Consider the following 118,513-nt stretch of genomic DNA (forward strand, 5'->3'; position numbering starts at 1 on the left):
TATAAATGTGAATAGGAATTAAAAATATTAAGATTTTTTTTAATATTCTTAAAAGAATCTGTTTTAGAGGGTTAGAAGTAAAAAAATGATCATTGTAATTAAAAAACTTATATTAAGAATATTTTAAATGAAAAAAAAAGTATAGTGAATATATATAGTTAAGAAACATTTGTGTTGTGTTGATATATTATTTTCTTGAAATGGATGTTTCTGGTCCAATGTTGGAACAAACGTTAATCCCCATAACATAGAAGTGCCGCCAAACCGCACCGCACCGCTTCACAATTTGTTTGGATCCTTATAAAATCAATATTTATTTTAAATAAAATTCAAAAATAGTTTAATTAATAGAAAATAATTAAGAAAATAACTTTTCATACTCATGTTAAGGTGTGTAATGATACTTTTAAAAATTATATTTATTCTATAAAAAAAAGTATTAATTAAAAAGTGATTCATGTCATGAACCGTGCAATTATGCCATGGCCATTCTGTTTTATATGGACACCCAAATGTGCAAACTAATTCCCTCTATGTTTCTTCCATTTTCATGCTAGTGAGAAGGAAAATAATAAGGTCATTGAAGTAAAATTTGTGTTATATTATAAATAAATATATTATTTTATCTTAAAAAATATATTTTTACCAACTAAATGTAAGATTTATATATTAAAGTAAAATTTATAAAAAATTCTGAAAAGATTATAAGAAAATATTAAATCCTGAAAAAAATAAATTAGAACCTACACTATATGTAATAGATGAGAATGAAAATTACACATTCATCAAAAATTCTTTTTGGGAATTGTATCTTCTTCACTTTATGTTATTCTCTGCTGCACTCTGATTTTCTGAACTTTGCCAGTATTCTCCAAGCAACACATTATTTAATCATTAAATATAAATAATAACTTTTTCTAACATTATAATTAAAAAACTAAAATGTGATATAACTTTATAATGGCGATAAACATCATCAATGCATGATAAAATCTCTAGTGTGAGTAATGATTGCCTTAAAAAAATATAATCACGAGTAGATTTAAACAAATAAGTATAAAAAATATAATATAAATGAAAAATAATTAAACTGATTAACTAATTATTAAAATATTTTTTTTAAAAAATGTCTAACCAAAAAATAATGTATTTTTTTACGTTAAAAAAGTGTATTAATGAATTAATGTTTATATAAATAATAATTAAATAACTTGTTTGAGTTGTCTTGTGTGCTGGTCATAGAATTTCTCTTTATTCATAAAATCTTGATTCGATCTTCTGAGACAATAACACATAAATGTTTCGAGTTATTGTATTTCTAAACATTTAAAATAAATAATATTAGTATCAAAATATTCAATGTCTAACATGTTTTGAGTTGTTAAACATTTAAAAGTAAATAATATTAGTATCAAAATATTCAATGGCTAACATGTAAGTTCGTGAAAATATTATCATGATTAATTATATATTTAAATTAATTAATTTAATTTCGTATTTTAAATGACTTCTTAATGACAAAATTCATAATTACGAAGACATTTTTTAATAACACATAAATAATCAGCACAACTATATCAATGTGATATATTATGAGTTAAGAGTTTTTACGCGAAGTTGCACACGTTAAATATGATTTTTTTATGAATATTCAAAAGTAATAACACATTCATAATTCAAGTTATTGAGATATTCAAAATGTTTTTTTTTTTACATAAAATATAATTGGTAATGTATATATAAATAAAATAAAATTAATAATCGCAGTATTTCATTACTCATAAATTATAATTACTTTTAAAATCATTGTTTTTGATTTTTTACTCTTGAATAATTTGAATATGCTGCAAGAAGGTCGTTGAAGTAGGAAGCAGCAACGGATATCTTGAAACCATGGACTAACCGTTAAAAAATAAAAAATAAAAAATAAAAAATAATTAAATTCCCTTATTTATTTATTATTATTATTATTATTTTATTAAAATGATTCTCACCGAGCCCACGTGGCAACTACCAAGCAACCGAACAGAACAGGCTGTGACTGAGTGGTGGTGACGGTGACTCATCCTTTGTGGGGCCCACTTTGCATTCTTCTTGGTCCTCACCCTATAACCGTTACGATTTTGCCTCTTTTTTTGAATCAAACATTAACAACAAATCTACCAATTTTTTTTAAAATTTAAATAATAATTAAAATAGCTTCACCAAACAAACGCATCTTATAAATTTAAATAAATTATCACTGCGTCCAGTAAAATCTCTACAGTGACTGATTTTAAAATTCGTAAAGTTCTCTCTGTTAACATGCACGCGTGGCATAAAAAATCGAAACGAACCGTTTCACGGCTCAAGAACATGGTGCCGTTTGTACTTTTGCATTATTGAAAAAGTTGCTAAGCCCATGCTATAGTATTGACTTCTCCACCCTTTCTTCGCACACTTTTCACTAACTTCAATTTTTTTCTCTTTTTTATTTCACTTTGCTGCATGATTCTAAGCATTGATATTGGTGATGTTGGTTTATGTTAATTTATTTATTAATTTGGGTCAAAGCTTATAAAAATATGAAATTAATCATCATGATAAATAATAAACTACAATATTTTAAAATATAGTATTTAAAAATAAATACTTGCATTAAGAGTGGTCAAAGAAATAATAATAATAATATAAAATCTTAAGCAATATGATTCTAATTAACGAAGGGATTATGATTGGTTAATTAAAGATTAGAGAAAGATTAATAGCGAAATCGATTAATTTAATAAACGAGAAGGAGGAAAACACCAAGAGAAAGAAAGACGAGAGAAGAAAGAGGTTGGAGAAGGCGAAAGGCAAAGGGGATTTTCAAGGCTCGTGAAAAATCTGAGAGGGCTTTTCATCGTTCCACTCTTTCTCCCTCTCTCTTTCTCTGTGTTCGTTCGTTCGTTTGTTTCCACTGGAACCCTAACGAGCGTCGTTTATGTCATGACTTTCTTCTTGTCTAACACGCAATCGTTCCAGCGACACTGAACTTCCGCCGCAGAGGATGGCCGCAGAGTCGCCGCCGGATAACGTTGTGTTCAATTTAGCTAAGTTAGGGTTTCAGTTCGGAGATCTCTCGGCTTCTAAACACTCAACTAATTAATTAATTAACCGATTGTTCTTTCTGCCTTGAAACCACGTGACCGTTACCGGCTGGCGGATCCCTGATTGTTGCGGAACTGCGATGATGCCGAGGGGAGGACAGTGCTTCGAGAAGCTTCGGCGGTTCGCTCGGACGGTTTTCTTCGTGGCGGCATTGCTGGCGTCGCTACTTGTGACGTCGCTGCCTGTGCTCGTCGCGGTTGTCGACGTGCTCGTCCCTTGCGTTCTCGTTTCCAGCTTCACCTGTGTCAAGTGCTACGGCTTCACGGAGCATTTGCGTCGTTACGCTTTCAAGAGCTCCTTGACGGATATTCCTCTCGTTTCCGTCATACGATCCTTCGTCATTATCTGTATGATTCGTTATTCCTCGCCTTTTTACTTGCATCGTGTATCACGTGGATCACTCGTTGTGCTTCTGATGTATGCGGAACCATGTGTTCGTTACTTTGCTTTATTTTACCTTGATATTTCTGCTCGGTTGTTTTTTTGGAAACCATTTCTCGTACTCGATGAAACAGATATCGGATTCTGTTGAGCGCGTTGATGAGAAATATATTTTTTGACTTAAATTATGAAGCAGAACTATATCCTTTCTTGAACCGTTTGGTTGGAATTTATCACTGAATGGTTTATTGTATTTTTCTCAATATGTATTCTGTCTGTAGAATCTGTATGAGGAGCACTAGTTGTGACGTCTCTTTCTGCTTGTTAACTAGCGTGGCTTTATATATTCAAAGGTTTGGTTCTCATATTGTGTCTTTTTTTTGTTTGTTTAAATGAATGCAGGTGTTTATTCCATTTGTGATGGTCCGGCTCTTTCACATGGTCCTTATCTTGGAACTGTGACTCTGTCTTCCTTTATCTCAATTGTCCTCCTATCCGTCAAAGCTTGTGTTTTCTCTGTAAATTCTCAGATTGAAGCCGAAGCTACTATTTCCCCTACAAGGCAGAGACTCCATTTAAAGAAGTCATGGGGAATGCCTGTCTTATTTCTCTCGTCAGTTGTGTTTGCTCTCGGCCACACTGTGGTTGCTTACAGAACCAGCTGCAGGGCTAGGAGGAAGCTCATGTTTCATAGAGTTGACCCCGAAGCGGTAAGTTTGCAATGGTTTTCCGGCCATTGGAATAACATAGTGGTATTGATTCTTTCATTTAACCCTTTGGAATTAGGTGGTGGCAACATATTCTTCCTTCAGCTCTAAAGAAAAAATTTCTGAAATCATGAAGCTTAAATTGATAACTTTGATGATACACTTGGTAATTTTTTTAGATTATGTCTGTCTAATTAAGCAGGTTCTTTCGTGCAAGAATGTTTTCTCTGGTTATCAGAAGGTCCCTCGATCTCCTGTTCCCTCCGAAGGGAGAACCCCAAAAAGTGACGGTGAAATGAAAAGGAAGCCTTTTGGAACGGCTCGTGATGAAGAACTGCCACTCAGATTACTTGCAGATTCAGAGAGCTTATTTATCCCCTGCCAAGGTCTTACTCTCCATTACAAGCTCAGCATGCCTGGTTCACCGCCACTTAGCATGTCCTCAACATTTTGCTCCACTTCATCAGTGGCTGTGGGGTTGTCAAAGCTTAATAGGCATTTAACGTGTATCTCTCCAAAAGCCCATCGGCAACTCTACCGGAGCTATAGCAATCAATTCTATGGATCATCTCTACATGCTCCTCTTTTAGATGTTCCAGTAAACTCTCCACTTCTTAATGAAGAAATCCCTGTTTTGCATCTAGATGAAATTCGTGAAGATGAGAACACAATTAAATTAGAGTCTTTGTCTTTGGAACAAAATGTAGAGGGCATTGGTCAAGTAGGTATTATTTTGATACACGGGTTTGGTGGAGGTGTCTTCTCTTGGCGACATGTAATGGGGCCTCTAGCCCGGCAGAGTAATTGCACAGTTGCTGCATTTGATAGGCCTGGTTGGGGATTGACTTCAAGACTGAGCCGGGAGGACTGGGAGAAAAAAGAATTGCCTAATCCTTACAAACTTGAAAGTCAGGTGAATACTATGAATCCTTAACATGAGTTGTTAGAGAAGTTATTCAGTATTTTATTTTTCTAGTTTTATGTACCAGTTCCTTTTGAAGTAGATACTGGAGCTTTCAGTTTATACATGTTACGATTTAAGCACTCAAGTAGGGCCTCACCCTAAGAAACTAGTCTATTAAGCACTCGTGACTTAAGTATCACTTGGTTTTTTTACCATGCCCAGTCTGGTACTTGTCATTGTCCCCTCCTTTAAAGAACCGAGGTAGCTTTAGTTTACCTGTTTGTATTCGATATATTATACCTTAATCTAATCCACAGGTGGCCTTTCCGAGAGCTCAACTTTCAATAAAAGCACCAATTGTTATTACCTTAATACATGAGAGGCCAACCCCAAAAAACTAGTTTATTAGGCGAGAGAATAACATGATTTAAGTACCTAAAGACTAATTTAGTCTATAATCTTGATTTATCTTATAACATATCTGATTGATTTGTGTGTTTCCAGGTTGATCTCCTTTTGTCTTTCTGTTCTGAGATTGGATTTTCTTCAGTTGTTATGATTGGTCATGATGACGGAGGGTTGCTTGCTCTGTTGGCTGCACAGAGAGTTCAAACATCAATGAATTCTTTCAACGTGAGTATTTTTTCATGCCTTCTTACGTTAGTTAGTATCTTAATCAGGCTATCAGTGTAATTAGCTGCATTGTACCACTGAGCTTTTATTTAGACCGGTGAAACAGGACTAAACGAAGTTTGTTGATGTGTATTGTAGTTGCAAAAGTTCCTTTGAATTTTCCAGCAAACAGCCAGGCGGATTAAGAAAAAGTTAATAAACATGATTTTTTTTGTAGTTAATAATTTATTTTTGACATGATGTGTCTGATCACAATATACTATCAAAATTTGCATATATCACATTATGTCTATTGTGTCTCATGTTGCTAATTATGCAATAGAACGACCAAGAAGGATAAATAACTAGATTCCATTGGTAAAAGGGTTTTGTTAGGTAGGTTGGTATATATTTGTTTATGTATTGGAAGGTCTGACTTTTATTTGATCATGCTACATTCCATAAAGTTGTCTGATCAAGCTAATCCGTATTGTTTAAGGCTATATTTTTTGTGGTTAATGTGCATTTGATTAAGTTGGTTAGTCTTGTTTTTGTGTGATTCAGGTTACAGTGAAAGGGGTTGTATTGTTAAATGTTAATTTATCAAGGGAAGTAGTTCCTTCCTTTGCTAAAATCCTTCTGCATACATCACTTGGAAAGAAACATTTGGTTCGTCCCCTACTAAGAACAGAAATCACCCACGTTGTGAATCGGCGTTCATGGTATGATGCTACCAAACTGACAACAGAAGTTTTGACTCTTTACAAGGTGCGTCTGTACCTTAAACTACATGTATAGGAGCTCTTCTTTCCTTTTGTAAGTTTCGAACTGCAGAATAATTGTGTACAATGTAAAATTATCACTTGATGTCTTTTCTTAACATGTTTTTTTAACATTCTTTCGTCTGTACCTTAAACTACATGTATAGGAGCTCTTCTTTCCTTTTGTAAGTTTCGAACTGCAGAATAATTGTGTACAATGTAAAATTATCACTTGATGTCTTTTCTTAACATGTTTTTTTAACATTCTTTCGTCTGTACCTTAAACTACATGCGTTGGAGATGCTCTTCCTTTTTCAAATTTCAAACTGCTGAAATAATTAGTTTTGTAGAATGTAAAGTTATTACTTGATGTAGATAAAGGATGCATCATTGAACTCTCACGAACTTCACTTTCAAAATGGAACTTATAGTCCATGCTTTGTCTACATTTTTTAGCATATTGGATACAGTTATTGTTTTTATTATATTGTTACTTTTACATAAGTTATTACATTTTCTTCTTATGACGTGTTTGCTCATTGACTATAATTCTAGCTCACAAACCTTTTTATGTGATGATCTATTTGGCCCTCGTTGTTCCTTGTGCTTTAATTATCAACTCTGGAGAAATACTTTATTGACTTGTGTTATTCGTGACTGTTCTTAAATACGTTTAGGCTCCGCTATATGTTGAAGGATGGGATGAAGCGCTTCACGAGATTGGTAAATTGTCATCGGAAACCATCCTCTCTACAAAAAATGCAGACTTATTGCTACAAGCTGTAGAAGACATTCCAGTGTTGGTCATAGCCGGCGCTGAAGATTCACTCGTCTCAATGAAATATTGTCAAGCAATGGCCTCCAAATTTTTAAATTCTGTAAGTAGGTGTGCAATGGAAGGAGGAGAAAGATACTTTTTCTCATTTCCATAGCATTTATGATGACACATGATTAGTTGTTCCTTTTCTAAGTTGGCTAATATTTGTGTCTGATTGAACGTGCAGAGACTGGTTGCAATATCCGGATGTGGTCATCTACCCCACGAGGAGTGTCCAATGGCGTTGCTTGCGGCTATATCACCCTTCATTAATAAACTTTTCTCTGTATATAACTCGCAAAGCCAATAGGTTTGAAGTTTTTATATATAGGTTCATCTATTATTGTAGGGCGTTTTGTTGTCTTTCTCCTTGCTGTTATTTCCTTCTTTCTAAGCAAATATTACTTCCAAGGGAAAGAGTTTTTTTTCTCTTGGGTGTTTTTGATGTGTCAGCTTTAGGTGTTTTAGGTGTCGATATTTATGCTCATTTGAGTTTGCTTGTCATTTCCCCTTAAAGAAAGGGGGAACACGAGTAGTAGATATCATTTGTAAATTTAATTTATAATGTTGCTTCAATTTTTCCACCTCCTCAATACCTTCAAACCCCCCTCTATTTATCATTCTCATTCTTTTTGTGTTCTACTCTTTTCCCCAGACACCACAATGATCCAGATCCAACACCAAATTCAGCCATTGATTCAAAGATATTATTATTTAAGTTTAATAGAAAAATTGTTTTTAATTAATTTTTTTGAAATCATAAATCTTTGAATATTATTTATATTTTTATTTAACAACTTTTTATATATCGACAATATATAACCATTTGCATTCTTTTAATAGGTATATTTGACTATAAAATTGTTATCATTTTTATTTTCTGTTCATATTATATATTGTATTGTATTTTATTTAATATTAGTTACATGCACATTTTATGATCAATTATGCTTTAACTTATTAAAATTTACTATATTTTTATAATTTTCACATACATCTTTTTGTAATTACTAATATTCAAATTTTATTTTTAATATATATTATACAATTTTATTGTAATTTTTCATGTTTCAACAATTTCAATTCAAATTCAATTCATAGACCGTATTTAAAATATTATTTTAATTACATATTATTAAAATGTATAAATGTATAAATTAATAAATTATTCTTTTTTTTAATTATTTTTAAATATAAAGACAATTTTATAATCTTATTTTTTTTATTAATTAATAATTATTTATAATCATCACATCACTTAGTTACACACTTTTATTAACTTATATTTTTTCCACAAACCAATTCAAATTTACTCCATAACTAAAACACAAAACATTAAAGTCCATAATTAAAACACAACATTAAAGTGTAGAGAGATAAAATTTGAATGCTAAGAAAATAAGCATTTTGTAAAGGAAAGTTAGTTTAAAGAAAAAACTCTTTAGAAATAATAACTGCTTGAAGGATGTTCCCAATGACTTCATCCTATCTACAGTGAACTTCAATCACAATACATGAAAGAATATGAATGAAAAATTTAGATAGTTATTCTGCTTATAAAGTGAGTAGCCTCAATTTAAGTTGAGAATTTAATAGGTTTAAATATTTTTTAAAAATGATTTCAAAAGCTTAATAATCATCTATGTAAAATAAAATCATACTCTTGTCGAATATATATTTGTATTTTTTATAACACAAATATAAATATTCATAAATGATGATCACTGTTAACGAGAATGATGATAGTGGGTAACAGAAAAATTGCAGAGTGGGATTGAAACGAGAAAATGTGGAGAAGGAGCTTGCAAATGCAGTTATTGCCCACACCTCACTCACGCTCTCCGTGCTCACACGATTAGTCAAAGTCAACTCAACCCCTGTACTTTTAACGGTACGGAACGAAGTGCAGCGACGTCGTTTTCATTTTTCATTCTCTCCTTCCCCCCACTCTCACTCACCAACCAAACATGCAAAACCCATTTCCATTTCTTGCTTTTAACAAACTCTGAACTCTCAAACGCTTATTGTGTTGTGCATGTTTGCTTCAAGTGGAAGAAGCACTCACTCAAGTTAAGAGCTTTTTTTTGGTATACAAAACGTCACCACTTCTTAACCGCTCTCTCTTTTTTTTTTTTTTTTTAACTTCTTCCTCAAAAATCCTTTTTTCTTCAACCCCCAAGTTTCTCTTCTCACTATTTTCCGCGTACCCTTTTGTTAACTGTTCATCTGCCATCTTCACACTATGCTATTTTTTTTGTATGGCTTATTGCTTTAAATAGTTTGTGATTTTATTTACTATGTCTCAGGTTTTTGCATTTGTGAACAGAAGATGTCACGGCCACCGTCATCACCGGCAAATGTTGGAGAAGTGATAGATTTTAAGTGGGGCAAGAAGAGGGGAATCGGTGTGAAGAACAGGGACACTCACTACTATGAGTCCTTTGTTTACGAGGGTGTGGAGTATTTTCTACATGATTGTGTCTACTTGTTCACTACAGGGCATGTTGAAACTTCCATTGGCAAGCTTGTCAAGATATACGAGAAACCAACTCGTGAAAAGATGATCAAAGTCATTTGGTTTTTCCGGCCCATGGAAATTCGTAACTTCCTGGGGAAGTATCAGCCCTGTTGGAATGAGTTGTTTTTGGCTTCTGGTGAGGGGAAAGGTCTTTCCAATATTAACTACCTGGTAATTTCATTAATTGGTTTCTTGAATTCCTGATACTATGGGGGTGTTATTTGCTTAGTTGGTTATAGCTTAAGATTGAGTTGGTGTGAATGTTTATTCTGGAGATGTTATTTTAGTAAAATGTGGGGTTTAAGGGGTCCAAATGTTGAGGTGATAGCATGCGATGAGGGACTTATTTGTTTGAAGTTAATGTGTATTGTTAGTTTATTTTGGTTGGTTGAAAATGGTTCTTGATCAATCTTTGGTCAATGGCTGAAATGAGCATTCTGCACCATGACTTGGTTGGTTATAATTTATAAAAAGGCTACCAAAGTAAAAGTTTGTTATGATATGGGAAACTAGAGTACTAGAAATCAATTATTTCATTAGAGATGGCTATTATGAAAATATAATGCTAGTTTTCAAAGGAACTTGAGAGGGGAAGAGAGGTTGAAAGCATGTACATTGGCCTACAGCCATGCTAAAGCTAGATTCCCTTTAGAAGTTTTGAAATGCTAATTGGTTTGGTTTGCTTTATTTCACTGTTATAAAATTTTAGGAAGAGCTAATATATCTTTTTCTTTTACATGGTACTTTTGCAGTACAAAACATTTGATATAGTTGAAAATTGAGTATATGTCATTTCACAGAAGTTTGTTGATGCATTTTCCTTCATTTAATTTTTTTTTTCAGGAATCAATTATTGGAAAATGCACTGTTGTTTGCACTTCAAAGGACAAGAGAAATCCCAAGCCATCAGAAATGGAGTTAAAGAAGGCAGACTACTTTTTCAATTGCACGTTTGATGTTATAAGGCGTGTAATCATTGATAAATTTACCGATGAGATTGATGGAGTTAAAGGTCATTATCCTTGTCTTGTATTTTTTTACCTGCTATCTTCATTAAAATTAAACTGTACAGAGAACATGTTGAAACTATTCATTCTGGTGATCTGGAGCAACTACTCACCTTAGCTCACTGTATTACTTTTCTTCAGTGGAACAGTTCTTTAACAGGAGAAGGGTTGATAAAACCAGTAACCATCTGCATGTTGGGACAAATATTAGACCCGAAATTGTGGCTAAGACTTGTATTACCTCACACTGTCAAGTTAACAATAAAGCTGAAGGGAGAACTTCTGAGAATATTTTTCCAAAGCAATCATCAGTTTCCTATCCATATAAAAAGAGGAAGATTATGGAAGAGAAGGCAAACATTGGTCGAAGTAGCAAAACTCCTGATGAAGAGGAAATTGATGAGAAGAATGTAGAAATCAAACAAGAAGAAAAGTTAAAAACAGACCAAAATGTTATTAATGTAATTGAAAGGCCTGATGCAGTAAGTCTATAAATTTCCATGTCAGGTGTCATGTACTCATATTTGAAGTTGATTAATCCTAGATGGGGGTGAAGAAATCAGATCAGCTACAACTTAATCTACTGTTTTGGTCTCTTGAGAAAATTAACTTTACAAATTTCAAACATATGAAAGGTTTATTAACACAATGATATATTTATGATTTGAAGCTTTTTTCCCCATCTATTCTTTGACTACAATGATAGGAGTCTTTAAAATGTATAATGCTGTCTCTTTCACTAGATATAAAATTATTTAACTTGAGATCCTGACTTCTGAAGCAATATAATGAAATTGAGATTGAGAACCTTGGTGGTAACAAGAGCAAGTATTCATATATGTAACCTTTAGATGTGATTTCAAATATGATCTCAGTCATAGTTATAATCCTTTTGTGAACCCTTGATTTCATTGTTGCAGGGAAAAAGAAGGTGGTTTAAGAACATGGTGAGTGTTTTTATTTCTTTATATTGATTGTAAATTTGTGGTTTAAGTTTTGATCATTTTCAAGGTTTGAGTTTATGTACAAAATGGGTTCTTCCTTGTTTGGGCCTATGAAGTACAGTCATGTCATGAACCTTTTAACAATGCTAATATCTGAAATTAGGACACCGGGACAATACAGGTATATGCAACATATCTAGTGATAGGGACATTTTTATGAGAGTAAGAAAATTAAATCTAGATTATACAACCTCACATGAATGGTCAAGATTTAAGTCTTGTGACTCAAAAAACTCACATGAATTAGTTGTTTTAATCTTGATCATTTATGATGATTAATATTTATTCCTCTCTCTCACATAAAAAAAACACTTTGACTAAATATGCTCCCTACGAATATTCACCTATTTTAGGATAGTAAGTCTGACAAAAGAATATTAAGAGGCATTATTTATGCTTAACGAGTCACACAAAAAGAGGTGAGAGAGATTATTTTTTAATATAGTGTTGTTATTTAAGCTTACTTTTTCAAAAGTATGTCAATTTAAAAGTGTCACTGAAGTATGTCCTTAAATGTGGTAGGTGCTGTCACATTAGTTCCTGAAATTAAGAAATTTTAATATGATCACTTTAATGAATCAGACAATTCTATTTTTGAACTGTTACAAAAGAAGTTTCTTGTATAATGGAACAAATGAATGAAGTTCCTGTTTATTAATCATTGTAAAGATTCCTGTTCTTATCTGTATCGAATCATATATATATATATATATATATATATATATATAGTACAGATATAATATTGTTATGATTAATTTGCTGTTAATATCATTTTAGCCTTGGGATGAAAGACTGCGGAGAGCTCAAGAGTTGAATACCTTGGTTTTACTGAATAATCTGGATCCATCCTACACATCATATGAAGTGGAGGTATATGGGATCCAACTTTTCAAATTCTCTAGTTGCTTTTTAACTTTCTACTGAAGAGAGTTTGTTTCTATTTTTACTTGGCTACTCTATTTGTGCATTGAACATTTAAAGATTACAGGCTAATAAGATTATGATCCAGATGTACGGAAACTTTAACTTCAGTAGAGACATGAACAGTAGATTTGTATGCAATGTGACAAATTTTTCCTCAATTGTTCAGGATCTTATTTGGTGTGCTCTCAAAGCAAAGGTTGAGGCAAGGATGATAGAATGGCTCCCGAGTTCGAGTACATACTACGGTATTTTACCTTTTAAAGTCGCCCAACAGTCCCATTTTAATTTTTGTGTGGCTCTTTCATTGGTATAATGAGACCTAACAATTCAGTGGGACATGTAAATGTTGTGACTTTTTAGATCCTCCATTTATTGTGTTTTCTCATCTACTGACAGGTAGAGCATTTGTTATTTTTAAAACAAAATGTGAAGCTGAATCTGCAATATCCGAGTTAAACAGAAGATGCCTTAGTCTTGGAGAAGGGAGGTATTGTATCTGTTTTGTTTTTCATGTTGGATTACTCTTCTAAGTTTCATGATTAGTTTCTGTAGTAATTTCTTCTGTTTAAGAACTTTGATGGCATCAAGGTAATCTAACACCTCCAATCTCGTGAAAGATTATATTATGAGGTTGAATATTTAGCAAACAGGAAACTCTGCCCACTAGCTGCATTATTTTTAAGCAATCCCAGAAGGTGCTGCACATACTTGAATGTTTATTCAAATTATTGATAGTAAAGATGAAAAATCAATGTTGATATGTCATCCTAGAATCTTAAGCTTGCAGCTGAATGGCTTTAATATCCAGTTTGTACAATAATCATTATTTCCATGTCAAATAATCTCAGATGCCTCTCTCCATATTAACCATCTTCATTCATTTCTCTCTCATTTTGTGTAATTGATTCCAGATATTTAAACTGAGAAAAATGGAATATGACATCTTCCCAACCCAATTATACTTTTAAGTTCATATTCCCCAGATCTTGCTAAAATTGCAAGGCATATATTCTCTTGCTCTTAGCAAAAACCCCTTTGTTTCCAAAGTGGGTCTTCAAAGTCATTTTGTCGTGCATAATATGTACTGTTCATAGCTTTTCTACAGGATTGTCAGTGCCAAGAAGGGAACTCTCTGTGAGCCTGACCATAAGAGAAAATTCAGTGGCCATTTGGTCATTGACAGACCTGCGCTTCAAAGGCAAAACCAGGAGATGGTAGCCTTACTCGCCCAATTCATTGATTACCTTTACACCCCACATATTAGAAAATATGATTTAAATTGTGTCTTTCCTTCTTTTACAGAGAAATGCAGTATCAACATCACATTGCTCTCAGCCCAATACAATAGAGTACCATATGGCTATTGAATGGTTACTGCATTATGCCAAGTTTAATGCATGCTGGAAAGCTCTACATCAGGTGGAGCATTTTGAAGAATTGTTTTTTCCTTGTTGGCAATGCATCGCTTACTATCTTATGCCTATGGCCCTGGTTGGTTTAACATAATTTGTTTGCCTTGCAGAGACAAATGAAGGAGATACAAGATGTGAAGAACAAGCTTAAAATGGATAAGAATTTTTCTGTCTAGTCATTGTCAAATCATACTCCAAAGAATTTGTTTTCCAACCTATTAGTACCAATCTAACACAATTCTAAGGAACCTGTTTAGGTTATGTTTCCACTCCAATGCCTGTGTCAGGTTTTGCTCTTACTGAATACATTGTATTTTGAACAACTTGGTGTGAATACATGCAGAATTTCCTTACTACAATAGTACAAATTATCCTTTCAATCAACCCTTTATTGTTCTTGTCTGGGAAAGAGATTGGAAGGGATTGAAAATTTCCCCTTCAATACAGTATTTCACATTTCCTCAAATATATTCCCCATTATATCTAACCTAATTTCTCTTTAGCAAAACATTTACAATTCAATCTTTTTCATGCAATCGAATTAGTCAAATCGTGGTTTATTTCCTTCAAATTTCTTTATCACTAAAGTGAATTGGTTGAATGAAGACAATTGTAGGAAAATGATTATCTTTACAAATTAGTTAGTATGTATTAATAATGCATGAGAATATATATCTATATATAACAGCACAACCAAATTTGTCAAATTTTTGGAAAAATAAAATTTACCCAAAGAAAAAAATACCAAAGTTTTTCACATACCAATTCTTCAAACTCACTTTTTTTTTCTCTCTTTCCTTTTTGTTTTACCCATTCTCTCTCATTCAGATTTCTCGATTCTCTCTCAAACCCTAATCTTTTCTCCTTTTTCTTTATTAATAGATGATGTTGCTTACCCATTCAAACTGTCAGGTTTTAATATTTTTATTTTTAATTTTTATGTATTTTGGTTCTATTTAATTATCATATTTCCAATTTTAAAACAACAAAAAAATCTTTTACAATTAGACAAATAATTTTATTTATTTTAAATTAGTTAAAACTTATACATATAATAAATAAAAAAGTGGTATATTTTTTCAGATTATTCTTTGCATTTGTCAGACATACATTTCGTCTTTGTAATCAATAAATTGTAATTGAAAGAATTATAAATTGTAATTATAATAATTATTAATAGGTTATAAAATAAAATTTTAAGCTGAATATTTGATTATATATATAAATAGATATTAGACGTTTCATAGAATATTTGATTATATATATAGATATTTCACGTTTCATGACAGTATATACACTGTTGAACTATCATAAATTTTATGGATCTTCATTATGTACCTAAGTACCTTGAGTAACCAATGTCAATAGAAAAATCGTTCAAAATATGATTTCATGTGACAATTTATCTCATCATTAATGACGAATTATTCCACTTATAAAGAATAATCCTCTTTATATAACTACTCCAATCACTCTTTATATCATTAAACTCAAAATTAAATTATATTCTTTTATAAAATTTAAATAAAAACACATAAGATTTAATTATAAAAAGCAATAAAAACCCTAGCCGGTGTGTGCTTCCGACGGAGGATGGAGGTTGTTTTGGCGTCGTCGTCTGTTGACGGCGGAATAGGGTGCTGGGACCTCCACACCGGCGCGGAGCAGCTCCGCTACAAATCTTGCTTATCCCCTTCTCACGGCCTTATCTCCGTCGGTTCTCGCTTCATCGCCTCCTCTCAGCTTCGAGAAACTTCAGCAACATCTGGTTCTGTTCTCTTCTGGTCCTGGTCCAAGGTTGTTCCCTTTTCTTCTTCTTATTATTTAACATTTTCTTATATGATGACATTGTCACTTGCATGATGCGTGTGCAGCCTCAAGTTGAAGTGAAGAGCTTTCCCGCTGAACCTATTAAGCCCCTTGCTTCTAATCACCCGGGAACCTTCGTTGTTGGTGGAGCTTCGTCTGGTGATATTTACTTCTGGGAAGTAAGTTTTTTTTTTTTTTTTTTGATCTGTACCGGTCGGCACCGGACGACCGCGTGGTTCGAAGTAAATTATCTAATTAAGCAAAGAACGTGGTTACACGTGGGACAAACGGTTACAATTCCCACTGAGCAACAAACACACGTGAGCACTCCCTGGATTTTCGGGAACACCCCCTAGATCCCAGGAAACCATCTAACACGACCCACGACCCAAGGACCACAAAACAGGTCGCGAACCACTAACGACCCGGAGGGCCCAAGCCCAAGGGGACATACAAAAGAAGAGAAAGAAAGAGAGAAAGGTATGTTTTTCAGATTATCAAGGATTCTCACTGAGAGAGATTACTGACTTGAGCGTCGGAGCACAATCGCAGGTACCCCCACCGGCCGACCGAGACACGCGAGGAAGAAGGAAACTCGAAGGACAGGACAACTAAGACTGAAGCAGACACCTTGTATCGACGTGGACCAACATTACTCAGTCCCCAATATCCATACAGGTACAATTGGCGCCCACCGTGGGGCCGAGTAATCATTATTCCCAGACCTAAAGATCCCAACGCTGGAAGATGGGCTCAACGGCAAACAACAACAATGATATCTCAGAAGAGCATAGGACAATACTCCAAACTCTCCAGGTTCAGATGCAGGAGTTACTCCAAAAAGGAGTCATCGACCAACTTCGCCAAGATGAAGAAAGGAAAAGACGAGAAGAGGAGCGCCAGCGGCACACGGAAGAGATAGCCCAATTGAAAGAGCAGAACAAGAGATTGTTGGATAGACTCGAGCAATCTGAACGTGAAGGACATTCACGTGCGCCTTCCCCATCACCGTTCCAATCAGGAACGAAAACAATAGCCCAAACTATACCTCACACGTCACTCATTCAACACACCCATCAGAGTATAAAGCCAGTAACCCCAAACAAGGTAACAAACCCGAAAGGCCATCCGTTCACTGATGACATCATAGCCACTCCTCTCCCTGACAAGTGGAGGGGCCTAACGATAAACCTTTATGACGGTTCCACAGACCCAGACGAACATCTGAATATATTTAGAACTCAAATGACCCTTTACACAACCGACCGAACAGTATGGTGTAAAGTCTTCCCCACCTCTCTCAGGGAAGGCCCCCTTGGATGGTTTTCGGACCTTCCACCCAATTCCATTACAAGCTTCGACGCTTTGGAATTGAAGTTCACCACGCAATACGCCACAAGTAGACCTCATCGGACATCCTCCATGTCTCTTCTAAATGTCAAACAAGAAAGGGGAGAATCATTGAGAACATTCATGAACAGATTTAGCAAAGTGTGTATGAGCATTCGTAATCTTAATCCAGAAATAGCCATGCATCATTTGGTCTCGGCCATACTACCGGGAAGGTTCACTGAAAGCCTTATCAAACGACCTCCGTGCAATATGGATGAATTAAGAACAAGAGCGACAAAGTTCATGCAGATAGAAGAACATATTGACTATCATCGAAAAACTTATGCTGAGAACACGGACAAGAGCAAAGGGATTCGTCCCCCCACAGTACCGACCGACCGAGAACGACATCGCCCCAATAGGGGTCCCCGTTTCCACAACTACACTCCCTTGATTGTACCAAGGGGTAAGGTTCTCGACGAAGCACTGCAGATTGAATTGATTCCGGCATTGAGGCAACCACAAACTCCTCCCAATGCCGACACCAGTAAACGTTGCCAATACCATCGTAACTATGGCCACACGACCGAAGGATGCCAAGCACTGAAAGATAAAATTGAAGAGCTCGTCCAGGCCGGTCATCTCCGCAAGTTCGTGAAAACCACCATCACTACACCCAGGTCACCCCAGCGTGATCATGATCCCCGTGAACGTTCGGGACGAAGAGACGACCGGACCCGCGACAACCACTATCGTTCAAACAGAAGAAAAAGAAGCGAAAGTCCGATCAGAGGAACGAGGCCTAAAAGCGAAAGCCCTGAACGTAGAAGTCGAACTAAACAAAAAGTTCGCACAGTCATCAATACAATCGCTGGACCGGTGTCGCTCGGTCAGCCCCCTCAGGAAATTAATTACATTGCAGGTGGCTTTGCGGGTGGAGGATGCTCTAATTCAGCAAGGAAAAAACATTTGAGAGCAATTCAATCCGTTCATTCGACTTCCACACAACGCCGACCGCATATACCACCAATCACTTTCACTGACGAAGACTTCACAGCAATCGATCCATCTCAAGATGACCCCATGGTAATAACTGTGGAGATAGATAAATTTGCAATTGCAAAAGTTTTGGTAGATCAGGGTAGCTCGGTCGACATCCTGTATTGGGAAACGTTTAAGAAGATGAAGATTCCAGAAGCAGAGATACAACCCTACAACGAGCAGATAGTTGGTTTCTCAGGGGAAAGAGTGGATACGAAAGGATTTATCGATCTATACACCACGTTCGGAGATGATTACCTCAGCAAGACCATCAACATACGATATCTACTCGTTAATGCCAATACATCGTACAATATTTTGCTCGGTCGACCATCTATCAACAAATTGAAAGCCATTGTCTCAACTCCTCATCTAGCTATGAAGTTCCCCTCGGTCAATGGAGATATAGCAACCGTGCATGTAGACCAGAAGACAGCGCGAGAATGTTATGTAGCTAGCCTGAAGGTGGAGCCGACCCGAAGGCTTTATACCACGTCAGCCAAACGGACCACAGAGCGAAGAGGTCGGTCAACAGAAAGACACTCTAGAGGGAGAGAATCTAGAAGACACTTGGTCGCTTTAGTCGATCTAGATCCTCGACTGGATGATCCCCGGATGGAAGCAGGGAAAGATCTTCAACCCATATTCCTTCGGGACAAAGACCGAAAAACATACATGGGAACATCTCTCAAACTAGACGACCGAGAGACGATCGGTAAAACATTAACAAAGAACGCTGATCTTTTCGCCTGGACGGCTGCAGACATGCCAGGGGTAAAATCAGATGTGATTACCCATCGATTGTCTGTTTATACAGAGGCCAGGCCGATCGCTCAAAAGAAAAGGAAACTAGGTGAAGAACGGCGCAAAGCCGCACGAGAAGAAACAGACAAGCTAATTCAAGCTGGTTTTATTCAAAAGGCCCACTATACGACATGGCTAGCCAATGTAGTGATGGTAAAAAAGACGAATGGAAAATGGAGAATGTGCGTAGACTACACAGACCTTAACAAGGCGTGCCCAAAGGACTCGTATCCCTTACCTACTATCGACCGGCTGGTCGACGGTGCAGCCGGTCATCAAATCCTAAGTTTCCTTGATGCTTATTCAGGTTACAATCAAATACAAATGTACCACCGTGATCGAGAAAAAACCGCGTTTAGAACAGATTCTGATAATTTCTTCTATGAAGTCATGCCGTTCGGCCTCAAGAATGCAGGAACCACATACCAGCGACTCATGGATCACGTATTCCACGACATGATCGGTCGGAATGTAGAAGTATACGTTGACGACATCGTCGTCAAATCGGACTCTTGCGAACAACATGTTTCTGACTTAAAAGAGGTTTTTCAAGCCTTGCGTCAATATCGCATGCGTTTAAACCCGGAGAAGTGCGCGTTCGGCGTAGAAGGGGGGAAGTTCTTAGGCTTCATGCTCACACATCGGGGTATAGAGGCTAATCCAGAAAAATGCAAGGCAATCACCGAAATGCGAAGTCCCAACGGACTCAAAGAGATCCAGAGACTAGTCGGCCGTCTCACTTCGTTGTCTCGATTCGTACCTAAGCTTGCCGAACGAACGAGACCCATCATAAAACTTTTGAAGAAAACAACTAAATTTGAATGGACAGATGAATGTGAACAAAATTTCCAACAGTTAAAAGCATTTCTGGCGTCTCCACCGGTCATCCAGAAACCAAACCCACGGGAACCCATTGTGGTCTACCTCCCTGTCTCCAATGCAGCAGTAAGTTCCGTTCTAGTACAAGAAATTGAAGCAGAAGAACGTCCGGTATATTTTGTAAGTCGAGTCTTACACGACGCGGAAACCCGATATCAAATGGTCGAAAAAGTTGCCTTAGCTTTGATCATTACCGCACGACGGATGCGGATGTATTTCCAGAATCACAAGGTTATTGTTAAGACTAACTATCCCATTATGAAGATTCTCACTAAACCTGACCTCGCCGGACGAATGATAGGTTGGGCAGTCGAACTGTCAGAATTCCAAATTGAATACCAACCCAGGGGGGCTATCAAGTCCCAAGCTCTCGCCGACTTCACAGCAGAACTCACTCCCTATCCGGCCGAACGAACTTCCCAATGGACGCTATACGTAGATGGGTCATCAAACAGTCGTTCGTCCGGTGCGGGAGTTGTACTTGAAGGACCAGGGGAGATTGTTATCGAACAAGCCATGAAGTTTGAATTTAAAACTTCCAATAATCAAGCCGAATATGAAGCTATAATCGCAGGTCTGCATCTAGCGATTGAATTAGAGATAACAAATATAATTTGTAAGAGCGACTCCCGTCTAGTCGTCGGACAGCTTACAGGGGAATATGAGGTAAGAGAAACATTACTCCAACAGTATTTTCATTTCGTGAAAAATCTTCTAAACAGGTTCAAGGAAATCTCATTCCAACACGTACGGAGGGAAAATAACACTAGGGCGGACGCTCTATCGAGATTGGCTACCCTAAAAAAGAAAGGCGTCCACCGGTCGGCCATACATGTGACCCTTGCTAAACCGAGTGTTGGTACCGAAGAATGCATGGCGACCGACACGCAACCTAACTGGATGACCCCCATAATACAATATTTGACCGATGGTGTATGCGATCCACATTTGGAGAAAACGATGAAACTACAAGCCGCCCGATACGTACTCATTGGCCAAGATCTTTACAGGAGAGGGTACTCCCGTCCCCTCCTAAAATGCCTTGGTCCAAAACAAGTCACTTATGTAATGACCGAGTTACACGAAGGGATATGCGAAACCCATTCAGGAGCGCGGACTATGTCCGCCAAAATTCTGAGAGCTGGATACTACTGGCCGACCTTACAGGGAGACTGCACTGAATACGTTCAAAAGTGCGTGAAATGTCAAGAGTTCGGCACCTTATTGCACCAAAAACCAGAACACTTGCACTACATCCTATCCCCTTGGCCGTTCGTGAAATGGGGAATGGATATTATCGGACCTTTCACACCCGGAAAAGGGCAATGCAAGTTCCTACTGGTGGGTATAGATTACTTTACCAAATGGATTGAGGCTGAACCACTAACAGCCATCACCGCCCGGAACGTACAAAGCTTTGTGTGGAAAAACATTGTCTGCAGGTTCGGCCTACCTCAGATCATTATCACAGACAATGGTCGACAGTTCACCGACCGTGGGCTAGCTGAATTCTATGAGAAACTTCACATCAAACATATAACGAGTTCGGTCGAACACCCTCAAACCAACGGTCAGGCGGAAGCCGCCAACAAAGTTATTCTCAATGAGTTAAAGAAGAGACTTGGCCCGTCCAAGGGAAACTGGACTGAAGAATTGTTAGAGGTTCTGTGGGCTTATCGTTGTACTCCCCATTCAACGACTCAAGAAACACCTTATAGCCTGACGTACGGCACAGAAGCCATGATTCCGGTCGAAATCGGCGAGCCTTCACTACGCCGACAGACATTAGACCTAGACTTAAACAAGGAAAGTCTACTAGTCGGCCTCGACCTCATCAATGAATTAAGGGACAAATGCAAGATAAGGAAAGAAGCATGCAAGATACGAGCAGCACGAAGGTACAACTCGAAAGTGAAGCCACAAAGCTATCAGAAAGGAGATCTAGTTTGGCACATGCGCAGCGACGCCCGGAAGGACGGAGGAAAGTTTTCAAGCAATTGGGAAGGTCCGTTCCGCATTTCCGACACAGCAACAGGAGGAGCTTATTACTTAGAATATTTGTCAGGAAAATCTATACCGAGAACGTGGAATGCCACGCATCTCAAATTCTATTACAGTTGATGAATGAACTTAGTGCACTCTTTCCTCGCTCGGTAGTTTTATCACTAAGGAGGGTTTTCTACCGAGAAGGTTTTAACGAGGCACTTTAAATTACCAACCTCGGTCAGAAATTAATTAATTCATTAACCGTTCGTTCGGCCAGAATATATAACTAAAGTTATCCGAATTATAACTTAAACGTTATTCACCAACCTTGGTCAGGAATTCAATTATTAATAAACCGTTCGTTCGGTCAGAATATATAACTAGAGTTATCCGAATTATAACTTAAACGTTGTTCACCAACCTTGGTCAGAAATTTAATTAATTTATTAATAAACCGTTCGTTCGGTCAGAATATATAACTAGAGTTATTCGAATTATAACTTAAACGTTATTCACCAACCTTGGTCAGGAATTCAATTATTAATAAACCGTTCGTTCGGTCAGAATATATAACTAGAGTTATCCGAATTATAACTTAAACGTTATTCACCAACCTTGGTCAGAAATTTAATTAATTTATTAATAAACCGTTCGTTCGGTCAGAATATATAACTAAAGTTATCCGAATTATAACTTAAACGTTATTCACCAACCTTGGTCAGAAATTTAATTAATTAATTAACTGTTCATTCGGTCAGAATATGTAACTAAAGTTATCCGAATTATAACTTAAACGTTATTCATCAACCTTGATCAAAACATGCGACTCATAACCTAAGTGGTTAGCCGTTCGTCCGCCAACCTTGGTCAGAAATTAATAATTAAATTATTAATCAACCATTCGTCCGGTCAGAGCATGTGACTTGGGTTACATGAATTGTAACTTAAACGTTATCTACCAAACTTGGTCAGAACATACAATTAGTAACTTAAGTGTCGTCCGGGCGCATAACTTCGAATACTTAACTTAAACGTTATCTACCAAACTTGGTCAGAACATACAATTAGTAACTTAAGTGTTGTCCGGGCGCATAACTTCGAATACTGACATGATACGTTCAAAAACAATAGAAGTGCGCGGAAAAAAGCAAGAACTAAAAGCAGTTAAATTGTTCAAACGCCCATAACCCGGGTCCAGATATTTTCACAAATTATACTATCTCGATGGCTTCATCCTGCTGCGGAGCCTCCGACACAATTTCTTCACGATTCTGACGTTCGTCCTCCGCCCCTTCTGCCTCCTCACCCTCTTCGCCCCCAAGAGGTACTAGGCGGCCATCCACCACATCCATACCCGGGTCGTAGTGGTCATCATCAGTCGGCACACCATGAAAGAAAGCTACCTGACGAACGCCCTGATTAAAACTCTCTTCACTTACACGCAGCATAAAACTTTGGCATTGTTCGATTTCGGCGGTCAAAGACTCCTTTTCAACCATCAGACCATCTTTTTCTCTCTTTAAAAGATTTCGTTCGGTCGTCATTTCAGCCAAAGCGGTTTTCAATGCTTCTTGCTCTTCCTTCGCAAGCCGGATATCTTTCTCCCTCTCCCTTTGGCATTCTTCAACAGACTCCAAGGCTCTCTTCAAAGAAGTGGCCGAGTCGTCAAGCTTCCGCTTTAACTTTGGAATCACGACCGACTCAGCCCTCTTCAACTCCTCACCAATAGCATGGCTTACAACCGCTGCCCGACACTGAAGTTCTACCATTTCTGTAATAAGGTCCAAAGTCGGGACGGCAGCCAATATCCCCTCGTCCTCTGGTCGCAGATCAAATTGCATGGTGGGGGCAACTCGTATCCCAACTCCCAACATGCTGATGGGTTTGCCTCCAGAAGAAGAGCCCGCCTCGATTCTCGGCACCTTGGTCGGACGGCCCCTCTTCTTATTCGCAACTGGGGCAACAATAGCAGTCTCGGTCGGCTCCTCCCCGATGATAGCAATTGGAGATTTCGATTTCACACCAGCAATAGCAGCAACCTTGCTCTTCTTCGCTTGTCTTTTCAAGCTGTTCATGAACTTACTCAAACTTGGATCCATTGTTACGACAATATCTGCAAAACGCACACAGTTAAATAAGTGTCAAATATCAAATCGAACTAGCGAAGGGCAAAGATGCTCACCGTTCAGATCTGCCCATTGCTTGGACGATCCATAGAGAGCTATCAGTTCCCGAGTGGGAAGTCTACACGGCAATTGGTTTATAATCATCAAAATCTCCTGATCAATAGGGGATAAAGATTCCCAAAATCGATTTTCAAGCGTGGCAGGTTTCTCGGTCCAATGAAAGGGAAATTTGGTAGTCCCATCATCATTATAGAAAAGATCTCGGCCGTTCGGCTCCACAAAAACTTTAAAATAATAGTCTTTGAAATTTTTGTAAGAGGAGGTAAACGCAGCAAAACGCACATTACCCGGACGACTGGATAGGGATAACCAACCCACAGGATGGCTGGGATGAGTATTATAGTAGTACAAGAAGGACTCAGGAGTCGGCGTAAGGCCAAAAATTTGACAGATAACCCGGAAGGCTTGTAAAATAGCCCACGAGTTCGGATGTAGTTGGGTTGGTGCAACATTAAGTATCCGAAGGATATTCATGGTAAAATCATCAAAGGGGAAAGATACGTACAAATGAGAAAATAAAGTGCTGTACACGAAGAAAAAGTCATGCGGAGCATTTTCCCGGCCGTGACACACACGGTCGGTGATACCGCATATATCGACATATAACGCCTCTGCCGGACAATCTGGTGTTAAAAAGTTTTTATGGACAGCAAGAAATTCATCTAATTTATCAGAGGACTTTATTTTACTAGGAATCCTAAGGACGGCAGGATCGACCCAGTCATACGTTGGGCCATCCGATGCCTGACTCGCACCGCGAGTCAAAGACGAACCCACAACACTAGAAGACCCCTCAGAAGAAGGCATGACTAACCTTGAATTGAAGAAGACACCGGCAACAAACTCAGCACCTGGCAAACAAAGCAAGCGACGTGAAACTCAGCAAGAGAAACGGAAAACCCTCAACTCCACAAATGAAGCACTATTTATAGGAGAAGCAAAACCCCCACGTTCGTCTAGCACCATTAGATCAAATCTAATCTAACGATCAAACACGCTCGGCATATGAAACGGCACGTAATCCCTACCATTCAATCGATCTAGATGTGACAGCATCCCCAAACGGCAACTCTGCCATGCGTCACATCTCTGCCACACATTAATGATGCCAGCTATCAAGCATTGTCTCAAAAACCCTCGGCGTCTCATACGACTCTTCGTCCTTCCATGACTTCGAGCCTGGGGGGCAAGTGTACCGGTCGGCACCGGACGACCGCGTGGTTCGAAGTAAATTATCTAATTAAGCAAAGAACGTGGTTACACGTGGGACAAACGGTTACAATTCCCACTGAGCAACAAACACACGTGAGCACTCCCTGGATTTTCGGGAACACCCCTAGATTCCAGGAAACCATCTAACACGACCCACGACCCAAGGACCACAAAACAGGTCGCGAACCACTAACGACCCGGAGGGCCCAAGCCCAAGGGGACATACAAAAGAAGAGAAAGAAAGAGAGAAAGGTATGTTTTTCAGATTATCAAGGATTCTCACTGAGCGTCGGAGCACAATCGCAGGTACCCCACCGGCCGACCGAGGCACGCGAGGAAGAAGGAAACTCGGACAGGACAACTAAGACTGAAGCAGACACCTTGTATCGACGTGGACCAACATTACTCAGTCCCCAATATCCATACAGGTACATGATCCATTATTTTTTTTCAACGGTTATGGCGTCGCCATGGCGGAAAGCGGTGGCGGATTTTCTGGTCACCGCCACACCATGACGGTGGCGATGCGGGTTTTCCATGGCGGCCGCTTTTCGCATCACGGGATGCTAACAGAGCGGCAGTGCAAGGTTTCATGAGAGTGGACAGCGGCGGCGCGCAGTTCCGATGACGGTGTGTGTGGCGCCGCGCAGTTCTGATGACGGTGTGTGCCGCGGCGCGCAGTTCCGGTGACTGTGTGCGGCGGCGGTGATTCTGTGAGTGAGGAACCCTAATAATATTTTATACTAAACACATAATAACTGCAGAAAATCCTAAATTAAAGGCCAATTAAAATATTTTAAGTTAACCTAATGATATTTTATACACAACACAGTAACCTATTAAATTTTAAACATAATATTATTACTAGAATGCAGGAACCTAGTAATATTCTGAACATATTATTATAATTAGAATGCTTCCGCCGTTATAATTTCTGTTATAACTTTATAAAGAATTTTTAGGGTTTCCGATATGATCCGTTGTTCGATATTGAAAACACTGATTGGGATTACTTTACCCTTACTTAAGAGAAATGAAATATAGTCTAAACATGTTCTGAAGTGTTTGTGGTGTTAGGTTGTGGAGAATTATGAATTGAAAGTGGGGACTTGATTTATGTCTGTTTCTGTTTACTGTACCGTGCTAAGTTGCTTGCATTGATTGGAAGGTTGAAACCGGTAGATTGCTTAAGAAGTGGCGTGCACATTTTAGGGCGGTTACTTGTCTGGTTTTTTCTGAAGATGACTCGCTGTTGATATCTGGTTCTGAAGATGGAACCGTAAGAGTTTGGTCTCTCTTCATGTACTTTTCTCTCCCTTTTTCTATTTTTCTTTCTGTTGCAGTAGTGATTTTTCCATTTAGGATAGTGTACAGCTTGGGTGCTAGCAGTACTAACTATTGTAGTATCTGCTGCTCTTCATTTCGTGGTTCAGGATATTCGACGAGTTCAGAGGGCAGCAGGCAAATAATCTTTATGAGTATAGTTTTTCAGGACACACCCTGCGCGTGACTGATGTTGTTATTGGCAATGGAGGGTGCAATGCAATTATTGTGTCAGCTTCAGAGGATCGAACTTGCAAGGTTTGTTTTACTGTCTTTGTGTGGTGGTGGTGTAGTAGAAAAATAGATAATCAATGAAATACGTTTACTCAAGAATTATATTTACTATTGCCTGCTTCAATTGTCTATCTCTAGAATTTTGTAAATTCTAATAGTTTATGTTTAGCCAGACGACTCATAAATGAATAATATTTTTAATATGGGTGGAAGTCAGTTGTTAATAGTTTTTTTGTTGACAATGGCATTGTTGTTGAAATCACAAATTTGGTCATGGATCACATGGCTTGTGTTATTTTCGTGCTCCCTGTAATCTAGATCCACATGAAAGATGCAATTTGGTCTGAACAGTGGATTTGCAGAATCTTGGACATAGGATCTGTGTAGTTGTGCTATCCTGCCGTGCATATGAAAGACTCATTTTCTTGAAAAATAAAAACCAACCCTCACCTTAGTAATTTTGTTTATAGAGTTTGATACTTAGTCTCAATTAATCTTATATTTTGAGATAGTTTATGTATATGTTTGAATGTTTGTAATCAACTTAATTGGATTGTAATTGGTTCTTCTGTTAGGTATGGAGCTTATCTAGGGGAACACTACTAAGAAATATAGTATTCCCTTCAGTTATTGATTCAATTGCATTGGATCCAGCTGAGCACGTCTTTTATGCTGGCAGTAGAGATGGAAAGATATATATTGCTGCACTTAACACTGAAAGCGTTGCTACTAATAATTGTGGGATGCATATCATTGGTTCTTTTTCTAACCACAGGTTGTCATTTCTTCTGTGTTTATTTTAAAAAGTATAGACTTGTTGATGATGTCTTATCACTTAATGTTAGTTTTGCAAATATGCATCAGTGTTTTGATTGTAATTATCTCTTTGAATTGCATATATATTTTGTAAGCTTGAATAATTTAGTTGCTATTTGCCAATTGCAATAATATTGATCTTAGAGAGCAACAACTTGGGACTTGAGAGCAGTTAGTTTTTGTTTAAGAATTTATGGATAACTACAAGTGAATATCTAGTTCCCACAGAATTTAATTGTTAGCTAGCTATGATGAATTCAAAGAAACATTTATTCCCCTTACTGATTACAATAGATGATGAATTTGAGATCGTTTATGTTGAAATTCATAGTTTGTACACCCAGCTGATTCCAATTTATTAGTTCAACCCATTTCAAAAAAGGATTGATTGTTCTTCGGTGGTTATCCTTTTCTCTTACTACATGAAAATACAAACTGAGTTGTTATAGCTTTTGAACAAAACATCAATCCATGTTTGATCTGAGTTTGAATAAAAAATGGTAACTATTTATCTTTAAAGCAGTAGTTGTTTCTAGGCTTCTAGCTAGGATTGTCAATTGTGCACTATACTGCCGTTGTGGCATATCAATGCTATTGCCTGTTCCATTGAACCCATTGCATCATGGCTTGCTATTGCACATGAAGCTGCATAAGGCACGACCCTCTATCACAGCCATTCATGGTAATAGCAGGGGCAATGTTCATTCATGATTGAATTGAAAACTCCTGTTTGTCCCCTCAACACTGGGTTATTTTAATTTTTAATTTAGACGACAATTTTGAGACTCTGCTCTTTTATTTGGGATTAATAATTGAAATCTATGTGCGTTCTTGTGTCTCTGAAAGATGACTCACTATTCTCTGGCATTATTTCTGGCCAATTCTGATGTTTCTGGTACCCTTCCCGTGTTTCCATCCTTGCTTTGTTCTCTGTCTCTATGTCCAATGTTTTGTTGTCCTCTCTTTATTCATTTCAATCTTTCATAGTTCCCTGCCATAAGAGTTTGTTCTGCCTTTTTATTTTGTTGCAATAAATAGCAGTTCTGTTTCTCTCCCACATGTATTTCATGATTTCGTCCTTGTTTCCTGTCTTATTTTGAATATTCGTATGTATATGTGTGTGTATGAATTTAACTAGTATAAATTTCTCAATAGTGGAAATCCTGCTATAGCAATTTTGGGGTCAGTGCTCTGCACGCTATCCTAGATTGATAGCTAAGGTTCTAGCTATCCACTCAGTTTTTTCGTTCATTGTTAACAAAAGGTAATGAAGATAAATTACAAGATAGTTTTATAGCAATCAGAAGCTAGTTTTAAGGTCAATCTATTCACATATCTACGGAATATTTTTCCTTATTTACTAATAAACTGACTAATTAGTATTTCAAACCCATATCCTCCGCACATATGAATGCCAAGTTGAAGCCATTATGTGACGCTTCCAAATATATTGAAATATTTTGATTACTAGAATTTATGCAGTAAAGAAGTAAATGAACCTTGCTTTATACATTCTTTATAATTTAATTTTAGTTTATTCGGTAACATATCATATTCCTCTTTGCTAGTGGTCATGTTATCAGAATAAAAAGTTGGTTTAAGCTATGCAGTGCCATTTAACTAATTTTGTTTCTCGATGTAACAGCAAGACAGTTACTTGCTTAGCATATGGCATGAGTGAGAATTTGTTAATATCCGGGTCAGAGGATGGAATGGTTCGTGTTTGGAATGCAAGAACTCGTAACATTGTCCGCATGTTCAAACATGCTAAAGGTATTATATAAACAGTGAAATATGACCACCTGCTTTGTAGAAAGAGTTTTGATTGCATCTATGTTTAGTAATGCATATTTGTCATGAAATTTTTTCCAATGAATTTCTGCTTTTTCAATGGTCAAACTTGTTTTCATTTGCAAAATTAGAATATAGTGAACACTGGTAATTTATTTGTGATATGGTAAAGCAACTAACATACCTCATGTATGATACCAATGTTTTCTGTATGCACAGGAGCTTTTACTTAATTATAAGAAACACTGGTGCCCAGTTGTTTTACTTATCTAGTGGGACTTAGACAGTATTCTTATTATATATTCGACTCCTATTTATATCTGCTGCTATTGGGCCTTTATTTTTGCTTAATGCCTTTGATATGCGATGCATTGTTATTTAACTTGGATAATACGCTATTATTTTCTCTCTCAATATGGTCTGCATGATAAGCTTTTTACACACTTGGTTATTGTTCAAGGTTTTTTTTTCTCAAATGGCATATCTAATGACTAAACCACCTTCATGAGGTGGCAGTATCGATTACATGCATGTTTTCAAATTGAGTCTGCTAAAATTTAATGTTAATTATTGTGGATGCTGCAGGGCCTGTAAATAATATTCTGGTTGTTAGACGAGAAAACTCTACTAATCATATATCTTCTAATGTACAAACATCATCAAGAAAGCAAGGGGCTAATGTGCCCCCTCCATTGGAAAAATATGCAAATTCAATAGATGAAGACTCGGATATGAGCACTATGGTGAGTCTTGGGGGTGGAAGCAGTTCTGTGGTTCCTTTATACATCAGTTCTAGTCTGATATCTAATTACATTAAGGAACTTCAGGTTTGTTTATATGATTACTCCTCTTATTAAAGGATGGTCATTACCTGATTTTGATTGTGATTAACGTTTGTTTTTGTTTTTAACCTATGTCTCAGCATCAAGGGTCATCTGCTGCTTCTGAAATTGAGACAGAGAAACTAAAACATGATTACCAAAGGTCAATGCAAATGACTAACCAATGGAATAAAATGTATGAAAACTTAAATAAATTTTGTGTACAAGAACTGATGGATGGCACTCAAGCTACAACCTTAGATGAAAATCACAATTAAGACATTTTTTTCTTGTCATTCACTTTTCAATTTGTAGGTAGAATTTGCAGATCTCTAGCATCATTACATTTCCTTATGCCAGTTTTCAATCTATAACTACTTAGAAAAAAGTTTTGGCATAGATTAATGACTTTAGAACTTGGCCAATCTTTCATGACTATTGTTATTATGGTTTAATAGGTTTGTTGAGATTAAAGAAAGACATAACCTTCTAAATTAGTTTCATTATAACAAAAATAGTTTTCATTATTTGATTACATAATGGAAATTAATTTTAGTAAAGGACATTGATAAAATCATATTTTTGTGGTAAAAAGAACTAAAATGGGTTGTCAATAGTAATACCCAAATTTGTTAATATTAATATTCTTTATGAACAAAAGTATTCTCATCTACACTATAAGTTGAGATAAGAGTCTCGTAACTAAGAAAAATCTTTATAAACATTATTCACCTAAACTGAAAATCTCACGTCAATATCACGTCTCTCATCTCACTAATCATTAAAACAATGTTAACAAAAAGAACCACATTAATTCTCCTTATTAGTTTTTTTTTTTTTTAAATAAAAGCATGTTAGGTATCACTATGCCACTTAAGATCTCAGCTAGGCTGATACTTCAAGTAACAACAATCATTTACCATCACATGAAAAAAAAAATTATTAAACAAAAGAAAAAAGAAAAAAAATACAAAAATACAGGGATTAGACCAAAATCCATATGTTAAAAAAACGATACATAAGTAGACTATACCTATTCGTAAAGAATTATAAGAACAGTGAAAACCTATTCATAAAGAATTCTCCTTATTAGTTAAACAAATTATTAGTTTTTTTTAATAAAAAGACATAATGTAAGACTAAAATTTATATTCTTTTATGAAAAAACATAATGTAAGATTAAAATTTATAGTAGAGTGTATTAATAACATTTTTAATAATAAAAAAATTATTTATTTTTGTCTTTTTTAAAAAACATACTTAGCCATTAAATATGTATGGTCACGGCATGGTCTCCTAGGACTCTCCTTTATTATGGTCCTAAAATTTTTCAATAGAATCTCCATGAAGTGAAAATTAAGAACCCACAAATTGTTGTATACATAAAATAGCATCTTCTGTCACAATTTCTTGTCACCAAGTTGCATAACACAGCCAATAACACCCTTTCATGTTCTTTCATTTCATAAATTTCAGGGTTTATCATGCCACGTTAGTTCCTCCACAACACACATTTTCAAAACCATCTTCATCACACAATCAAGAGGTCCAATGCATTCTCAATTTTGTTCATAAAACTTTGATTACTTTTTTTTTTTTTAATATGATGACAAATAATTATTGTTACTTGAGGTACCATGACTGAGATGTCAAGTTAGTGATATATAATATGAAATTTTTTATTTAAAACACTCATATTAACAAGAACGATACGTGAATAAGTATAATCTACTTATGTACCGTTTTTGTTAACATATGAGTTTTGGTCTAGTCCTCCCATATTTTTTTATTTTTTATTTTTAATAATATTTTTTTCATGTGATGGCAGATGATTGTGGTTATTTGATGTGTTAACCTAGCTGAGATGTCAAGTTGCATAGTCATGACTAACATGAAAACTTTTTATAAAAAAAAACGATACGTAAGTAGATTAAACATTAAGAAAACTTTTCAATTTAAAAAAAACGATACGTAAGTTTCATGTCGTGTTAGTGTCCGTACTACATAAGTCAGAATAACCAAGATGTCAAATTAGTGATGTATAATATGAAAACTTTTATTTTAAAAAACTCAACGATATATAAGTAGATTATACATAAACAATATTTTTCAATTTAACACATTTTTTTGTTTCAAAACAATATTTTCCAATACTCAATTTTTTTTAATTCTCTTCCCACGTTCATCAACAAAAGAAATCTGAAGTTTGGGAATATTCTTTGTCAACCTCGTGTGGTTGATTATTTATTTGGACTATGGAAAAGTGACAAAGGTTTGGTGAGTGGTAAACCTTGAACTACGATTATTTTCTATTTGTTTATATTTTGAAATTAGTGAAGAAAATTGAAGTGTTCTGGAGAAATAATAGCCCTGTAATTTTGATTTTGATAGATACAGAGTTCTCAGCCAATTAAAACTGTTCTATGTCTGCGCCATTCATCCACCAACACTTTCTTTAAATTAAATTAGATTGAAAATTCACTTATTAATAGATTCAACATTAATATAATAAATATAAACATTTTAATAATATATAATTGTATACAAATTTTATTTTAAAAACACTACGAGAAAATCATGAAATAGAAACCGATTTTTAGAGACTAAAATAATTAGTTACAATAGAAACTAAAATAAAAACCATTTTAGAAACTAAAAAAAAAATTAGTTTCTATTATTTTCTATTATGGTTAAATACTTTCTAAATTGGTATCTAATTAACAACTAAGGTTTTAACTACCAATTATTTAGTTTCTAAATTTGGTAGCAAAAACATTGGTGGTTAATTAGATACCAATTTAAAAACTATTTAACAATAATAGAAAATAATAGAAACTAATTTAGAAATCATTTTTTTTTAATTTCTAAAATAGTCTTTAATTTAGTTACTACTCCAATTAATTATTTTAGTTTTTACAAATTGATTTATATTTCTAGTGAAACTAATCTTTTAACATTGAATTTAGTTTAAAAATCACTTATTAATAGACTGAACATTGATATAATAAATATAAACATTTTAATAGATGTATTTTGTATTCTTGTTTGCTTCTTCAGTTTTATTTATTAAGTGTTATTATATGTTGTCTTATTTAAAATTTGTTGATTACTACTTTCATGTGCTCATACTCAAAATAAATTTGACAGTTACATACAAATGTTTTTATATTTCATTCTATCTATGATTGTGATCTTTTTGTCATTTTTGTCGATTTCATGGCTATTATTATTTCCTGTTATCATTTTCACATCTAATTTTTACTTTATCTAACTATTTTCATTTCTTATTAAGACCTTTCGTAATGACAGATGTGATTTTAAATAAAAAAAAGTTTTAATTCGTTTTTTAATATTTTATTTATTATTTTCATATATATAAATGGCTTGCCCCTTGAAATGGAGTTGTTTGTGATTGTGGACAAAGAAAATTGGTTTGTTTTTGAAAGGAAAAAGTGAGATTTTGAATGATATGCTTAATAAAGTAGAGACACATTTTATAAAATTGCATACACCACTTTGTCTTACCCTTTAAATTGTACAACTAATTAAGGGATGATAACTTATTTACCAAACAATGATGTCATAAAGTTCTTCACACCATCCTAATGTTAGGTTCATTCTTACTTCCTTATACGCATTCTAAACTTTTTCTTTTTTATTTTTTTTTTCACTTTTTACAAAATTCCACCTGGTGAAACAAAAATTAAAATTGATTTAATATCATTTTTAATTTGTAATTCTTGAGAAGTGAAATTTATAAACTTTAAGCCTAATTCAACCTAATAAAATTGGTCCAAAATGTAAGGTTCACACTCATTGCCAACTCGTGTGTGAAACTATATATTTATAGATAGTGTCTAATAACAGGTGGTCAGACCAACAAACTCTCGCTATAGGTCCTAAATCCTAAACTTTAACTCAATCTTATAAATTTAACTAGTACGATAAGATTTGCACTCACTTATTTACTATAAAATGTTTCACATTAACACTGACTTCACACTTTTAAACATTTTGTTTTTGCCGACAATGTTTCATCGTGTGGAAAATGACATTTCATGTTTTAGAGGCATGTCTTGTTGAAGTTATTAGAAGTGATATTTGTTAATAAAATAGTAATGCACTTAAATTAATTATTTTAGTTTTTTCACTCAAGTATTTATTTGTTAATTTTTAACAATAAATAGAAAAACAAATAGATATATAAGCAGAAAACAAGATAATTTAGGCAAGGTAAATAATAGATAAAATAATATTATAAAAATATGATATAATCACTTCATCTCTATTATTAGTATGTTTATTAAACTTTATTAGCAGACAAAACAAGTTAATTATTTGTTAAACTTATGTTTGGATAAATTCAGTAAACATAAAAAAAATGATGTGAACCCATTAATTAAACTTTCTAATTAAGAAACGACAGAATAAGTTTCAATAAACAGTAATTTAAAAATAATAAACAGTGATTTCCTAATATGATAATTTGTATAAGATTGTGATTTTGATTTTGTTTGTGACTGTATGTTATTAAATAGCACTGTATTTGAGTGATTCAAAGTATCTGAGAAAAATATCTCAATAGCACTTTTTTTTTATCTTGCCTTATAATGGTAGTTTTAGTATATAGAATTAACAAATATACTTATCTTAATTTTTTTCAAAGTGATATTCCTAATCATAAATTGGTGGTAAGATATTCAGTGGTATTACTGTGATCGATTTAATTGGTATTTTTTTTTATGGTTCGTATTTTTGGATTGGACTCATATATGTAGTCATCGTATTCTAATTGAGTTTTTGAAATAAAAGCGTAAGAACTCAATGGGGATCCACGCTTTCTTTGACGAATGCAAGTGGATTCTTTGAGTTCTTAAAAAATCGATTTTTTTTTCATATAAACGACTACTTATTGTTATAATAATTAATAAAGATATATTGTTTTGATAAGTTCAATATATTAAAGAAAGATATTTTATATATATTTTTCTCTCGTAACCTATTGAGACGTTTTTAAGAATAAAATTGTGACGGAGTTCGAACTTCAAAGTATGAAATATCTCGAATATCGTGATTGAATCTAATAATATTATTTTTAAGGATAAAAAGGTACCATGTTATTTCAATAGATTTGAGATCAAAATAATATTTAAATTATCTTCTATTTATTTAATAAAAGTAAAATTAATTATTATTTTTTATCTGGTCTAGAATAGTTCATATAATTTTTTATACTTTATATTTTATTTTTTAATGTATGTATCTAAAAATATTAACATGGATAGTATTTTTTTCAAGGAAATTAACATGTGTATAGTGTTACCGGAGATTTTACAGTAGATTTTAAAAACATATAAATGTAATAAATTCAATTCAATCAAATTACTAAAATAAAATAAAAATTAAAAATATTTTCTATAAATTTTTCTCACTTTTTGTTATATAAATAAATCATATTAAACTTTGGTAAGTTTAAACTTATCATTTGTTAAAAATAAAGTTGAAGTTTGTTATATTTAATTGTTGTATGCCTTTTTATAAGTATATATATGATTTGACATGATTTTTTTTTTAGTGCAAATTTATTTAAATAATATATCTTATTATGAGACATTTACCAGTGAACTAATTGTAATATTGATCTAAATAGGTTTATAATTTTCTTATATGGGTATGTAAATTATGTATTGTGTATAAATATAAATATTATTTGCAATATATTCAAAAAACTTCTAAGCATATTAGTTGAAGAAATAAAATAATATTTTTTATTAATTTGACTAATGAAATTCAATTTTTCAAGAAATATATCTTTTCTACTTGTGGAAATAAGTAAAAAATATATTTACAAATCAATGGGGAATTAAAAAAAATATCTAAAGGAGCAATTATTCATGGACATTTGAATAAAAAGTATAAGCTACTAACTTGAACTTGAGTAAATATCTCCAAAAAGTTGTTTACAAATTTGGTAATAAATAATTTCTTTTAATATAAATATACAAAAAGTCTTGTAAGTAATTATGAAGATATTTTTAGTGTTTTCAAAGTTTAATGTCATTTTAGATGTTTGAAGACGTTTTAAAAAAATTAAATAATATTAAACTTCGAAAATACTAAAAATATGTTTAATGAAAATTACTGAATAGTTATTTATAAATAAAAATATTATTCTATTTAATAAAAATATTATTTTACGTATACTTTTTTAAGATGCTTATAATCAAATTTATTTGCATGAATTTTAATTGAATTAGATTTAAAAAGATTATCTTTTACTATTTATTTTTTCAGTGATAGTAATGGAAATTAAAATCAAACTTCACTTTACTTTTGATAAGTTAAAATATTTAATTTTGAATTTAATGAAGTATTAATGAGTCCTTGATATTTTGTTTAAAACGTAAATGAATTTAATAACTTTGTGGCTTTTAATAATAACTAGTATTTTAAATGTTAAAGAAAATGTGATTTAAATTGATGTGAGTGAAGTGGTGATTTTCAATACCACTAAGCTTGGTGGCCACTAAGGTCCCAGTTTTAAATGGATTATAAAAAATATATAGTTTATATAAATGATTAACTTAAAATTATAAAAATTTATTTTAAAATAAAAATAGATTATTATAAGGTTTTATGTGTAATTACTAGTATCTCATTATGATTATTATATGTTTAATTAAATAGCTAGCTCAATTTTAAATTTTTGTTTGTGATTATATATTTTAATAAGAAAATATATAATTTTATATTTATAAGGATAATGTTTTATTTGTAACATAATAAAAAAACTACAAAAGAATGTACATTTTACTACTCGCAACCAATATAAATTGTGAAAACATCAATTATTATTAATAATCAAATATTTAAACCCAATTTTACACTTCGATAAAATTTACATAAATTTAACAAATAATATAGATATCCAAACTAACTCATGTAAAAAAATTCAATACAATAATAAATAACAAAAAAATTATGTGAATTAATTTTTTTTTATTAAATGTAAAGAAAAACATGTTAATTTCAAAACGTAAACAAACTTAAATAAAATAAATGTAGATATATGAAGAATACAGCACAAAGTGTGTATGAAATCAAAACTAATATATTTTTCTTAAATTAAAATATTAAGATTAGAAAAAAAAATTAACTAACTTATCAATTAAAAATTAAAATATTTTTAATATATAAATGGATAAATTTTTTATTTTATAAATTACTTTTATAAAATTCAGTTAGGTCTAAAATCAAATTATTATTATAAATTTATTTTATATTATATAAATAAATGTAAATTTTAACTTATAATATTTTTTTTTACAAGATTGGTTTAAATGGTAAATCACTTAAATTTGTAAATATATATGGAACAAAATTTAATGAAAAATGAATCCCGTTGAATATTCCAATTACGTGGGAATAAACCGTTAGTTATGCCGGAACACATGTACATAAGACAAATGCTTAAAACGTGGGAAACGAAGTTAAACAGTGAGAACGTTAACAATATGGGACTAGTTTTAAGGAAAATTTTAAGATTCCATGCACTTTGGGTAGAGTCAAACAAGTATAAATTTCGGTATATTTTTTTTTTCTATTTATTATTGATACTGACAAAAATATCGTATAATTTTTAAAATATAATTATATAAATTGATAATAAAGATTTATGTGCATAAATATATTTTATTTTGTTTTTTATTTTTTAATCATAATAAAAATTACACAATAAATTTGAGTTTTTAAAAATTTAATGTATTTTTTATTTATAAAATTGTATTAGAATTGTGTTAAAATTATCATAAATCTAATAAATAATTTTTGAATTAGACACTTTAACGATATGTGTCTTACGAGTGTCATATCTGATACGTGTATCTAATGTACACACTATTTAAGAAAAATGTCCGAGCTGATGATGCTGATAGTTTATTTTTGCTTATTGGTTGAGAATTTTTTGAAATTGATTTTTTCGTGCTTAAAGATTGAGATTCATTTAAAGACTATGAAGAAGTTAAATGAATTTGATTCTTTAATCAATTGAAAAATATTATTAAATGATTTCTTCATGAATTTAAAAATAAAAAAATAAAAAAATATAGAAGGAAACTAGGATGGTCCAAGACACAAGGTCAACAAGGCCTTAATCCGAGGAATTTTTTTCTTATCTTTTTATTAAATTATTAATGATACATTTTATGTGATATATATTTATTAGTACGACAATATAGTTTTAAGAAATTAATATACGTCTCATTATAAATAATTTAAATGTAATAAGATTAATAAATTATTTTGCATCTACTTTTCATAAACCAGACTATTTATATTAGTATAAAATTTAAATTTAACAAATGAATTTAAGATTCATATGTAAAAAATAATATTTTTTATAAAAGTGTTGACAATAAAACCATAAAATTTTAAATAAAAATCACTTTTGTGATGATGATCATTTTGTATACCTGAATGATAAATTAATTTACATTTTTATCTGAAAGTAGTAGTATCACAGGTTGAGAACAAACTGAAATAATATTATATTAATCTCAATTATAGTAAATAAAATATTTTACGGAGTTTGTGAAAAAAATAATGGTTATAATTACATGTAACACTCCACATCATAAATAAATACGTATAATACGTATGTTTAGTATTAAATATATTTAAATATTATAAACTCCAAAATAAATATATATAAATATGTAAATACTTCTGATTTTCTCTACCTCTATTACTTTGTAAATTCATATTTATTGTTTTACTGAAATATGATAATAACATAGATTTGAAAAAACAATGAAGTAAAAAGTAAGTTAATATTTTAATTAAACATATAATATAATTTATATATAAAGATTTTTAAAGTAATAATTATCTGTATTACTATTCTTTCTCTAATCTGTTTTATTATTGTTCATTTTGTATTTACATCAAGAAATTAATTATGATTTTTTTAATATATTGTAATAGTTATGTATTTTTTTAAATTGTTGTGCTAATAAGATCTTATTTGACCATATTACTATTAGATCATAATTAATATATGTACAAAGATTAACATTAATATTATCTATTTTTGTATATAATTGATCTTACTTTAGTATATATTATCTTAATTTATTCTTTTCATAAGAAAATGATCAATATCTAATACCAAAAAAATATTCTGTTCTACCTTTATTGATATAGAATATAGGTTACTTTTAATATCTTTTAGCCATAGTGAATTAAGACACATAAATATAACCATTAATTACTTTAATTACTCTTCCAAAATTATGGCAGAAACTTTAATTACTTTTACTGTGCAAGAGGTAATATTCTCAAATGTTCAAAGAATCACAACACACAAACCTTAAAATTATTAATATTTAATATTAAAGAATTATTTATTATAATATTAAATTTATTATTACTTTTTTTTATTATTAGTACTATCATTTTTGTTAACATCTTCATTTATATTAAAGCTAATAAAACATGAACTTGTCAAGAAAAAAAAAAGAAAAAAAAGAAAGACATGGTTATATAAGAATGACAGGGAACAAATTACCATAATCATTGTGCTATATTTTAGAGTACAAAATCAATTCACTTTTTCTTTTAAATTGATAATGGAAATACATAGTGCAAAACCTGTCTCTTTTCCAAACAAATTACTTTTGGAGATATACATTTATTAAATATAAATAAATTTTATATTATATAATTAGATGGAAATATTATTTTTATAAAATGGAATTAGATTTGGAAATTAATTTTAAATAAAATTATTATTTTTTCACTATTTTTCTTGATAAATATAATTCCTTCACTATTATTTCTTTCACTTTTATATATATACTAAAAGTAACAGTAAGAAAAAGTTGAAAAGGAGACAGTGATTTGAGCCAACAACATGCTTCATCAAATAGCACTAACAACTCTTCTTTCTGTATAAATAATACAACAAAAGTTGATAATGGAGTGTAATTATGTACAGAGTGAAAGCTTTTTACCTTAGAAAAAGATTTGTAACAATGAAAAAATTGTAATAAAAGATTCTTTTTCAAAAAGTTCGTATATAAAACTATAATACCTTTCAATTAAAATATGATTATATTTGCAAAATTTAAAACTACAAAACTTAAATAAGATTCTAAATCTTTTTAAAAAAACTTTTATTTAAAAAAATATATTTTTATCAGTAATTAAATAGAATATTAATTATAATATACGTTCACAACTCACACAAAAATTAAATAAAATATCACATAATAAAATTGTATCTAAATGCTTAATAAATAAAAGTGTCTTATTTATGACAACAAATGTGGTGGCACCATGACAATCCTTTAAATATGTTTAATAATTATATATATAAATATATATATATATATATATATATATATATATATATATTATTACTCATCTTGTAATAAATAAGTTTTAGTATATTGTTATATTATTATGAAGAAATATTTGTCCTTTAACATATATCCATTTTTTTCTTGCTTAAATCTAGTGCACTTTTTTTTTCTTCTAAATTTCATATAAAATATTATTATACGTTATATTTAATCATAGTAATTATGGTGGGACTCAAAAGACTATATTGTAATTAAAATAACTAATTAAATCATTAAATACTAAATAGATATACAGTAATCAATTTATCATGTTTTATAAAATATTTTTTTAACTATTCTATATTTTGTTTGCTACTGTGATTTTATAATAGTTTGGACTAAATTATAATCATAATTAATTTTTCAATTTTGATGTCATCAATTTGATTCCTTAACTTTTAAAAAAAATATTAAGGTTATTCCTTTAACCTTTTAAAATAGTTTAAAATGTTCTCTTTTTTGTGGATAATTAACTAATTTTTTTTGGGGAAGTTTAAAACACCTAAACTTTATTTAATTCCTCACGTAACATTATTTACGTTTTTTATTTTTTCAATATCATCCTTTTACTTTTATTTCTTACACCTTTGTTTGTTTTTATTATTTTATTTATTATTATTTCAAAAGTAAAAAAATAAATAAATTAATAAATTAAAAAAATTGATAATTTTAATTTTAAATACACTAAAAATAAATATTTTTAATGAATGAGTAAAAAAATAAATTTTTTATAAATTAAAAATGTTTAATTTAAAATGTGTGTTAGATAAAAAAGTAAAAACAAAAGGGTAGAAAAAATAAAAGTGTAAATATTACTACATAAAGAATTAAGATAAGATGAATAAATCATTAAAAGTAAAAAATAAATATAAATGAGAAATATGAAACAATACATCAATACACCTTAATTTTTGCTCTTTCCAATCTTAATTTTTTTCTATAATTAACAGTACACATTTTTATACTTTTAAATATCTCCTCAGTAAAGCATAAAATTTTAAATATATTGATAAATTATTAATATATGTATTTATAAATTTTGTATTCAACATAAAAGAATAATAAAAGATCATAAAAATGTAACATTTCAATTCATTATTAAAAAGTTAATACAATTTTCATAATAATAGCTTAAATCAATGACATAACAAATTAAGAGTGATGATTCCTTAAACAAAAAAAAACCTACCCTACACAACTGTAAGAATTTTTCACATAAAGCATTAAAGAAAAAAGTTATTAATTTTGTCATTCCATATAGTAATAACTGTATCTTTTTCAGAAAGAAAAACACAGACATTTATAGTGAACACATCTTCCAACAAAATTTAGAAAATTGTATTTAGAAAAATGATACATTAACAACTTGCTCCATTATACAATCATCTTTTGTATGAAATAATAACAATACTCTTTTTTATATCATCAGATTGTATATTATTCTTTCTAATTGATGATATAAAAAAAGTATTGTTGTTCCAGTAAAATATAGATAAAAGAATAATGATATATTAACACACTGCTCCACTATACAACCTGATGATATGAAAAAGGGTATTGTTGTTATTTCATAAAAAAAAATGATTAGAACAAGCTTTCAATGTATCATTTTTCAATTAGAAATTGTATAGTGAATATTTGTGAATATATATCATTGATAATTTCAAGATTTTATATAATCACATTACAATTTTTAATATTATTATTTTTAATATTTTTTTAATATTATTTAATTATAATTTTTTTTATTATATATTTATTTTTTAATTCATGGTAGAGTTGTATAAAACTCTAAAAAATATTAAAGTATCATTTTCTCTTGGAGAAACTACCTTCTTCTCTCTTCTTCTTCAACCTAACACTTCCTCACTCTTCATGATACAAAGTTCAACTTCACCATCTCAAAAAACTTCGATGCACTTTTTGAGTGTGAAATGCTTTCAGATTTGTAAAACAGTAGTTTTTTTTGTGACAGTGGGGACCAGTTAGGATTCTCCTTCTCAACAACGTGGACTTTGCTTCTCTCTCGTCTCATTACTCTTCTGCCGTAATAAAAGCACCAAAACTCAAACGCAAAACCAATTCCAACACTTGCTTCGCTCTTCTCCTCGTGGCCACGTCAACAACTCCCGCTACGTACAGTTTCATCTCTCTTTTTCTTCTTCTTCTTCGTTCTTATCGTTTTTGCATTGAGTATTAACTATGTATCATTCGTATATATGCATTCGTTTTTCAATCTGCATGTGCCTTTTTGTTGTTCAAACGGCGTCAGTTGGTTTGTGTATGAATTCTGCATGTACTTGTAAATGTGATGAGTTTGGCTTCTTTTTTGTGTAGGAATTCTGATTTCTTGTTTAACTGTTTTTTTTTTCTTGTCTTGAACACGAGTATCGTGTTATTTATACCACTTTCGGTTATGTTTTGTTATTGATCGAACAGAACTTCCAGAAACTGAAAACGAATGTTAAATTGGAGTCATACATTTCCGTGTTTTTCAGTATTTTTTTTTTTAATTTCTTTTGACTGTTCCAGTGATGGTCATGTGCCCTGTTTCCAGTCAAATTGGTTGGTGAAAGAAGCCTAAACCAATAGAGAGAACCTTAAGTGATTGTATTTGTATTGTTTTTGACTTTCACGTTTTTTCTATGCCTTTGGATGCTTGAGAATTTTTAATGGTTTTGACTCATATCAGAGTGTGGATGCAGAGATGGAAAGCTTAAAAGCACCTTTCAAGGGTGTTAAAAACGACCTTCGAGGAAGAGCTCTGCACTATAAAGATGATTGGACAACTGGTCTCTACTCAGGAGCAGGGTAAGTTTGTTCTATATCAGTTCATCATTAAGCAGACTTTTAAGAAAAATGGTACTCTTTAATGAAAACTCTCTTTTTGTTGACAGAATATTAGCCCCAACTACCTATATTTTCTTTGCTTCTGCTCTTCCAGTTATTGCCTTTGGCGAGCAGCTAAGCAGAGACACAGGTTTTTTTTTTATCTTCTTCTCTTATCTGGTGTTTGTCTTAACATATATGTGTATACAAAAGATGTTTTCCAACGTAACACACTTCGTTTATAGAAGGATTAACTTGCCAGATACTTCTTTCTTTTCGGATTAGTTATCTCCACCAACTTGCTTTTTAAAAGAAGTGTTTTACTATAAGAAAATAAAAATTCTACATTAATAAATCTCATGATTTTATTTAGAAGTATTTTAGCGAAGTACATCTTTCGTATTTCATAAGAAAGTTGAATGAAATGCTTCTTCTATACTACGAATGAGTGTGTTTCATACATTCAGCACAAGCTTTTTGTACCCCTCACGCATTCACTATATATGAGTGAGCATGAGAAGGAATGGTTTCAAGTTAAATGTATGAATGAAAAATTAGAGATTAGTTCTTCTGTCTCATTCGAACTATCTTTATTAGTGAAAAACTTGACAGTGAGATTGAACAAGTTGTTATTTGTCTATAGATGGAAGCTTGAGTACGGTAGAAACGCTGGCTTCTACAGCTATTTGTGGAATTGTACACTCAATTTTGGGTGGCCAGCCTCTCTTAATAGTAGGAGTTGCTGAACCCACTATCATTATGTACACCTATTTGTACAACTTTGCCAAAGATAAGGATTCCTTGGGACGAGAACTCTTTCTAGCTTGGGCAGGATGGTAAGAAAAACACTTTCTATAAGACCCAAGTTTGTTGTGAAATCAATGTCTAATTGATATAATTAACATCCCAGGGTTTGTGTATGGACTGCTCTCTTGCTGTTTCTTCTAGCAATATTCAATGCTGGAAATATCATCAATAAATTTACAAGGATCGCTGGTGAGCTTTTTGGCATGTTGATCACAGTCTTGTTCCTTCAAGAGGCTATAAAGGTCAGTTTGTGGTATATTAGTCTAGGTATCAACTATCAAATTAAACATGATTTGGCATAATACATGGGAAAAGGACTTTGATACAAGTTTTTGCAAGTTCAGGGAATTGTAAGTGAGTTCAAAGTTCCTAAAGAGGGAGACCCAATATCGGAAAAGTACCATTTTCATTGGCTGTATGCAAATGGATTGCTGGGCATTATTTTCACCTTTGGCCTTCTCTATACGTCTTTAAAGAGCAGAAAAGCAAGGTCATGGTTATATGGCACAGGTTTGTTAAGTGAACTTCAAGTGATTTGAGCCATAGCATGGTTGAAGTGGGGAATCTGACATTGTTTGTTTATTGAACAGGGTGGTTTAGAAGTTTCGTTGCAGACTATGGGGTGCCTTTAATGGTGGTGGTGTGGACAGCACTATCATTCATAGTACCGAGTAAAGTGCCTTCTGGAGTTCCCAGAAGGCTCACCTCTCCTCTTGTTTGGGACTCTACATCTTTACATCACTGGACAGTAATCAATGTAATCAGTAATATTGCATATAGTCACAGCACTTCTTACTTTAGTAGTTTTGGAGATTACTTATACAGCATTTTCTGCAGGATATGGGGAAGGTTTCTCCTTCTTATATTTTTGCTGCTTTTATTCCCGCCTTAATGATAGCGGGGCTTTACTTCTTTGACCATAGTGTTGCTTCCCAGTTGGCACAACAGAAGGAATTCAATCTCAAGAAACCTTCTGCATACCACTATGACATATTGTTGCTAGGACTAACGGTATATCTCTCTCTTGTACTTGTCTGTTTAATGGTCATTTACACCAGTGATCCGAGTGGAATTGATGATTTTCCTTGGATAAATAATTTCAGACTTTGCTTTGTGGATTAATTGGCTTACCACCTTCAAATGGAGTTCTTCCTCAATCTCCTATGCACACCAAGAGCCTGGCTGTTCTCAAGAAACAGGTGGAAAGGATAAATGAGTATTAGTAGTGACTATCTTGATTGAATGGCTTACTTGATATGGTGTTTTTTTATTTATTTCAATGGCAGTTGATCCGAAGAAAGATGGTTAAAAGTGCCAAGGAAAGCATAAATCAGAAAGCTAGCAATTCTGAAATCTATGGGAAGATGCAAGCAGTGTTCATAGAAATGGATAACTGTCCAGATGTAAGCATATACTCCCTTAATCCTCTTGCCCCTGTCCAATTAAGTGAATTGATACATAGCTTACTTTTCTTTTGGTCGTGAATTTGACTGCTTGCAGAATCATTCAGTCGTCAAAGAACTAGAGGATTTGAAAGAGGTTGTCTTAAACGGTGAAGACAAAGGAGTTGACAACAAGAGTAACTTTGATCCTGAGAAACACATTGATGCATATTTGCCTGTCAGAGTAAAGGAGCAGAGAGTGAGCAATCTTTTACAATCAATCCTTATAGGAGCATCCATCTTTGGCATGCCTGTCATAAAACAGATACCAACTTCAGTTCTGTGGGGATATTTTGCTTACATGGCCATTGATAGTCTTCCAGGAAATCAATTCTGGGAAAGGTTGCTACTCCTTTTTGTAAGACCTAGTAGGTGGTACAAGTAAGTAAAAGTTACTATTCTTTCACCATTTTTACCAAAGCATGAAATTTCCACTGTCAATATTCTCATTCAATTAATTCTATTTCCAACACCAACCTATATATAATTTTTGGCAGGTTGTTGGAGGGGGATCATGCTTCCTTTGTTGAGTCAGTACCTCACAAATACATAGTAGCCTTCACAATCTTCCAATTTGTGTATTTCTTGGTTTGCTTTGGAGTGACATGGATTCCCATAGCTGGAATACTGTTCCCCTTGCCTTTCTTTTTCCTGATCACACTGAGGCAGCATATACTCCCCAAGCTGTTCAAGCCTCACCATCTTAGGGAACTAGACGCAGCTGAATATGAAGAAATAGTTGCTGCTCCAGGACTAACTTTCAATAGGTCCTTCAGGGTAATGATGCCATACTCAATATTATCACCATTTCTTCTTAATTCTCCTTTACATTGCACTGTGGGATACGAAAGAGCTTGTTTACTCTTAACAGGAGATGGAATCACCAGGAGTTGGATCAGTAGAAATAGTTAATGCTGAAATATTAGATGAGTTAACTACAAATAGAGGGGAGTTGAAGGTCAGAACTGTCAGCTTCACTGAGGAAAGAAATCACCAGGTGACAGCAATTCCACTGTTACTGATTCTAATTCAACTGTTAGTTTCCCTTTTTATGTTCTTTCTCTCATGTGAGTATTTTTTTTGATGGTTTGAATGCTGAGGATTTACAGATACACCCTGATGAAAATGGATCCCAGGCACAGATTGTTAGTGATGGAAGGTGATGAATCGATAGTATAATGGTAAATGCATAATCCCTGAAGAAGGGATCTGATCTGACATTGATGCACCTCTACTCTAGAAGAAAAACAGATGGTGATAGCAATATATAGATTAAGATAGAGTATTAGAATCTAGAAATTTTCAAGCTGCATCTATTAGGAGGCTAAGCTTTCATGGCTCTGGAACTTGTAAGAAAAAGGTGCTGATACATTGATACCATTTGGGATGTTTTTTTGCTATTAGCACTGTCAAAAGAAACTTTATGCTAGAAAAATTACCCAATTACTTTGGCACTTAAATTTTTGGAAAAGTTTACTTTTCCACCCAAAATTAATATTAAAATTAAAAAATAAATTAAATATAATTAAAATATTAATTTATTGGGTGTGCTGTTAAGTAAATGTTTTTCTTTGTTAAAACTATATTTTTAGTCTTTCTGGTATGGTTGCTGTCTATATAATTTGGACATCATAAAAACTCTAAGTACTGAAATAATTGTGACTGCAAAACAAAATGCGATAATATATTAAATATTAATTTAGAACATGATAGCTTTACACCTTCCTATTTTATACCATGCTTTGATAAATTATATATAATATTTTTATTTCAATTTTTTTTATGTTTATTATCATATAAATAAAACATTTTATTATTAAAGCAAATTATCAAAAAATTGATAGCTGTCAAAGGGTTATTTTTCTGTTAATTCATGTCAAAGTTATTATATATATATATATATATATATAATCAATAAAACACTAGATAATTAATTTTTAAGTAAAATAAAGTCTACCACCAGCAAGACGTAAAATAATTAAATAAGATGTGAAATAAAAATATTTAAATAATATAAAATAATTAAATAAGAATATGTTATAAAATAGTTATAAAATAAACAATTGAAGTAGGGAGAAAATAATTCAGTTCATCTTGGTTTCATTCTTTTTTTTGGAGTGATTTTGAAAACATGTGAGGTTTGGTGCGAAATTGAAAACGAAATCGAAATTGGAATTGGAGAAACGCTTCATATTCAATTGCCAACGATGCCGGAGTTTCAGTGGAACGGTGTTGACTGGCAAACGCTTTCGCGATTTTCGGCGAACAGAAAACAGCAAACGATGAACAGCGGTGAGGTTTGTTCATCTTTAAACGTGTAAACACGAAGCTGATCGGAACAGTTTCGGAGACGAGATTAATCGGTGTTGTTTCGTTGTTCTTCGTTGAAGCATTGAAGCAATTTTGAGGGAGGCAGAATTATTTCATTCAGTGCAATTTTCTCGGCGTAATTATTCATTGGAGAAACGGTGCGGTGTTGAATTGCGAACGGAAGTGGCGTTCTCCGGCAAATTTCTGGCGAAGCATTGGAGAAGATGACCGGAATAGATCTTGAATTCGAAATCGTTCAACAGTGATGTTGATCGGGTTTAATTTGATGAAGCAAAGCAGTGGCGAATGTGAATCGCGATTTGAAAGGCGCTGAAGAATTGTTTATGCGTGATTGATAGGTGCAATTCATACATGTGAAGAATCAGATGAATTCGACATTACACTGTGAGTCCGTAAGTTTAATTCATTTGGTGTTGTTGATGTTGTTTGGGAAAAAATTCTGATTAGAATCAATTATTGTATTTTCTGGAAATTAAAATTTCTTTTGAAGCTTTTTAACAAACAACTTATATGCTTTTGTTTGGTATATTCTGTGTGCATAGCAATTGAAGTTGTATTGCACTTAATCTATTTGACGGTGCAGCTTAATATCAGTAAAAGAGTGAAATCCAGTGAAGTATTTTTTCTTTTCATCGAACAGTTTCAGTGCATTAATTTGAATCAAGCAGCTCAGGGAAATTTAAACAGAACTCGGTCAAGGTGCAGAATTCATTGCAAATTCTGGAATTGCTATAATTAATTTGCGTGTGAAAATTGAGAAATTAGTTTTTCAAGAAGATAACGTGGTGATTGATTAGTGAAACTTGGTGAATACGTGATTTGACTATTTGATGCAGTGATTCAATTTCTCAACAATTTTAGTGGAAAAGGTTGAGCGTGAGAATTGGTGTACTCAAGCATGAAAAAGTGATATGAGAGAGATATACTTGATTGGTGAGAATTGGAGTGCAGAGAAGTTCATTGAAAAATCTACTAAATTTCATTCCTATAAATTCTACTAGTGGGACCCACACCATTTACATTTCTTTGGTTTTAGTTTGTTGGAGCTGCCACGGTGCTGTGCAAACGATGGGTGCAAATTAGCTTTAATTTCTAAAGGAATTTCTGGTAACTGTCGTGAATTGGTAAAAAGAAATTCAATTAGCAAATTGATAGTTCTAGTGGGGTCCAACAGATTATGGCTATTCATTGTATGTATGAATTGGTAATGATTTTTGGTTCTAAGTGCAGAAATTGCATCATTTGGTTAAAGAAAATCATTTTTTAGTTTCTGTTTTTTTAATTCAATTCAATTTAGTGTCATTTTCTAGGTAATTCTTTTCAAGTGATTATTTTCTTTATAATTTTTAGTTTCTTGTTTTAATTTTTGGATAATTTTTGAGTTTGTTTCATTTCTAATATATTGAATTTAGGTTTCTTAATTTTTGATTTTTTATTTATTTTAAGTATTATTGACCTTTTGAGATGAAAATTATTTTTTTAGTGTAATATTTGAAAAATGTTGACTAACATTATTAGGTAGCATCTTGGAAAAGAAAAATATAAAGTTAAGGATGACTACTCTCTAGATAACAAACAAGTAGAGGTTCAAAAGGAGGAGTGATAGACAATTGAGAGGGAGATTTGACAAGCTACAGAGATCAAACATCAAATTTTTTGTTTTTCATATTATCATGAAACCTTTGTTTGTGTTAAAAATTTAACTCTTGTTTATTTTATTTTTGTTTGGGAAAATGCTTTCAAAGCAATCTCATTAAGAACTTTGTGATAGCAAGTGATTAGTCCTGTGAAAATGTGTCAAGAGACTCAAAGTGTCAGTTGCATTTTCACTTAGAAATTTCATTTAGATTTTCTTGTTTTACTTTACTTTCTTCTTGCTAATTTATTGTTTTTCTTTTATTAGGTCTTCGTGATATCTAGGGTGTATCTCTCAATTTTTGTAGTTAATATATTTTTTATCCTAAGGAAGCCTTGCACACACACAACTTGGAAAAATTGTTGAGTTTCTTTTAAGGGTGATTGATTAAGTCTATTTGAGAAATCTTTGGTTAGGAAAGACATTGATACTGAAGTGATCCAAGTGACTCCCCCGCCTTTCCTCTAAGTGAACTAACTTAGAGAAACCTTGACTCTTTAACCTTGATAGGAACTTCCAAATTAAAAAAAACTATTTGTGAAATTTATTTATAACTCTTATTGAATAAATTTTTGTGTGAAAATAATTTCTTTTTAGTTTAAAATGAGTGATCATATGTATTCATCAAGGTGTTCAAGGTAGTAATAAGGAACCACTGGTAGAGTGTGGTTGGAGAGAGAAACTTAGGTTTTTGAAATAAAATTTAGACAAATGATACCAAAAGATACATAGAAAATTGGATGATTTTAGAAATGAAATTAAAAAAGATATGAAGGACATGTTGATCCAAATGGTTATCAACCTAAATAAGGGCAATGGATAAGAAGAAGAAGAAGAACCTAGGCGTCGTAAAAGAAATCCTAACTTTGATGAGCACTCTAAGAGTAAGTTTTTGTATCAGTTCCACAAACTTCAACTAAGAGATAGAACTCTAAAAAAACACAAGAATAAATGGAGTTACTTATGTTGAGTGCATGAATAAGGAAATGAGTTAGAAAAAACATGAATAAGGGAATGATCTAGAAATATGGGATAGGGTTAAATTTTTACCTTTTGATAACTTGAATGATTTGGTTTGTTTATGTGTTAGGATAAAACAACAACTAAAGAATAAAATAGTTTATAATTAACATTTTTTTACCATATATACTTTAAAATAAGAAATACTGTTAACATAGAAATATCACGTTAAAGAAAACTTAATCAATCAAACAAAATATTTTCTTCTTAATACATTGTTGAAAATTATAATTTTTATAAGAGTGTCAGACTCGATATTAAATGTTAGAAAGTTGTAGGGACTATTTTAAATTTAAAGAAACAGGAGTGTGAAAGGAAGAGTAAATGGTACAAATAGCAATTCCTAAATAAATCTATTGGACTCATTAGTAGTCATACAAAATTAATCAAAGACAAATTCTTTCTACACCTTCACAGTTTCTTCTTACACCCCCATATTTCAAAAAATATTCCATTCCAAATTTTACAATTTAAAATACAAATTTATATTTTAAATTCAACAATCTAAAATATATAAATTCTGGTTTGTATTTCAAATTAATAAATTTAATAGATTATGAATTCTACAAATTTGAATACAAGATTTATATTTTGAATTCTAAAGTTCAGAATATATTATATTCAAAATTTCAATATATTCTGGATTTTAGAATTCGAAATATAAATTTTGTATTCAATTCATATTACATTAAATTCATTAATATGTAAAATTCGAAATATAATTTTTTTCAGCTTAAACAATGAAAGTGAGAGGTTGTTGCAACTGTGGTACGGTGGTGGTAGTAGAAGTGGCGAGTTACTATGACAATGAAAGTTCAATGAGAATAAAATTATCATATATTCTTGTATTATTAGTCTTATATTATTTCCTAAAAAAAATCAATTAAGTTTTAAAACTAAGTGAAATAATTTATGTAGATTTTATATTTTGTTATAATAATTAGTGTATTGGTTAAAACAAATAGTTAAACATAAAAATATTAAAAGAGTAATAAAAAATTAACTAAATCTTGCATTGTCAATTTTTAAATTATAATATTGATCAAATTAACGAAATAATTATTATAATTAATACAATAATTAAAATAAACGGTATAATATAAAAAAAAGAGAACGACAAAGAACAAATTTATTTAAAACGAGTTACTTGAAAAGTTAATAAATATTTAAAATTTTAAAATATAAAAAATAAATAAAAAATTATGATAACAACATGTTTATGTTGTCATTTGTTGAAACTTTAAACTTCTTCGATAAGTTACAGAATTTCTATAAATAAGCCTCCACTTAGATTTCAAATTCCTTGCAATAATTCAAACCAAACTATTACATGCATTAAATATAAAAACAATCATCTTCAAGTTAAATATGTAATTAACTCAAATTAAAAAAGTACATATACCATTTCAATCCAATTAATTATAGGTAGATTAGATAATAAATTTTATAAAAACATTTTTATTTTGATTTCAAATTTATTTAACATCATCACATTTAATATATTCTCTTAAATATGAATCACTTCAGGACGGTCCAACTCTTATACAAACATAAAATACATAAGATACTTTATCTCAATACTTACATATCTATTATAGATTTTCTTCATAGTTTTATTTTTAAAAAATATTTTAGTGAATTGGAGAAAAAAGAAAGAATATATAATCAGATATTTACTTTAATTTTTAAACAATATGAAATTATATTAAACATAAAGGATATTTTCGATCGATGATGTTTGGTCGTAACCAATATACATTATATTCTAATTTCAAATTTCAAATTTATTGAAATAGTAGTATTATAATTAATCATGACTTTAAGATATTATTATAGATATTTTTGGATTTGAATATCTTTAACTAACTAAGTTGCATTTGTTGAGTCGAAACAAGATAGATGCGATCATAAGTTAAAACACATGCAAGCATGTTAATTGTTGCCTCGCATTTGAACAGAGAAGCAATAATTCTCTAACCTGTTCCTTAATCACTTTCATTATCTTCTTCATTATGATTCTACTCAAAGAACAAAAAAGAAATAACATTTTTGAAGGGTGCAGATTCAAATTAAAAATGTTACTCTCACATGGGTTGCCCAAGATAGGATCTGATGCAGATTTTAAACTAAGTGCCATTGCTCTGCAACTCTGAATAATTGAGACAGATCTTGGACCCAATCCACCTTCCTAGAACCAACAACATCGACACAAAACATTATCAAATTCAAACCCATGTGCTACAACCATGTTTAAATGGACATCCACTTTTCATTTTCTTTGTTTTTTTCTCCATTTTCTCTTCAAATTCTTCGTGCTTTTCAAAAAAGATAATCACCAATCAAATTAACAGACACTGCACTTCGCATTAAGGACAAAATTCTATGAATTCTGATAAGGCGGTGAAACAAACAAACAAATCCACACAGAGATCACCAAAACAAACCTAAGGAACAATAACTATTACTGTGTTATAACACGAAATTCGGAGTCAGAATGATTGGTGGATGACTTAACAGTCTTTCGGTAAAAATCAACATCCATGTCATATTGCGAGATAAAGACGTTAATTCTAATTAAAAGATAATACAACGGGATTAATAGTTATTGGGTCTGGTTTAACCACTATAACAGAATAAGACCTATCAAAATAGTATAAACAGAAGGAAATTCTCATAGTGAAAGGTAATGTTATTCTGAATCTTGAACTGAATCACTGAAATTGACTGTAGCTGACTTGAACGTTAAAGTGTCTTTGCAGATACCTCCTCACTCAAATATCCTAAAAGAATGTGATGGGAAAAAACACAAGTGGAAGCAACACACATAATTACGAATCAACTACGGAAAATAAACAACACAGGATTTAACGTAGTTCGGTCGCCAACTGCAACCTACATCACACGGACAACTATTAGATTTTCATTCTGTCTCGTTACAAGTACAATAATTAAACTAACTCACTAAATATGATGTCTAGTCAGTCTAACCCAATTGATTATAACTTCATATCTAACGGAATTATCGGAATTGAAAAGAATACAGAAGAAATTCTATAGAAAAGATTCAATTTTGGATAATTTTATTTATACGTATATTGATTTTTTTTTATTTATACAATTACGACAATTTTCACTTCAACTAATTTTATTTAAGCAGAAAAATCTTATTGTGAAAAGTTATTAAAGTAATATGAGTATAAGATTTTAAAAATAGGTAATGATTTAGAGTCACCGACAGTATATGTTCTGGATTGAAAGAGCATGTGGTTTTTAATTGCTTTGTCTCACCTTCTGCCTAGAACTGCATGCATAAATGTTCTACTTCTCTAAAACAATTCCTTGCAACTGTAAAACCATGTCTTTCCAAATGACACGTGTCCACATTATCAAACTTCCCTTCATAATATTCCTTTCTTTGGATTGTGGAAACGTTGCTGCCTCTGATAATTGTTGCTTCTGAATTATGTAAATGAACTGCATGTGCAGCTACAAGTGTTGTGTTAATCTTATTTCTGAAACCTGGTGAAAAAACCTTATCTTCTCTTCTTTGAATTAGCTTTTTCCTTTTATTTCATTATGCATGCAATTGTATATGAGTGATAATATATATAGAGAAATAATTTTTATTAAAATAGATTATATTGAACTATTTTAAAATCTATTTTAATAAAAGTTTGATGGATTTATGTTGAAAATTTCATCGACTAGATTTCATAGTATATAAGGGAATACAAACCTCACCTCATAAGTCGATTTTATGAAATTGAGTTAGATTTAAAGTTCATTTCTTAAAATGGTATCAGAGTCATCTTCGAGTCTATTTTAATGGTTGTTTGTTGGATGTATCAAGTTACCCGTTTTCAAGCCATTATCGAATCACCCATAATATATTGTCCCACGCTCAATGTGAGGGAATGTGTTGGAGATTCACATCGACTATATTTCATAATATATAAGTGAGTGCAAATCTCACGTCATAAATCGATTTTATGAAGTTGAATTAGATTTAAAATCCATTCTTAATAATTTATCAAATTATCTATTATCGAATAATTTATTATATAATTTTGTTTACGAATTGACATAATACTATTTAAAATCTCACATAATATATAATAGATGCAAACTTAATATTATAAATTAATTTTATAAAATTGAAATCTACTTCTATTCTAAATATAGTGAAGTTAATTCTAACTAAGAATGCTATCAGCTTTTCAATTGTAACTAGAATAAACCATGTGGTTTGTATTGAACAAAAGTGCATTAAATGAGGTTTAATATAAAAAGATTACTAATGACCATTTTTTTACTCTTGACACGTGTGAGATTTGTTTAGCAATATTGGCATGTCTTCTTGGAGACAAAGCTATCTGTCTTGGAAAAATGAAATCCGAAAAGGTTTTGGTTGAACAATAGGATAGTTCCAGTGGCATTAACGTAGTTCCATCTCAACTCAGTGGCTTTTTCCTGCAATCATTCGAATAAAACCGAGTGCTCCCTCTCGGATCTCAACCTCAAACCACTTTCTTCTCTCTTTCTCTCTCTCTGTCTCTCTCTCTCTCTGTTTTCTCATAACTCATGAAAATGCAGAACCTTAAACTGCAACTACTCTTACTCCTCTCAGTTTCAACCTTTCAGGCTGTTTTCTCCTTCACAAATGGTTAGTTCTTATTATCTTCACTTTAATTTCTTTCTTCATTCTTACATCAATGTTACAACTTTGAAGCAACCACCATTTACTAATGTACCATGATAAGATCCAACCATTCAATGCAACTTGTATAGTCATATTCTCCAAATCCTGTTATTCAGATTTGTAACTAGGAGTTATTGTTGGAGATTTTACATCAACTAAAGATTATGACATTTTATAAGAAATAAGTAAGTAATAAGTAAGTGCAAACCTTATCTTATAAATCGATTATAAACCGATTTTATGAATTGAATTAGGTAAATCTCATCTTATAAACCGATTTCATGAACAATGAGGTTGAGATTATAAATCGATTTTATGAAGTTGAGTTAGGTAAATCTCATCTTATAAATCAATTTCATGAACAATTTTATGAGGTTGAGATATGCTTAAATTTAAATGGTTATGAAATTAGTTACACTATTTCTTCACTGAAGATAGTGCATCAATAATTTGTATGCTGTTGTTTATATGTTTTGAACTAAGAAACCTTCAAGTTTTTTTAAATGATACAAGTTTTTTGGTCATATCTTAAGCCCTTCTGTTATCATACTATTAGCATGCAGCAGAATTAACCTTCAAATTTTCGTTCTTCTAAAACAATTTCCTGTTCCTAGCTAGTTAACAAAGTATCAGTTCAGTTCTATCACACTTTTCAATTTTTATATATAAATTAATTTATATATAGATCTAATTTTTCACGCTACACTCATAAATGGTTACTTTTTGTTTAAGAAACTCTACAGAACTCATCTACCAGATGAATTCTCTAATTTTAATGCAGTCGTTTGAATATTCAGAAAATTTATAAAAGAAAAAGTATAAATATATATAGTTTGTCACACTTATTTATCTCTAGCCAAACCAACAAGTCTTATGGGTTTCGTAATTAATTCAATATTTTAATTACTCATTTTTTTCTATATTGAGAGAATAATTTTTACCTCTGCACCGTTAACCGACGTCTAAAAAACATGTTTTTTTGCATTAAAAAATTGTATAAGGAAAATTTCTTACTAAATGGACCATCAACTTTATGCATATTTATTTACATAATCTTACTAAGATAATTAATATATATATATAATTGATGTGGCGATAAAGATCTGATAATAAAAATACCGACAAATTGTAAGGATTTACGAAAGCCTGAAAATCTTTTCACATGGCTTAGTCATGTTTTCACGTGGTCACCTGCACTTGTTTCTTGCACATGGAACACGACAAAAAGTGGTTTTGAAAACAAAAAAATTGTTTGATTTGTTTTTAGAGTGACACACCAAGTGTTTGTGAAAATTCAGGGTTGTTGCCAAATGGGAACTTCGAGAGGGGCCCAAAGGCATCAGAAATGAAGGGTTCGGTGGTGATTGGGCAGAATGCGATTCCTAACTGGACGATAACGGGGCTGGTCGAATACATAAAATCAGGACAGAAACAGGGTGACATGTTGCTGGTTGTGCCTGAGGGTGACTATGCAGTGAGACTTGGCGATGAAGCTTCCATCAAGCAGAAGGTGAAGCTGAATGAGGGGTTTTTCTACGCCATCACGTTCGGTGCTGCTAGAACCTGTGCACAAGAGGAGAAACTTAATGTCTCTGTGGTTCCAACCACTGAGAAGAGGGACTGGGGAATCATCCCCATTCAGACCATGTATGGTAGCAATGGTTGGGAGTCTTTCACTTGTGGGTTCAGAGCAGATTTCCCAGAAGCTGAAATTGTCATCCATAACCCTGGCAAAGAAGAGGACCCTGCTTGTGGTCCCCTCATCGATTCTGTTGCCCTCAAGGTTTTGGACCCACCCAAAAGAACCAGAGGTAAATAACAATACTCCATGACTTACCACTGTAACACAAACACCGAAATGGATACTGACACGACACGAACACTAATATAGAACACTAAGTATAATCTCAAACACTGATACTGATATAGCACAAACACAAATGGACGACATGAACACTAATATAAAAATACGTATAATTTCAAACAGTGACACTGACACTAATATAACACAGATATTGATACAAAAATACGTATAATCTTTATAATATAGGATACTTTATTGATATGTGTCATACTAGTGTCGTATAAGTGTGAGTGTCCGACACGTATATTAAACACGAACACACACAATGTAAGAGGTGTGTCTGAGCTTCTTACTTTTTCCTAATACTATCATAGTCTTTGTAGCACAGATACTTACTGATATAGCACAGACACTCAAATGGATACTGACACGACACGAACATTAATATAAAGATACGTATAATCTCAAACACTGACACTGACACTAATACGACACGGATACTGATACAAATATACGTATAATCTTTATAATATAGAATACTTCACCGATATGTATCATACTAGTGTCGTATAAGTGTCGTGTCCGATACGTATATCCGATGTGAACACTAGCTATTATGAGCTTAGTAATTTTTCCTAACTTTATTTGTGTGCATTTTGTATTATGCAACAAGTTTTAAAAAGTGGGTGTTGAACATGGTGCAGCTAATTTGCTGAAAAATGGAAACTTCGAAGAAGGGCCATATCTGTTCCCAAACTCGTCTTGGGGGGCATTGATCCCACCCCACATTGAGGATGCTCACAGTCCCTTACCAGGGTGGATAGTGGAGTCTCTCAAGGCTGTGAAGTACATTGATTCAGATCACTTTGCAGTGCCTGAGGGAAAAAGAGCCATTGAACTTGTTGCAGGGAAAGAGAGTGCCCTTGCACAGGTTGTGATCACCACAATCGGAAGGGTCTATGACCTCACTTTCGCTGTGGGTGATGCCAACAATGCATGTGAAGGTTCCATGATCGTGGAAGCATTTGCAGGCGCAGAAACTGTCCAAATTCCATATCAATCTAAGGGCAAAGGAGGTTCTGTGAGAGGGAAACTTCGGTTCAAGGCTGTTGCAACACGAACACGTCTCAGGTTCCTAAGCACATTTTACACCATGAAGAGTGATAACTCTGGTTCTCTCTGTGGACCAGTGATAGATGATGTAAAATTGCTGAGTGTTCGTTATCCCAGACGTGCTTGATCATGAGATTCCACAGCAAATACAGTGAAAACAGGTGCTTGATTGTTGCAGTTGAGCATATATAGTAGATGATTCTGGTAATAATATATAGAAGAGTGAGCATTGATGAGTGAGTGAGTGAGTTTACCATGTATCTATTTTTCCATCAAAATCAAATGCACTGCTGAGTCAGAGAGAGTTCTTCCATTAATGCAACTCAAATTCAACATCACTCTTCCCTATACTAATTTAAAGGAATCAATTTTTACAACAAAATATTGATTTTTTTTTTGTATGATTAGTTCCTTTTATTGTAACATTTTTTACAAGAGAGTTAACTGGTTTAAAATAAAATAAAAAATTAATATTTAAATATGACATGTTTTAATATTTACACTAAAAAATCATTAAAAATAAAAAATAAGAGGATCGAACATTTTTTGGGACTCTTTTTTAAATTTGAAAAATGTTGGTTGATCGTGTATTTCATTCTAGTTCGATAATTCAGAGTATCATTTTTCTAGTTGATACCTTTTAATTCCATATTCGAAGTTGCAATTGAATCGATTCAATACATTTTTAAATGTAAACATTGGTGTTATATTTTTAAAAAATAATTAAACATTGGTGTTATATTTTTAAAAAATAATTAGTCACTATATTGATTAAATTATATACTAATTTAAAAATTATAAAATTATTCATATATAAAATAATTTATATTATTAATAAAAATTTATAAAATAAATTTAAATTGTTATCTAAATTAGTTACTTAAATTTTTAGTTATTAATTTAGAATTAGTTTTTAAAACACTGATAGAGACTAATTTAAAATATAAGATAGTGACTAAAATCTTAATAACTAATAATTAAATAATAATTTAAAAATTGTTTTATATTTAAGTTATTTTAAAGATTAAAAATCTATTTAATTGATAAAATAGTTTTTAGTATAGTCAAATAATAATTAATTATTTTATTTCTAAAATTAATTTTTATTTAATAATTTTTTTAATATACACACAAATATCAATATATAAAGTTTGCTGAAAAGAAATTATACATATTTTTTTAATAACACATTCTTACAATTTATTTTCTCTATTTCCCTGTTCCATTCTAGTCATATTACGGTTTAGGCATTAAAATGGTTTTGTTTATCATAATAAATGAAAAATATATATATGTACAAATTTGGATAAGTTGTGGATTGTTAACATGGCTTCATTTGATACGATTTCATACTTAATACATCAATTGTTTATTTCATATATTGTTACACACAAATTTTAATAATACTTAGTTTAATTTATTAGAATTAAGACTACATCATTTTCTTATTTCATATACTGTTATACATAAATTTTAAATAAATTGTTGCTTAATTTAACTTATTAAATTTATACATTCATCTTTAATAAACTCAAATATTATCGTAAAATAAATTAACCACAATTTAATTAAATCCTAATTAAAATCATGTTTAGTCAACATGATTTTTTTGTGAAAATTTTAAATTAAAGTCAACTTATTATGATACGACTTTAATATTTTACTCTATTGAAGTTAAAGTTGATGTTATATTGTATTAGTACGACATCTTCTAAACAAAATCATACTAATAAGGCAACTTATCTAAACTCTCTGAATAAATTTTATTCTGTCCATTAAAATATATTATTAAAAATATTAAAAAAATCTAAAAAGTTATTGCATAATTGCATAAAATATATTAAAGTGTATGACTTAAGATAACATAACTTTTTTTAATTAATTTCCATGTCGTGAAACTAATTTGATAAACATATGACAATCTTTAAAATTTGATGCTTTAGTGATCAAATAAAAAACAAAACACTTCCAAAAATATATATATCTTATTCTTTTTATCACTTTTAACTTTACACTTAAAAAAATTATTAAATAAAAACTAATTTTAAAAATAAAAATAGTTATTTACTATTTGATTAAATTAAACATCATTTTATAAATTAAAAAATTTATTGGTATTTAAAATAATCTCTATTATTAAAAAAAAATTATAAAATGATTTCTAAATTAGTATTTAACAATTAACTATCAAAATTTTAACGACTAATATTTTAAATTTTAAATTAATTTCTATTAATTTTTTAGGTACAATTTAAAATCTAGAATATTATTCATTAAAACACTTAAGTTACAAATACTAATTTAGAAACCATTTTATAAATTTTTTTAATAATAAAAATCACTTTAAATCTGAATAATTTTTTAATCTTTAAATTAGTATATAATTTAATTAATATAGTGACTAATTATTTTTTATTTCTAAATTTAATGTTTTTTTTACTGTGATAATTGATTTTTTTTATATAGACTAGGATAAATCTTGTGTATATTTGTTACCACCTACAAATATTCTACTAGACTTGGACATGGTTATTAAATAAAGAAATGGGTTTTGTGATTTTCATATTTAACTTTTTCCATACTAAAATATATATAAAAAAAATTAATTTGGTAAGAATAGTTGTGAGAGAAAGCCAAAATTAAGAAGGTTTGATCAGAGATTTGTTTGACTGGCACGTGCGATGGGGGTGGCTCACGTGGCAATGTTGGCCTCTTCTTGAGGTTTGGAAGAGCATTGGTGCGATTCACATTGAAAGTGTGAAGGAGCATTTCTGCAGTAGCTGTTGTGAACGAGAACGACGTTTTCTATAGCCACCATTTCCTCAGATCGATAACCCTAATCATGTTCCGGAGAATCCTCTCTTCTTCCAACCTCAAATCCCTGCACACGGCGCTCTCTTCTCCCCGTCTCCGATTCGCCGCCCCTCCCCTCACCCGCCACCTCACCGCTCAATCAGGTATTCGCTCTCTCCCTTTATTTTCCCGATTCAATTGCACGCTTCTGTTTTTCTTCAATTCAATTTCATTTCGCTTGTTCTTATTCCAATCAGGCGCTTCTTCCGTCAGAAAGCGCGTCGAAGATGTCGTGCCAATTGCCACCGGCCACGAGCGAGAGGAGATTCAGGCCGATCTCGAGGTATTTTGGATTTTTCCCTTGCAATCGACGATATCAATCGAATCTGTTCATATAACATGTCAGAAGAAGATTTGGATTGATTGTGCCTGTTTGAAGAGATTTCTTTATTGAATATCCTGATTTTTTTTTCAATTTTAGTCTGCTTTTTTACATTTCAATGGATTTATTTTTTGTTTAGGGGAGGGATATTCTTAAAATCAACCATCCTGAAGGTCCTTTCGGCACAAAGGTTAGTGTTATTGCCTTATAAACATGCGTGCGTTTAATGTTTTGTATTGAGTTATTTAACTTTCTATCGGATGTGTAATGTGCAGTCTAATTACTTAAGAGCGCATTATAAGTACTCTATCGCTGTCTTGTTGTCCTTTTGTTTCATTTAGTTGTTTTAGACCAGAATTATATCTTAATCTAACATTATCGTTTAAAACAAAATATTTTGATTGGCTTAATCTGTACAGAATAAAGTCATTAGCACAGTTTTGGATTATATAATCAAATTGTAAAAATATGTAGAACGCTGAAGTGATAAAATGACTGTTGGGTTTGGGAGCGTTACTAATTACTATAATGTATACTGAATTTAATGTAGAAGCAATTCTCTAAAGCTGTTGCTCTGACAGGATTTGTGAAGGGCAAAATATGTATACACGCATACTGAGTTTAGTGTAGGAGCTATCATCTGTACTTGGTTTTAAGATAAAGATTAAAGAATAAGCATGATGCTAGAAAATCGAGGGGATCTATAGCTTGTTGAGCTTTTACCCAACCACAATTTGAGAGTTTCCTGACATTAAACAAAACAGACTTAAACTACAGGTATAGTTGTCGCTATGCAACTTGAATTTGAACTGAGGAAATCCTCTTCATTATCTCGTATCAAGGGATCTGATGTCCTAGCCATTTCTTTTTTCCCTTCTTCCTTCTTCCCTTTTGTAAGTGGAAATATTGATTTGTGTGTGTCCTTTTAATAAGTTCCGTTGATTCATGTTGCCCGATATATAACTGTTTTGAAGTGTGTTTGATATATGACTTCTCTGTTGTTTGTTTTGGTAGGAAGCACCTGCTATTGTTAAATCTTACTATGACAGAAGGATAGTTGGATGCCCAGGAGATGAAGGTGGTAAGTGTTCGTTGTCTTTCTCTATGAATCTGTGTGCATGCCTTTTCATAATCTGTTGAAAAAAAATACTAGATCTTGGTATCATTGTGAGGTGAAAATTCCCCCTTTTCTGCAGAAGATGAGCATGATGTGGTATGGTTTTGGCTGGAGAAAGGCAAGCCTTATGAATGTCCAGTGTGCACACAGTATTTTGAGGTAAGTTGGGAATCACATTTAGAATTTGTTGATACCATTGTGACTTACCATGGTATATTTTGAGTTAGATGTCAAGATATGTGATTATGTAGATTGAAAATATTCGAATTGTTTGGATGCTCCCATTAGATCTGTGTGTCATCACACACTATGGGTCCCTTTCATTTGTTACCCAATATTATGAATTTCCCTGACAGACTAAACTAAGATTATCTGACAATTATTTGCTTGGTTTTTGCAGTTATAGCATGCTATACTGTCTTGTGTGTATGTGTGATTCCTATTTTAGCAAAAAAGGACATTTTAAATTGATGGGGAATCTAACACGTTTAAATTTCACAATTTATTGCGTATGAGTGTCAATCCGGTTTAACCTAAAAAAAGTGAAAAGTCAGAAGAACAAGCCTTTTGGCTCCAGAAGCAATGAAGTAGGGCGTACTTAATTTAGGTTAAAATTAAAATTTTATTCATGTTGGATGGGAAATTTTACAGGAACTGATTTGTTATTTCCTGTTAGTGTCACCACTCATCAAGGCTTCATTTAGCTGGTATTATGTTTGATTTAGAGAAACTGTATGTTGTTTCCCTACATCATAACTACATGCATAGAAGATGCTCTACGAACTATAATTTCTCTTCTGGTTGGATTTATCGTCACTGCTTCTGGATATGGTTATGAAGTTGGTGCAGTCCAGCATGCTTACAGTTTTTTGGTTTATGAACTACAACTTGAGAGTTCCAGTAAACTGGACACTGAATAATCTTAAATTGTACTCGTGTCACAAACCTAAAATTCTAGTTGGATTACAACATGTTTGTTACTTTGATGGTTGCATTACTGCCCATTAAAACTAATTATTTGTTTTTTCTTCACAGCTCCAAGTGGTCGGACCTGGTGGTGATCCTTATGGACATGGCGATCATCATTGATTTCATCTTACAATTTTCTTACAGAAATAAAATTTGCAAAGAGAAGGGAGAAAATTTCATCTCTCAAAATTACGAGGCCTTGTTTTGATTGGTCTATCTATACCTTGCAGTTTTGCGACTTTAGAATAGAAGTTTTGTCAGTATTTACTAGACTCATGCTGGTCATTTCATTGAGCTATCAAATCCTGCAAGGATTTTTTTGACTCTGCCAAATAATTGATAGCAACACTGATTCTTTGGCGATTCTTGAATGTGTAGAGCCTTCAACTATTTTTTGCACCCCTAAACCACTAAAGGGAGTAAGGGACTACCAATTTGATCCAATTGAGTCATTTTTTGGTTCCATTTTTGTTAAATTATGCCTAACCCCCCTGTGCTGTGTGTTTTACTTAACATTTTAACTTAAATGTCGATTTTTTTTTGTTAATCACCAAGATCCTTTCTGAAGAAAATAAAGCATGGTGTATTATAGATGATACTTTTGTTTCTTAATCAAAGGGTTAAGAGTACAAAAGTAATATTTGTTGTTAGAAATTAGTTGTTGGTTTTCAGTCAGGGAAATCATCATTTTCAAAATGTATCGTTTTTTGACTTAATGTGTGTATATAAATAGTAAACCTGGTCATATAATGCAGTCAGTTTTTTAAGAAGAAAGTAATTAATTTTATGAAAACTGTTTTAATTAAATAGTTTTGAAGTATAATTAGATTGTCGATTCTTTTCACCTTGTTATTTTAAGAAGCTGCAACAAAAACATACGATTATTTTAAGAAATAAGGTATTATTTGGTGTAAAAAGCATAAAGGATCCAGCATGTGCATATAAAAATATTAGTATGACATAGCATGTTATTAGTATGACATTGGTAGATAAAAAGTTGTAGAGTCATGGGATGATAGAAAGTTTAAAGAGGTAAAATATTTTGTCCATTTGAAATATTGTGGTAAAATAAAAAGGTTTTTGGTTATTGAAATAATTCAGTTTTAAGTAACTATGTTATTAATGTAAAATATATACTATTTTTTTAAACTGAAAATGATGATTAGTTGAAACATGTAAATTATTAATTTAAAGTATTTGATAAAATTAAGTGCTGAGTTAATTGCTAAAAATGTAAAAAAATATATTATAAGTTGTATTCCTAGTTTTAGATAAAAAATTATTTTAAATAGTTATAAGTTTAATACTTTTAGTTAATGGTTATAAAAAAGTGTCTTAGTTATTTTTTAACTCTTATTTTGTTTGGTTAAAAGATAAAATATTTTATTGAAAATAAAAAGAGTTAAACATCTTAAAAATTAAAATAAACCATTAGATATAAAAAAAAAAAGACAGTGAAAAACTATAAATTCAAACACTGCTTCAAATATTATGTAAGAAAAATGTCACAAGATAATGGGATAAACCCATTACTAAATGTCTTACTCTAGTAAAATTAGTAAAAATAAACTATAAACTAACTAAAACGAGTTTATAAGTGTAATTACAATAATAGGTTTTATTATTTCATCATCACAACATAAGATAATCCAACATGGTTTAGTTAAATTTAAATTAGTAACCATTTATTTAAGATAATCCAAAAGCATAACATTTAATGATTATGAGAGGACAAAACATGAAGTGCAATATATCAAAATGGCTTATCATTTGTATTTGACTTTCAATGATGAACTCAAACTTCTTTTTTAACTTTTAAACAAGTTTTGTCTTTTAATTATATTGGTCCACACTAACATCAAACCATATCTTGAAATCTGCATAGCAATCTAAATCTACTTTTTTAGCCAAACTAATAATGACATATTTACACTTTCAAGGAAAAGGATTTATTCACAGAACAATTTAAGAAATACTCTAATCCCTATATAAAAAAAAGTTTTTAAATTCAGTAAGATGAGAAAAATTTCGCAATATCAAATATTAAAAATCATCCATGAGAAAAAAAAAACTTAACAAATATAACAAATTCATTTTTTACTTGATAAATATATCATAATACCAACAATTGATTTTATAGACCTTAATTGTTTTTTTTTCTTTTTTTTCTAATGTATACTCTACTTGTTCATGTCCATTAAATAAGCATGCATATATAAATAATATTAAATAATTATGTTTATAATTAATTATAATATATTTTGTTATAGTTTAGAAGAGAAATATGGTTGAGGTCTAATAGTGTAATTATTATTTTATATAAGAGTTGAAGCACTCTTAAATGTTTATGTTTTTTTTTAATTTTTTAATTTTTTAATGATTAAAAAATATCATCATTTAATATTCACACAATTTTCCTTAATTGTATGTAAAAAATTGTTACCTAATGCAATTTCTTTTCACACTTACAATATAATTTTGTTATCTAAGAATAATATAATTAAGATAATATCACCTTTATTATTCAATACACTCTAAGAAAATCATTAAATAGAAACTAATTTTAAAAGTAAAAAATAATTAATTGGTATAGTGATTAGAGTAACAAAATTATTGATTTCTAAATTAGTTTATTATTGATAAATAGTTTCTAAATTGATATCTAATTAGTTACCAAAGTTTTTAAATAGATACTAATTTAAAAACTATTTATAATAATAAAAACAAATCTAGAAACCAATAATTTTTTTAGTCTTTAAAATAGTCTTTAATTTAATCACTATAGCATCTAATTATTTTTGTCTCTAAAATTAATTTCTATTTAGTGATTTTCTTATGAATATATATTTGAGTAATCTCAGTTTTAAAGGCAGAAAATTAAAGGTGTTGTGTTTCTATAACTTTTTAAACAATCTTTTGCTACATGTTTGAGATTTCACACCAAGATATGCCAAAAGTAATATGAATAGGAAAGGCTGCAAGGCGTGGTGCAGGTTGTGCTTTTCCATATAATTTTTTTATAAATGTTTAGAATGTTGAAGTCATTAAGTCAATCATATATAAAGGTAAGTTCTTTCTCACATATCATTCTATATTACAATAAAGTTAACAAGGCAATAATAAATAAATAAATTTCCATTTTAAAATGAGTATAGAAAAAAGTAGCATCTTTTCCCACCAAGTTAAGCATGGTTTCAATATATAAAATCCTCCTTTTTTGTTTTAATACATGAAATTGTTTGGTTTATTCTCATCCAAAAACTTTTGAATGACAAAAAGTGAAGCTAGAATCTAGCATGCCTAGTCAATAGGCCATAGATAAGGCCTTCCCCTCTTGGTTTAGATCATGATCTTTGTTTTCATAAGTCAAAATAAATAAATAAATATAAGTATTTTAAAAATATTTCAACCTTATTATAAAAAAAAAAAAGTCATAAAGAATCCTCGTAACATTTTAAAAAATTGACTTTTTATATTGGTACTCCTAAAAATCCAAATGATAATGATAAAGCTAATTAGTAATACAAAAGGGATGTTTAAATTAAAAATCTAACATTAAAATCTTTATAAGGTGAAATTATATATTTGTGGTTGGTTTGATAGTGATCTGATAGCAAGTGGTTTGTCCAATAAATTTTAATTAAGATAGATTTTAAATAACTATGATACCATATTAAAAAATAGATTTTAAGTCTAATTTAACCTTATAAAATCGACATATAAAATGATATTTATAGTTTTATATTGTGAAATATGATTGTTTCTAGCCGAAATCCAATACTTATGAAAGTTTTGAAAATGGTTAAGTTTTTTTTTTTTTTTAAGGTGAATGCAGAATTTGGCATTGAATCTCACTTAAATTAACTTATACTCTCTTGAGAAGACATTGGTGTGTGTAGAATTTGTGGTTTGGGTTAAATTTTTTATAAAAAAAATCATGTTTTTGTTGATGAAGCAAAGAATTTTGGTATGTGCATGCCAGCTTGTAGCAAATGAGATCTGGAAAAAATAGAGTAAAGATTTAAGATTTAGAAGTTTTTCAATTGTGTACTCAATTATGTTCCCTTTACTGAAAAGCTTTACCTATTTTGAGCCTCCCAATCTTAAAGATGAGAGTACTTTAATCTCCAATAACAAGCTAGTGCCAACACCATCTCTTGTCTCCTCATAACACAAACGCTCCTCCTTCTACTATTCTTTTTTTAATGCATTTTCAACCCTTTCTCTTTTTCACAAAAAAAAAAAATTCACTCTTATATATTTTTATTTCGAGGTTAATTTCAATTTAACAAGAAGGAAAACTTCATCACAAAACAAGACTAATACCTTAAATTTTAATAATCATCCGTCATCACTTGAACAGTGGAATAAGACTTTAAGTATAACAAAATTCTCCCTTTGAGAATTTAACTGTGCTAAGTCAAACTCAAAGTTATTTCGGTTTAATTGGAATAATTTCATGTCAATTGATTCACACGAGTGGTGGTAAATTAATGAAATTTTCCTTATCCGTCTCTAATTTATTTATATAAAATGTATAATTTAAAAAAAAATAGTAATGCATATTTGTTTTTGACAAGGAAGTGAGCCTTTTTTTATTATATTATTTAGATTTTCAATCAAGAGGTGCAAAAGCAAAATAGTTTTCGTGGAATTCCTAAAGAAATATCTTTATTACTAAAGCAGACAAGTTTAAAGCCACAGCAGTTAAAAGAAACAAAAAAAGTGTTACACATTTTTATTGTTGGATCGTGTGTTAGGACAAAAGTAGTGAATGAATGAGAACTATAAACATTCATTCACTTTTTTAAGTCCAAACTTGCCTATGTTATAAAGGATAACTCACGTGTTATAGTTCTAACTATTAATTTATGATGAAAATCTCACATCGACTAGAGATTAGAATATTTATAGTATATACGTGGGTGCAAACCTCAGTTTAAAAGTCGATTTTATAAGATTAAGTTAGACTTAGTTTACTTCTTAATATGGTATCAGAGTCATTTTGAGTTTATCTTAACGAATGTTTGTTGATCTTATCAGGTCACCCGACTGTTATTTCATATATATATATATGCAAATCTCACTTAAAAGTCAATTTTATAAGATTGAATTAGACTTCTTAATAAGTTATGTAGTGTTTTGATTACTAGACTAACAATCTTCATCATATATCATGAAAGTTTTGACACTAGGTAAAAGAATTTGGTCCATGACTCACGAGTTTTCCATAGCTTGATGACATCTCCCATCTTGAACTTTTCATGTTAGTTCAAAGTCTCCATCAATGCAAGCAATGAATGGTGGTAAAAGTAGATAGTGGACAGAAGGAAGATTTCCAAGTAAGCTTGCATAAAAGTTGAATTTTATAGGGGGACACACATAGTGGTGCACAATGAATGTACTCATTATAACCTATGCATGGTCATCTACCTCAGTAAACCTCAAGTTTATCTTCTTCAGCCTCTGATGTATGTTAGGTGCACCTTTCACTTTGCAATTAATATCATATTACTGTTGTTTTGAGAATCAAAGCTGCAAATATTTGCACAACTTATAGAGATGGAGAAACGAGAAAGTCATATCATATACCAATAAAATAAGATGATGAGTGAGATGTAATTGGAGTCCACTAAGACCCTAGCTAACTGACAAAACAAAACATATGCAAAAGTAAAAATTATGCTTATAGTTCATCACATTGAGACTTAATAAACAATGGGCTTACCTCTGTTATGTTTCCTAAGATTCCTTTTGGGGAAGATCATGACTTTAACTTCTGTATTTTGATATTCTAAATGTCTGCTAAACAGATGAAGTTTTTTGTTAAGAGTGAACTTTAAGCCTAACTCAACTTCATAAAATCGGCTTATAAGATGAGGTTATAAGGTGATGTAGGATCTTACACCGGCTACTAACTCGTCATGTGTGGAAATATATGTTATGCATGATCTGATAACGATCCGATAGTGGTTGACAAGATAAATCCAATAAGCTCTCGCTACGATAGACTTTAAATGGTTCTGATACCATGTTAAGGAGTGGACAACCTAACTCAACTCCATAAAACAAGCTTATAAGGTGAGGTTTGCATTCACTTATAAGGTGATGTGGGATTCCAACAGTTTTAGAAGGTTATTTTTCACCTAAATGGGTAAAAGAGAAGCTTTGTTACCATTATTATTTATCATTATGCTTTAGACCAGGTTTATAGCCTTTAGACTTGTTTTTTTTCATGTGTATAGATAAATAAAACTCTTCTTTGGGTGGGGTTAGAACAACTTTGATTAGTGGCAAGCAAGAAAACAACAAAAAAAAGGAAGGTTAGAACGAAAAGCTTACTTACTTTTTGTTGTCAATTCTAATTTGAAATCCCTGCTAAGTTCCATAGATTAATTATCATATCCCGGGTACAAGAAAGAAGAGGCAAATACCAATAAACTTCAGTTCCTTTTACAAGTGCAGTTCTTGGTGATTTCCATTTTTTTTCTTGAGTTCCTTTTAGTGGGAAAAAATTGAAAGAACTTTAATTTGAGGTTAATGGTTATCCATCAATCATGCAGAAAATCATAAACAAATGAATGTGAAAAGATTTGTTTTTACAAACTAAGGTTATTCTTCATTGTTTCAGTGATATTTCTTTTGTGGTTATTTTTTGGCCATTTCTCACTCTATGTGAGAGTGAAGAGCTCTCTCTTGTAGTTGTGCAGCTTAGAAATGGATGATTGTGTTATTCTATGCTTTGATTCTCTGTGCTCATAAAGGTTTCCTTCTTTTGTCCTTGTCTTTGTCTCTCACCTTTTCATGGATACCCTTCTAGACTGTTGCAGCATCACTATATATACATTGCAATGCATATTCACACGTTTCATTCCAACTCTACCATACCCTTTTGGGTGTAAAGGGGCATCACCATCCTACATTTTCTTCATATTCATTGCAGTTGTAGTAGCTGGGGTGCTTCTGCTTCACCAATTACTTCAAACAGTAAAATGAGTCATGCAATGGGCTCTGGTTTGTTCTTTTTCTCCACTTCATAGTCCTTTATCCTTCCTTGCATCTACTATGAATTAGTCTTTAGATTTCTATCACTTGATTATAGGACCTTCTCTGTTCTGTTTTTATCTGTTATGTAAACCATTTGGTATACTATTTTCCTCTGGTTTCCTGCATTACTCACTATCTCCAAACTGAATATGCCATTGACTACTATGTTTTCTTTCTTAAAATTGCAGGCAGTAGAACCACTCTAAGAACTTTTGAGTTTGGAAAGACATATGTAGTGAGACCCAAAGGAAAACACCAAGCCACTATAATTTGGTTGCATGGTCTTGGTGACAATGGTTTGAGGTATGGATGCCATCATAGGCCATTCTAATGTTGTCACAACAATTACTTGTTCATTGTCCTATATTTGCTTTTCTTCTTGGTGGATCCTTTCACTTCTCTTTTCCTTTCTACCTCTCATTATAATCTTTAATGTTCTCTGATGAGTGTTAATATGTTGACAACCTTGTACCAGATTACAATTCACACAACTGTACCAGATTAAAGCTGTCAAAAGAAACTATTTTTGTTGAAATGCAGCAATTTTGTATTGACATTTGGACTCTGGTGTAGGATTATTGACATATGAGCACTCTTTTTAATATTATACCTTTTTCTTCACCCAACCTCTCTTTTTCCTTTTCTTTTTCACTATTCTCTCTAGTGGCACATGTGAATGAATTATTTCATGTTGAATTTTCACACAATTCAACACGTGAAATGTTTTTGCCTATTTCTATATATAGACTCTAAATATGTGGGTCATGAATCATAATTAACATTGGTTGACATCATGAGTACTAAGATAGACACAAATTTTTCACATGACCATGTCTCATGAAAATGCAACATTAGAATATTCATTGCTGAATCCCCACTCCCATCCTCCACCTTCACAATCTCAACTTCCATCAAGCTCTCATCAAGGAGTTTAAAGGCTGGATCCAGCTTTCACTTCTTTCCAATCTAAAACCTTTGTACTATTCTTTTTCTTTTTTGACAGGATAATGTATTACATGAATCAAAACTGGTACATTCTAGTAATGCTCATTACAGTGTTTACTATGTTCATGAAAACACCATTGAGTTTGAACATTTCAAAACAGTGTCATGCTAAAGTGGGGGAAGTTTTAAACTTCCTGTGTTACACATTCCTTTTCCATGCATGGTTGAGTGCTTTATTCTAACAATGTTATCAAGCAAACCTTGGCTCCTAATGGATGTGTTATATTTACTTTCTTATATAAAACTTTCATATCATTAAACTTTCATATTCGACATCACTATGTAACGCGGCATCACTAAACTTTCTTATTCGACATCACTTTTCATATTCGACATCATTATGCAACGTGACATCACTAAACTTTCATATTCGACATCACTATGCAACGCGACATCACTAAACTTTCATATCCGGCGTCACTATGCAACAATTGTGTTATATTTACTTATCAGTGACATTCTTATCTGATCTTAAGCTTTGTTTATTGTAGCTCATCTCAGCTTTTGGAATCCCTTCCACTCCCAAATGTAAGAACTTTATACATTGAATCAGTTTGAGGTTAACTTGATTCAATTAGTTTGTTTTTGCGCCAATATTTCCAAATCCAATTGACATGATGCAGATAAAATGGATTTGTCCAACTGCCCCCACCCGTCCTGTGGCCATACTTGGTGGTTTTCCATGCACAGCATGTATGACATACATAAACTTTTCTGTTGCTACCCTTTTTGAATCAAATCATCACTATGTAATCTGAGACTTTTGTAGTCATGAAAAAGAACTGTAATTTGCTTAGTGGGTCATTAATCAGGGTTTGATGTGGGAGAACTTTCAGAAGATGGCCCAGATGATTGGGAGGGTTTGGATGCCTCAGCAACTCACATTGCTAACTTGTTGTCAACAGAGCCTGCTGATGGTAAACTCTCAAGACCATATAACATCAATTTAGACATCAAGTTTTTTTGCAATTTTACAATGTCCCACAACATCATTTCCGTTTTATGATTAGTTAAGAAAATTGATTAATCTCTGTTTTATTAATAACGTCCATTTATCTTTAACTTTGAAATAGGTTTCTTTTTTCTTTAAACATATATAGAGTTCCTAGATAGATATTAGAGCATTTTATAACATATAAGTGAATGGAAACTTCATTTTATAAGTCGGTTTTATAAGATTGAGTTAGTTTTAAAATTCACTTCTTAATATGGTATAAGAGTCATTTAGATTTATAATCTATCCTAACGAGAGTTTGTTGAACTTATCATACCACTTATTATTGAACCATACATAAATATATAGTATTATGCATGAGTTAATCTTAATGTAAAAAGTGCTATCAGAGTCATTTAAATTTATTGTCTATCATGACGAGAGAGTTGGTTAGACTTATCAGATCACTTATTATTGAGTTAAGTTTGTTAGACTTATCAGATCACTTGTTATTGAACCATGCATAAATATATAGTCTTACACACAAATTAGACTTGATCTATTGAACCATGCATAAATATATAGTCTTACACACGAATTAGACTTGTTAGATCACTTGTTATTGAACCTTGCTAATTAGACTTATTAGATCACCATAGTCATACACAAGAATTAGACTTATCAGATGAACCATTATGCATAAATATAGTCTTAATTTTTAAAGTAAGAAGTGTGTTAGAAATATAGAGATTAAAATATATAATTGAATGGAAAACTTTATAATTTTGTAAGGTTAGGTTGAGATACGTTTGAAAGATTTATTTTGTTAAACAATGAATAATTATGTGATAGTGAAAGTTGCTATTGGAGGCTTCAGCATGGGTGCAGCAATAGCCCTATACTCTGCAACTTGTTTTGCCATAGGAAGGTATGGAAATGACATTCCCTACCCTGTCAATCTAAGAACAGTGGTTGGACTCAGTGGTTGGCTTCCCGGATCAAGGTATGCTCTAAAACTATTTCTTTCACTCATTTCACAGTTTCCTAACAATTCCACAACACTCCACACACTAATTCACATGCTACTTCTAGGACCTTAAGGAACAAGATAGAAGTATCACATGAAGCAACACGAAGAGCAACTTCATTGCCCATTTTGCTGTGCCATGGAATCAGTATGCATCATTAAACCAACAAGTTCAGTCATTTTTCTTGCTGGATTCCAATGTTCTTGCTTTGTACCATTTGTAGGTGATGATGTAATCCTTTACAAATATGGTGAAAAATCAGCTCAATCTTTATGCTCTGCAGGGTTTCGATATGTTGCATTCAAATCCTATGAAGGGTAATGAAATCATCCCTCTAATTGCTCTAATTGGTGATGAATTAGTTGAAGAATGTGTTCATCTTTTGTGTCTGTGATGTGTGCAGGCTTGGTCATTACACAATTCCCAGAGAGATGGATGAGGTTTGCACTTGGCTTAGTTCAAGGTTGGGCCTTGAAGGCTCCTCATAAGTCACTTAGTAAATATTATTTCTCACATTTTATTTTCTCAGCCCTTTTTGTAATGTTCCTCAACAATATAATATATGTATTTCCCACATTATATTTCTACTTTTGTTTATTATTCTAATTAAGAGATTATAACAATAACAAGTTTTATTTATATAAACATAGGATATAGTTAATATTGTAAATTTAAGGCGAATTGAACATAGTTGAAGGATAATAGCAGCTTATTTAAAAAGTGATGCTGCAAAAAGTGATGTGGTGTAGATAGTAACTAATTTCTGTGATGGGCTTCATCGTTCTGGCCCAGCCCAAGAGTTTGCTTCACGGCTTCTGTTGCACCTTGGGCCGCGCCCTTCACCTTCTCCCCTGTCTGCTGCAGGAAGCCTTGGGTGTTGTCCTTCCCTGATTGGGCCGATTCCTTCGTTGACTGGCCCATCTGTGAGGCCTTCCCTTGAGCAGCATCTTTGTTCTGTTGGGTCTTCTCCTTTGCCGCTTGGGAAGTGTCGGAAGTTTTGTCCTTCACAGCATGGGCCGTTTGTTGGGCCTTATCCTTCGCAGATTGGGCCATATCCTGGGCCTTGTCCTTTGCAGCTTGGGCCTTATCCCCAATATTGCCCACAGTCTGCTTGGTCTTTTCCTAGATCACCAAACAAAAACAGATTATATAAAGTCTCTTCCTGCACCTCTACACTTTTCTTCTTGCACCCCTACATTCTTCAAAAATACCAAAATTATCCTTTAGATGTTTTAGATGTTTCCAGAATAGTGGTTCTATAAGCCAAAGATGTTCCAGAATATATCTTTTCCATAACACATTTTTTTTAGTACCGGAACACATTACACTCTGAAAGTCATTTTTCTAAAGGGGGCAAAACAGTCTTTTCTGAAAGTGAAGGGTGAAAGTGAGGGGGTGCAGGAAGAAATTTGTAGAGGTGCAGGAAGAAGTTGCCTAAAAGAAACATACAGACCCAGTTTAAAATATTAATTATAAATTAAAAAAGGCCTAAAACAATATTAAATATACAATTTTTTTTTTTTGAACATTGGAAGCATGAATGGTAGAGAAAAAAAGATGAAAAATGGTTGATACCTCAGTTCGGCCCTTGGTTTCACCAGCACCGTAGCTTTGGTTATGGGATGCCATGTTTTCTTCAATCTCTATCTTTTTTTCTTTTTTTTTTCAACTCACTTTTGACTGTGTTTGAGTTGCTTTCTTTTCTGTCTATTTATAGCGCTTCGTGCCTTTTGTGGTACTGACACGTGTCCATCTTCGTGACACGTCTAAGGCACGTGCCACTCTTAAAATCGAGTGCCTTTTACTACCTTTCCATGCAGGGAATGAGCCTGTGGATTTTCGCCACGTGCTACAATCTCAAAGAAGACAGATAAGGAACAGAGAATAGAGACAAAAATGTTTTATTTTAAATAAGTCGGATCATACTCGAACACACCTTTAAATTATGTGTTTATCGGACACGACATTCGTAGATATATATAAAACATGTGAAATTCAAAAAGTATTTGTTAGATTTATAATAATTGTAGTACGGTTCTAACATAATTATAAAATTGAAAAATATATTAATTTTTTAAAATTTAAATTTTATTGTATAAATTGTTATTATGATTATAAAAATAAAAAACAAATTTTTATGAATCCATCATGAAAACATCTTTTTTTCCAAAAAATAATCTGAAGCATACTTGTGCACATAAATCCTTATTGTCAATTTATATAATTCATAATTATATAATATATAGATTTGTGTTCCGTATCCTACATTTTAGAGACTTTACGTATCTTGTATCCGTGTCGTATCAGTGTTTGTGTTTGTATTCCAAAGGTCATATCTCATATCAATTACAGATATTTTATAATATATAAGAAAGTAAAAATTCATCTAATTTTACAAGATTGAATTAATTTAAAATTTACTTTTTAACATGATATCATAAATCAGAGTTTGTTGATGTTGTGAGATTATTCATTATCAAACTACTTATAAATATATAATTTTATTTATGAATTTAAGACTCTCGAAGAGTGTGTTAGAGATTTTACATTGATTAATTAAGGATAAAAGCATTTTATATCACCTTATAAATTAATTTTACAGATTAAATTAAAATTAAAAATTTTCTTCTTAATACCTCTTATACATGTATGTTAGTATGAAAATAAATAGAAATTTTGATTTAAAATAAATAATATATAGAAATTATACTTTAATAATAATATATAGAAATTTATTTAAAATAAATAAATATAAAATATGAGACTTTCTATTTATTTATTAAAAATTATTAACTTGTAAAATATACACATTTATAATTCGGTCAAAGGAAAATATCACAGATAAATGGTAGAAAATGAATTAATCAAACTGCTCTTTTGCTTGAGTTAATGAGTCTGATATGAATAAATTTCGTGCTTATCTTTAATTGTGCAACTAAGCTTAAAATGCCGGAATTTAATTTAAAGCTTAGTTAAATTTTAAGTTCACAATAAATTTAGATACTTTTAATCACATTCTTTTAAAAAATTATTCTATTGAATATTTAAATTTTGTATAGTTAGTTGAATTTGTTGTGCATCGTTATTAATTACATTTCTATATGTAAAAAGTAAAAAATAGTTTAATTAAATTTTAACTTCTTTCATAAATGTAAGTATTTTTAATTAAGTTATTGTGAAAAAATGTGTTCTATTATATTGAATGCTCAAAATTTTAATATTCAATTAAATCTGTACCTTCAATTGGTTAATATAACCATTTGATTTTAGAGTTTCGAATAAAATACCATAAATTTGAACAACAAGACAAATAAAATTCAGAACCCTAATTATTTATATAAAAATAGTATAACTTGATTTTATAAATTAAATAATAAAACAAAATTCAAATCAAGACATAAAATAAAAACAATGAGGATTTTGGATTTTTTTTTTCAGTATTTTACCAGAGATTATAAAATTAAACTATTCATCTCCAATTAATGATAGAAATGTTATTATTAGTAAAATAGTTTTTAATATTTATACAAAAAGAAAATTATTGCATTTTTCATAAAAGTATATAATTTTATGACAAAAAGTATATTCAAATTATAATTGTCTGTATAAATTTTTATTGACGACATTAAATTTAATTTCAAAAGTAAATATATAATTAAATACATAATATGCTGTTTGATATTCTCATTTAAAAAAATCAATATTTTTTTTTCAAAACATGTCCATTAAAGGTATCCTAAGGAAAAAAAAATGTATTTCTTCATTCTAATGAAGCAACCTACTCTTTCAATAAACAATGGCTTTGGAATTGAAAAATAATTAATTCAATAACAAGTTAGACAGAAAACAGTGAATTTGATAAGGTTAAATAATCTGTATTAGTTTATGATTCAGAATTTGTTTGTGTTCTACAGCATTTATTAAATAATCTGGGATGATTTGTATTATGAGAAATGCTTGTCTTAACCGATATGGAAAAATTAGGTAAAATTATGTATTATTTTGAAAAAAATCATGTGGTGGTGATAAATTTGTTAATTTATCTATATTCATAAAACGTATTTTTATTATTTTTTTTAGAGTTATTTATTAATAAATATAAATTAATTATATATATTTTTGTTGATATATGTATTTTTGTCTAATTTTCTATTTTATTGTATTTTTTTTAAATTTGTTTCATGAAGTTGCAGATGATTGTTAATTAATGTGTAGCTCAGGTGTAAAGTTTCGTAATAAATGAGAGTAATATTTTTTTTTCATGTGGTAGCGGAAAATTGTTAATTGATGTTTGAGTCTAGTTGAGATGTCAAGCTTTTAAAAAAAATAGTAAAAATATAAGATGATTACATAACTAAACTTGATCAGTGTAAAAAATTGTGTTGCTGTGATAATTTATTTTCACAAATGAAACATTTATTAAATTTGCATTTACCGATTTACAGTAACATTAGGGTATTGCTGCGTGATGAAAAAAAGAATTATGAATTAGGAAGTAAGAAGAAGAAGAAGAAGAAGAAGAGAAGGTGAAGTGTTTGTTTGTGTTGCAGTGGTTTTCGAGTGAGGGTCAGAGAAGAAAGATAAAGAAAGAAGAGAGAGGAAATCGGAATCGGTGGGTCTAAGAGTATTGAAGAGAAGAACAAAGAATCAATTGAATCGAAAATGTCTCTAACCAGCGTCAAAATGTCGGAAGAAGTGTGGTTGAGTTGCGTCACTCATGCATTGTCCACTGAGACCGAAGAGATTATGGGTCTTCTTCTTGGGGACGTTCAGGTAATTTAACCTAACATCGCTTTTTTCTGTTATCAAGTCAATTGAAGATAAACGCAGCACGAACTTTGATTGATTATTGTGATGGATTGATTCAGCATTCGAAAAACGGGAACGTCACGGCATTGATTTGGGGAGCGTCGCCGCAGACGAGGTCTGATCGGCGGAAGGATCGAGTGGAAACCAACCCTGAGCAGTTGGCGGCGGCTTCTGCCATGGCTGACAGAATGACCACCGCCACTGGAACTACCACAAGGGTAATTGGTTGGTACCATTCGCACCCGCACATTACAGTTCTCCCTTCCCATGTTGATGTACGCACCCAGGCAATGTATCAGCTTCTTGACTCGGGATTTATTGGCTTGATTTTTTCCTGTTACAGTGAAGATGTAAACAAGGTTTGTCTTCAATGCATGGCCAAAACATTCTTCAATTCTAGATTTTCGTTAAGTTTATCGTCGTGTACCTTTGGACTGTGTTCAGGTAGGCAGAATTCAAGTAATTGCTTTCCAGTCATCTGATGGGAAGCAGAATCACATACCGAGACCTATACCGTTGTCTCCTATAAATAGAAGCCCTGTTATTGATATTGATTCATCGCCAAGTTCCTCAGAGAATTTATCAATACGACCTGGTTACTTCAAGGCAGAGAACTCTGTGCAGGACACCGGTGATTCAACAGGTGTTGGTGCTAGTAAGGTATAATTTTTCATATCTCAACATGATTTAAACTTTGGTATGCTGTGCTGGTGGTTGGTCGTAGAATAGATGGTGGTATTTAGAATGCTTATTATGCTTGAATGTAAAATTAAAAAAATGATGCAGCTTACAGACATTGTAATTTCTTTATTTGTTTTCTGCTTTTCAGTCCCAAGTTTAAACCAATCTCTAGATGATTTGAAAAGGCTAAAATACCAACATGACCGAATGGTTTTTAGTGTCCACCTCCATTGGTGTTTTTGTGGTGTATTCATTCATATCATGACAAAGTTTTCGATGCAAGATACTTGAACCAACAAGCTTTAGAATCCCATTTTCTTTTCAGAATATGAAATGAAGCTATTGGATTCAGTGTTTGGAACTGGGACTAAATGGGTAGTAGGATCCATTGATGGATTGGAGTCAGTTAGTATTAGGAATATACGTAGTAGTAATTCTGCATTGGTTCTGTATTAGAAACTGCATGATTGCAGTTATTCATAGAAAATATTAGATTTAAGTGGGTTAGGAAGGATCTACTGATGGGTTGGAGGCAGATGGTATTAGGTGTATGTATACATGGGATATAAAATAACTTATGTTGTATTAGTAATTCTGCATTAGTTCTGTATGGGAAACTGTTTAGTGGCTGGTATCATAGAAATTAGCAGTTGTCAGTTACGTATTAAAATTATATCTAGTAATAGTGGGTGTGTATTAAGAAAGTGTACTGTTATTTGCAGCTTGTGAGCAGGGAGCACTCTCTATTAGAGACTTTTGTCTCTGGGACAACAAGAAAACTGTTGTATTGTGTATGATTAAGCCACTCGATATTGTATTTTATCATTTTGTGTTTTATCATAGAACCACCCTTGGCATGAGTCCAATCTGCATTTCTTTTCTGAAAATTGTTTTACTTGAAGTTTCCTATTATGACTGGTTCTTGTGTATACCTTTTGTTGATATGGCAGATTATGATAAAACATGAACTCTCGGTCCTATCAATAAAACTAGTTTTTTTTTTCTGTACTGGATAAAATTACTGCAGTGTGTTTTCTTTTTTTTAGGACTTATACAATTATATATTTTTGCTAGGACGGGGGGAGATCAGACTTGGGGAATTTCTTTGCTAATGCTGATGCCAACTACCATCCCAAAAATTCAGACGCTAATATAGTTGATGTTGATCCCATGGATATGTCAGAAAGTATGCAAGAGGCCATGCATCGTTCAAATTTGGAAATGAGGTACAGAATATTGACAAGTGTGAAATGCACCACTAATATTTTTTTCATTTATAAACGTATAGTTTAGGCTTATTTTTGGTATTTGGATTCTGTGGTGTCCTCTTGATACATAAGGGAACACGGGGCTGCTGTTTCATATTTAAAGCCTCAAATCTCAGGTGATTTGATAAGATTAAAGATATCTGCTAGGTATTTGCCAATAAAGACAAACACAAAGAAGAAAGAGGGGAAGACCTCAGTATCCATTTATGTTCTGAACAATAGTTGGTTTCCTTTGGCACATAAATTATAGCTTGTCTTCAAAATATTTCCTCTAATTCTTTTCAGGGATGATTCCCGTTTTGTTGTCTAGGCTTTCCTTAACTTGCTACACTATAAATTATCTATTAATAAAACACAGGAGATGGAGATAGACATTCATCATGTGGATGATTGTCAATCTCGGTGTTGGTTGAATGATAAATGGAAGCTATAACTGTAGAACAACTCTTTAGTTTAAAACAATAGCACCCTTTTCTGCATTCTTTGTATTATTATTGGTCAGGTCAACCTTGCTTAATCATTTGAGATTGACAAGATAGTTTCTCAGTCTTGGGTTTTAAAAAATATCGTTTATTGGTTTCAGTGGTGCAGCGTTTGTAAGAAGAGAGATTCCCCTTTATGTTGTGCCAGCCTCGTCTTTAACCAACCTTGATTCGCCGTTATCATCATACGCAGATCTGCAACATGTACTATTTGAAGAGGAACGAAATGCATATAATCAAGCCATCTTACAAAATATGAGGTGATAATTTGGTAAACTATATTCTCATTCTTGATACTTCAACGAACTGTCTTTAATTTTCTTGTTTACTTGCTTTAATTATATATCATCCTTTTTGTAGTGTCTTTAATTTCTGATGTACCTTTTGTTTGTACTCTGCAGGGATGGGAAAGTTCATCCTCTGACTTTTATACACCACACTTCTACTTATCAGGCTTCCTTGTGCAAGTTGATTGAATACTGGTCAGAGCAAAATGTCCTTTTTCGAGTTCCTACTTATTTTCTTTTACTTCTCCAATAACAATTTACTACTTTCTGACTTTACAGTTTAAGTCCTGCAATAAGTGCACTTCAAGATCGACTGAGAGATAATGAAATTCGGGTATTTATCAAAATTAAAGTTGCATCATGATAGTTATCAGTTCTAAACATTTATTGCACCTATATGTTGTATATGACAGTTATCAGTTCTGAATGAAGAAGCCAAAAGTCTGGAGGCTGAGGCATATAACAGAGGGAACGAAGCAAGTACAGGATCTCCTCGTCAAGTTGCATCTCCTGCAAATCGAGGAGGTTCCTCTCCTGGTCTGAGAAATTTGCAAGGTTCACCTGAATCATCCGGTTCTAGGAAAGTAGCAAGTCCTGGTAGCCGGAGCAGAAAAGGATATTGAAGAAAAACTCTATTTGAAAGTAAGGCTTCAACCAATATAATCGATGATGATTTACGATGGTTTTCCTAATATGGGATGTTTAATAGGTAGAATGTACATGGAAATGGTACTGCCTCAAGTTGAAATGATGCTAGGTGATGTATTCTGCTAGTAATAGAGTAAAAATGGCGTTTTGGTGATTTCTTTCATTTGGAAGAACACATTGAAATTATCTAATGGTGTCCATGGTTGGATTATAAGATCCTTTTGATAACCAAGATAATTGAGAATTGCCACTATTCCAAAAGTAAAAGATTTTCATGAAAAAGTTATTATTTGTGTATACGCTTTACATGAAAAAGTGTTGCAATAATAATAATAATAAACGATTAATAGTTTATACATATATAATAGGTAAGTGTTTTAGTGATCTGGTACACTTGTCAACACAGTTCTTAATTTGGTAATAGATTAGCCAATTTCATTACTATATTTGGTTATTTAATTTATAAGATAACACGTTGAATTGATTAATGCTTATGTTCAAAAATTGAATTTAAGTAATCAATTTAAAAATAAATCATAACTCTTTCATCTAAGTAAGTTGAGTTGTTCCTTGAAAAAACAGTAAAAATGTAATTTTTTTTAATAAAAAAGGTTTTCAAAGTTAATAAGGAAAAAGGACAAATGAAATAATCCAACACCATAAGATAAATGAAATTTAGATTTTTTTTGGGAAAAAAGAGTTCAAATCTGACACAATAATTATATAATATTGGAAGAATATACAAAAGCTCCGAATGAGCTAATAATTAGGGTGATATACATGCAAAACAATTCTAAATTTAAAATAATATTTATGAAAGGAGTAGAAATATGTAAAATTAAAGAGACCATTTAATTATTTATTTTGAATTCCTTGATTCAAAAGGTTTGTTTATAATATCGTGCTTTATATCAACATAAAATTTAGTATACATAGGGAAGGTTCTCGAACTGTTCAGGTAATCTGAAATAAAATGATAAAGTATTTAGTAAAATGATTAAACTATTAGTTAGTATATAATACTTAAACTACAAACTTGATATAACTCTTAATACACATGTTTATTCTATGTTTTTTATGTTAAGATTTAATGTAAAAAAACATAAGTGTTTCTATGTTTCAAAAATTGAGGGTAAGATATTCTTTTGTGAAAAAATAAACTATTAATAAAAATATTAAAAATGAGTAAAAATAATAAAATGTGTCTTTAAAATTATTTGATTTAATGAAATTAAGGTTTGTTTCTTATAATAAAGGATATGATAAAAGAAAAAGAAATTAGTAAATTTATGAATATTCACCAAGTTGAATAATAGTTAAAAAAGAAAATAAAAAATTGTATGACGAAATAAAGTAATAAAGATTTTTCAAATGAAATAAATCTAAGGACAAGTGAGAGAATAATAAAGATAATTTTTTTAAAATACTTATTAAACTGTGAATGTTATAATAATTTAAAATTATGACAAATATAAGCACAAAGATCGATATAAGATGAACGAGATAAATATATATACTTGTGGCCGAGACTTTATAAACATTATAAAACTTGTGGCCGAGACTTTTTTATAGATTTTCATTATAATTTTCAAATGTATAAATATAATTATAATGTTAAATATAGATTTTTTTTTTAAATGTATAAATAAAGAGGTACCCATTATAGATTCTTTGTATCTCTATCATTATTTGTTGCTGATACTTGTTATAGATTTTTCAACACTTAATGGCTGTAAATTATTTCTTTAATATACTTGAATAATTTTTTTTCCAATTTTTTTTCTTTTTAAAGTATTTCTATATCATAAAAGTGCTTTTAAGTAAGCAATTTAATAAAGTGTGAATTCCTCTAAAGTTGAATGCAAACTTCCAAAAAAGTCAAAAAATGAGTTAAAGCCACAAATTCCAAGATTTGGAAATTTGGATTCCCTTGCCATGTTGGTTGAAATTAAAGTGCTCCTTCAAAAATGCCTTTAACTTTAAACATCCTTGGCTTAGAGAAAAGATTGATAAGGAGAAAGAGGATCTCTATTCCACTTTCTCTGTGAGAAAAAAAAAACCATTTTTTTCACTCCTATGATGTACTTTATTTTAATGCATGAAATCTTGAAACAAAATGAATTGTAAACACACTCCAAAATATTTTGTCCAAAAATAAAGTATATCTATTACAAAGTAAATTTTAATATTAACTTAATTTTATAAAATTAATATATAAGATGAAATTTACACCTATTTATATATTACAAAAAGTTATTATTTCTAATTAAAGTATAATCTCTAAAAATATTTTGTTTTTATAAAAGTTCTTATATTAGACATTACTATAAAACTTGACATCTCAGTTAGAATGACACCTCAAGTAACAATCATCTGTCATCACATAAAAAATATTACTAAAAAAAAGGAAATACAAAAAAAATAGAGAAATTAAATCAAAATCCATGTATTAACAAAAATGGTACATAGGTAATTTATACCTACTAGTAAAAAACTGTAAAAATAATGGATGGAAGCCTATTATACCAATGAAAAAACTATTTTTTTAGAAGGAAAACGATAGTTTAACAAATCTTAAAGTTGTGATGAGTTTAAAAATAAATATATAATAAAAAATATATTTAAAATTAAATGATATAAAAAAATATTAAAATAATAGTACTAGAAGCTTTGTAATATGTTTTATAAAAAATGTGGATTTTCACATATTTACACTTTTTGGAATTCATCCATGCATGGTTTTCTTTTCCTTTTCTTCTTCCTTTTTTAGAATTTATCAAAAAATACTGCGCACACTCCATTCATTCTCTTTTTCTGTGGCCTCTCGTATTATATAAACCATCTTCCTCATCACCACTTCATCTTCTTCATCAGCTTCTGCTTCTTATAGATTGAAGAAACGATGAACAGAGTGGGAGACTGGAAGTGCAGGTGGTGCCAGCACCTGAACTTTGAGAGGCGCGAGTGTTGCCAACGTTGTGGCGGTTTTAAAGGCGGAGAGGGGAAGGATTACGGTGGTTTTGCTGAGTCACATGTTCGACCAGGTGACTGGTACTGTGATGTGTCTAACTGTGCTTCACACAACTTTGCTAGCCGTTTAACCTGCTTCAAGTGTGGTGCTTTCAAGAACACTGCTGCTCACACTTCATCCTCAACACCCTCTTCCAGACCTGGATGGAAGTCTGGTGATTGGATATGTAACAGGTGATCAAGAATAATTGTTTTTCCTCTCGTATTGCAGTTGTATCGTCTGAGTGTGAAACGTATGAATCGCGAAACGGTTCTGTATCGTTGTTTGGATTTATGTGTGAACTAGATCGGATTACTTGAATTTGTTTTATAAAAATCCTATGATATTAATCTAATCTGGTTAGTAATATAACCACTCTTAAAAAGATGGTTGTGATTATTAATTATATTTTTACTTGTTTATATGTTTTATATTATATTTTTTAAATATTTATGAATCTACGAAATTATTCATTATCCAAAATATGAACTCTTTGATTTACGATTCAAATACTATAGGTAGATCTCACATCGATTAGAGATAATGATATTTCATAGTATATAAATAAGTACAAATCTCATCTTATAAGTTGGTTTTACAAAATTAAATTTGTCTTAAGGTTAACTTCTTAATATGATATTAGAACCATGTCTATCCTAACAAGAATTTGTTGGTCTTATCAGACAATTATCGAATCACCTATAATATATAGTCTTACACATGATATCACGAGTCGAGATGTCTCAAGATTAGTTTTATTGTTATGATTTAAGTTTATGGAAAAACTCATTTGCAAGAAAGCGGTGTTGGCATTACACACGTGCAATATGATCTTTGTTGAGTTATACTTTCCTATACTTTTTATAGGGACAATGATACGTTCACAACTCACATTTTTTATACAATCACATTACAACTCTCAATATTATTATTTTAATATTTTTTTTATATCATTTAATTCCAAATTTATCTTTTATTATATATATTTATTTATAAACTCATCACATCAAGAATCATATTCAATTCTTTAAAAAATTATGAAAGTATCATTTTCTTGTTTTTTTTTTATGACAACACATGATTTTATTTTTTTGTTTTTCACTGTGCAGATCAGGATGCAATGAACACAACTTCGCTAGCAGAGTGGAATGTTTTAAATGCTTAGCTCCAAAGGACTTGCACTAGAAATCAGACTATCCCCTTATGTGATTTAACACATGAACTAAACCAAACTAAACCATTGTTGTTTTGTAGTTTAAATTTATTTTGCATTTGGATTTGAGAATTCTATTGGACATTTTGCTTTTGAATAGAAATAAAGTTAATTTATAACATATATATATATATATATATATATATATATATAGCTGAAAAGAAAACAATAAATGAGGAGGTGGAGCTGAAATTATGCTTATTTAATAGTTATTTCAATTTTTTAAAATTTTGAATTTCAAATAATTAATGCATATCACTCTTAGCAAGTTAAATTTTCTCATATTAATGTTATGGTTCATATTACTCCTACTCTACTAATATAAAATAGATTTTAACAAAATACACTGTAAAAAAATCATAATAAATAATTTTTGAAAAAGCAATTACAAATATTATTTTAATTATAATTCAAAAAAGCATTTTACTTTAGAATGAAAATACATGATTTTCACACATGTATTCACATTTTTACTACATTAAAATATATAATTTTATTATTTTGAATAATAATTAATTAAAAATATATATATATATATATATAATTTTGTAAAAATAATATTAAAAAATTATATAACTAATTGTTTTTTAAAAAAAATAAAGAAAAACTATTTAATTTATTTAATAAATAAATAAAATTTTATTTTTTAAATGATAAAATTGTTCAATTAAAAGATAAACCAACCATATAATGTATTTTGTCTATATAATGATATAGATAATTATTAAAATAAAAAATAATTAATAAATTATAAAATAGTAAATAATTACTCAAAAATAAAATGGTAAAAATCCAGCTGTAACTGTCTTCATTGTATTGCCATTGTTGTTGATGTTGTTCTTGTTGAGGTTGTTGATCTTCCCGTCTCTCTCTTCTTCTTCTTATTCCTCTTTAGTCTTCTTTGCCTTCACTCTTTCAACTTTCAATTGAAACCATCACCACACTCTTCTCTCCTCTTTCACCTTCCTCACTTCCCAACCCTTTTCCCCTTTTCCTCCAGCTTCCAATGGCTTCATGTGAGTCTTCCTTCTCTCGATTTTATCGATCCATCATTCCATTGCAAATTACAATTGATACTTCAAAGAGGAACCTTTTTCCATTATTTTAGGTTTTGCATGTGCTTTGCTTTGCAATATCGCTTCTGGGGTTGGGATATGAAGGGGAAATGTGATTTTATATTTGAGATTAAGTTTTCGGTAACATGGTCGTTGCTGGTTTAGTGATATTGTGTTTGTTTTGTATTGAGTACTGACAATCTACTATGTTTTTAATCTGATGGGTGAAGCACTCGGTGATCTATTTTACTAATCCCTTCGGACTTTCCAATGCTATAGGTATCAGATTGTTGATAAATTCGTAAATGGCTGCAGCCTTCACTATGATGGCTTTTCAATTATTTTGTACAATGTAACTATTTCAACAAACCGGATCTTGAGTTGTAATTTTGTAATGATTTTTTGAACCAGATATTGATCCTACTGGTTAAGTGTTCTTCCTTCAAGTAGGATTATGTATGGGCTTGCTGTTCTAAGCCTCAAGAATAGGCTACTAGTGGAATAAATTGACATTACTATGAATGATTTCTGAGAAACAAACACTGGTCACAATGAGTGTGAACGAAAAGAATACATGTCTCCCCCTTTAGCAGCTTTGTGTGTAAATATAATCATGATGAGTGTTGAAAATGGTACTTTTTCAGCACCAAGATCATGTCTACTACTCTCTGTTCATTGTACTCTTTGCCGAAGTTCCATTATATTGTCTAGGAATCTATTAGAAATTTCTATTATTTTGTTTCTTCTTTAGTATTTTTCTCTTTGATTTCATCAAACTATTTTTATCATCATTTACATGTGCATTTGACAATTTTTCTAACATTTCAAAGAAACTTTTTCTTTATTCTTCAATCAATCTCTGTTGTCTTAACATGTTGGATACTTAGTATGCAAATTATGAAAGTGTTTGGTGTTTCTTTTAAGACTACTGAATTGTCATGTACCCCCAAAAAATAGTGGTTATCATGTCATAAATTCTATCACAGGTTGCTTAGGTACCCCAAAAATTAAAGTATTGAACTTGCGCTTTAGTGGAAAAAATGTTGGCCTTTCACAACAAGTTGGTACAAGAAGCTGGAGAAGGCAGTCTTTGCAGTACACTAGTTTGGTTATGTCACGGCAGACAGATAGGTTTTTGGCATCAGCCAATGCCCCATCGTCAGAGACCCAGAGTAAGTTCTTCTATTCTTTGATTCTATAGTACTGTACTGAGGTTAATACTTTTTTATGATGAATCCGTGGAACTTCTACTGTAAAATGCATATACTAGTTTGTAATTTGCGCTGATATAATGATAGGAACTTAGGCTATGAAGTGTCCATGTTCCACACTGGGTAGTTTAGGATGCTCGATGGAGTATTTAAGTATTTGGTTCTCCCCCTCTTTATAGTTAGGTTTTGAGGGTGAGTTCCCCAAGTCCTTGGGTACTTATCATATAATTACAATCGTGAGGCTATCTAATTATAGATGGTCTGATCATCCCGATAGCGGGTAACACAATAGATACAAATTCTCGTTAGGATAAATGACTCTGATGCCATCTTAAGAACACTGGGTCAAAGACACTATTAACTTGATATTTGTACTATTGTCTGGCTTCATTAACATACTTTAAATGATTACATCACAGTTATTACAAGGTCTGAAGAAGGTTCTGAAGGGACAAAATCTTCAGTTTTGACAAGTCAGCTTATTCCCAATTTTAATGAGGTTAGTACTTGGAAAATCTCATTGTTTATTCATCATCTATTTCTTTTTTCATTTTTTCAGGGGAAGACATCTATAAAACAGATCCAAATTCGTGATGACTTTATTGTGCTGCTTTCATCTATTACCTTATTTGTTTGTTAGTCCAAATTTGATTAAGTTGTTCCATATTTATAAAATCATTTTATGTATATAACCTTTGTGTGCTCTGGTATATTTTATAGCATATGTTGCCAGTATATTTTGGTCCAAAATTGGCCAATGCTTATCTTGAAATATTGCTCTACATTAGGTTCTGGACCTTAAGCTCCTTCTGATTAAACTTACAAAGCACAGGCCAATAGAAAAGTACAGTTTGTGTCCAAGCTTATGAACCTATCAGATGTTTAGCATATAGCTCCTGAGGCTTGACCTACATCCCACCTTTCATTTGATATAACCCCCTGCTCGAAGAAAAAAATTTGTGTGGATTCTTCTGTGATTTTATTTACTTGGCTGTGTTAAATAATCATTTTAATCCTTTGGTTCTGAAGTTTTCCCAGCTAGAAATACTTTTCTTTTATGACACTTGAAAAGAGATTTGTCACATTGTAATGCACAAGTGTATTTTCTACATTTATTCTTCATGAATGGAAAATTTGAACTCATGTATCTCTATGTACTGTCATTCTTTGTAGGTGGAATTCCTCGTCACAAAATTATGTGACTCGAGTTCAATTGGGGAGATAGATTTAAAAGTAAGTACAATGAAGTTGAATTTTGATGTCTTCATTAGCACAATGTTATTCAAATTCTCATAATGGCATTAGATATATCATCTTAGACTTGCTTCTTATTGTTGTTTCCTCTCTTCATTGTCATATGCCCAACCTCCTAATGATATCAGCTTGCTGGGTTTCACCTGCATATAGTGAGGGATTTGACGGAACAAAACGAAACTCTACCTCCTCCTACTCCTATTCCTGCTTCTGTAAGTGTAAATGATGTCGTAGAAACGCCTAAAACAAATGGATCAGTTTCTACAACTTCATTGGCCATCTCGAATCCTTTAGGCCAGGTGTATTTTCCAGGATCTATCCAGAGATTCCTAGACAAAGCTAAGGATGAAGGCTTGGTGATAATTCCATGTCCAAAGGTAAGAATCTGAAACTTGTACTTTACATTTTACAAACCTTATATAATGCACTCTAAAACCATAAGCAGGTGGGGTACTTTAGGAGATCACGAACAATAAAGGGGAAGCGTGCTCCACCATCATGCAAAGAGGTACAGTTGTTGACGGCTTTGCTCTTCTCCTTTTGTTTTTGGCTTTTGATGTTTTTCATGAAGTTGTGTCCCAATTGACAGAAACAAATTGTTGAGGAGGGGCAAGTGATTTGTTACATTGAAATGCTGGGTGTTGAGGTGGCAATTGAGGTTTGCGTCTCTTCCAAGTTATTGTGTGACTCTGATGTTTATCTAATTTAGTTACTATAGTGACTAATTATTTTTTGTTTCTAAATTTGGTTACTATTTAATGATTTTCTTATAGTGGATGATGAGAAGGGGGCAAATGATCATAATATGATGACTACTAATCATTGCTATGATTCTCATGTTTGCAGGCTGATGTGTCCGGAGAGATCATCAAGATACTACGAAAGGATGGAGGTTAGTTTCCTAATCATTTCTGTCCAAAGACCAGACTGGTATTGTTTGGTGTGTGACTCTTATTTTTGGTTTTTCACAGAACCTGTTGCATATGGTGATGCGCTTATTGCAATATTGCCATCATTTCCAGGAATAAAGAAGCTTCAATAAGTTTTAATTTTTCAAAAAAAGACATTCTTGCCAACCAATAAGCTTTTTTATTTGTATTACTAGTTTTGCATAGCAGAGACAGAGCTAAACTCAGACAACTTTGTTTTCTCCTACTTTCCTGTGTTCTGTTAGTGGATTTGTCCTTGGAAATGATCCAGGCCATAACTTTGTGTAAGGAAAATTTTGAAACTTGAATCTTTTGATGTATTTGTATCTTGAAAATTTAAAATATTTTTAAACAACTAACATTTATAAATAAATAAATAAAATGATTGGAGAAAAAGAAAAGTCAAATCGATGTGATTTTTCAATCTTTTAATAACCAATTTTCTCATACTTTCCTGTTTCTGTTGGTGACTTTGTCATCACAGTTATAAGTTTTTATGCATTACCATATTCTTGGTCTTGAGTTAGAATAATAGGGGTTTTAAATTGTAATTTTATGCCATATTATATTATTAAGCTATAGTAAGTTCAAATTTTTAAAGTTATTTAATAACGATTATATATTTTTTTATTTATAAGGTTAAAAATTGAGTTACATATAAATTTGGGCTTATTAATTTATTTAGAGACATGTTATGTAACTTATTTAAAAGGGTTTGCGATAAATTAAGCTTTCAAACAATATTATTTTTTTCAATTAGGTTAGGATTCACAGTATTTAAACTGATAACAGGATTTTGAAAAGGAAAAAAGGTTAATTAAGTAAATTTATAGAAAAGGAGAAGGGAAATGTAGATATTAATAATGGGAGTGTAAATAACAAGATCAATATTTTTATTTTGAATAAGAAACTGACATTGAAGCCCAAAGCCCATATATATTGGGGCGGCTTCTTCCTGCATCTCCATATGTGCTTGTGGCACCCTCATAATTTTTAAAATTCCAAAACTGCCCTTCTCTAATTAAGTTAAAATGTTTGAAGTTACGGTTATGGAGGTGTGTGGAAGTGTTGGTGTGTGAAGAAATTGGTGAAGGAGCTGGTGGTTATTCTATTGCTATTGAGTTGCGTTTTCGATGGTTCATGGTGGTGCATGGTGGTCGGAGGTAATTGCATACGGTGAATTTTTCGTTTATGTGTTGTTTACTTAAAACCAAAAGTTTATATTGGATTTAAACAATAACTTTCTATTCACTTAATTTAGAATATATTTTTTCAAAATAACATGTTCAAGATTATATAAATTATAAACTATTTTCAGATTTCGTATTATCTTTCTGTGTATGTAATCCATATATTTTTCTTTAAGAAAATTATTATGGATTACATAAATTAATACTAAATCTGAATTGTCCAAATTCGATGAATAATTTTGGATTACAAATTGGCTTCCAACTTTTGTAATCAAAATGTTTATAAAATATGAAAAACAAAATAGCAACAAACATAATGACAAATCAAAAGAGACGAAAATAGAAAAATACAACTAAACAACTAACATTTTCCACCACAAATTCCAAAAATTACATAAAAAATCACCAATAAAACCTTAAGTGAGCTCAACGGGTACTCAGTGCTTGGAGTGGCGCGCTCAGAAAAATAGAAACAAAGGAAGAAGGTGTAAAACTGTGTGGGTTTTATTTTTTCACTAAAGGGTAGAAAAGTATTTTCATATTTATTATGGGGTGCACAAGCACATATGGAGGTGCAGAAAGAAGCAGCCCATACGGATGGTGAGGCTATTTTGGTATTTCTCGTGTCAATGTTTCATTTGGGCTCGAATTCCGTGTCGGGATTTGAGTGTCAAAACAGGTCAATATAAATTCAGTACATGCATATATTATATATTATACACAGTACAACGCAGAATCAACTCTTATCATTCTTTGATTTCATTCATTGCAGTGCGCTTTGACCGTTTCGGATTCAGAGCGGTGCATTTGGCGTGAAGTGAAGTGAAGATGGAGGCACAAGCAGCAGCACAGACACACCATCTCCGAAACTCAACAGAATCAGAAAAGCATAACAGTAATAATAATCACCACAGTAATCATAACAATAATCGTAACTTGATGGTGAAGACTGAGTTGTGCAGGAGATTCAGGAGAGGCGTGTGCGGTCATGGAATCAAATGCGATTACGCTCACAGCGTCGGGGAGCTCCGTCGCCAACCGAAGCTGTGCAGATTGTTCCTTCAAAACAAACACTGCCCCTACGGACGCACCTGTCGCTACCTGCATTCCGCCGCAACAGCGCTACCACCGCCGCCGTCAACTTTTCCGATTCCAAATCCACAATCTCAACCAGGTTCTCTCTTCTCTTTGTTCTATTAACGTAAATAGATCTATTAATTGCTTAATTACGCGTTGCGATTCCACGGCGACGCTGACGATTCCACGGCGACGCTTACGATTCCATGATTAAACAATGCAGGTCTCGTATATACACTACAGCTTCTTAACATCCTCAAAATCGTATTTCTACTACTCTACCTCTCTAGTAATAGTATATTCTGTGCAAGTAGTTAATTTATTATTTGATTGAATAATGTAGTTAATTATGATACCGATAAATCTTCTCTCGTCATGATACGCGCGTAATTGAATTTTATTTTATTAATCTGAAATAAAAATCTCTGTCATATATTGTTTGAAATTTTTTTGACTCTACGACGTGATAATATCCAATCATTTAATATATTTTTTTTTCCATTTGAAAGGTGCTGAAGATCAGATCGGTTCAATTCGTGATAAAATTATTTAAAGTAAACATTAACATTGAAAAAATGTTTTATCGTGTTAACATTGTTGTTAATTTCATAATTGAAAAGTAAATTATAGGAAATAAATTGATTATTGAAGAACTTTTGAAAATGACATTTACATAATCCCAAATAATTAAAGTGAAATTCCTCATTTGTTGTTATCTTGGATAGGATTACTTCCCACGAAGAGGACACATGAAAAAAAAATCATACTCGGTATAACCAAAATGTTCATCATAAATGAAATCCCACACTATCATTATCTAACATGTTAATATAAGTATATTAGAACTACGTTGTTCAGTTTTATCTAATATTGTAAAAAAAATAAAATTGAACTAAATCACAACAACAAAATATGTTCTTCTTTTCTTGTTTCTGGATTGGTTTGATAGTATTTCAATTTATTTATTTGAATTAATTTGATGATAATTGGTTTAGTTTAATTTTGAACACCACTAGTCAATAGCCAATCCATTCAATAGCACTGAAATAGGTCTTTGCTAGCCGAGCCAGCAAGCTTGGTCAGGTATGGATGGATCTGTGGGAAGAAAAATAATTTGGTCCAACGAAAAACAAATTCTGTTTTCCTTTTGGAAAGAATAGAGACAGACACTCTTTTTTTGCCATTTTGATGAACAAAATTGTTGGGTTTGATTTGACGCTATATTTGAAAATATTTGCATAGCATTTTGTGGTTCAATAGAACATGGAACTATATCCACGTTAATAAAGTCTGACCCCTGTTTTTGTGATGCAGAAGTAGGGCAACTTGATCGCTCCTCTTCTGCCGAATACAAGAGAATGCAAACTTATGCTGCTGTTCCAAGTGATAGCTACCCTTATGCAGAAAATAGTACAATGCATACTGCTATTGCTGCTACTGCAAATGCCTCAACTAGCACTCTGGCAGCTGGCTCTTCCCATAACAATGAACCATATGCTGTGAAGTTCGTGTTCAAGAAAAACGAACTAAAAAAGATCAATCGCATCTATGCTGATTGGATTTCAGATTTTTCCCGCTGAGAAACTGGCTGGACAAGTTAGTGGATAACTATATTAAAAACTAAGCAATTTCTACTAATGGGTAAAAACTCAAAAATCAGTCTGATCGAGTTTGTTTTGAGGAATATGGTTTGGTTTGATATTTTGCCCTTTTTTTGCAGAGTATATGCTTAAGTATTGCTTCAGATATTAGAATACACTGAACTTCTTAAGCCTACCAAATTTATGGTGAAATGAGAAACAAAACATAGAGCACGCCGGAAAGAACATCAAGGTGATGTCTTCCAAGTAATATTAAGAATTATTTATTCTTCCAACTATGTCTAGACATAGCATCATCAGTAACGATCTATTTGAGCCAAAACAAAACTCTTCTATTCATACATAAAGCTAAATGACACCTAATTAAAAACAGGGCTTATATAGGTTTTATATTACTGGGCTTAATAACTTGTATTGTCGTACTTTTGGTTAAACACGTGCCTATATTGGGTTTATTTACTTTCTGGCTTTATGTTTGCCACCAGTACTTAACACCAAATTATAGATAATGTACTCAGAAAGCCGAAAAATCTTTGGACAAAAACAGGATATCTCTCATTTACTTGAAAATGGAAGAGGATGTGCCTGCAAAATGTATAGTATTAGTAATGAATAATAAATGTCATTGAATGTTATCCCAAACCTGTAAAATGTCAACCCATTTATAGAGTTATAATGGGTTTTAGATATCCATATAATTATTTCTATCCACTTAATCCTAATAATCGTTGTTTCAGATAACCGAGAGGTATCCGGTTCTTTTGTCTGAAGACTTGGTTTATAAATAAGATATAAAAAAACCACGACATAGATTAACACGGTTGACTGAATAATAGAGTTTGCATTAATGAAATGAAGGATATCAATGAAATCAGAAGAATATTGATACAAAAAGAAATAGAGTAGTTACTATCTTTTGTTATTCATGTATTACGCCCAGAGGATTTTATCCATTTCAAAGTTGACCTGACTAATGCGTCCATTGGATCAACACATTTCTTGAGAAGAGGGTCATCTGGGGGCAAGAGGTCCCGCATATCATCAGAAGCAAGAATAACAGAATTTGCTGCTCTCACCAAAAGAACTTGAAGTGCGATTCTCAATAGATTGCATGCCCCTTCCATGTCCTTTCTGTTCAAAGCTTCAATTGCAGGTATCACTGTATGCTCCATTGTTGCTCTATCAGGCAGTACAACCTCAAAACCCTGAATATCATTAAATGAGAGTAAGAAATATCCAAATCTCTATAGCTTGTCAAGTGTCACCCCAATACATTGTCCTTTTTAACCATTGCAGAAAAAGTGAAAAACAACTAGTGCATTATATGTAAGTACATACTTGACAATCAACTCCTTGTTCATAAATAAGAAAACGATAAAATTGCAAAAACCAACAAAGTGTTGCATGTGCAGGCGCAGAAATACAAAATTCATTATGAACATATTGACAGATACCATTCAGGTTTTTAGCAGCAGTGGTAAGCGGTGGTAACTCTGCAGTGCACAGACATAATAGTCTAACAGAGCTGCAGTAGAATAAAGACGTAGCCAGGTAGAATTCTTTCAATGTTCATAATATTAATCATGAGGTCTAATTATTCTATGTATGCACGAACAGAGATTATTCTTCACATACGAAAATGTGCTAATGAAACTAAACCAGAAGAGAAGCAATAAACACATGAAGTAGCGTACACATTAAGGCCATGTAAAACATTTATGAAGTGTATGTTGTAATAAAGCAAAAGCTCCTGATAGTACATGCTCTGCATTACCAAGAAAATATTAAGATCTTGTTCTCTATGAGAGAAATATGGGATCAAAATTCCCTCTGCCTTAGGTTTTTGTGTTCCAGCTGCCATTATACCAAACCAATACTAAAGTACTGATTCATTTGAACCAACAACTAGAGACTAAATATCGTGTTGACTAAGGTTTAATGATCTATAAGTACTTTTTGACACAGGAAATAGATAATGGATTTTACTAAGGAAACTGGATCTTCATGAATCATGGGAAAGAAACCATGCAGCAGTGCTTTTGTTTTAGCATATTAGAAATGTTGTCGGCACTTGTTGAATAAAGTTAAGAAACAAGTAAACGATACAAACAAATTATCTACTCATTGTAAACATACTCTTCTATTGAACAGAAACAAAGCTTCCAGCAATGCACATGGATATATGGCTTGCGCAAGAAAAAAAGAAGGACATGGATATGAAATTGAGAGGTCAGGAACTGCCCCTAATAGAAACTGGCTCGCTCACAAGAAGAAAACAACAAATTTCGAAAGAATTTGTTCCAGGTCTGTATCATATAGTGGGTTCTGAAAGTTATACTATGAAAAGCAAAACTGTAATGGACATTCCTCAGAGCAACTACATTGGCCTGAGTTATTAATTTCTCTAAGCCTAGGGTGCAGTAATAAGATTTGCTTGATAGTTAAGATATCAGGTTATTGAAAACAAGATAGGGAAATTACTTCATTTTGAAGCTTCTCTTTATAAAAACCAGCAGCCAGAGTTGCATTTGTGGCTAGCACTCCAATCGGCAAAGGACTACTGGCTTAAAGAGGCTTTAGCTTAGCTTCCTTGAGCTCCTTGGCAACACACTCGGCCATGTGAAGAACAGGAACAGAACATCCCTCGCACACTTGTTCATACCAAGAATGTGACACATTACAAGGCATGACTATGCAACTGGCCCCAGAATTCTCAAGAAAAACCCTCTTGTTTCTAAGACTCTGCACAATCGAAGAAGAATCGAGCTTCAAATTTTCCGCTCTACTTGTGCTAGAAACAAAATAACTCCTTTCAAAGGACAGAAGCTCCTTACTAAAGAAAGGATCAGAACACAGTAGAAAAGGAATAGAATTTCCTCCATCTTCTGAACTCAACTCCACAAGTTTTCTCAAAAATTTGAGAGTGGCATCCACAGACACCCCTCCAATTATACCCACAGTACTTCCCTGAGTGACAAAAGGAGCACCCCTTCCTGAAGCAAGGTTTGTGGCATGAATCTTCTCAGAAAATTTCCCACTTTCATCTGCATTCAAAATAACTGAAGATGGGGGTGTGGCCTGAACATGGCACCACCTTGTCCTGCCAAAGTATCTGGGAGTAGGAGCAGTTACACAACCTAGTAATAATGTTTGGAACGGATAACTCAAAGACATCACATCCAACATCTCCAATGTCTAAGAAATTTGAGAGTTGGAGTTCAATCTAGCCTTGTGTTTGTTCTTCTGTTGTGTGTTAAATCTACAACCCCATTTGAGTTGCAGAGTGAGAGTCTGAATGAAGAAGAAGCACCCTGTAGAAAAGCCCTTCTGCGGACATGTGGCTTCACAATTTCTCACCAACCCTTCTGAATTCTCACCTCAAGGTAAAACCCACCACACAATGCTTCTCTCTCCGTTTACTCTTTTTTATTAAAAAAAAATACACATTCTCATAATTATTACATTAGTAAATGTAATCGGTCAATTATATTAATTTAAAATTTGATTCCCGTGACTTAATAGATAATATTAAAATACATTTAAAAATAATAATAGCAAGAGATTACGATTAGATATTTAACATTTAAGAAAATTATTTAGTTTTTAATACTTTTAAGGATAGAAAGGCAATTTACTCAGTCGGTGTATACAAAATTTCACTAGGTTTTCCTTATTAAATATTTTCTAGGGAAGCTCCCAAATTAATTAAATTTTGTATACGTGACATTTGGAAGAAATTACAAATTATCATTAGTACAATTTTTAAATAGTTACTACAAAAATAAATGTATTATGTTTTAAGGATGGAAAACGTGTTAAAATCCTCGAATGTTGGGATCTAAGTCAGCCACCTCCATCTTTTTCAGATTATTCCTTTTAATATCTGTTTATTTCTCACTTTTTATCATTGTTTTTAGTTTGTATTTATTGTATTTCTTATTAATTAAATTTCTTTAATATCATTATTAGTATTAAAAAAATTTAATTATTATATCTCACACAAGTAGCTCAATTATCTATAAATATTATTCAAGTAGGTATTACTCCTAACTCTACTCATATAAAATAGATTTTAACAAAATACACTGTAAAAAAATCCTAACAAATAATTATTTGAATAAGCAATTAAAAATATTATTTTATTTTAATTCACAAAAGCATTTTATTTTAGGATGAAAATACATGATTTTCCCATGTGTATTCACATTTTTATCACATTAAAATATATAATTTATTATTTTTAATAATAATTAATTAAAAAAGTGAAAATAATACAATTAAAAAATATATATATATATAATTTTGTAAAAGTACTATTAAAAATTTATATAAATATTTTTTTAAATAAAGGAAAATTATTCAATTATTTATTTTATTAAATAAATAAATAAAATTTCATTTATTAAATGATAAAATATTCAATTAAAATTTAAAACCAATCAAATAATGTATTTTCTCTATATAATAATTTATATATAGATAATGATTAAAATAAAAAAAATATTATTAAATCTAAAAAAATAATCATAAAGTAATTATAAAATATATAAAAATAACTTTTATATTTTTAAGTAACTTTTTATTTATTTTGTAGGTATATTATAGATAATTATTTTAGTTTAGAAAAATAATTACTCAAAAGATAAAATAGTAAAATTTATTAAAAAAATCTCTAAATTAATATCTTAGATTTAAAAAATGGTTAAAAAAATTATAATTAACTACAAGTTAAGTTAAAAATTTAAAATGTAGGTGTTATAAGATCTTAAATGACATAAAATAAAAAAATTTATAAAGTAACTTTTCTTTCATAAAACTTAAAAAAAAAACAATTAAAGTGAGGTCTCATAAAATGTTGGATTGAAAAAAAGTTACCTTGAACTTTTAAAAATTAATGTGGAACAAGAAAAGTTAAATTAAAAATCATAATCAATTAATAATTAATAAAATATTTAATATCACATTAAAAGTGGAGATAGAATAGTGAATAAAGCATGGAGTTTTGACTGAAAAATGGGGATAGAAAGGGAAACAGAAATAGTAATCCTAAAAAATCCAGCTGTAACGGTCATTCATTGTATTGACATTGTTGATGTTGCTCTTGTTGAGGTTGTTGATCTTGCTGTCTCTCTCCTCTTCTTATTCCTCTGTAGTCTTCTTTGCCTTCACTCTTTCAAATTGCAATTGACGTCACCACCACACTCTTCAATCCTCTTTCACCTTCCTCACTTCCCAACCCTTTTTCCCTTTTCCCAGACATTTTCTGCCCCACCTTCCAATGCCTTCATGTGAGTCTTCCTTCTCTCTAATTTATCGATCCATCATTCCATTACAAATTATAATTGAAACTTCAAAGAGGAGTATTTTCCATAATTTAAGGTTTTGCATGTGCTTTGCTTTGCAATATGGTGACTGGGGTTGAGATATGAAGGTGGAATGTGATTTTATATTTGAAATTAAGTTTTCGGTATCATGGTCGTTGCTGGTTTAGTAATATTATGTTTGCTTTGTATATCTACTATGTTTTTAATCTGATGGGTGAAGCGTGATCTACTTTACTAATCCCATCGGACTTTTCAATGCTATAGGTATCAGATTGTTGATAAATTCGTAAATGGCTGCAGCCTTCACTATGATGGCTTTTCAATTATTTTGTACAATGTAACTATTTCAACAAACAGCATCTTGAGTTGTAATTTTGTAATGATTTTTTGAACCAGATATTGTATTTGTCTCTGAAACCATGTTTATGGGTTCTTGTTTTTTGAGTTTGTTAGGTTCATGCCCGTTGTGAGATATATATTACCTCCGGTTTCAATCAAGTGTAAGCCAAAAAAACACTAATTCACATCAATTAAGAAATGATGTTAGTAGTGTTTAATTGTTCTAGTTTCATTTAAGAAAGTAATATTTGTCGTAATCTAAATTTTTCAAAACTTGATATCAAGAATAAAAGAGTTATTATTCTCAATTAAATATAGGCATCTTAGAAATAGTCTCATTAAATGATGTAAAATTAGTTGAGGTTTGCTTATATTTGGGACTGGAGAGGATATTTTGAAAAATAGTGCGAGTAAGTTAGCCCTGACAACAAAACTCTGTTTTTTTAGTATCCTCGGAATAGGAAAAAGATGCCTTGATTTACACAATTTATATAGTGTGTGAGGGCTTGTGAGACAGCTTGGCGTTTTAATTTCATGACTGAACCTTAGGTATTTTCCTGAGCTGCTGACATTGCAATAGTCCAACTCTATTCTTTTTACAGATTGTGGCAGCTATTTCTTCTTGTCCTTTAATTTGTGATCCTAATGGTTAAGTGTTCTTCCTTCAAGTAGGATTATGTATGGTCTTGCTGTTCTAAGCCTAAAAGATGGGCTACTAGTGGAATAAATTGACATAACTATGAATGATTTCTGAGAAACAAACACTGGTCACAATGAGTGTGAACGAAAAGAATACATGTCTCCCCCTCTAGCAGCTTTGTGTGTAAAATATAATCATGATGAGTGTTGAAAATGGTACTTTTTTCAGCACCAAGTTCATGTCTACTACACTCTGTTCATTGTACTGTTTGCCGAAGTTCCATTATATTGTCTAGGAATCTATTAGAAATTTCTATTATTTTGTTTCTTCTTTAGTATTTTTCTCTTTGATTTCATCAAACTATTTTTATCATCATTTACATGTGCATTTGACAAATTTTGTAACATTTCAAAGAAACTTTTTTTTATTCTTCAATCAATCTCTGTTGTCTTAACATGTTGGATACTTAGTATGCAAATTATGAAAGAGTTTGGTGTTTCTTGTAAGACTACTGAATTGTCATGTACCCCCAAAAAATAGTGGTTATCATGTCATAAATTCTATCACAGGTTGCTTAGGTACCCCAAATATTAGAGTATTGAACTTGCGCTTTAGTGGAAAAGATGTTGGCCTTTCACAACAAGTTGGTACAAGAAGCTGGAGAAGGCAGTCTTTGCAGTACACTAGTTTGGTTATGTCACGGCAGACAGATGGGTTTTTGGCATCAGCCAATGCCCCATCGTCAGAGACCCAGAGTAAGTTCTTCTATTCTTTGATTCTATAGTACTGAGGTTAATACTTTTTTATGATGAATCCGTGGAACTTCTACTGTAAAATGCATATACTAGTTTGTAATTTGCGCTGATATAATGATAGGAACTTAGGCTATGAGGTGTCCAAGTTCCAAACTGGGTAGTTTAGGATGCTCGGTGGAGTATTTAAGTATTTGGTTCTCCCCCTCTTTATAGTTAGGTTTTGAGGGTGAGTTCCCCAAGTCCTTGGGTACTTATCATATAATTACAATGCGTGAGGCTATGTAATTATAGGTGGTTTGATCATCCCGATAGCGGGTAACACAATAGATACTCTGATGCCATCTTAAGAACACTGGGTCAAAGACACTATTAACTTGATATTTGTACTATTGTCTGACTTCAATAACATTCTTTAAATGATTACATCACAGTTATTACAAGGTCTGAAGAAGGTTCTGAAGGGACTAAATCTTCAGTTTTGACAAGTCAGCTTATTCCCAATTTTAATGAGGTTAGTACTTGGAAAATCTCATTGTTTATTCATCTATTTCTTTTTTCATTTTTTAGGGGAAGATATAAAACGGATCCAAATTCGTGATGACTTTATTGTGCTGCTTTCATCTATTACCTTATTTGTTTGTTAGTCCAAATTTGATCAAGTTGTTCCATATTTATAGCTTATAGCTCCTGAGGTTTGACCTACATCCCACCTTTCATTTGATATAACCCCTGCCCGAAGAAAAAAGTAACTATTTATTACAGAAATTTGTGTGGATACTTATGTGATTTTATTTACTTGGCTGTGTTAAATAATCATTTTAATCCTATAGTTCTGAAGTTTTCCCAGCTAGAAAAACTTCTCTTTTATGACACTTGAAAAGAGACTTGTCACATTGTAATGCACAAGTATATTTTCTATATTTATTCTTCATGAATGGAAAATTTGAAGTCATGTATCTCTATGTATTGCCATTGTTTGTAGGTGGAATTCCTCGTCACAAAATTATGTGACTCGAGTTCAATTGGGGAGCTAGATTTAAAAGTAAGTACAATGAAGTTGAATTTTGATGTCTTCATTAGCACAATGTTATTCGAATTCTCATAATGGCATTAGATATATCATCTTAGACTTTCTTCTTATTGTTGTTTCCTCTCTTCATTGTCATATGCCCAACCTCCTAATGATATCAGCTTGCTGGGTTTCACCTGCATATAGTGAGGGATTTGACGGAACAAAACGAAACTCTACCTCCTCCTACTCCTATTCCTGCTTCTGTAAGTGTAAATGATGTCGTAGAAACGCCTAAAACAAATGGATCAGTTTCTACAACTTCATTGGCCATCTCGAATCCTTTAGGCCAGGTGTATTTTCCAGGATCTATCCAGAGATTCCTAGACAAAGCTAAGGATGAAGGCTTGGTGATAATTCCATGTCCAAAGGTAAGAATCTGAAACTTGTACTTTACATTTTACAAACCTTATATAATGCACTCTAAAACCATAAGCAGGTGGGGTACTTTAGGAGATCACGAACAATAAAGGGGAAGCGTGCTCCACCATCATGCAAAGAGGTACAGTTGTTGACGGCTTTGCTCTTCTCCTTTTGTTTTTGGCTTTTGATGTTTTTCATGAAGTTGTGTCCCAATTGACAGAAACAAATTGTTGAGGAGGGGCAAGTGATTTGTTACATTGAAATGCTGGGTGTTGATGTGGCAATTGAGGTTTGCGTCTCTTCCAAGTTATTGTGTAACTCTGATGTTTATCTAATTTAGTTACTATAGTGACTAATTATTTTTTGTTTCTAAATTTGATTATTATTTAATGATTTTTTTATAGTAGATGATGAGAAGGGGGCAAATGATCATAATATGATGACTACTAATCATTGCTATGATTCTCATGTTTGCAGGCTGATGTGTCCGGAGAGATCATCAAGATACTACGAAAGGATGGAGGTTAGTTTCCTAATCATTTCTGTCCAAAGACCAGACTGGTATTGTTTGGTGTGTGACTCTTATTTTTGGTTTTTCACAGAACCTGTTGCATATGGTGATGCGCTTATTGCAATATTGCCATCATTTCCAGGAGTAAAGATGCTTGAATAAGTTTTAATTTTTCAAAAAAAGACATTCTTGCCAACCAATAAGCTTTTTTATTTGTATTACTAGTTTTGCATAGCAGAGACAGAGCTAAACTCAGACAACTTTGTTTTCTCCTACTTTCCTGTGTTCTGTTACTGGATTTGTCCTTAGAAATGATCCAGGCCATAACGTTGTGCTAGGAAAAACCATTTCCAATGAACTGTACGGTGTATCTTGAATTGAATTTTTAAAGATTATGACAAAAATCATTGATTTTTCTAAAACTATATTCAAATGTTGAGATTTATCATTTTTTTTGTAAGACTTTTATGACTAAAATTTTGAAACTTTAATCTTTTGATGTATTTATATATCGAAAATTTAAAATATTTGAAACAACTAACATTTATAAATAAATAAAATGATTGGATAAAAAGAGAAGTCAAATCTATGTGATTTTTCAATCTAAAGAGGAACTACGTTCTTAACATCACGAACAACTAATTTTAAGTATTGTCTCACCGATCTTTTTAATGGATGAAATAATATTTTAAACACTTATATGGTCAATTTTAAAAGTTCATTCAGAATTTCCTTTTCGTATTATAAACTCTTAATATTTATAAACAAGTATTCAAAATTCGTTTTCGACAACGTTAAGAAACAGAAAAGTTAGATGGAACGAATAAAATATGAGTACATGTTCTTTGAGCAAAGCAAAGGTTGTACATTCACAATGACATTCACAGTGACATGTATGGCTTAAAACTAAACACCACTTATGTGTTATTTATTTAATGAAAAGAGCAAGTGAGTTCATTATTCTCTTTTTCCTGAAGCACAAAACAATGAATGCTCTTAATTGGACTATAATCCTTGCAATTTGCATCATCTTTGCCTTCTCATCACATGCAACACCAAATGTTACTCGGAGTGAAGCCATGAGATCTTCCAAGCTCAACCAAACCCAACACCAAGTAAGAAGAAGCTTTTCATTATACAGTATTCCATTCACATACAAGGTTTAATTAGTCACTATACATGAACTAATGGTATTATTGATTGAAAGAACATATATTATATATAAAGGTATAGTTAGAGATAAAAGGGGTGCTCAAATTTCAACTGATAGCATTTCCAGATCTTCTTGCAGATGAATGAGTGCAGCTACGTTGTTAACGTAGAGACAAGCTGCAGTTCTAGTTTCTATGCTAGAGGAAAAATCGATGTTCTATTTGGGGACGCTATTGGCAATGAGGTCCCTTCCTTACTATCAATATTCAACCAAAATCACATATATTTTTCTCCTTTCACTAAAAAAAAAAATCATTAAATAAAAATTAATTTTAGAGATTAAAAGAATTAGTGATTACATTGACTAAATTAAAGATCATTTTATAAACTAAAACATTATTAATAATATCTAAAATAGTTTCTATTATTAATAAAAATTTATAAATAATTTTTAAATTGGTATTTAACTATTACTTATCAAGGTTTTAGCTACTAACAACTTATAAGAATCTAAAATATTAGTAGTTAAAACTTTGTTAACTAATTTAAATATCAATTTAGAAACTATTTTATAATATTTTATTAATAATAAAAACTACATTAAATATCAATAATTTTATAGTCTTTAAATTAATTTTTAATTTAGTCATATAATATAATGATTAATTATTTTTTATCTAGTGATTATCTTGTATCCTTTTTTTCCCTCTTATTTTCCGTATTATAAACATCAAAATCTATCTGGTTTGTGAGTGGTTGATGATTAATAGGTGTATGTTCCACAACTGCATGGTCCTTTTGAGGATTGCACTATGAATATATATGACATATATGGAGCATTATGTTCAACCCAAATCTGCCGTCTACACATATACTGGAGTGGAGATGGTGGTTTGATACTGGAGAAAGTGAGCATACATAGCAACTACTACGATCCTGTTACATTTTACTACCACACTTATATTCCTGAGGGTGGTTTCTATGGTTTTGACTATTGTCATTATTATTAGTACAACATTATTTCTTCAAATAAACTATGGAACTTCACTTCTTTTTTTTCAACTATTTTTGCATAGTATATGGCATATTTTTATTGGTATATATTATTTATGACTACATTTGTTATTATAATAATAAAAATGATTGTAGTTTGTCATCTAATTAAAGTAAATTAATAAATATTAGGTACTCTCATTGGTACTACTAGTTACTAGTTTTAGGCAATACTTCAAATATTACAATTGATAACTATTGTTTTAATGAGCTTATTATATAGATTATGAAAGGGGACAAAGTTACCATATGAAAATTAAAAATTAAAGAGTACAAAAAATTGTTAGTCCTAAATATTAGAGCATTTTGAATTTAGTTTTACGACTAATTCATGCTTTAAACTTATTTCTTCTTTGGAGTTTACATCACCCCCGAATAATAGAAAAAATTGGAATTTATGTTGTTTTATTACATGATCATTTCAAACTTTGAGAAAGTAAAATTGAAAGGGTGACTACAATAACTTTCCTAGCACTAAAGATAAGAAGTGTTTTGATTCAATTATTAAAATATTGTACAGATCTAAATTTAAAAAATGAAGACACTTACTGAAAATTTTGATTTTTCACTCGTAATAAATTTTTGGTTAAGTATACATATAGATATGTATTAATTAAGAGATAATATTTATTATTTATTTAATTAGAAAAAATGGAATTTATTGACTTTTTCTCTAAAAAAATAGCTATTGAAAAGAACTAAAAAGGTTAAAATAGAAATTGATAATTCATATTATATATTTTTATAAAAACTGTTTTAGCCCCCAAAATTTCCATACACGGTACTTGTTGACGTGAAAGCTTTAACAATCTATAGTCATTAAACCCAGAAGCATTTTAAATCCATTATACAGAAAAAAGTATGGCAAAAGAATGTGATACTCATGAAGTTCACAACATGAGAACAAGCTAGTTTTTTTAAAAAAAAATAAAAACTCATGTTATATATCAGTGTAAAACTTAACATCTCAGTTAGACTAAAATCTAAACTAACAACAATTATCTACCACTATATGAAAAAAATTATTAAAAAACGATTAATAAAATTCATATATTAATAAAATCGATTCAAGTAGCATATACCTATAAAGTCTAGGAAAAAACGAGATGAAATCATTCACATCGAATTTTTGACTCATAATATAGGCTAACTGCTTGAAGACAAGCAGAAAAGATACAAGATTGGACAAAAATAAAAAAATTGGCAAGACTATTTCCCCAATAACTCTAATCGACAAGACTTATAATTTCTTTTAAAGTTAAAACAAACTAATCCAGACAAATTTTCATTTCTTTTTTAGTGGATTTTTTTATAATGTGCAGGAGTTGATGTTACTCCCACCAAAATAACGAAAAAGACGCAAACAAGAACATCGTGATATTTGGTATTGGTGTTCTTATTAATACAAATTGAACAGTGTATTACCATTAGTTAAATCAAAAAGAGTAAAGACTGTGAGAACATTCATAAACAGTGTGTTTCCTTTTGTAGTTCCTCCCACTATAACCCCAGGAGGTACAGCAGGAAGGTAATTGAGACTATTTTACATGTGTTATACTACTGAAAACCTTTAACCAAACATATTATGTTGCCTTTCAAGAACTCAAAGGTAAATACAATTACCATCGCATAAGCAACTTTCACAACCTCTGGGCAACTCTCTCATACAAATCACGAGGCCAATTCCTCTTTAAATTATTTGCAATAAAACTCGCAATCTGCAAAAAAAAAAAATAGCCATCAAGAAACAAGAACACATATTAGTAAAGTAAATACCAAATAGCACTGTGATGGTCCCATCAGACACCAAATGTAACTGGATACTATAACCTACAAATGCTTGACATAATCAGCTGAAAGTTCTAATTTAGAACAGATGATAATTAAAAAGGCTTTGCCGCTGACGAGGAAGCTTAACTAAACCCTAAACCCTAAACCATCATTTACCCTCCTCCGTTCAATAGTGGGTAAACGAATATTTTCGTAACAACGTAAATTAAAATCTACCAACCAATGGATTGCTTTAATTTTATTCCCACGTCATTATTTCCTTTTCTTCTCGTATTGACAATAGATTTTATACAAAATCAACCCGATTGTTCCTTTGTCTGTCTTTCGTTTCCACACACAAAAACAGAAAAGAGAACGAATGAATATTAACTACAACAAAAGTGATTAAGGGAAGAGTAGAAATTATTATCAAACACAGATTCATATCAACAGATTAATACTGATTCTTGGGAAAGCTTCAAGATATGGGTTAGTAGATTTTACCATACAATATGGAAGGCATATGCTTATTATAGATCTGTGACTTCTCCCAACACATCATTTTTTAAAAATAATAAGAAGAATTATGGTATTTCAAAAAAAGTGAAAAAAGCATGGAAATAGCCCAACCAACCAATGGTATCCACAAGATAATACCTTAGCCCTTAAGGCACGAAGTGATCCATCAGAGTCAGTCAAATTGTCCAGACAACTAAGGGCAACTTTCAAAAGATCTGGAACACAAGCTTGGACATGCGAAGATAAATTTTCAAACGCATCAACAGCACTATCAGAGCCTCGAGGGTCTAGAGGAAGAAATGGAAGTTTAGCAACCTCCCTTAATGCATCGACATAATGCCCCAGTCTTGCTAATTTATGAATTGACAATATTGACTCAAGTTGTCGTAACACGGTTTGCTGCTGAAAAACGTGTTCTCTCTCTTGATGACTGAAAAAAAGAATTCAATCAATCATTTTACTGAAAGACGGAATGCTGCCATGTCACATATAAAGAATAACAATAATTTTATATAGTTAAAAGCATTCATTATAGAATTCTGATTGAAGTGCGAAAATGAGCACTGTTAGGATCACCAATTCATTAAAATGTGCATCTTCAACTTCCGAAATCCTTCTGATTTGCAGTAACTCAAGCAATAGTCAGGCATCTTGGAATTTCTAAGTCCTACTTTAAGAATAGCAAACACCTAATAGAAATTACACCCATGGAAGCAGCAAATCCTATAGGTAGTAAATCTCAATTCACTCCAGTTATGCAAAAAGCAGACATTTGGTCTGCTTCCCCCCATGATAATAGATGTGTTTAAAGAGCAAAACATATTCAGGGTGAAATCATGTCAGAATAAGTTCCAAACGTGCCTCTAGGGTTCATATATTTCAAAGAATGAGCAGAAATGTAACAGTATCAATATCCCAGAGCAGAGCACAGCTATATATGAAATGAGGTACAAGATTCAATATGACCTGACATCTGGATAATACGCATATGTCTCCAAAATCTCATTGCCAGAATGGATAAAGCCGGCAGTCCGACTTTCACCATCTAATCTTCCACGGAAAAGGGCAATAATAGCTTCAGAAAGGCACTTGTTGATGGTATCCAGCGCCATTGAGAAGGAACCTACTCTCTTCTGAATTTCTATAGACTAAACCAAAAGCAATATTAAGGTTAGATGAAAACCTAGTATTCCACAAGCAAAAAAAGAGGGATAAAGAATAAATGGATGATGGAAACGAAGTATGGATAACATTATTGCTAAAATAAATCTGGGAGTAAAGACACAAAACAACAAAACTAAAATGTGAAAATTAATTAAAATTTATATGAAATCACATTTATTAAACATTGAAAATGAATGAGTGAACAATATCCCGGAATGCATTAAAATAATGATTTAGGTCTGCACCAGAAAAATGAAGTCTATGAGAGGACAAATCAAAATGAGCTCTCAAATTATAATGAAGTGTTTTTCCATTCCAGCTACCTATGAAACCTGATTATTATGATGTGAGATAATTCTTATCAGCCAGGTCATGTTATAATTTGGTATTGGCAGGCAGACATTAAGGTGATGGTGGACAAAGACTGCCTTCTTTTCCTATTTTCCTTCTAATAAACGAAAACAGTAAGATAAGAAAGAAAGAAATTACTTTGTCATACATCCCAGCCTCCTGACACTGCAATGCAGCTTCAATTAGAAATTGTTCCCTTGCTTTTGGATCAGTCACAAAACGTCCCAATTCACCTTCTTCTCCGGAACCTCTTGCACCAAGTAAAAGATATATGCCTCCATCCCTTAATAATAGTTCCGTGAGAAGCTGCTTCAGCATCAGATTTCTCTGCCTTTGTTGATCAACATTACCTCTACCAGTCCACGACAACTGCCCACCGCCCACTGCTGCAGCAGCTTGTGCATAAAATTCTAGGGCCATTTGGAGATCACCAATACGTAGATACATAGATCCATATTGCCTGATAATGGTGGATACTTCTGCATAAGCATCCATCACTCCCAACTTTTGCCCAGAACCAGCACCTTCAGAAAGGACCCCATGATCAGCTAGCACAATTGATAGGTGTACAGCATCAATGTTATACCCTTCATCTCCTGCTTCCTTAGACAAGTATAATACAGCTGGAAGCAATTGAATGCTTAAAAGCAAAATATAGGGATATACCAGAGGATCTTTTCCATTTTTTGTATAGTATGAGGGCTCAAATTTATTCAGGTAACTTTGCAAATCGTCCAGGCTGTATGGAATCAGACTATCGCTTAGAACAATGGATGAAGGTCCACTAGGACAATCCCGCACAGCTGACAATTTGAACCACAAGAAATCTTCTATTGTACTAAAGAGAGTTGGCTGATCTCTGAGCAGGCGATCAATATGTCTTCGGGAACCTGATATGATGGCATACAAAAGTAACTTTTTCTTGTCATATGCAGTTCGACCAACCCTATCACCAGTTCTCAGCATTCTTTCACATTCCTCTGATGCAGCAGCTGCAATCTCTTCTGGGACCATCCCTCCAGTATTAATCCACTCTGTGAGCTGTCAGAAACAAGTAAATTATTGAGATATATTATATCATCAATTAGTAAGTGGTGACCATAGTATGTACCAAAGGAGCAAATTGATGTGAAGCACGTGAAGATAGGGCAATATTTCTTGCGTCATCGTAATAACCAGACCTCAGGCAAAAATATATCTGTCACCAAATAAATAAATGAAATATTACAAGCTTGGCTCATCAACAATATTAATTTCAAGAAACAAAAAAGAAATTATAGATATCAATAAACTAAGTCAAACCAAGGAAAAATAAATTCAAGAAAAAATATAATTTAGTATAGCCAATTGTATAGTCAGATTAAGTATCTGAGACCTGCTGCCATGTTGTATCAACAGGAGGCTGCCGCCGAGCATCACCAGCATCAAAATCCAGTACTCCATAATCCCTCAACCGAATCTACACATAAAAACAAAAATCAGCAACCGTTTGAAAAACTAAATGCATGACATTATTTGTAAGACATTATTCAAATTGAGACAAACCCGAAGAAAGGCACGGATTCTGTGCAAATTCCCAACACCACCACCAAGTGCAGCCTACCATTAGATAGAAAAGCCAACAGAAATTAAGTGCTATAACAAAAACAAATTTATGCATGCTCTCCATCATATATGAATAAAGAATACCAGAGATAAAAAACATTGAGAGAAGCTTGAAAAATACTTCACAGTTTCTAGAAGCATATCCCTCAAAATCATGTGAGAAGTATGAACAGTAATAAATAAACAAGTTCAAACAGTTTTTGAAAGATAAACATTGGCACAAATAATGCAAAGAATGTGCTTTGTTTATATTAATAAAGAACTAGTGGGAAGCAAAATTATTCTGAAAGTGTGACAAAGTTTTCCTCAAAAAGAAAAGCTCCCTCAAAAGCATAGCCTGCAAGGGCAGGGAGTCAGCCGTGAAGAAAGGCAGAATTAACGGTCTACAAAAATAAGTAAGAAAGTACTAGAAAAATTATTTGCAGACATTAGTACTACTAGTATGGAATTCCTGATAACAAATTACTTGTGCAGGATGGCTTTGTATGGTGTCCATTATGTATTTTTCATGTCCCCATTCAAGGTGGCGTCTTGCGCCAATAATCAATGACATCCGTTTTGAAACACGTTGCGGGGCTGAGTCCTCACCCATCAGCATCTGCTTCAATGAGTTTTATAGAGGATAAATAAAATATTTACTGTGACAAGTAGAAGCAATAAAGTTGCAGGCACACATTATTTCTGTTTTGTCTATTAACATTATAACGGTATCAACTACAAGAACAACCTGAACAAGGTGCCATATCTTTCGCATCGTTACTGATTTTCCACCACTAGCATCAATGCCCAAATTTTCATATGCACCCTTGAAAGCTGCTGCAGGCTAAGAACCATAAAAATTACCGATTATTAACACAAAAAGGTAAATATAGCTAAGATCTTTTGGGAAGGTGGTACAGAAAACACATCAAAACATATAATGTGCTATTGTATATTCGAAAATGAAGAATGGACATGATATTGGATTAAAATTCCAAAAACACTATTTTCACGGAAATAAATATTTTGATCACCAAAAGACATGACTTTTAAACAGGCAACACAACACAGTTTAATCAAATATAGAAATCTCATTATAAATTGAAGGGATGCAAAAAGTAGGGGACATACTTTAAATGGTAACCCAGATTCCCTTGCTTTATTCAGATTCTTCACTACCTCAGCATAGACAGATGCCTTTTTCTCCACAATAGGTCTGCCAGACAGGGGAACAATCTCCATACTAGAACTACCAGATGAGACTTGTGGAGTAGAAGACACAGACGCAATCTGACCTGGGAGGGTACCCACACTGCTGTTAGCAGCAATGTTTGTCCTAGGTAATGTTGAAATTCGACTTAAACTCTGAAGGAAATCACGCTTTTCTTTTTGCCAATCCTCCTGTCATAAAAGTAAATTCTACTGCACAGTAAGGAAGCTGAACCACAAAATTAAAAAACAAATAAACCCTATCATAAAGTAACAAATGGAATAGTATACTCATCCCAATTTAAAAATTGCAAATGTGACACAAAATCATTTACTCGCTTCATTATGCTACCTCATTTCATATGTGAAGTTCCATGGATTAACCTAAGCAAATTCAATTAGAAAAGCAATCATCTAAAAGGAATGTTTTTATGAAAGTTAAGCAGGTTAGCAGACCTAATTGTCATTATTAAGTTAAGACTGCTAAAAGCTATTAAGTTGCATGACTTGGACCGAAATATTTTTTCCTTGTCCTTTGGTTTTGTCTTCATCTTTATTTTTTAAGAGAAAATGGAAATTTTACAGAGTACATATCGATTACTAAGAAGGTTAACTCCCCCAAAAAAGAAGATCTCCTCATTAACAACACCAAAATAAAACATGGAAAAATAGACAACCCTGTTAATATAATAAAAATATTCAGTCCCTTCGTAATAAATTTGTTGCAAATCTCACATCTATATAGTTCTATATAATTTAGTACAAATCTTACATTGCAAGTCAATTTTATGAGGCTAAATTAAGTTTAAAAGTCTACTTTTGAAGATGGTATTGAAATTTATCTTAACAAGGTTTCTTAGGCCTACCATGTCGCCCACAAATATCTAGTCTCACATGTTCGACATGTATAACCCACAGTATAAAGGGATGTGTTGGAGATCCCACATTAATTACAAATATAGTTAAATTATAATATATATATATAAGTAAGTGCAAATCTCACTTTGCAAACCGATTTTGTGAGATTAAGTTTAGGCTTCCCATCTACTTTGTACGAACATTTATAGTCAAGTCCTAAAGGCCATAAAAAATCTAAAGGCATTTTGAAACAACTTAACAAATAAAAGAAAAGGAAGATATAACAATATAGGACAGATTTAATATTTTCAGCAATGTAAGGAATATAAAAGAAAGTGCACAAAAAAAATGGTTTACCAATACTATGCCAAAGATTCATTTTTTGATAGTTTTATGAATATAACTTAGACAATTGAAAACTTAATGAAGTATCATATCATAAAAGACATTATTACACTAACCTCTAAAACTTTCATCATGTAATCATTGAAACTCCTGAGATTATCCTTTTGAGCTTCCTGAACGGCAGAGACCATTGCCATTTCATGAACCTGAGAGTAAAATATGGTACACAAATTGTCTCAATTCCATTTAAAAAGGAGTAGATGTTTCAGACTACAAAGTAAGAAGATTTTCTTCGTTTTCCATAACAAGCAACAGAACTCCACATATAAACTGAATCACATTGATAAAATTGATCCTTCCAACTAGAATCATTCTAATGTCCAAATTAAATGTTATAATAAATCCGAAATTACTAGAAGTCAATCTGAAAGTGTAAAGTACCTGCTGCAGATACTCTTCAACACTTGTTGCCTCAACAGGAAAAACATCCTCAAAAGTTGTCTATAAAGGGGGGGAAAGATAAAAGGTATGGCATCAGCAAGATAGTAGCCATGTGAATTAAGTAATAGAGAGAACCACTGCAAAACAACTTGACATGAACTTTCAAGGGAAAATTACTTTTGCTAACTGACAAGTTATATCAGAAAAAGTGGACAACAAGTGTGTGAACAAAACTAGGGCTCACAGAAATTTATGAAACCTATAATGGAATGCATAAACTATCTACCTAACAGGCAAAAAATATAATACTTAATAAGTCAAGCAAAGAGAAAATTTCAGTGTATAAAATATTACAAGGTTGGTTAAGTAGTACCTTCAGTTCAAATGACTTCAGATCCCTTGCAAGCTGCTCTGCATTTATCCCCTCACGAGCAAGAAGCCTGTTCGTGCAACAGAAATAAGAAGAGTGATAATAATAATCGACTATGTGTTATCCTTTGACCACACACACTCTGCTTTAAAACAATATGGAAACCCATATATTTAGGGATGTAAGAAGACAATCTCCACATGCCCTATGAACAAAAATATGATGTTAAATGGATGGCCCTTTAAAAAGGAATAGAGGAAGACCAAAAGAAACCTAGTAGTGGAAACTCGAAAATGGGATATAAGATGTTAGTTAACCATTGGCTTCATGAATGAATGATACAAGATTGAGTTTGAATGAAACGGAAATCTGGAACCCAAGTTGCCAACACCTTTTGGAGGCAATAAGGCTTGGCTAGGAACTAAAAATCTTTCTAACTACTCAAAGCACTCCAACTAGCCATAAGACAGTCTAGGATTTTTATAATTTCTAAATTCTTCAAGATTGACTACTTCAGACATAACAAAAAACTTGCAGCAATCAAAATTTATAGACAAAGAGTACCTTGTTGCAGCGATAGATTGAGACGGTGCCTCAGTCCTTACGGTTTTGGATTTAAGCTTCTTGGATAATGATTCGAGTTGATCTAAGTTCCTCTGAATAACGTACGAAAGTGGATTCAGAACCAGAGATTAAAAAAAACACTCTACATTTAATCATCAGTAGTGACTAGTCACAATTCTAACTGACAGCAAGCAATGCTTCTTCATTATCTTGAACAAATTGAAGCTATACTTGGTTCACAATCGAAATACACACTCGGACTCCAAATTGATTCGGCGGCATTGGTATGAAATTCAGAAATGAGCTATGAAAATGAAATAGTGAAGCGAGTTAGTTTGGAGAGAAACCTGAAGTGGAGGGAACTGAGCAGAAGGTGCAGCTTGTTCTAGAAGCTTCGTCGAAGAATGTAGCAGATCAGTCCAACTACTGAAGTCTTCGTTCGCCATGGCTCTCTCGTTGAAGCTTCGCGCACGGAGAGAGGAAGAAGGAGAGTTTCACAGTAAAACGCTCTTAAGCCCTAAAATTTGAAAAGTAAGGTTCGGTTCTGCACCACGACGCACCCAACCCAACGGGTTTTTCGAACCGGATTCGAATCACCAAATATACTCATTTATATTTATAACTATTTCATAAAAAAGCTACACTATTAATCAATTATAAATTACTATAAATATAATTTTTGAAGCAACTATTTCAAAATTAATAATTTTATTGCATGTAATAATCTTAAAAAAATAATTACTCTATTAATATATTCCATTATATTACAAATAAATAAATGGTAAAAATAAAGTTTACTTTCTATGAGAAATTCCACATTTAATTTTATTATGAAAAATATTTATGTCCAAATAACTGTAAGTTTATTTTAATAAAAAAAATAATTATTTCTATAAAACTAATTAAAATTATGTTTTCGATAACCTATTCAAGCGTAATTTTTGTATAAAAATTATAATATTGTAATTTCTACAAATAATGTATTATTTCTTTATTTTAATATTTATATGAGTGCCAGGAATTAACTTCGTAATTTTTTTATATGTGTAAACTAGATATAAATTTATTTTATGTAAAAATATATATGAAAGGTAAATTCTAAAACTAATATAATATGGATGTGAATAGCAATGATTTAGGTATAAGTTGGTCAAGACTTTAAAATTTTCAATAACAAAATAACAAATAAAACATAAGTGTCTACAACATATGAATTTTGGTTGATGTATATTTGGAAAGAAAAAATATTACACCTTATTCTATAAATTTTTTTGGTATTTATTTTTCTATTTCTGTATCGGTCGGACGACCGAAGACATTAATTAATAGTATAATTTAATAAACATGTAACAAGAAAGCAGTTACAATTAACGTTGAATTAGTTAATGACACTTCGAAACACACTTCCGTAATATCAGGAAGTCACTACACACAACCCGATGACCACTACACATGTCTTGACAAACTGGTTATTTGGTCCACGTGAGTGAAAGCCCCAACTTGAGCGTCGGAGTGCAATCGCAAGTACCCGCTAACCGGCCGAGCACGCGCATAGGAGAGGAAGAACTTTAAAAAATTCAGAGACTACCAATACGACAGTAAATTGTGTATCAAGGATTAAAATTACTTAGGCGCCGAAATTCACACAAGTACAACTTTTTTAGATTATTTGTATTGTGAATTAAACTAGCTATAACCACAATGCTTTTTTTTAGTTTATGGTGGTTGTGGCTCGACCAAATTACAACAATGGTATTTAAGTTACTAAAAAAACGTTAAAGTAATTGTATAACACGTTTGATAAACATTTTAAATTTGTGTTTGGACAATAAATGTTATAACTTATAAGAAACTTAGATTACTTTAATTTTAATTTTAAATATTTGTTTTTAATAAAATAATTCAAATTTATTAAATTATAGTTTTTTTAGATAAATTATTTCAATCACATTTAAAATGAAAACATATAAAATAATACTAGTAACATGAGTAGAGCAATATACATGCAAATGTCACTAAAAATAACAATTTTTTGTTGGAATAATACTGATTTTGCAATAAGTTATTTAAGTGAAATGGACTACTATGCATTTTATTTCTCAAACTATAATATTTGAATTCTTAAGTGAGAATTTGAACTTTTATTTTTTATTTATTGTGGTGAAGAAGATATCACCAAGTATGATTTCTAGAAACAAAACAAAGAGGAAGAAAACAATACTTTAAGTACCATATGTATTAGCTGATGTGTTGATCTTTTGATGACGATGATTGCACATTCAGTATCTTAAAGTAGTTAAATGTAAAACAATAATCAACCTCTAAGATAATTTTTGGTAAAATTATATTTTCTATTTTTTTAACACAATAATTGGTTATATTAAGTTTATAATCAATATACAATTTATTATCTCAATTAATAGTCTATTATCCTGGTCAAAATTGATTTTTGTGAGTTTCAGAAAAAAATATCATTATAATAAATACTCAGTTATATTATGCAATATAAAAATTACATTAGCTTAAAACATTTTGAGTTAAATAAAGAACATAATAATTAAATATGTTTAGTTATAATTATTATCTCAATCAATAACAATAGAAAATGTTTTCAAACTTCTCTAAAAAATAACATTTCATTGTTCTCATAATTAGCTACTATTTTCAAATACTTTTGAAAGTTTTTAAGTGGTTTTCTGGAGTTTTTTATAAGAATTATCTTTTACATTTGAAGAAATATCATTAATCAGGATCATCAATCAATATTGAAAGTGATGTAGGGTTTTTTTTTTATTGTAAGTTTTTGAGAAATATTTGCACTTTAGGTTATAATTTTTGTTGTTGTTTATGTAAAAATTATAGTGGAAAAATCTAGTTAAGATTTTTCAATTAAATTGAATGTAAATCAAACCAATATAAAAATGGGTGTGCATAATTTGTTCATCTTTATTATATTATTTTGATTTTGTTTCATTATAATATTGTCATTACTTAACCTTACCCTCTTCATAAAAGTTGAGGATGAATTGTTTAATTTGAAGAGGTATTTTATTCAACCAATTCATCCCATTTTACACTAAAAGACTATTAAAATGTTATTAAGAGTATCATTAAACAAATGAAATTAATATTAAGTGTTACATTATGTTTTGGTGATCAAAATTATGTTAATTTGGATTTTGTAAGTAATATTGATAAATGAATATTTACTACTAATTATGTGTTTATACTTGCAATAGTCAATAAGTCAACTATCCAATGATATGTTATAACTTTATCTATCAAAGAAACTGAGTATATGGTAACTATCCAAATATACACACACAAAAGCTTTTGGATTCAAAAGTTATATAAAGGAATTAAAGCACCCAAAACAAAGAGTGTGACATTTAGAGTGTTTTACACAAGAAATGGTATTTTCATTTTAGTACAAAACACACATGTAAATGTTATTACCTTTTATTTTTATTTGAGAATAAAATAAGTGTGAATATACAAAAATATTCACACAAATATTTCTAGAAAAAACTCTTATCAACACTAATTGAAAAATAACCTTGATTTATGACTTGGTCGAGGTTAGTAAAAAACAACTTTAATTAAAAAGAATTATCTACAATAGACATTAATATAAAATAACATGAGTAAAAT

General features: G+C 31.6%; 17 protein-coding genes across 24 annotated transcripts; 13 read left to right on the forward strand and 4 right to left on the reverse strand.

The window, feature by feature from the left end:
- Positions 1–2,380: 2,380 nt before the first annotated feature.
- Positions 2,381–7,895, forward strand: LOC137835996 (uncharacterized). The gene is made up of 7 exons (XM_068644787.1): positions 2,381–3,476; positions 3,913–4,220; positions 4,420–5,130; positions 5,626–5,754; positions 6,298–6,501; positions 7,172–7,372; positions 7,499–7,895. Exons 1-7 carry the CDS (start codon positions 3,209–3,211, stop codon positions 7,619–7,621), a joined length of 1,944 nt encoding a protein of 647 aa, XP_068500888.1. The 5' UTR covers positions 2,381–3,208; the 3' UTR covers positions 7,622–7,895.
- A 1,145-nt stretch (positions 7,896–9,040) lies between these two features.
- On the forward strand, positions 9,041–14,529 carry LOC137835998 (protein ANTI-SILENCING 1-like). Of its 2 annotated transcripts, none has more exons than XM_068644790.1 (11): positions 9,041–9,398; positions 9,618–10,000; positions 10,673–10,841; positions 10,978–11,318; positions 11,757–11,783; positions 12,618–12,710; positions 12,931–13,009; positions 13,161–13,251; positions 13,870–13,978; positions 14,067–14,183; positions 14,287–14,529. In XM_068644790.1, the coding sequence occupies exons 2-11, from the start codon at positions 9,641–9,643 to the stop codon at positions 14,350–14,352; spliced, it is 1,452 nt and encodes a 483-aa protein (XP_068500891.1). In that variant the 5' UTR covers positions 9,041–9,398; positions 9,618–9,640; the 3' UTR covers positions 14,353–14,529. The 2 variants fall into 2 exon arrangements, with proteins under 2 accessions (XP_068500891.1, XP_068500890.1); XM_068644789.1 differs by having other exon boundaries at positions 9,044–9,202.
- Positions 14,530–15,476: 947 nt separating this feature from the next.
- LOC137835999 (protein ROOT INITIATION DEFECTIVE 3-like) lies at positions 15,477–30,706 on the forward strand. The gene is made up of 8 exons (XM_068644791.1): positions 15,477–15,973; positions 16,051–16,164; positions 26,594–26,727; positions 26,859–27,006; positions 27,558–27,757; positions 29,444–29,571; positions 30,175–30,416; positions 30,512–30,706. The coding sequence occupies exons 1-8, from the start codon at positions 15,770–15,772 to the stop codon at positions 30,686–30,688; spliced, it is 1,347 nt and encodes a 448-aa protein (XP_068500892.1). The 5' UTR covers positions 15,477–15,769; the 3' UTR covers positions 30,689–30,706.
- LOC137835997 (uncharacterized) lies at positions 23,124–25,083 on the reverse strand. Its single transcript, XM_068644788.1, has 2 exons — positions 24,210–25,083; positions 23,124–24,140 (listed from the first exon to the last, which is right to left on the reverse strand). Exons 1-2 carry the CDS (start codon positions 25,018–25,020, stop codon positions 23,239–23,241), a joined length of 1,713 nt encoding a protein of 570 aa, XP_068500889.1. The 5' UTR covers positions 25,021–25,083; the 3' UTR covers positions 23,124–23,238.
- An 11,916-nt stretch (positions 30,707–42,622) lies between the features above and the next one.
- On the forward strand, positions 42,623–47,331 carry LOC137836000 (boron transporter 4-like). Its single transcript, XM_068644792.1, has 14 exons — positions 42,623–42,946; positions 43,516–43,621; positions 43,708–43,790; positions 44,283–44,475; positions 44,550–44,688; positions 44,791–44,956; positions 45,037–45,203; positions 45,284–45,457; positions 45,550–45,645; positions 45,733–45,849; positions 45,947–46,269; positions 46,386–46,665; positions 46,760–46,885; positions 46,998–47,331. The coding sequence occupies exons 2-14, from the start codon at positions 43,518–43,520 to the stop codon at positions 47,049–47,051; spliced, it is 2,022 nt and encodes a 673-aa protein (XP_068500893.1). The 5' UTR covers positions 42,623–42,946; positions 43,516–43,517; the 3' UTR covers positions 47,052–47,331.
- Positions 47,332–55,232: 7,901 nt separating this feature from the next.
- Positions 55,233–58,808, forward strand: LOC137836001 (BIIDXI-like protein At5g11420). Its single transcript, XM_068644793.1, has 3 exons — positions 55,233–55,538; positions 56,873–57,385; positions 58,083–58,808. The coding sequence occupies exons 1-3, from the start codon at positions 55,457–55,459 to the stop codon at positions 58,616–58,618; spliced, it is 1,131 nt and encodes a 376-aa protein (XP_068500894.1). The 5' UTR covers positions 55,233–55,456; the 3' UTR covers positions 58,619–58,808.
- A 2,365-nt stretch (positions 58,809–61,173) lies between these two features.
- LOC137836002 (cytochrome c oxidase subunit 5b-2, mitochondrial-like) lies at positions 61,174–64,196 on the forward strand. 2 transcript variants are annotated; one of them, XM_068644795.1, is made up of 6 exons: positions 61,174–61,448; positions 61,542–61,627; positions 61,806–61,856; positions 62,681–62,747; positions 62,863–62,942; positions 63,819–64,196. In XM_068644795.1, the coding sequence occupies exons 1-6, from the start codon at positions 61,334–61,336 to the stop codon at positions 63,870–63,872; spliced, it is 453 nt and encodes a 150-aa protein (XP_068500896.1). In that variant the 5' UTR covers positions 61,174–61,333; the 3' UTR covers positions 63,873–64,196. The 2 variants fall into 2 exon arrangements, with proteins under 2 accessions (XP_068500896.1, XP_068500895.1); XM_068644794.1 differs by having other exon boundaries at positions 61,218–61,627.
- A 5,828-nt stretch (positions 64,197–70,024) lies between these two features.
- Positions 70,025–74,353, forward strand: LOC137836003 (uncharacterized). Of its 4 annotated transcripts, XM_068644796.1 has the most exons (11): positions 70,176–70,363; positions 70,455–70,516; positions 70,696–70,766; positions 70,988–71,102; positions 72,296–72,332; positions 72,428–72,497; positions 72,617–72,721; positions 73,591–73,741; positions 73,831–73,913; positions 73,990–74,083; positions 74,170–74,353. In XM_068644796.1, the coding sequence occupies exons 3-11, from the start codon at positions 70,745–70,747 to the stop codon at positions 74,252–74,254; spliced, it is 762 nt and encodes a 253-aa protein (XP_068500897.1). In that variant the 5' UTR covers positions 70,176–70,363; positions 70,455–70,516; positions 70,696–70,744; the 3' UTR covers positions 74,255–74,353. The 4 variants fall into 4 exon arrangements, with proteins under 4 accessions (XP_068500900.1, XP_068500898.1, XP_068500897.1 ...); XM_068644799.1 differs by lacking the exons at positions 70,176–70,363; positions 70,455–70,516 and adding an exon at positions 70,025–70,075; XM_068644797.1 differs by lacking the exon at positions 70,455–70,516 and having other exon boundaries at positions 70,146–70,223.
- Positions 74,354–74,380: 27 nt separating this feature from the next.
- On the reverse strand, positions 74,381–75,470 carry LOC137836004 (late embryogenesis abundant protein 2-like). Its single transcript, XM_068644800.1, has 2 exons — positions 75,342–75,470; positions 74,381–74,888 (listed from the first exon to the last, which is right to left on the reverse strand). Exons 1-2 carry the CDS (start codon positions 75,393–75,395, stop codon positions 74,523–74,525), a joined length of 420 nt encoding a protein of 139 aa, XP_068500901.1. The 5' UTR covers positions 75,396–75,470; the 3' UTR covers positions 74,381–74,522.
- Positions 75,471–78,031: 2,561 nt separating this feature from the next.
- LOC137836012 (uncharacterized) lies at positions 78,032–82,208 on the forward strand. Its single transcript, XM_068644814.1, has 8 exons — positions 78,032–78,539; positions 78,635–78,934; positions 79,020–79,235; positions 80,331–80,482; positions 81,108–81,266; positions 81,408–81,488; positions 81,573–81,627; positions 81,707–82,208. The coding sequence occupies exons 1-8, from the start codon at positions 78,429–78,431 to the stop codon at positions 81,914–81,916; spliced, it is 1,284 nt and encodes a 427-aa protein (XP_068500915.1). The 5' UTR covers positions 78,032–78,428; the 3' UTR covers positions 81,917–82,208.
- Positions 82,209–84,756: 2,548 nt separating this feature from the next.
- On the forward strand, positions 84,757–86,136 carry LOC137834550 (RNA-binding protein involved in heterochromatin assembly dri1-like). Its single transcript, XM_068642575.1, has 2 exons — positions 84,757–85,145; positions 86,061–86,136. The coding sequence occupies exons 1-2, from the start codon at positions 84,844–84,846 to the stop codon at positions 86,134–86,136; spliced, it is 378 nt and encodes a 125-aa protein (XP_068498676.1). The 5' UTR covers positions 84,757–84,843.
- An 828-nt stretch (positions 86,137–86,964) lies between these two features.
- Positions 86,965–90,933, forward strand: LOC137836013 (uncharacterized). The gene is made up of 9 exons (XM_068644815.1): positions 86,965–87,180; positions 88,206–88,391; positions 88,850–88,929; positions 89,604–89,663; positions 89,813–90,061; positions 90,130–90,192; positions 90,274–90,342; positions 90,531–90,576; positions 90,656–90,933. The coding sequence occupies exons 1-9, from the start codon at positions 87,171–87,173 to the stop codon at positions 90,724–90,726; spliced, it is 834 nt and encodes a 277-aa protein (XP_068500916.1). The 5' UTR covers positions 86,965–87,170; the 3' UTR covers positions 90,727–90,933.
- Positions 90,934–92,631: 1,698 nt separating this feature from the next.
- On the forward strand, positions 92,632–94,460 carry LOC137834436 (zinc finger CCCH domain-containing protein 39-like). The gene is made up of 2 exons (XM_068642491.1): positions 92,632–92,977; positions 94,195–94,460. The coding sequence occupies exons 1-2, from the start codon at positions 92,632–92,634 to the stop codon at positions 94,458–94,460; spliced, it is 612 nt and encodes a 203-aa protein (XP_068498592.1).
- An 842-nt stretch (positions 94,461–95,302) lies between these two features.
- On the reverse strand, positions 95,303–97,667 carry LOC137836015 (uncharacterized). Its single transcript, XM_068644818.1, has 2 exons — positions 96,963–97,667; positions 95,303–95,686 (listed from the first exon to the last, which is right to left on the reverse strand). Exon 1 carries the CDS (start codon positions 97,665–97,667, stop codon positions 97,047–97,049), a length of 621 nt encoding a protein of 206 aa, XP_068500919.1. The 3' UTR covers positions 95,303–95,686; positions 96,963–97,046.
- A 58-nt stretch (positions 97,668–97,725) lies between these two features.
- On the forward strand, positions 97,726–103,907 carry LOC137836014 (uncharacterized). 2 transcript variants are annotated; one of them, XM_068644816.1, is made up of 9 exons: positions 97,726–97,864; positions 101,354–101,539; positions 101,971–102,050; positions 102,522–102,581; positions 102,731–102,979; positions 103,048–103,110; positions 103,192–103,260; positions 103,449–103,494; positions 103,574–103,907. In XM_068644816.1, exons 1-9 carry the CDS (start codon positions 97,777–97,779, stop codon positions 103,642–103,644), a joined length of 912 nt encoding a protein of 303 aa, XP_068500917.1. In that variant the 5' UTR covers positions 97,726–97,776; the 3' UTR covers positions 103,645–103,907. The 2 variants fall into 2 exon arrangements, with proteins under 2 accessions (XP_068500917.1, XP_068500918.1); XM_068644817.1 differs by lacking the exon at positions 97,726–97,864 and adding an exon at positions 99,496–99,769.
- Positions 103,908–104,279: 372 nt separating this feature from the next.
- LOC137836016 (embryo-specific protein ATS3B-like) lies at positions 104,280–105,696 on the forward strand. 2 transcript variants are annotated; one of them, XM_068644819.1, is made up of 3 exons: positions 104,280–104,597; positions 104,774–104,878; positions 105,405–105,696. In XM_068644819.1, the coding sequence occupies exons 1-3, from the start codon at positions 104,418–104,420 to the stop codon at positions 105,642–105,644; spliced, it is 525 nt and encodes a 174-aa protein (XP_068500920.1). In that variant the 5' UTR covers positions 104,280–104,417; the 3' UTR covers positions 105,645–105,696. The 2 variants fall into 2 exon arrangements, 1 of the variants encoding a protein (XP_068500920.1); XR_011085178.1 differs by lacking the exon at positions 105,405–105,696 and having other exon boundaries at positions 104,434–104,597; positions 104,762–104,878.
- Positions 105,697–107,065: 1,369 nt separating this feature from the next.
- On the reverse strand, positions 107,066–115,452 carry LOC137836005 (nuclear pore complex protein NUP93A-like). Its single transcript, XM_068644801.1, has 15 exons — positions 115,210–115,452; positions 114,863–114,954; positions 114,302–114,368; positions 113,929–113,988; positions 113,604–113,693; positions 112,207–112,476; positions 111,824–111,919; positions 111,563–111,694; positions 111,037–111,090; positions 110,867–110,950; positions 110,603–110,689; positions 109,630–110,532; positions 108,943–109,124; positions 108,115–108,406; positions 107,066–107,405 (listed from the first exon to the last, which is right to left on the reverse strand). The coding sequence occupies exons 1-15, from the start codon at positions 115,306–115,308 to the stop codon at positions 107,328–107,330; spliced, it is 2,586 nt and encodes an 861-aa protein (XP_068500902.1). The 5' UTR covers positions 115,309–115,452; the 3' UTR covers positions 107,066–107,327.
- Positions 115,453–118,513: the final 3,061 nt, after the last annotated feature.

The sequence above is a fragment of the Phaseolus vulgaris genome, chromosome 5 (genome assembly GCF_000499845.2).
Source record: "Phaseolus vulgaris cultivar G19833 chromosome 5, P. vulgaris v2.0, whole genome shotgun sequence".
NCBI classification, from domain to species: domain Eukaryota; kingdom Viridiplantae; phylum Streptophyta; class Magnoliopsida; order Fabales; family Fabaceae; genus Phaseolus; species Phaseolus vulgaris.

Excerpts from the sequence above, each read along its gene's own strand:
- LOC137835996 (XM_068644787.1), top strand. The coding sequence starts at position 3,209 with ATGATGCCGAGGGGAGGACAGTGCTTCGAGAAGCTTCGGCGGTTCGCT. Across the intron at positions 5,755-6,297 it reads CATCAATGAATTCTTTCAAC|GTTACAGTGAAAGGGGTTGT; the intron begins GTGAGTATTTTT and ends TGTGTGATTCAG. Across the intron at positions 6,502-7,171 it reads AAGTTTTGACTCTTTACAAG|GCTCCGCTATATGTTGAAGG; the intron begins GTGCGTCTGTAC and ends AAATACGTTTAG.
- LOC137835998 (XM_068644790.1), top strand. The coding sequence starts at position 9,641 with ATGTCACGGCCACCGTCATCACCGGCAAATGTTGGAGAAGTGATAGAT. Across the intron at positions 10,842-10,977 it reads TGAGATTGATGGAGTTAAAG|TGGAACAGTTCTTTAACAGG; the intron begins GTCATTATCCTT and ends ACTTTTCTTCAG. Across the intron at positions 13,252-13,869 it reads CTTAGTCTTGGAGAAGGGAG|GATTGTCAGTGCCAAGAAGG; the intron begins GTATTGTATCTG and ends GCTTTTCTACAG.
- LOC137835999 (XM_068644791.1), top strand. The coding sequence starts at position 15,770 with ATGGAGGTTGTTTTGGCGTCGTCGTCTGTTGACGGCGGAATAGGGTGC. Across the intron at positions 27,007-27,557 it reads CAGAGGATCGAACTTGCAAG|GTATGGAGCTTATCTAGGGG; the intron begins GTTTGTTTTACT and ends TTCTTCTGTTAG. Across the intron at positions 29,572-30,174 it reads CATGTTCAAACATGCTAAAG|GGCCTGTAAATAATATTCTG; the intron begins GTATTATATAAA and ends TGGATGCTGCAG.
- LOC137835997 (XM_068644788.1), bottom strand. The coding sequence starts at position 25,020 with ATGCCTTCTTCTGAGGGGTCTTCTAGTGTTGTGGGTTCGTCTTTGACT. Across the intron at positions 24,141-24,209 it reads GCAATGGGCAGATCTGAACG|ATATTGTCGTAACAATGGAT; the intron begins GTGAGCATCTTT and ends TGCGTTTTGCAG.
- LOC137836000 (XM_068644792.1), top strand. The coding sequence starts at position 43,518 with ATGGAAAGCTTAAAAGCACCTTTCAAGGGTGTTAAAAACGACCTTCGA. Across the intron at positions 44,957-45,036 it reads GTCATGGTTATATGGCACAG|GGTGGTTTAGAAGTTTCGTT; the intron begins GTTTGTTAAGTG and ends TTTATTGAACAG. Across the intron at positions 46,886-46,997 it reads CTGAGGAAAGAAATCACCAG|ATACACCCTGATGAAAATGG; the intron begins GTGACAGCAATT and ends GAGGATTTACAG.
- LOC137836001 (XM_068644793.1), top strand. The coding sequence starts at position 55,457 with ATGAAAATGCAGAACCTTAAACTGCAACTACTCTTACTCCTCTCAGTT. Across the intron at positions 55,539-56,872 it reads TGTTTTCTCCTTCACAAATG|GGTTGTTGCCAAATGGGAAC; the intron begins GTTAGTTCTTAT and ends GTGAAAATTCAG. Across the intron at positions 57,386-58,082 it reads CCCACCCAAAAGAACCAGAG|CTAATTTGCTGAAAAATGGA; the intron begins GTAAATAACAAT and ends AACATGGTGCAG.
- LOC137836002 (XM_068644794.1), top strand. The coding sequence starts at position 61,334 with ATGTTCCGGAGAATCCTCTCTTCTTCCAACCTCAAATCCCTGCACACG. Across the intron at positions 61,857-62,680 it reads AAGGTCCTTTCGGCACAAAG|GAAGCACCTGCTATTGTTAA; the intron begins GTTAGTGTTATT and ends TTGTTTTGGTAG. Across the intron at positions 62,748-62,862 it reads ATGCCCAGGAGATGAAGGTG|AAGATGAGCATGATGTGGTA; the intron begins GTAAGTGTTCGT and ends CCTTTTCTGCAG.
- LOC137836003 (XM_068644799.1), top strand. The coding sequence starts at position 70,745 with ATGAGTCATGCAATGGGCTCTG. Across the intron at positions 72,498-72,616 it reads TGGTTTTCCATGCACAGCAT|GGTTTGATGTGGGAGAACTT; the intron begins GTATGACATACA and ends GTCATTAATCAG. Across the intron at positions 73,914-73,989 it reads TTTGCTGTGCCATGGAATCA|GTGATGATGTAATCCTTTAC; the intron begins GTATGCATCATT and ends TACCATTTGTAG.
- LOC137836004 (XM_068644800.1), bottom strand. The coding sequence starts at position 75,395 with ATGGCATCCCATAACCAAAGCTACGGTGCTGGTGAAACCAAGGGCCGA. Across the intron at positions 74,889-75,341 it reads AAACCAAGGGCCGAACTGAG|GAAAAGACCAAGCAGACTGT; the intron begins GTATCAACCATT and ends TTGGTGATCTAG.
- LOC137836012 (XM_068644814.1), top strand. The coding sequence starts at position 78,429 with ATGTCTCTAACCAGCGTCAAAATGTCGGAAGAAGTGTGGTTGAGTTGC. Across the intron at positions 81,267-81,407 it reads GCCATCTTACAAAATATGAG|GGATGGGAAAGTTCATCCTC; the intron begins GTGATAATTTGG and ends TGTACTCTGCAG. Across the intron at positions 81,489-81,572 it reads TGCAAGTTGATTGAATACTG|TTTAAGTCCTGCAATAAGTG; the intron begins GTCAGAGCAAAA and ends CTGACTTTACAG.
- LOC137834550 (XM_068642575.1), top strand. The coding sequence starts at position 84,844 with ATGAACAGAGTGGGAGACTGGAAGTGCAGGTGGTGCCAGCACCTGAAC. Across the intron at positions 85,146-86,060 it reads GGTGATTGGATATGTAACAG|ATCAGGATGCAATGAACACA; the intron begins GTGATCAAGAAT and ends TTCACTGTGCAG.
- LOC137836013 (XM_068644815.1), top strand. Across the intron at positions 89,664-89,812 it reads TTGGGGAGATAGATTTAAAA|CTTGCTGGGTTTCACCTGCA; the intron begins GTAAGTACAATG and ends TAATGATATCAG. Across the intron at positions 90,343-90,530 it reads GTGTTGAGGTGGCAATTGAG|GCTGATGTGTCCGGAGAGAT; the intron begins GTTTGCGTCTCT and ends TCATGTTTGCAG.
- LOC137834436 (XM_068642491.1), top strand. The coding sequence starts at position 92,632 with ATGGAGGCACAAGCAGCAGCACAGACACACCATCTCCGAAACTCAACA. Across the intron at positions 92,978-94,194 it reads AAATCCACAATCTCAACCAG|AAGTAGGGCAACTTGATCGC; the intron begins GTTCTCTCTTCT and ends TTTGTGATGCAG.
- LOC137836015 (XM_068644818.1), bottom strand. The coding sequence starts at position 97,667 with ATGTTGGATGTGATGTCTTTGAGTTATCCGTTCCAAACATTATTACTA.
- LOC137836014 (XM_068644816.1), top strand. The coding sequence starts at position 97,777 with ATGAAGAAGAAGCACCCTGTAGAAAAGCCCTTCTGCGGACATGTGGCT. Across the intron at positions 103,261-103,448 it reads GTGTTGATGTGGCAATTGAG|GCTGATGTGTCCGGAGAGAT; the intron begins GTTTGCGTCTCT and ends TCATGTTTGCAG. Across the intron at positions 103,495-103,573 it reads GATACTACGAAAGGATGGAG|AACCTGTTGCATATGGTGAT; the intron begins GTTAGTTTCCTA and ends GGTTTTTCACAG.
- LOC137836016 (XM_068644819.1), top strand. The coding sequence starts at position 104,418 with ATGAAAAGAGCAAGTGAGTTCATTATTCTCTTTTTCCTGAAGCACAAA. Across the intron at positions 104,598-104,773 it reads TCAACCAAACCCAACACCAA|ATGAATGAGTGCAGCTACGT; the intron begins GTAAGAAGAAGC and ends ATCTTCTTGCAG. Across the intron at positions 104,879-105,404 it reads GGGACGCTATTGGCAATGAG|GTGTATGTTCCACAACTGCA; the intron begins GTCCCTTCCTTA and ends GATGATTAATAG.
- LOC137836005 (XM_068644801.1), bottom strand. The coding sequence starts at position 115,308 with ATGGCGAACGAAGACTTCAGTAGTTGGACTGATCTGCTACATTCTTCG. Across the intron at positions 113,694-113,928 it reads TTGAAGAGTATCTGCAGCAG|GTTCATGAAATGGCAATGGT; the intron begins GTACTTTACACT and ends TTTTACTCTCAG. Across the intron at positions 107,406-108,114 it reads TTCGTGCCTTAAGGGCTAAG|ATTGCGAGTTTTATTGCAAA; the intron begins GTATTATCTTGT and ends TTTTTTTTGCAG.